This window comes from Barbatula barbatula (assembly GCF_947034865.1).
Source record: "Barbatula barbatula genome assembly, chromosome: 13".
Lineage (NCBI taxonomy): Eukaryota > Metazoa > Chordata > Actinopteri > Cypriniformes > Nemacheilidae > Barbatula > Barbatula barbatula.
In genome coordinates this window covers 16765725-16908005 of record NC_136776.1, presented here as the reverse complement: position 1 = coordinate 16908005, position 142281 = coordinate 16765725, and the positions used below count along the sequence as shown (strand labels likewise).

Here is a 142281-nt window from a genome sequence, read left to right as displayed (position 1 = left end):
TTTCCCTATGGACTTCATTTCTCACGATCCCGCACCTGTTCGTCATCCGTAATCACCTCGTTTCCCGCACCGGCCAGCCATCATTGTAATTACCAAGGACTATTTATACCCTGTGTTTCCTTTGTCCCCTGGTCGGTTATTGAATGTCTTGTCTTGCGTACGTGTACCTGTCTATCTGATTTATTAAAAGTTATCCGTTTTTGTACTCCTGGATCCGCGTCTGTCTCGTCTGGCACGTGAGCCGTGACAGAATAACCGACCGCAAAATGGATTACATCTACATCTCTCCATTGGACCAGCTCGTGGGTCTTCTTCAAGACGGACGGCCACTGGAGAGGTACATGGAGGAGTTTTTTGAGGTGTGTTACCGGGTGGGTTGGGACGATCCCACACTTAACCGTGTGTTTTTGACCGGTCTGGACGACGACCTGCTCGCCGCCGTTCTGCTCCCGTACGCGGACGACCTTCCCCTGGAGGAGTTGATCAATCAGGTTCTCCCGGGGGAGGAATCCGTGGACCGTGTTGGGGAGCTGGACGGTGGCTTGAGCGGTTCGCGTCCGGTACCGGTCATCCGCGTGGGGGTTGTTCTGACTCACTCCGGGAACGCGCTCCACTCCTCCACGAAGCCCCGTCGGCGCCATCCACGTCGGCGGGCACAACAGCGCAAGCAGCACGAGTGCGCTCCCGGGATTCTGCCGCAGCGGAAATCCCGGGAGCGTGTCAAAATCTCCGGCCTTCCCGGGCACAGCTACCGGTCCTGATTGCACCAGATGCACTCCGAGAGTTGGGTCCCCTCTGGTGTTCCGAGCCAGCGCCCCTCTGGTGTCCCGTGCCAGCGCCCCGAAGCACACCCATGCCAGCGCCCCGATGCACACCCGTGCCAGCGCCCCGATGCACACCCGTGCCAGCGCCCCGATGCACACCCGTGCCAGCGCCCCGATGCACACCCGTGCCAGCGCCCCGATGCACTCCCGTGCCCGAGCCTCACCAGGCCTCCGTACCCGAGCCTCACCAGGCCTCCGTACCCGTGCCCGAGCCTCACCAGGCCTCCGTAGCCGTGCCCGAGCATCACCAGGCCTCCGTACCCGTGCCCGAGCCTCACCAGGCCTCCGTACCCGTTTCTGAGCTCTCTCCAGAGCCCAAGGAACCCCAGGGGCCAACCCAAATGTTTTTTGGGGGGGTGCACATTGCCTATCCGGGGAGCCCGGCACCCACCAGTCTTTCCATGGCCCCGGATAGCCCCGAACCAAAGCCTCCGGACCCACAGCCCGAGCCCAAGCCTCCGGACCCACAGCCCGAGCCTAAGCCGCCGGACCCACAGCCCGAGCCCAAGCCTCCGGACCCACAGCCCGAGCCCAAGCCTCCGGACCCACAGCCCGAGCCCAAGCTTCCTGACCCACAGCCCGAGCCCAAGCCTCCTGACCCACAGCCCGAGCCCAAGCCTCCTGACCCCAAGCCAGGGGAAGCCAGCTGAGAGACTCCCTGTCCCGTCCTAGTTTGTATGTCCCGCACAAGTCTCTCAGCCGCCACCCCCCCTCCCTGGTGTTTCGTTGGCGCGAGGACGCGCCTTTGGGGAGGGGGGTGTACTGTAACACTCCCGTCCGTTTCCCTGCCTGTTTTTCCCTATGGACTTCATTTCTCACGATCCCGCACCTGTTCGTCATCCGTAATCACCTCGTTTCCCGCACCGGCCAGCCATCATTGTAATTACCAAGGACTATTTATACCCTGTGTTTCCTTTGTCCCCTGGTCGGTTATTGAATGTCTTGTCTTGCGTTACGTGTACCTGTCTGTTTGATTTATTAAAAGTTATCCGTTTTTGTACTCCTGGATCCGCGTCTGTCTCGTCCGGCACGTGAGCCGTGACACACACGTCCTGAAAACTCATAATTAAATTAAACAAAATGGATTAGTATTTAGTCACTTAAAAATAAATAATAAAGAGAGCTGCATAATATACTGTATATCGCAAATGTGCATATCACAATGGTTTGCAATAACTATATTGTAAAAAAATTCCCAAAGTTATGTTAAATGTATGTTGGTTGTATAATTTGTAGTTTTAAAATGTTTTTTTAAAATGATGCAATCTTCCTTCAATATCCTGCATCCCTAATAAATAAGTTGTTGGCGCACTGAACGCTTGCAGTGTAGAAAACATTATTCAATAAAATGCCAAGAAGCTAGAAGCATTTGTTTTTAAAATGTAGAGAGAACATCACCCTCCAACCTCTGACGTCATTGGTTCATGAAAACATATCTAAACAATCTCGGTCCAAAACAAACCAATGAAACCAAATGTTTGCAATGGCCTTCCTTTCCCGCTTTGATGTGCCTTATCTCCTTGACCCGATAATACCCTCATCGCTGTAGATCCAGGATTGTGCTTGGTTTTAAAATGCATGTATTCCTCTTTCAACGGCCTCGAGGGAACCACCTTCCCAGGAAACCAAAGTCCAATAAAACTGCACGTGGAATAATGACATGCATTACTGCCGCCTGCATGCATGCAATAGATCAGCTCCTGAAGGTGACGGCAGTCCCAGAAAGCATCTCGACGCTGCCCTACATCTTCAAGCGTGGGGCAGTGCTCCAAAGGTGAAGGCTTCACTGTTCGCTGGGGCAGGCCTCAGCCTTGAGACTGCTCATAAATTTGGTTTCCTCCAACAGATGACTTCACACCAAGGTGTAGACGAAGCAAGGTCACCCGCTGGCGATTGCACTATGGACAGATCCCGAATCTGATATGCGAGGGCCAAAGTATGTAAAAGCTGTACTTTGCAAGTACATCTCTCTTTCATCTGTTTTATCAGACGATATGTGACTTCATGTAAGTTCAGTTGTACTGTATATGTAATATGAGCATTATAGAAATTGTTCAGCTAAATATTTACACTCTTTCATCATTCACTCTTCCCTATGTCGTTCCGAACCTGTATTACGTTCTTTCTTTCTTCTGCAGAACACAAAAGAAGATATTTTAAAAACGTTGGTAACCAAACAACATTGGTCCCCATTGTGTGGACACAAAACCATAGAAATTATTTTGTATAAATGAAGGTAGAGTTTTTATTTTGGGGTGAAATTTCCCTTTGAATATACACAACACATAACAATATCAATGCGTTGCTTTGTATTACATAATTACCCATAATAATACCATATAAAGTAAAGTTACTCAATAATCCCCATCCACATAACAAATGACATGTAATGAACAACAGTGTGGCGTACGAACTTGCGTAATGATATCAATTTACCCTTATTTAGGCAAATGAAGAGGACAAATTACCGCTAATCTTAGGGCCATCAGTGCCTGCCTCTTTAATGTTCCAGGCCCAAAAATCAGCCGCCTCATTGGGGAAAGAAATTATGCTCCGTTTCTGGACCCCATCAAGACCCAATTTCTTCTTCCCCCTGTCTTTCGACTGGCTCATCTCTCCACTTATGGGGCATATGCTTCCTAAACCCATCTGAGGTGGGGGAGGTGATGAGGCATGTGGAATAACCCGGTCCAGTCATTCATTTTAAAATGAAATTACACGAGCCCTGCCTGGATTGCCTGGTCTCTGCCTTCACTTTTATAGAGCCAAAATATGCCCGAACATTACCATAATTGGATTATTCCCCTACACACACACGCTTCTTTGATATTATATTACATTTGATCTATTGTGATGTTACATTTGGTACAATGGTCAGTATAGGACTGCAGGTTCCACACCAGCGTGTCTGTTTTTTACACGCCAAAATAGGAACAAAAGCGGTCTAAAAGTGAAACTAAATAATATTCTTCCTCTGGAATGAAAACCATGCAAGAGACAACCTCAATAAAATGCAGTAGTAAAACAAATCTGTGTGTGTGTTTGTTTGTGACACACCACTGGAGGCATTTGATCCCAGTGCTGAAATATAAACACTTTTTTCTTCCCTTCATCCTTTCATATCAGAATGTGCTATTTGTGTTTCATTGATGTTTTGCTTTCTCTGCGTTCCTGTTTTCCCCATTGACCTCCTGGGGACAGCAGACAAATTCTGCCTGTTTAATTCAAACACCAGAGCTTCAAAAGTTCAAACCGAGGATTTCTTGGGAGAAAATTCACTCATGATGATAAAGCCACAGTTGAGGTCTGTGCCGTAATTGCAGCTATATTTAACATTGCACATATTGCAGCTCTAATAGCGCATAACTTTATAACTGAGAATTTTGAAAACATCATTTCAAATGGAAACTGAATTATGGACCTCAATAAAAACAAACAGGCCAAAAAACATGAAAAGCCATTGCTTAATGCTAATTCACTTGGATTATATGGACATGGACCACTTCGGGTTAACTTTAGGAAAAACAGGACTCAACGCAGCCTCACATCATTGCAAGTAATAAACTGTAATGATGTAATGAAGTGCATACATGGCTGTAACCAGGGTTTGAAAAGTAGTGAGGTCCGTGTTGGCGTGTTAATAATCATACCTAATATTACCAATAAATGCTATAAATCATTCAACTTTAATAAACATAATAAATAGTAAAGTTAACCAATGATAAATTTACACCTACAAGAGGGCTTGATACTGTGGCTGGTGGTTTTCCAAAATAACTAACTGGTCCTACTCGACACAAGGGGGTCTCCAACCAGCGTCTGTCCAGTATGGGAGACGAGCACTCTATCGAGGAGGCTGAGCATCTATTTCAAGATCTGGGAGTCAGGTTTACTTCCACAGCTCTCTCTCGCTGTTTGCCGTTAGCCACCCAGCATTTTCACTGTCAACCATTACGTATTTGGGAAATAATTTTATATGACTAAAGTTGACAATGGCATGATATGAGATCGTGCATCGAAAAACATCCCCAAAATAAAAACGAAAATAATCTTGTACGCAACTCTCCACTATATTAATTTCCTAAAGTGTGTCATTAAGTGAAAACTTGTTTACAAGTGTGCCATTAAGGGTAAGAAGTGTGGAGATAGCATACGCAGGCATGCACTCAACTCTTGAGTGAATATGTATCCATATTACACAACGGACAATAAGAAACTTTGTAAACTGTACAGAGTGAATTATATACGTGCAACGCAGACACTCAGAAGAGTTTTAAACTGCTGAATATTCATTCAGAGCTTCACATTTTATTTTTCAATATGAAAAATTACAGAGGTCCGGACTTCTGTGACCTCATATTAGTGCATATTATTAGCAGTTTAATCTTGAAACCAAGCAGGTTCTTGGCCAGCATTGACTACCATAACAGGAATACGTCAAAAATTCCCTAGAACTGTTTGCTGTCTGTGGTGAGGAAGGGGCCGGTGGCGTAAGTGATAAGTGCAAGCAGCTGTGCGCGCACCGGTCCCGCATCTTATCACGGAGGAGATTGGGAGCTTAAAAGGACGATCGGCAGGACTGTTGACGAGAGAGGACCGGGCCCGGACATATGTTTAGTTTATGTATGTTTTATGGCCGGCAGTCTACCGTGAGGTGGCTGCCGGTTACTTCCGTGTTTATTGTTTATTTAATTAAAGTTTTATTGTTGGAATGTTCGCCGGTTCCCCGCCTCCTTCCTTCCCTTCTATGGAACTTTATTACACTGTCCAACATTCTTCAAAATATCTTCTTTGTGTTGAGCAGAGCAAAGAAATGTATAAACCAATTTTCCTATGATGGTAGTCAATGGTGTCCAAGAAGTGTTTGGTTACAAGCGTTCTTCCAAATACCTTTCTCTTTGTTCATTAGAACAAAGAAATGTAAACTTTTAAGCAAATTAATTGTCCCGAGCCATATCTATTGCTCAGAATTTTATAGAGACCTATGGGTGAAGTTTATTGGCCTTGGCCAATAAGCCACCGCCCAGATCATCAAATATAAGACATCAATATTAAAAAAAAAGTGAGCGAAGTTTTTGTCGGCCAAACAATCAACCAAACAGCAAACCAAGACCACTGGGAACAAAAATATGCCATCTATAATCTACTGTATCTAGCTACTTCTACTATGATGCATGTCACTCCACTTTGACATATCTACTAAAAGCACCCTTTGTTTTGTATTTAACATACATCAAATGAACGTGTTTAATTTTTCGGCTTGCCCGAGACAACACAGAAGCAACTTGAAAGAGTGGGTCAGCCCCAATTAGGTCAGTTCTCCAGAATGTTTTAGATACCATTGTGAAAATAAGATGCTGGGTATTCATATATTCTCTTTGATGTTCAACCCCGGGGAGAATCAAAACCCCACGATGGCGCACTTTCAAGCACCGTGTTTGTTTTGTCTGACTCTGAAAGTTTGTTGCTAATGAATCACAGGTGAGTTCAGCCTCAGGCGCCCTCATCATTACACGTTACCGTTATTATTTCCTGGGAATACGGCCTACGTAGATGTGTAAGCAGTCACTATTCATGCTATTGACCCATTTTACAGAATTAGACGTTACATGTGTGACACAAACACTCACACGCACTTTAATTACTTTAACACGAGTGAACATTTGAAAGTTCGGGCATTATTACAAGGTGACATTAGTTCCTTTTCTGTAATCAGTTCATATTTCAAACCCGGCTAATTGATTTTTAGGTGCAAAGAGAGACATCTGAGATGTTTTCACAGAACACTAGCTAGAAATCCATATTTCAGGAGCCTTTGGAAAGCCGGAATCTTGCCGTGCTGCTTTTTAAATCGACTTTTCTGCTTTTAAACGTTGAACAAACATAACAGGGACGGTATGTGGTTTGTGTTACCTTACCCTCGTAAGAGTGGACTTCATGAAGGTCATGTCTCCAGAAAACCGTTGACAAGAAATGATATGAACAATTTTAATTTGATTGCGTTTTAATGTGTTCTGTATAAAAATGTAAACAAATGATTTGTTTATACTGTTGACAAATAACCATCAAGGTCTGTTTTATAATATAACAAACACTTTTATCTTTAATAAATAGGCTAATAAACGTAGCATCTGTCATTGGACTGCAAATGCACATCCTTTAACAACATTTTACAACATTTTTACAATATGGCATTTTACTATTAATCCTTTTGCTTGTGTAAAGTGTTGTAACTCTCCTCATCTTTTGTTCAATGCGCACGGATTCACTACACAACATGATTACGTAGATAATACATAGATAACACAAATTCTGAGTTTTTACCGTAGTTTTTGCTCATCAAACATAATCCGATGACTTTTTTTCAAGTCAAGGCCGAATTGTTAAAGGGAATAGTTCACCCAAAAATAAAAGTTCTGTTATGTATATACAGGTATTTATACAGGTTTAAAACAACTTGAGGTTGAGTAAATGATGACAGAATATTCATTTTTTGGGCAAACAGTCCCTTTAAGGAAACTGGACCCGATCTTTGAATCGCAATGCTTTAAATAATATGTTTAATAAAACAGGACTTTGTAGTGCGCCCAAATTTCCAACCGGACAATTTATATTTGTGTTTTTAAGAGAGAGATCTATTAATAAATGTATCCTTTACACAATAAAACAGTGTCCAGATTCAATAGCATCTGGCTGCAGAACTGCACTTGCACTCTCAGATTTGTACTCTCAGACACCTTTGCTTCCTGTGCAAGTGACGTCACTTCCAGTCGACACCTGCACTCTGCGCTGCCTGCGACCTCATTTGCAATCGACACAAATAAACCAGGAATTACTTTCCAAACATGTTGCCAGGAAAAAAATATATTAAAAGATGAATAATCACTCTATCAATACTATAACAAGAAATACATAGTGTATTATTATATTTAGCATTGAAATAAGGTATGACTGCTAAGTCTATTACCAGATAACATTTTATTGAATGTAAATTCTCAGACAATGTCTATATTATCAATCTATTGAATCATCTGTTTATATTTGACTAAACCCCTGATGATAGAGGCCAGACATCAGTCTATGCACGAGCTTTCCATTGAAAAATATAGTTATGGATGTAACAAAAAAACAAGTTTTTGAGAGACAACATGGATCCTAAACAGAACATTTCCTTTCAATTTAAATACTTAAACCAATGAGCTTACGCAAATGATATGAGTTTTTATTTTAAATGCGTCAATTTACAATCTACAAATTTTCATTGCTGGGTAAGCTTTATCATAGTCTTATAGAACTAGTAACACTTACATAAGTAAAAGCAAACGAAGCGATGCAAATAGAAACAATGGCACATTATGCAGTTTCTTCAGTCTCTTGACAGAACACTTTCAGAGTCATGATGTCAAGATCATGTTCAAGGAATACATGCATATCTTCGATTTCAGTGAAGACAAAACTGGAGGGTTCCAGAGCTGCAATTTTGTCCTCTGGAAATTCAGCCTTTTGTGATGTGTCCATGGCCTCTAAAACATCTTGGTCCTCCACGCAGAGTACTTTGGGCAGCTGAACAGAACCAAGCAGCACACTTGACTGCTCCAAACACCACTCACTGACTATTTAAAAGACCGTCATACATAGACAAAACATTTCTATTTAACCTTACGGCAGTGACCGCAAGATGTTGGCGTCTTTGTACGCGTCTATTGAAAATGCCGTCGCTAGCAAGCAGTGCGCGAAGTATACAGGTGTCGAATGCAAGTGACGTCACTTGCTCAGGAAGCAAAGGTGTCTGAGAGTGCAAGTGCAATTCTGCAGCCAGACCCTTCTCTCCAGATTGGCTCTAATAAAACCAATTTTGCACTACTGTTTAAAATGATCTGCTGTTAGTCCTGTGCTAATGCATTCATCTGAATCCGGCTATGACTGATGGACCAGTCATCCTTTTCACATTTCTGCCATGAATGGCAATAATGCCTTGATTATGCTGAACAATCAAATTATTCATTCAACAATCAACCACTGTCGGCGGGCAGATATGCCTTGTGTACCGCAAGGATACTTCCTAGGGCGGTGTTGCATATTTATGGGCAAATCACAAGACTCTGATCTGAACGTGAATGTATATCTTCTCGAGGTATTAAAGCCTCATATGCTTAACCAAAACAATGCATTACAGATTACATGTTATATTTGTTCAGCACAAGTTATACTAATGTATTAGTTTTGAGTGTCATGGGAGGAATTTACTACACAGTTGCGTATTTCGGATGTGTTAAATATGCTAATATGTAACAATACACATACAAACAAATACAAAAAAAGACATTGATTTCTTACTACTGTAAAAAAATTCCAGTTCAGAAAACTGTTATTTTCCAGTAGATGGGCTGCCAGTAAAACATTTTAAATATATTTTTTTCACATAAAATTTCACATACGTTTTTAGTGTATCCCTTTCCATGTTGTTTCATTAAAGAGTTTATCAAAGGGAAGCCTTTTACTTTCTTTGTAAAATACTTCACAGATGAGTCGAAAATATTTCATCATCTCATGCTTCTAACAAATCCAAGAATAGACCAATTTTATCATTTTACAACAACACATCTTTCACTTTTGAATTTATGTGCGAGTTCATTGCAGCGAATCTCATTCGAGTGTTTGTTCATTTCGACAGCACTCGCTTCAGTCAGACGTTGTGAACTGTGCCATCTGTTGAGTCAGCGCAACAAAAATGTTCAAAATGCAGAGGCTGCAGTGCGCGGCTCATCAACTGGAACGCAGGAAAGTCCAGCTAAGTCACATCAATATGATTAGTTTAGAATCATTTCCTTTGGTTAATGTGGGACACCCGCAATGATTTATCTTTCAATTGCTCTGTAATGAGAAAATACGATTTTCACTGCCTGAATGGGAATTTGAATGAGATCTCACTAAATGCATCAGTTTCACAGTTGTGTATTTACAGACAATGTGTTTGAACTGTATATTATGTACCTGTAGGTATACTGTATATTCTAATATGATATTGAGCTTCGGGGTTTAAATTCACAACTCACCTAAAAATCACAATCACTTTGTCACTCTGAGATACGGGAACAAGCGCTGTGTAGCAGGACACTATGGGGAAAACTCATTTTTCTCCGATGACTGAAGCTTTTAATAACGCAGTGAATACTGCACGGCCATTGGTGAGGCTAAAACTTTTGAGCCAATGGCAGCAAAGCTGCACGGACCTATCGCGATGGCGCCCACCAAAAAGCACATATATTTAAAATAAAACACATCACTGTAGGGTCCTCAGGTTCCTTCGACTGAAGAGAATATCTTATGCAGCTTGAAAAGCACTGCCAGAAACACAGTTCTCGTTCCTGTATCTCATGGAACCAAGGTTTCGTAAGTAACCGAGTACGTTCCCAATCGATACTTCACTAGTACTGCGTAGCAGGACGCTATGGGGAACCAGTATAATCACGTCTTGCTACAAATGGAACGAAAAACAACAGTTAATAAATTTACTGGTGGTAAATGTGGAAGGCGATGCCCAGCAGCCTGGCGCACAAATATCTACTATATAGACTCCGCTAGACCAAGCCCAGGAAGAGGCGACACCTCTTGTAGAATGGGCTCTAACTTTAAAGAATTGAAGGCCCAAGGAAGAATATGCCAGCGCGATAGCCTCAACTATCCATTTAGACAATCTCTTTACATTTTAGAAGCAAAACAACCTGCATCGTTGTTTGTGAGCCGAACACTCATACACCATCGCACGAAAGCAAATCCGTCTCCCCAGTGTTTGACTGCAGACTATTAATAATGCATTGACACTGTTCTTCATTAATTCATATATGTTGTTGTTGTGGCATGATAAACAGCATTATTTTGGTCTTGGGGAAGCAAGATTTTGACACATGTAACACATAGTTTATGTATCACGAACATGAGCAAGACTACTGATCATAGGACTGTTACATAAAGAAAAAACACTGTTTGTAGTATGAACTAAGCTTTCACATCTGATATTATCTTTGTTTAAAATAATGTCTTCACCAGAATTAATAAAGATGGGATGAAATCAAAATTGAAAAATCATATCTGTTTATGGAATATTGTTGTGGTTTTATAAAGTGACTTCCGGTATATGTGCACTTCATACTTTCTTGTGCCCTTATAATCTTTAATCAAAAACATTAAACTCCTCCCCCTCGAAACGACTTGTCATCACTTCCAGGCACAAAGAATGACGCGAGGCCGCAGATCTCGATGGGAATTCAAAAGACTTCTGTGTCCTCTTCTGTACCCTGAATTGTCTTTTGCTTGTTGAAGAAGACACAACAGCACGTCCACTTCCTAATTAAACTCAACAGAGCTGAAGTGCAAACCCCCATCAGGCATAGCAGGTGTACCACAGACAGCATCCTATCCTAACACATCACTGTGCGATACAGGAACAGCTCCACCTCTAGCTTACCCCATACCCGTCGCTAGAACCAACCGTCCTTATATCCACAATACCAGCAGTGAGCTTATTGGCATTGAAATACTGCCGTTTGAATCCACATAGGCACTGACGCTTCATTGCAAAAAATAAACATTATCTGAAAGTACTTTCAAATGTTGAAATACTGTTTTGTTTAGATTCACAGCTAATCATTTGTAACTATTTTGTTTTTTTAAGCTAATAAAATGCCACAATATCAATCAAATACAAAATCTAACTGCGGTTTGGTAAATAATTCCTTCTCCAATTTTGTTGACCTTAATTTCTTGCTGCCCTGCACATGACTTGTGATAATTGCCAGCGCAGCCCTCCAGAGCTCTACAGATGTACGCTGTAGATTTCGCACGCTTGTTTTTGCTTGTTTTATCGGTAACCGGGAACAGAGACTGTAGGCGGCCAGCAAATTAGAAATCCTCTGTAAACTCAATAATTAGCTGCATACCCTTGAACTCAAGGAAAACTCCCATGTGACAGGAATAAATTGGAGTTATTTCCACGATTGCCAAATTGGAGGGATTTTGGGGCGTTGTCTAGGAAAAAGCAACATATGTCAGTCAAGACTGAGCTCGGTGAAACATTTCCAGGGCATCTGGGCACAGTGGTGTGTAACACAACAGCATAGCACACATGGTCTTGGTTAACAGCATGGAAATTTGGAGAGAACTATAATTGAAGCTTTGTAGAGTGTATTAGAAATAATCGGATTACAATTGGGCCTATAGCTTAAAATGACTCAGAATAGTGAAGGGGAAGTTATTTACATATTAACGGTTTATTTTGTACACAGTGTACAAAAAAAAACTTAAATGTTTTATGTGGTTTACGACTAAATTATGTAGCTGAGGGAATGAAATGGGGAAGTTTATCCAAATTGTCCATGCAAATTGACGAGTTAAATTTACAAATAAGAATGTTTTTTTCTTAAATACAGGGGCGGTTTCCCGGACAGGGATTATTTTAAATGGGATACTTCCCCCAAAATGAAAATTCTGTCATCATTTACTTACCTTCGAGTTCTTCCAAATCTGTAAAAATCTTGTTCTGATGAACACAGAGAAAGATATTTGGAAGAATGCTTATAACCAAACAGATTTTTGCCCCCAATTGACTCCCATAGTAGTCAAAAGTGCCTCAGAACTGTTTGCTGTACTACATTCATCAAAATTTCTTATTTTGTGTTCAACAAAACAAAACAAAAAAATTATAACGTATTTTTCCTAGTGTGGGAGTCAATGGGGGGCCAAATCTGTTCTGGTTATAAGCATTCTTCCAAATATCTTTATACAGATGTGGAACAATACAAAGGTGAGTAAATGTTAACAGATTTTTCATTTTTTGAGTAAAGTATCCCTTTAAATCATGACTAGGCCTTAGTTAAATTAAGATATTTAAGTCATTTTTAAAAACATACTTTACAGAATTCGTTACTCGTGTGTATCTTGAGACAAAACAACCTCACTGATATATTTTAAGATATGTCAAGGCATGATGTTGTCCATCAGAACACCTCTAACTTTTAAATTAGTCTGGGACTAGCCTTAAACCATGTCTACCCCACATGGATTAGTTTAGATCTTGTAAAATGAGTGCTTTGGAAGCTGAACATTACTCAATATTATTTTCTTGCTCATTCAACTGGTTTATAAAGTGTGAAAGTCTAAGTGTTTAACTAACATCGGAAGTAACAGCTTTTGGACTGAAACCTTGATCTCCAAAAATGCCCCTTTACACGAAATGAAAAAAAACACTGAATTTCTTTCATAAGCACTGTGTGGTCAAAGTTGACAAGGTCTTTTAAATACTGCATTGGTTAAATATTGGCAAAACCTACAGACAAACAAAGGTGACCTAAAGTAAAGATCAGCGTTGGATATTACTTAAGTATTTTTTACTTTCAAGTACAATTTATGAAATTGTTTTTACTTTGGAAAATTGTCACTTCCCTAGAATATTATAAAGTGTATATCATACTTTTTACTCCACTATATTTCATACATAAATGTTGTTGTTTTTTCCTTTGAAATATTGAAGAAAATAAAATATAGTACTTTCTTTTTGGAAGTATTTTTACTTTTTTTAAGTACTGTATTAAAGGTAAAATACGTACCTTTAAAAAAAAGTAATTTTTTTTACTTTTATAATTTTGTAATTAGTAATTATTTCGTAAAATAATTTTGTAATTAGTAATTATTTCGTAAAAATTATGCTCAAGAATTTCTTAAAGTCCCTGTGAAAAGGAAGTTGTGATCACCTTTACGTCTGTATTTTGACGCATTTGGTGAACTGGAATATTTAATGAGAAAAACAGTGGGCGTAGCTTTCTTCTTTCTCTGCAATTTGATTGGATGTATAAAACAGCCGTTGCATTTTGAAATTTAACTGTCAGCAGACTGCAAGTTGAAGGGGAGGAGATAACGGATGCTCCGCCCAAGCCGTCTAAACATGTCATTTTAGGTGGATAGTCATTACATTTACATTTATGCATTTGGCAGACGCTTTTATCCAAAGCGACTTACATAGCATTATCCTATACATTTTTTACATAGGTATCCGCCTCATTACAGGACGGAAGTGCAATTTCAGGTTTTAACTGAAGTTTATGAGGTCACACGAAGAAAATGACCCACATTGAAAAACTATATACAATAAACGCTACAATATATTATGAAGAAATAGGCATTATCAATTTTAAGATCATCTTAAGAACATCTATGTGTACGCTATTTTGAGACACCATGAAAATGAATTAAAATGTGCTTTTATCTCGGTATTAATTTAGATGAAATTATTTAGTTGAAAGTTGAAGTTTACTTGAACCGACAAGTGTATGAAAGATGAGTTCAAATGTACTTCAAGTGGTAAGTAAATACATTTGTTAATACAGAGATAGTATGTAAAAAGCACATTTTAGTTCAAATTGTTCAGAGTGTCTCAAAATAGCACAGCACATGCGAGAAAATTTAGCCCTTTAAGTACATTATGGAAGAGCACTTTTTTCACCTGGGAATATACGTTTTATTAGCTAATACAGTATTTTCTTTTTCAAAGTAAAAACACTCCCAAAGTACATATACTTTAAAAATGTACTTGCGTAAAATCATGAGAAAAACTAAATCGTGCAAAATGAAGATACAAGGTTTCAGTCTGACAGCAACAAAACAATCTAACTGAAATCTTTATTTTAAAGTAAAATGTCACACAAGGGAACAGGGTTGGGCCTTATCACTTGCGGGAAACAGCGATGAGTAAGCCGTTTCACAATATTTAGCAATAAATGGCACACTTGTGAAATGTTTGCGCTTTCAAAATGGCATGATCCCTTTATGTGAGAAAAAATCCATGAGGTGGAATTTATTTAGACCTGCTATTCAAAGATATTATAAGTCCTCATAAAAGATATGATTGCCAAAAACAAAATCAAAAGAAACATGATTATTATTATAGTTTTTCGGGCTACACGTGTCTAAGAACATGTATAAAATACTTTTGTTCATTTCTTTTTAAACTTAACTTAACATTTTACACAAAAAAACACTTTGTTAACACTTCACAGTAAGGTGCAATTTGTTAAAAAGTTGTTAATGCATTAGCAGACATGAACTAACAACGAACAATGCATTTATTAATATTAATTCATGTTTATTTCAACATTTAAACCAATATTAAAATCAAACATTGTCACCGTTAACATTAGTAAATGCACCATGAACTAACATGAATGAATGTATTGTCAGGACATTGACAAGGATTAATACATGCTGAAAAACTAATAGTTTATTGTTAGCTCAAAATCGCAGTAACAGGCTGGAATGACTGACTGGTGTGAAAACTTTGAAGGCATTTTTCTCAGTTTCAGTGTTTGTGTAGTTACCGCACTATGCCTTTGTACGCCATACAGTTCTTTGTATTGTGACACTGACCAGCAACCTTTTCAACAAAAGGTCAGTTTTTCTCGCCTCCACTGAAGCACAAAAGATGCTCTTTGGGACATTCTCAGATCACGCTGAATAACATGGATCATCAGGTTTTGCACAAACCCATGCAGTCTAATCCAGTTACAGTACCAGTGCATGATATCATAACGACAAACGGAGGGCTTACTGTACCAAACACTGAGATATAGCTTTGATTCTACTATTCTCTTTATTTATGATGCTGATGACACAATTGTTATAAAAGAAAAAAAAGCCTGTAAATAAACAAAACCACAGTGCAGAGAATATAAAGTCATCTCACACTGTTCTGCTTCAGAAAGGAGAGGTGCTCAGCTACAGGTCTGCTGGGACTTTTCATGTTACGCTGTCACTTTATAAATTGCGTCGCCAATAATGGGAGCAGATCCGGTCGTTTCCAAATAGACTTCCACTTATCGAGGATGGTTTCCTTAGCTGGGGATGTAACTTCTCACACTTGGGCTTTTGATCGCTGGGCTGTGGGCCTTCAGGTGATTTAAAGGGATAGTTCACCCAAAAATGTAAATTCTGTCATCATTTACCCACCCTGAGATTGTTTCACACCTGTATGAATTTCTATGTTCTGTTGAGCACAAAGGAAGATATTTGGAAGAATGTCAGTAACCAAACAGATCTCATCCCCCATCGATTGCCATTGTAGGAAAAATAAATACTGCGGGAGTCAATAGGGGATGAGATCTGTGTTCTCTGATCTGATGTTAATGCGAAATATGCAACTCATACACTTCACGTGGATGAACGGAGAGAAAGTTAAAAAATAAGAAAAAGGTTATAAGAGATTGTGACGATTTTACGCAATCCTTTTTATCATGATTGGTTTCCTACAGCTTTGAATTGTCACAAAAGTCGTGTCACAACAACTACATTTCAATTGTCCTTAAACCATTTAAAATGTTAAAAAGTGAAAGTCACTCCTGGCAGAGCCATACGTAGATGGTGGCCGCGTTACTCAAAGAAATGAACAAAAATAACATTGTCTGACAACTTTGAGTAGGTCCATCTTGTGACAACATTTCTCAAGCTTAAGGGACGTGAAGCCAACTGAAGATCTCAGCAGGCCAGCATCACGTTCAAAGAGCAGTTATCTCTCGAACATACGGTAAGCAGACACTTAACTGTCATGTGGTCTGACAGTAATCCCTTATAAGAGCTACTGAGTGTGTGCGTGTGTGCATTCGGCAGCTACACGTGTCAAACGTTAAAAACTCCCACTGCGTGTGTTTATGTTCAACGACAGGCGAACTTGCACATGCTCTGCAGTTTCCAGCACTCTGGGAATGGAATGGTATTAAACCTTTTCTTATCGCCACATGGGCTTTTGAACCTGCAACCCGATCAGCTACTGAACGTCACACCCTTCAGCCGCACAGGTTTTAATCACCGAAAAAAATCATCTTCAACATGTAACTGGGACGTTCCTTGCTCAAGGGCACAATGGGGGAGTTTTGTGACCGACCGGCCACCTTCTAGTGATCTGCATTAATGTTTTTCTACTTGCCTTGAAATGAAAGATTTCAACTAAAAAGAGCTGCTATTTATCATGAAATCTCGGTTTGAACATTATTTTGTTAAAAATACTTAATACTTAAATACGCATACTTAAAAACAAGGTATGGCATACATTTACTAACAAAATGTTCATTACCATAAACTGTCGATTCAAAAGTCAACCCCACTGTCAATTCCAATGCCTAAGCAAGTTTTCTTAATCAGACATAAGACATTAATAAAGCAGATTTAAACTAAAAAATACATTGTAACATTTTTTTTAATGTGGAAAAAAGTCATGTACACAGCATGACAAGAGAATATATTGGGATTTGAACTAGAAAAATAGTAAATAATCTGTTAACTTGTTAGCCATTTATAAGGTACTGCTAGTAATGTAATTTATCTTTATTTGTGTATGTAAATACACAAGAGAATGAGAATTTCAGGTCACAGGCACAACTTTTTTGCATTATTTCTATCAATATCATTAATTTGGGGTCGCAGATTTGTGGTCCACAATTTTTGTTTTACTGTTGGCGTGTCTTTCCAGGTGCAAAATGTACCCATCTTCCACAAACATACATCTCTATAGCATTTTCTGCTCGATGCTCACTGTTAACTCTGTTAATGGTGTAAAGTTCAGTGTTTACCCGAAACTGCTGTGTCAATTATTCTTCACCTGGAATCAACGGCTAAAACCATCCGGAGAGAAATTCAGCGCAGCGGGAAACAACGCAAGCATTGAAACGTCTATTTCAGATTCCAGGTCTCCAGGTATGTCAAATGGCACTCTGACAAGGTTTCCGTCGAGGCTGCCGGGAAACAACAGTGGGGAAACAGTTTTACCGCTTGACAAAATTGCGACAAATTACACTGTCATTTGGAGAAACAAGGGGGTGCTTACCTCATGTGCCTTAAGTTTGGCTGAACATTGATGCCGTAATATAAACCTTACATTTCTGAAGTAGAATGGTTGAGATCAAGCGTTCCACGGGTTCTGTCAACAAAACAACATGCAAATTGCATCACCGCCTGAAACCTACAAAACCCTTGTAACGCACACAATATTGCTCTTTTCTTTTACCCGTCAAGGCTTTTTTACGCGAGCAAGCGGAAAAGTGGGGGAAAATTGCGAAATGCAAATGGACTGAACGGGACAGATTGAATTTCAGATTGAACTGCTGTTTTAACGGTTGGTTAGAAGCACCGCTCTATGGTGAAGGCCAGAAGCCTGCGATGGGAATATTTTTTTTTGAACGCCAGCTGCTATATCGTAGCTTATTGCTCCACGTCCGGGAGAACGATTTACAGCAGTTGATCTCGGATTTCGTTCTCGCTGGGTTGCGCAGCGGGTTAAAGAGTTTTCCAGCCCGCCCAAATGAACAAAACGACCCTTTGGTGTGACCTAATAATTGGGTTTAATAGCACACGCCGTAAAAACACAAACGGTGCTGTGAGCTACTTTGAGATTGCGCATTTTAGCCAATTTGGGGGGGGGGTCATCTTGGTTATTACCTCATGCGGAAGCAATCAAAGGTTACATTTCAAGAAGGCGCTCGGCAAGAAGGAAGCAATCTTTCATTTTGATTTAACTCTATTTTCGAGATATTTGTTGCATATTTAATGCACGCCCTCACTCTGAATGAGGGGAATAGCTAATCAGGATATGAATATTTAATTGCCTTGGTTTATTCACCTTGAATTCCAATCTACAGGACAAGGAAATATTCTGATACACGTCAATTATATCATTTCAGATATCTACCGAAATGCACTTTGTTATGTTTATATTAAGAACAAATTACACTAAAATAAAGATGTCGTATTGCTAAATAGGAAGCTAGTAGGATACGGTCCACTATGCAGCCCAGGTTACAAGCATCTTTTCTTCATGCACCTGCTGTTTCCATGGTGATTGTGATTGGTATAGGTAGTGGGTAGTTAGCAGTGGGTCCAATCATGGTGTATTGGAGGGGTGGGTTGCTCTACGACAGTTAGCCAACACTCGGATGACACTTCAATAAATCAAATGCCGGGCAATCAGAAAATGATCTGGAACTAATTGCTCTCGGTGAGGAAGAGACACGGAGAATCAATGAAGTCTAGCGATAGATGTGAAAAGCCTTGTTAGACCCAAGTGAGGTTGCATGATACACAAGGATAGTTTTTTAATATACACACAAACAAGTAAACATACACCCTGCTGTCTATACGTTTAGGGTCACTTGACTGAATAGTTTTACATGACCTTTAACACCTTCTGATTCGAAGGCATGTGTCTGAATGTTTAAAATGAGTTAAGTGATGAAAATATAAATGAAGATCGATTAAAATAAGTAGCCAATAAGGACCTGAAATAGATGGGAACTACTTCAGTATTAAAACAAAACTCAAAAAGATGTAAATTGTATACAATTCCAAGAGTTCATTTTTGCAAATTCTAGGCAAAGACTGCCCTCTTTGAAGATGCAATAACATAGATAAAATATAAAAATATAAGAGCATTGAAAAAAGCAATGCGCAAGTCTCATGCAACCTCAATCTTTACAAAAACGTGTCTATAACTCAAAATCCCATTTTGACAGTGATATACAAGGATGCAAACATTAACAAAATGTAATCCAGTTTTTCTGTTTTCCCAAATACAATATACTGTATTTGTATTTAAGCCCTTTGTTTCCATGGTTAAACTGTGACATGTGTTTGCATATTTATTTTAACTATATTGCCATGAATTTATGTCCATATAATTTGTGTGATCAAAGTGATCAGTCCCAAAGCAATTTCGATTTAAATATGATAATGTGGAAATGTGGATTCTTGACAACCGAGCAACGTCCACTGGGACGAATGGGAATGTTGACGGATAGCTCTCTCTTCACTTAATATAGATCGCTCCTCGCCCAAACAGACCAGTGAGTCATGGTGGACTCTGATGTCACTTTAATGAGAAGCTTCCATGTCAACAAATCTGGAGAGTACTTGATTGCCAGTGTGACTGAGAGATGGCCCCGGGGCCCGTGCCAGCGCTATTTTTCATTTATCTAAATGAACAGAGGATGCGTCGCGGTTTCTATATTTGCATTCCTGCCCCTGTCCACCGTTCATTAACGTCAATGAACATAGCCACGAAGGAGGTTTGTTAAAGTCCTAGTGCAAGCTCATGAATACTTTCTCGCTTTTATTTTCTCCCCCGTGCAGTCCTGGCTGTGTATAATGCAGGTCATCTGTCAACCACCCTACCCATTATTCTCCTTTACCCTATGACAGAAAGTAACGCAAGAACTCAGCCTCAAGCCAAAGGAAACCTTTAGGCCGTGCCTGACTCTGAGGACTACTGTAGCCAAAACAGTGCGCGAATACCTCCCACATCCACATGATGTCTAGACTTTGACGGAGCCATTCATCTCAGCACGAGTTCAGCATTTGCCCTAGTCGTGAGTTGCCCGGGCTCTTTGGTTTCTAATTTAGAGACGAAAAATGATAAACAATGACAAGTGAAAACATTAGATCATAAGCCAAATCGTAGTCTTATTGCAAATAATGTCTGTTTTGATTTAATGATAAAAGTGAAGTGTACCTTTCAGGGAAACAGAAAAAGGGACTCTACTATGAAAACTGTAAAAGAGGCAGACAAGAGAGATCTGCGATGTCAGCTAGAATCTTCTGATAAACCACTTTTTATGATTTTATGTTTATTTACTTATTTAAAACCTAAATCTGTTCTGAATTATTAAGCAGTCATTATTCTTGTTATTATTCTTTACTAAAGGTTCTTTACTCAGTAATGTCTACGAGACGTTCTTTGCCTCATCGAGGTTGAGTAATTGTATATATTTTGTTATTTTTTGTTAAACAAGGTCAGGTCAATGGCGTCATTTGTAAGTTAATACATTTCTAAAACCCCATATCTCACGAGAAGATCAGGAAGAGCGATTGTGCGTATTTACTATTACACAAATAAAATCGTACAACCTTTCTTTTTTAGTAGGCTGTCAGGTTGAGAAATGCAATATGGTCAGGCAAAATTACTTTTCAATTAGTTTGTGTCTGATTTCCTCCAGGTATTACAAAGACAAATTTGCACATATAAGTTGTTGTACAAACACAGGTCTATAGAAACTTGTTTCCAAAGGTCAATACTGCATTCTAGTGGCTGGTCTGAGGTACTACAACAGCTCACTTTAAACCCTTATTTAAGATTTAGGTTCAAATGTATGATACAAGAAGAAATCTTTTTTGGGATATGAAAAAAGTTTTTGCTTTAATTGACAGAAAAAAATCTAATTCACATCTAAATTGTTTACGCTAAAAAAAGCTATAGTCAGTAAAAAGCCACCATGTGACCATCGTCACCAGTTTTAAATTAAGGATATTTGTATAAATTAGGGCTGTCGAACTATTTATCATAATTAATCACATCCAGAAGAAAGGTTTGTGTTTACATAATGTATGTCTGTGTACTTTGTATATTAATTTTGTATTTATAAAAACAAACACCTACATGTGTCTAGGAAATATTTCCATTTAGTTATTCACCAATAATTGAAATAACACATTACTTTTTATACTTTTCTTACATATATGCATGTATGGGTATGTTTTTATAAATACAAAATTAATATGCAAAGTACACAGACATATATTATATATCAGAATTACACTTGGGATTAATCCCAGTGGTTTGCTGTTTCTTGCAGAACGCAGATCTCGGAGTATTCTGTGGCTGTGTCATCTAAAGTAAGGATTACCTGATTGTTATCTGATGCGATTTACACAAATGCCCCTCTAGGGACCCTTAAAGGATCTGGCGGTGGTAGATCGGAAGCCAGCAAACTGCGGATCTGGTGATTTTCTGTTTTGAAGCCTTTGATTGAACAGATATGCGGACAGACGATGTGAAATATCCAGCTGGGGGTCTCGTTGGAGGACAGCAGTGGGTCTCTGTGGAATGCTGTTGAAGCTCGCCGTCAACCATCAGGTTGTTCTGCAAAAGATAAGAAGAGGATGATTGTAAACACACCGTTCAGGAGATTCCTCTGTAGGTTTTTGTTTATTATGTTTGTTTGTTCATTTTGTTGTATAAACGGGTAAAAGGCATCTTGTCTATCAACAAGCGCAACAATGACATTTTGTAACATGTAAGTTTGTATGAAAACATTTATTGATACAATCTGCGATCACACCAGATCTGTTAGTACTAGCCTTTGCAGACGCAGACAGAGGGAAGTGCAGTTCACATTAAATATTATTGTAGTTCACAGGTCCAGTTTGTAGTTTTTTGGAGGATCTATTGATAGAACTGCAATATAATATACATAGCCATGTCTTCAGAGGAGTATAAAGACCTTACACAATGAAGCGTTATGTTTTTATTATCTTAGAATGAGCTATTACTATCTACATACATCGCAGGTCACCTTGGATAATTCGTCATGTTCTGTCAGTGTGTCGAAAGGGAGGGGTGGAGTGAGCGGTTGGATGCAATTCGCAACCTTGCCGCTAGATATTACTCATCTTTAACAAAGTTAAATGATCGAATGTAGTACTACCATTTTTTTATAATACTTTTACTGCCAAACTAGAAGAAACAAACAGACACATTATGAATAAACTGTTTAACATAAAAACATTTTGATGTTAAATGAAAGAATAAATCAAGAAATTAGACTGTTTGTGTGGTACATCATACGTGTAAATCATTAACTTTTCCTTCCCTGTGATACACACAGCAACCTTTTAAGAGACAAAAGGAAAGAAAAAGCAACTTTCATTTGTGAAGTTTGAACAAAATGAGATTCATTGTAAATCTCCCCGTCGCCTTCTGGGTTTTGTTTGTTGAATGTACACAAGGTCAAAGTAAGTGTATGACGCATCTTTCTTTTGTTACTGACAATGTGATTAATTTCATTTATATGTTCTTGTCATTTAAATTCCATTTATTTGAATATAAGCATATATTGTACTCCAGGCACTGGAAACAATCTTTAAAGGAACCTTTAGATATAATTTGTGTTAAATAGGCTGATTTATGTTAAACTACAAACGTTACTAAACTAGGCTAGGACGAAAGCTCAGCTTAAAACCGTCAATAAGGTCATAACACCACTGTATGTTTTGACACTTGTACTGTTAGATTTTGTTTCCTTGACTAAAAGGTGTATTTACCTGCAGACACGTTCACAAACATTTTGTATTATTGCAGACGTTTGTCATCGCTTGAAAGCAGTATAGTGCATAAAAAGCCGGTGTGCCTTTAAAAGATCGTAGGTAGATATTTCACTTCATCGAGCACTCAACGATTTCTGTTTTTGATAGTATCTTGTTATTAAAGCAATTCGGTGCCGGAACAAATAGGCCATTTCTCAAGTCCAAGAACGCATAGAACGGACTTTTGTCCTTGCTAGATCGGACTTGGCAAGTTCAGACTTGGGAGAAACACAATTCTTTATTATTTGTACAACAGTGAATCTAACATGCAAATAATTAATTCCAAATTAACATTACGCCAGGAGCGCTCTAGTACAACATTAAATCAAAAATAGAAAAGTTAAACTTTACTTTCCAATCAGTTAAAAAAGGATTTTCCATCGAGCAAATAAGAGGTTTATAAGAACAAAGATTGCCTGTTAGATATACCCCAAATGAATTATATCTCACACTGTAAAATATTACCGTAAAAATACGGCCAATTTTTAACGGCAAAATACTGTTCTTTTAAAAAACGGTTTAATAATGTTAATTTACAGCCATTGATCTGTAAATTAATTACTCGCTAGTAAAATTAGAACATTCAACCGTAAATCTGTTTACGGAATTTAACCGTAAAGAGCTGTATAGTAAACAAAGGCAATCAGAGTTAATCTTTATTTAGTCTGGATTTACATTTAAACAGAGTAATTCAAAACATTACTGTGATAATTTACACAATCCTTTATTACAAAGTAAAATAAGTTTGCACAGTAAGAAATATACAAGTTGTACAATTTAACTTTGCCCTCAGTTAAAACAATTTCCCCATGGACAAATAATTAAAGGGATAACATAATTAAATCCCCTATTTAAAGGGTTTTTTCAGGGGTGAAACAAAATGACCCCATGTTTTACTCAACCTTAAAGTATCGATGATCTTCAGACAAATACAGTCGATGATATAGAATTTATAAAGTTTGGAAGAGAAAGGCTAACGGGTATGATAACTCAGAATGTATTCATAAAAAATACACACTTTAACAGAGACATCACAGCCAGCGGTGATTTTCAGAAAGACTTGCCGAGGTGAGGCTGCGTTGGGCGGGGTGCATAAGTGAAACCGACTCACTTGTCCGAAACAGTTGGAGCAAATTTTTTAGTAGACGCTATCTTTATTAAACGACAGCAGAGCTGAACTTTATACACATACATTCTCGTCTAAACAACTCTCAAAACTACATTTTGTTACACAAAACAGTCATATTTTGAAGCGGCTCGATGACAACAGTAACGTTACTTGCGCAACTAACGTTAGCTAATTTACGGATGACGTTTTTACAAGTCAACGAGAACACGAGTACGCCAGTCGCCAGGAGACGGCCATATCTTCCAAGACACTGTCAAGGTAAGTGTTTTTATTTGTATTTATCTATTATTTTATTATATTGCGCTTCGAAACTTATATATTTTGACTGAGCTGCGTGGCGCGAATTACCTAGACTGACACACAAACCAGAGAGTTCTCAAATGGCCACCACTGACGAGCATCAGAAGCGGTGCGGAAGGGGGAAACTGTTAGATAATTCAACGACACTCCTTGACTAAAAGTTGTAGCAGAAACGTTACAGATTCAATCTCAAATTGAAGCTATTTACAAGGTAGTCGATCATGGGAACTAAACCAGTCTAGTTGCTCTCCCCTCCCCCGCCGCTCGGGTTCTTACTCCGCAGCACAAGAGTCAATGGCGGACCTGCTGAATGAATTCAAGTCAGTGTGACACCTCGCGGTTTTCGTAGCTGCATACATTTCATTTCAAGTCTCGTCTGAAGAAACTCATGGGATTCAAGTTTGATTATTAAATGAGTTTTGTGTCTCCACACACACGTTCTGTTGCAAATACGGTACAGTAGACTGGTGGTTTGCTTCGTTAAATTGGCGATAAGCGCGTGCAGTTCAACGTCGATATATAACATAATAATTTACTTAATAACTTCAAATAAAGTTAAAAATACAGTTTTGTGTGCGTTAGCGCAATATATTACATGTGTGGTATGCTTTTGTACGTTAGCTAGACCAAGAAGACTTGGTAAATTGCCGTAAAGTGACTATTACCTGAGGTAACGTTAAATCCCTCCAGATATAAATGAATGAAATTCAGACTTGTGCTGTTTCGTGGTGTTAAAGATAAGCAATGTTTTTTTGCAAGCTTTGTGGACACATATGTAGTACTACACCTGCATTTCTGAGACATGTTTCCCATGTCAGGTTTAATTGTGCCTGTTTGCAATAAGTAACTCACTGTTATCCGATCTGTGTCAGTGACCTTGTTTGAATTAACATCTAATGTTTTTTTTGTGTCAAGTCAGGTGTAAACTCTGAAGGGCCTTTTATAAGCACCTTAAATCACACATTAGAGACGGGAGGAATGAAGACTGTTCTGTCCCAGACGGATAACACAGAGATGGCCCACCTGCTTATCAATCTTCAGCGGTCCCGTTTTCAGGAACATGAAGATGGACTTGTTTTATGCATTTTCTTTCCACTAGTAATTTATTCAAATTTCTGTATTGAAGTAATTTTTTGATGTTTTTCCATGTATTGTGTTTTCTCTACAGGTTACTGCATCTTCATCTGATGTTGAGAAGACACTCATTCTACCTGCCAGTCCTCGTCTGATTATGCTCGGTTAGTGTCACCGGTAACCGGTTGTTCAAATGAAGCAATCTCAAAGGCAGTTCATTGAAATTATAATGTAAATGTTTTTTTTTCTTCATTTTAGACATTGGAGGGCAGGCAAATGCTGTAAGATGGATGCTTAGTCTAGAGGGCCGTATTATTTTTGAGTGTACATCTTCCATCTGCAGTATCAGGAGGAGGCTTGTTGCACTTAAGAATTTCTTCAAAGGTACGACCTTTTCCATCCTTTCACTGTTTAGTGTATATAAATTCTTCAATCAGAATGATTAACAAATGGTTATTGTATTCTTTGAAAATTTGTTGAACCTAGACGCTTCATTGGAATTAAACCAGAACGAGTCTCCAATACCTGCAGAGGAAAGGTCTCCAAGAAGACCGGCAAGGTGGTGAGTAAAATATTCATCAGTTAATCCAAAGGTTGCCTCTCTACTGAATTGCATTCTGTTATAAAAGCAGGCCGTTTTATTAAGTGTAATGTACTCTGTGTTGCTGAACACACCGCGTTTTTATAATTTTGAGCTCCATTGTCTTTCTCATGGATCAGCATAGTCGTGGCTGTTACACGAAAATTCACAAGTTACACGAGCAGAGCATCATCATGCAACAAGTCTGCGTTATTTTTGGGGCAACTTGTTTGACGTGACCATCGACACACAGTGCACATTTCATTCATTTTAAACACCGTGGCGAGACTCTAGCTTTCCAAGAGTAGGGTTAGAGATACCTTCTATAGATACTCTGCTTAAAGATTTTTTTCCTATCTTTCAGACTACCAGCGTGTGAAGTTGGTCACAGATGGTGGAAAGTTCTTTGCCCATTCAAGGTTTAATAATACAATGTTTTCTATTGTTTAAGAAGTTTAGATAATATGTCTATAGACTGTTCTTTTTGCACAGTATCTGTTTATGGAGAAATAATAATAAATTTATATCTGTTTAAATATGTCTATAGACTGGGTTCTTTATGCACAACATATCTGTTTGGTAATTTTATGGTTCCTCTTCTCATCTTTGCCAGTCTGTTGTTTAATTTATTGAAATAAAAAGCATTCATTCAGAAACTCTGCTGCTAGTATTTTACTGAAAATATGCTATTTAATAAAACTGTAAAATTATGGTACGCAGCTGGAAACCATATTGCCAGTACTTTACCGTTAATTTACAGAAAGCCGTAAATGATTGAAACCGTAAAATTACGGTTCGCAGCTGGAAACCCTGCTGCCAGGATTTTACCGTTAATTTACAGAAAGCCGTAAATGAGTGAAACCGTAAAATAACGGTCCGCAGCTGGAAACCCTGCTGCCAGTATTTTACCGTCAAATTACGGCAGAATTTTTTACAGTGCAGGTTTAACCGCAACAGATAGATCAGAGCCATCCGTGTATGGCAAGCCGAATTATCTTAAAGTTTGCCCCAAGCGTTACTCGTCGTAATTGCATTTTTACTAGTAAGAATTTAATAAGAGAGCTCTATAAACTGAATTATTACTAGTCAGTATGATATTTGAATGCTTTGTAATGCAATTCTTACTAGTAAATATGAAATTGCATATGCATGTCGGAAAATATAGCGTGAGAAAGAATCACTTGAATGGCTAACCGTTGGTTTTGACTCTAAACAGAAAGGAAGGAATACTCACGACTATAAAGAATTAAAATAAATATCCGTTTGTAGTAATAGTTTCTCTCAATAAATCAATGTCAATATAAAAAATTATGTTTTACTCAATTCATTTATGTTTAACAAATCTTGTTTCAGAGAACATATGTAAACTTCCATTGGACAGGCATGTGTATCTCCCTACGTATTACTTTAAAGAAGATTTGAAACTGGGAACAAGAAGATCTTACAGTTGTTTGCCTGGATATCGTCAATTGGCAGACCGGGCCGTGTGCACACAGGATGGTTGGAAACCAGATCCATTGTGTTCTGGTAAAATTTGCATTTCTATAACGTATCTTTAACACTGAAACATCATATAATATGAACTGTAGCAAGTTACTATAATAAACATTTCTTTTTTTTAGAAATCTTGTGTGAAGCGCCAGAAATCCCAAATGCACGGATTATTGGAATTCAGAAACAAAACTACAGAATATCTGCAACGGTACAATATCACTGTATTTTTCGACCTGAGCTGTCCATACAAATCACCTGTAATCCCCAAGGTCAATGGAGAGGCATACAGGCCTGTACTGGTAAGTCATAACATGTTGGCAATTTCATTGAATCATTTTACATTTATGTAATCAACCAGCAGAATCATTAAACTGATAGAATAAGAAATGTACATTATTATTTCATTTATACAAAAGCACATGGGAATCCAACATAAATTCCCATGTGATACAATACAATTCATATTGTTGGGTGGATGCAAATATGCGTACATTTTTTATTTACAGATGGCACCTGTCAAGAACAAGAACTCAAAAATGTTAAAATTATATTTGGACACCCAAGCGTCACAGTGCCTTATGTAACTGGGCATGTCTTAGTTTTTTTATGTTCTGATGACAACATGAAGATCTACGGCCCAAGAGCAATTGAATGCCAGTCAGATGGGAGGTGGAGCAAACCATTTCCACAATGTCGAGGCAAAGCATTATGCCTACTTCATACAAGATCTACCATTTCTAAAAAATATATAAAGGATTGCCTGTTTTCACCTTTGCCCCATTTTTTATTATTTCTTGTCTTATTTACAGAAAGTGAATGCACCCTACTTTAAATCTTAATTTTACTCTTTGATATATGTTTAATACACTCTGAACAACAATCAATGTTTGATATTTTTCTTTCATCTACATTTGATATGAATAAATGCAATGTATTGTTCCTTTACAGGAGCAGTTCAGTGCTCCACACCAACAAAGCAATTGCAGTTTGTGACGCTGTTAAATGAGAAAGATGTGTACAACAACTTGGATATCTTAAGATACAAGTGCAGTAGCCCGTACAATGAAACGTCAGGAGGAGCTTTGATGTGTCAAAATGGGAAATGGAATGAAACGTTCCTCTGCACAAGTAAGTCGCCACATTATCTTAGAAACACATTTACTCACCTGGTGGGCAAAATCTGATAATCTTCCAGAGAGCATCTGGCATGCTTTCATGGTAAAAAAAAGAAGAGTTTTTGGAGTGCTCCACATTTCCATAAATCTTGAATATGTATTAATGTGTGTGAAAATGTTAAACAACTATTTTCCTATGTTATAAATCTAACATTATAATTACTTAAATAAATCTATTTTAACACTATTTATTTATTTGTTAAGGTAAAACCTGTCCACCTCCGCCCTATCTTGAAAATGGAGACTACACCATCAAGGATCAGACCAATGATGGAATTACAGTGGTTCATTATACTTGCCAATCTTACTACGTACTGAATCAACAACAAGATAATTACAAGTGTGTCAATGGGAGATGGGACACCCCTCCAAATTGTCTTAGTGCGTCTATCCAAATTATTATTGTTTGGTGATGTTTTGCAATTTTGTGAGTTTTGAGTGTTCATTATATGTTTTCTTTATCACAGAGCCTTGTGAAATTAATGAGGCTGTTGAGATGTACAATCTTCAACCCCCTGGAGAAAAGCTCTATGTAAAGCACAATAGCAAGTACAGACTTAATTGTACATCTGGATGGATTGCTGGAGATGTGATGAGATCAACATATGTGGATGTACAGTGCTCTGATGGAAATTTACAAATTGACAAAAGCTGTGAGTTGTGTCTCATTGTTTGAACCTAAATGGGAATATATATATATATATAATAATTTCTTTTTCTTCAGGTGACATAAAAAAAAGCTGAAAATAAACTGGAGTGGTAATAAAACTCAAAGAGAATTTCAAAGCGTTGTTACTTAATATGGATGTATGTATAAAGACTCATGTTGCACTTTAACAACCGTTTTAATTAAATGCATCCTAATGAGTTGTTGGTGTATTTCATCTTGCTCCAGTTACATTTACTCATACTGTTTTCTAAACGTATAATTTTTTACCCTAAAGTAATTTCGTTACATTTAAATGTGTATCTCATTATTTTGACCTCAAATAAAATGTGCGCCCAAAAAGCTGGACTGATTTTGATAAGGTGTTTCTGTCATAGATATATAAGGTTTTTGTCCCCAAACGGGATTGCGCAAATATAGTGGTGGGAACATTCTTCGTTATCTGTGCCTTTATTACATATTTAACCTTCGTTTCATATGTTTAATGAGAATAATTCACATTACGGATTACTTCTTCGCTTTTCGTAGGTGCCAAGTGATAGTTAACTTATTTATTCATTACTGTAGCCTACTACAGTATGCATTAAAACACCTGAGCTAACATGCAGGCCATCTGACTAAAAATACAAAGGAGGTTTGGTATACAATTATTTCAGGTAAAATGTAAAGTACATGCTCTAGGAAGTTTGGGAAGCACCGATTCTTAATATACAAATCTCACAGTGACCATTTGATGGTGCTGTGGTCCAAGTGACTCTCAAAAGTCTGAATACCGTATTTTAGGTAAATAACTTTCTCATTAACCATTCGCAAGCAAACATTTACTTATGAAGTCAAAGACCTTTCAGTTTTTTTTGTGTTTGTCAAAAGTTCAAACTGTAAGGTCCAGTAAACTCGTACTTTTACGGTAAAAATGGAAAAAATTGAGCACTAAATATTTATATAGCGGGGTCATCTAGGACAGAGATAACAACACTGATAGGAATTTATTTGTATGGAATTTAAACACACACTGGTGTAAGGATGACAGACATTTTTGTTGACTTTGGTAAAACATTAACAATGATTAATCCCAAAGCATAGGGCAACGTTTCAGAGGAAAAGTTATTACTATTGTTTAAAAGGCCTAATTATAATCATTGATAAAACACATTATAAGCCATTTTATAGATAAGAAAGAAGTTGTCTTTATGTATGTGCGGTTTATGTGTGTCAGAATGTCATCAAAGTGGAAAACACAGAACCACCTGACAAACCAACTTATGCTCATGGAGAAACGTCTCGGTTACGTCTGTAACCTCGGTTCCCTGATGGAGGGAACGAGACGTTGTGAGAGACTGACTGGGGTTTGATCCTGAGAACCTACCCTCTCCGAGATAATTAATAATTAAAAAACGCCAATGGGCTTGGCGAATGGCACGCGCACGCCAGTCTCCGCCCCGTGCATACGGGTATAAAAGGAAGATGGCGGCGGTCATTCACTTACCCTTTGTACTGAGGAACCTGGAACGTTCACTGCAGTGATTCGGTGCAGCGTTGTGGCATGAAGTCACAACGTCTCGTTCCCTCCATCAGGGAACCGAGGTTACAGACGTAACCGAGACGTTCCCCTTCAGTCGGTCTCTCGACGTTGTGAGAGACTGACTGGGGATCAATCTTAAACGCCACAGCGCTTGCACCGATATCACGACCTCTAGCGGAGCGACCCTGACTGGGCTAGTGCAAAATAGTGCTACCGCGAGACGTAATCTTCCAGTCACATAGTATTGGTCATACTGAGAAGCCTCTACTGACGGCCTCACGGACAGTGGCGTACGCCTCTAGTAGCGAGGAGCTGTCCGGAGCCGAATACTGGGGAACACTGCTCTCCTCTTAGAAGAGTGTGTTACGGAGGCCACATCCTACCCAAGGGGAGGTTACATGTGGAGATACTAACATGATCTCCCCTGCGGGGAGAACATCATGCTGAAGGTGTTAGCCCGAATAGGGGGACAATCCAGGTGGGATACCGCCGGCGGGGAGGTCACAGATTCACCAATCGGGAAATCCTGAGTGAGGAATTCAACACACGGGACGACCCAGCGGGGAGTCACTACGTATGGGGCACTAGTCCTAATACAGGGGTCTGCCCGAGCGGGGATGACTCTACCTATAATGGACCTGGTTCTAACAGACGGCTCCGCTCAGTCTGTTACCAAGTGCAATGCTTAGTGATGGATGGAATGCCTATGCTTCGCCTAGAGGGGAAAGTAGGGAGGCTAATAACGCCGTAGTCTCACCTAGCAAGGGGAGAAGGCGTTTTCGCAGGCGTACGCCCAGAACAGGAGTCTGTCCTACACGCCGGGGGCGTTAAGGACATGGGCTGCTACTGGTTCTACGCGAAGATTGTAAAACCTTGCGAAGGTACTGGGTGTAGCCCAACCCGCAGCACTGCAGATGTCTGCCAGAGAGGCGCCTTGTGCCAGTGCCCACGAGGAGGCCACACTCCGGGTGGAGTGGGCCCTCACTGCCAGCGGGCACGGGCGATCTTGGGACTGGTATGCCACCGTGATGGCATCCACAATCCAGTGCGCCAGTCTCTGTTTGGAGACAGCCCCCCCCCGGGTGCTGTCCTCCGTAACAGACAAAGAGCTGCTCGGAGCTTCTTAGGCTCCGTGTGCGGTCCAGATAGAGGCGCAGCGCGCGTACTGGACACAACACATTAGAGGTTGGGTCTTCCTCCCCTGAGGGGAGCGCCTGCAGGCTCACCACCTGGTCCCGGAAGGGAGTGGTGGGAACCTTGGGCACGTAACCGGGCCGGGGTCTCAAGACCACGTGAGAGTCGCCGGGCCCGAACTCTAGGCACCCTTGGGACACGGAAAATGCCTGTAGGTCCCCCACCCTCTTGATAGAGGCGAGCGCCATCAGGAGTGCAGCTTTCATCGACAGATGAGGGAGACTGGCAACTCCGAGGGGCTCAAACGGGGCCGTACCAAGGCCCTGTAGGACCACGTTAAGGTCCCAAGAGGGTACAGAGCGCGGTCGAGGTGGATTCACCCTTCTCGCGCCCTTGAGGAACCTGTTGACCAGGTCGTGCTGACCGAGAGACTTACCCTCCACGAGATCGTGATGTGCAGCAATGGCCGCAACATACACTCTCAGAGTGGAAGGGGAGAGATTGCTCTCAAGTCTCTGCTGTAAAAAGGCCAGCACCGACCCGATCGGGCAATTCCGTGGGTTCTCCCCCCGGGGAGAACACCAGGACGAAAAGAGGCGCCACTTGTAGGCGTATAACCGCCTAGTGGCAGGGGCTCTAGCCTGTAGAACAGTCTCCCGGACCGCTACCGACAAGCCCCCTAGGGTCTCCTCGTCCCGTCCAGGGGCCAGGCATGGAGTCTCCAGAGGCCTGGGTTGGGGTGCCAAACCGTGCCCTTCCCCTGCGACAACAGGTCCTTCGACAGGGGAATGGGCCAGGGGGGGGCCGTCGTCAGATCTACCAGATACGAGAACCAGGTCTGGGTGGGCCAGTATGGCGCAACTACCAGAACCTGATGCCCCTCTTCCCTGACCTTGCACAGGACCTGTGCAAGGAGGCTCACTGGGGGGAAGGCGTACTTCCGCTTGTCTCGCGGCCAGCTGTGTGCTAAGGCATCCGTGCCGAGGGGACCCTCGGTCAGGGAGTACCAGAGCGGGCAATGGGTGGAGTACGGGCAGGCAAACAGGTCCACCTGTGCTTGACCGAACCGCTCCCATATGAGCTGGACTGCGCGGGGATGGAGCCGCCATTCTCCGCGGGGAATGCCCTGACGAGAGAGCGCATCGGCTGCCTGGTTTAGGTATCCCGGGAGAAACGTGGCCCGCAGGGACTTCATCACCTGCTGACTCCAGAGGAGGAGGCGTCGGGCGAGTTGCGACAACTGCCGTGAGCGTATGCCGCCCTGGTGATTGATGTACGCCACAGCAGTCGTGCTGTCCGACCGGACTAGCACGTGTTTGTCCTGCACGAGGGGCTGGAGCCTCCTCAGTGCCAGATGGACTGCTAGCAACTCTAGGCAGTTGATATGCCACCGCAGTCGGGGACCCGTCCAGTGACCCGATACTGCGTGCCCGTTGCACACCGCACCCCACCCTTGCAGGGAGGCGTCTGTCGTTACTACGACACGCCTCGAAACCTGTCCGAGCGGGACCCCCGCCCGGAGAAAGGTCAAGTCTGACCAGGGTAAGAGAGTGCGAAGGCACTGCGGCGTTACCGTAATCCGCCTGGTGCCGGCGTGCCACGCCTTCCAGGGAACCCGACTCTGTAGCCAGTGCTGAAGCGGCCGCATGTGCATCAACCCGAGAGGGATTACACCCGTCGAGGACGCCATGTGCCCCAGGAGCCTCTGAAAAATCTTCAGCGATGTCGAGGGATGCTGACTGATCAACCTCAGACAGCGCAGCACTGACTGTGCACGCTCGTTGGTGAGACGTGCTGTCATACGGACAGAGTCTAGTTCCATACCGAGGTAAGAGGTGCTCTGCGCGGGGGAGAGCTTGCTCTTCTCCTGGTTGACCCGGAGGCCTAGACGGTCTAGGTGCCGAAGCACAAGGTCCCTGTGCGTGCACAACACATCTCGCGAGTGTGCCAAGATAAGCCAGTCGTCGAGATAGTTTAGCACTCGCACGCCTTGCTCCCTGACAGGAGCTAAGGCAGCCTCCACTAGTTTGGAAAAAACCCGTGGAGACAGGGCCAGACCGAATGGCAGGACCCTGTACTGATACGCCCTTCCCTCGAACGCGAACCGTAGGAACGGTCGGTGTCGGGGAAGAATAGAGACGTGAAAGTACGCGTCCTTCAGGTCGATTGCCACGAACCAATCCTGGTGACGTACCGAGCCCAGGATGCGTCTCTGCGTCAGCATTCTGAACGGCAGCCTGTGCAGGTGTTTGTTCAGGCGACGCAGATCCAATATGGGCCGCAGCCCCCCGCCCTTTTTGGGCACGATGAAGTACGGGCTGTAAAACCCGGACGACATCTCGGTTATAGGGACGGGTTCGACCGCACCCTTCGCCAGAAGGGCGGCAACCTCCTCCCGAAGCACGGAAGCATTCTCTCCTCGCACCGAGGTGTACAGAATGCCCCGAAACTTGGGGGGGCGCCTGGCGAATTGGATCGAGTAACCGAGACGGACTGTCCTCTCTATCCAATGTGACGGGCTGGTGCGCTGCCAAGCGCCCAAGAACCGCGACAGTGGGACCAGAGGGACAATCTGCTTCACCGTGCCGGGGAAGGCTGGTTCGGTGGCTGACAGTGCGGTCACCTCGCAAAGGGGGGACCCCCTGGGAGGCTGACGGCTCTGTAGTTTTACCTGCTTCCGGCGGCCTGACGCAACATCCGGGGGAGATTGCAGTCGGCGGCCCGATCCATCCAAGACACCGTCTGGACGAGAGTGCTGTGGAGGAAAACCCAGGGGAAATATCTCTCTTTGTGAGTAAGGGCCCGGACTTGATGTAGACGCGGCAGGCAGCGTCCTTCCCCGATCCAGCGTTGGAAAGGCCGGGATCGGACCCAATGAAACTTCCCCTAGGTTCGTCCCGTCAGGGCCGCTTAGCAGCGCTCTTGGCGGACTGCTGACGGGGGACAGATGCCTTCTTCCGCGGGGCTCGACGTCTCTGGCGGGTCGTCCTATGGGAGGGTCCTGGAACCGGAGGTGCCACCGCTGGAGGGCGGGGCTGTTGGGAAGCAGACTGCGGCAGAGAACGTGACGACCTGCTGGTGGCCACGTCGCGGCGCGGCAGGATCTGCTTAATCGCCTCGGTCTGCTTCTGAACCGTGGAGAACTGCTGCGCTACGTCCTCCACGGTATCGCCAAACAGCCCGGCTTGCGAGATGGGCGCGTCTAGAAGGCGAGCCTTCTGGGCGTTGCTCATCTGCGCAAGGTTAAGCCACAGATGCCTTTCCTGGACCACCATTGTGGACATCGACCGACCCAGGGCGCCCGCCGTGGCCTTCGTCGCCCGTAGCGCGAGGTCTGTGGCAGTGCGCAATTCACTCATGCGAGTTGGGTCGGGCTTCCCGCCGTCCAAGTCCTTCAGGACTTTCGCCTGAAAGACCTGGAGGACTGCCATAGCGTGGAGTGCAGAAGCGGCTTGTCCAGCAGCACTGTAAGCCCTCGACACGAGTGTCGAAGAGAGCTTACATGCTCTGGACGGGAGTCTAGGTCGACCCCTCCAGGTGGCAGCCGTCTGCGGGCCGCACACTCCACCCGGGGAACGTCGACATAGCCTCTAGCCGCTCCTCCATCCAGGGAAGCCACAGCCGCCGAACCCTCCTGCCTGATACGTGCCGAAAAGGGCGCATTCCAAGACTTGGAGAGTTCTTCATGCACTTCCGGGAAGAACGGCACCGGGGCGGGGCGCGGCTTTTGACCACGCCCCGATCCCAGAAACCATGCATCCAGCCGCGAGCGTTTCGGGGAGGGTGGAGCCACACACTGCAACCCGATGCACGCGGCTGCCCGAGAGAGCATGGCCGACATCTCTGCGTCCTTCTCCTCTGGTACTCGACTGCCCGACGACAGGAGGTCAGAGGAATCTTCCGCATCAGATGCCAGCAGGCAGCTGTCCGATGCAGCGACAGAAATGGAGTCATCATCCCTATACGCAGTCTTTCCGCTATGAGACGGCTGTCTGCCGCTCATAGGGGACAAACCAGGTGAGCGTGCAGGGGTATGGATGGTCCGCGAGCATGTTGCTGACGGAGCGACATCCATAGGAATCCCCGAATCACCCCCGCCGCTCGCCAAAGCGATCAACCGCGCCGAAACAGCGGCTGAAGACGCCTGGGAAGCAGACGGGGTGGTGGCAGCGCTCGAAAAGAACGTAGCCAACCGTGACCGCAACACCCTGATTGCCATGTCCGCACACACAGAACATGCCAAATCAGTGAAACCTGCCTCAGCATGCTTGAGCCCCAAGCAAGTGACGCAGGTGTCATGGCCGTCAGACTCCGGGATGAGTCTGTCGCATCCGAGGACACAGCTACGAGACATACTCGTAGCCGGAGGGACTTACCTCTATGGTCTGTAGCCTTCTGCCGAAACGCCCAGGGGAAGTCCACGAAAGGAGAAGTCCGCTGCTCCGCGTCGTAAATCCAGCAGGAAAAGTTTTTAGCCCATTGGCGTTTTTTAATTATTAATTATCTCGGAGAGGGTAGGTTCTCAGGATCAAACCCCAGTCAGTCTCTCACAACGTCGAGAGACCGACTGAAGGGGAACAGTGCTTTACTGCAGTACAGGCTATACAGGCATTTATAAATGTAAGTGTAATAAAGGTTAATGGGACATCATGGCAGAACGAAAATGTGTAAGTAAGACAGCTTTCAATAAAGACCACATCAGATATTTCATTATAAAGTCAAATTATAGTATTACCTAGGGCTGTCAACATTAACGCGTTAACGCATTCGATAAATTTTTGTTTAGAGTAATGTCGCATCACACTTGACAAGGGATGGGTATCGTTAAGGTTTTAACGGTATTACTACTTTTATCGATACCACTTATCGATCCGGTACTTTAACGGCACTCTTATCGGTACTTTTTGTTGTGTTTTTTTATGAAAGACAAAACTAAAGCTGGAGTTGTTTTCACTATTTACAACATTCTTTACTGACCTAACATGTCTTATTTCATCAATACAAATTCATTTGTAGGTAAGCTCTGCTTTATAACTTCTTAAGCATCATTTATTATTATTCATCCATTTTAAATGCAGTACTGTGAAAGCATTTTTAATGTTTAAGATTTATTTAGGCTACTGCTGATTTATACAGTCATGGCCAAAATCAAGTTTTTCTCACAGAAAAGTATCGCATTAACACATGTTTTGCTATACACATGTTTATTACCTTTGTGTGTATTGGAACAAAACGAAAACAAGGAGGGGAAAAGCTTATTTCACATAATGTCACAGAAAACTCCAAAAGTCCTGGACAAAATTATTGGCACCCTTAACTTAATATTTGGTTGCACACCCTTTGGAAAAAATAACTGAAATCTATCGCTTCCTATAACAATCAATAAACTTCTTACACCTCTCCACCGGAATTTTGGACCACTCTTCCTTTGCAAACTGCTCCAGATCTCTCATATTGGAAGGGCGCCTTTTCCCAACAGCAATTTTAAGATCTCTCCACAGGTGTTCAATGGGATTTAGATCTGGACTCATTGCTGGCCACTTCAGAACTCTCCAGCGCTTTGTTGCCATCCAATTCTGGGTGCTTTAAGAAGTATGTTTGGGGTCATTGTCCTGCTGGAAGACCCACGATCTCGGACGCAAACCCAGCTTTCTGACACTGGGCCCTACATTGCGACCCAAAATCCTTTGGTAATCCTCAGATTTCATTATGCCTTGCACACAGTCAAGGCACCCAGTGCCAGAGGCAGCAAAACCACCCCAAAACATCTTTGAACCTCCACCATATTTGACTGTAGGTACTTTGTTCTTTTCTTTGTAGGCCTCATTCCGTTTTCGGTAAACAGTAGAATGATGTGCTTTACCAAAAAGCTCTATTTTGGTCTCATCTATCCACAAGACATTTTCCCAGAAGGATTTTGGCTTACTCAAGTACATTTTACGCTTCTGGCTGGACTTCCTGCTTGCACAATCAAACCTCTCCAGATGATCCAGAATGCGGCGGCAAGAGTGGTCTTCAATGAACCGAAGAGAGCGCATGTAACTCCGCTCTTCATCAGGTTACACTGGCTCCCTGTTGCCGCCCGCATAAAGTTCAAAGCTTTGCTCCTGGCCTACAAGACCACCACCGGGTCCGCACCATTGTATCTCCACTCGCTAATGCAGATCTATGTTCCTGCCAGATCACTGTGGTCTCCAAAGGAATAACGACTAGTGGTACCATCCCAAAAAGGAAAAAAGTCACCTTCTCTGGATCTGTTCCACATTGGTGGACTCGGTTGCCATCTTTAAAAAACGCCTAAAACGCATCTCTTCTGTCAACACGTCGCTGATTGATTTATCCTAATTCTCTTCCCTTTCCTTCTTAAAAAGAATAAAAATAAAAATAAATAAACTTACTAACCTCACTATTCTTAGCTTTGTATACTGTGCTAGGCTTTAATGGACTAGTTTGATGCACTTATGTATTTTGTTGCCTATGTTGTTATAATTGCTTCCAATGTTTCCTTATCTGTAAGTCGCTTTGGATAAAAGCGTCTGCTAAATGACTAAATGTAAATGTGAAAACACATCGCATTTGCATGTTAACTGTTAACAGCTAGATGGTTCCATAACCACGCTTTACTTTAGGTAAAGAATTTTTATTTCTCATAGTTTACAGTCATGTTTATCTAAATTTAGGTAAGGGCCCCACAAAGGTTTGCTTATGACCCCCAGACGTATGTATCCAGCTAAAGAGGGTGAGTAAATGGTGAATATATGACACATTAATTTTTCATAAACCATTTACAGATAAACATTTAGTTATAAAGTCAATGACCTTTGGGTTTACCATTTCACTGTTTATCAAAAGTTCAAATTGTAAGATCCAGTAAACCGTATCATGCAAGAAATGAAGCAAATAGAGGACTGAATATTTACTCAGCAGGGTCATCTGGGACAACAGAGATAGAGAATAGTGGATTTTAAATCCCTTTGAAACATCACTAGTCTCAAACTCTTTCTAACTCTTAACCCAATAGATTTCTTCAGCCTAACATATATTGCGCTGTGACAGCAAGAAACACATTTTGCAATAGCAAAGGCATTGCATTGTCTGAAAACATTATGAAACTTCTCTTTTTGTTGTCGTATTCTTACATCAATGCTGACTCTTGAAATTTCAATTCTTTTGAAGAAAACTGACGCTCAAATAACAAATTTGTATTGCAGATTCAGACCTACAGATTCTTAATAGGAACTATTCTGTGTGCACGGAGAGCTCTGGTGTAAGGGTGACGGACATCTTTTTGACTTTGGTAAATCATTAACATTGATTAAACCCCAAGCAAGGGGAAAAGTTTCAGCGGAAAGATTAACAAAGTTACGGTCATTTGTGAAGTAAGCTCAGAAATGAGGGCCTCTTTAAAACTCATCAGCTTCATCTTTTGGGTTTTTTCTTTTACTTTTGCACAAGGTCAAGGTAAGTTTACACTCCTTGTTTGTTAACTATATTAATTTTAGGAAATACATTCTAATATAACCTTAACGAGAAATATGAAATGCCCTTACAACCATTTATAAATAAGAAAGGTGTAGCTTTTCATTAATATTACTTGACAGAAGTTTTCTATGTGTATGTGTTGTTTATGTCTGTCAGAATGTAATCGAAAAGACATCAAACTGGAAAACACACAACCACTTGAGAAAGAAACCTTCGAGGATGGGGACACAGTGAGAATTTCCTGCATTGCAGGCTACTCTGGCCTTTATAAATATAAATGTAATAAAGGTAAATGGGATCCGACGAATGAACGAAAATGCACAAGTAAGACAACTTTCGATATAATGAGCACATCAGAAATTTCATTATAAACTCAAATTCTACAATGAACATTTTATCATAAAGAGTGAACTTTGTCTGCAGAGATAAAATGCGGTCATCCTGGGAACACGCCAAACGGCGATTTTAGACTTTTAGGCAAGAACACAGAGTTTGTTTTTGGAGCAACAGTACAATATTCCTGCAAGAAAGGGTAAATGTGCTTTATGCAAACATCATTTTCATTCTTCTCTTTTTCTTTCTGCCATCCTCGGTTTGATGCTTTAAAGCTTGATTTTTTGTGTTCTTAGGTATAATATGGCAAACAGAGTTTATCAGAGAACTTGCAGGGAGAATGGGTGGGATAATATCATCCCTGTTTGTGAAGGTATGCGTTATTTATTATGTTACTTCATTATGTCTTTCATTCGTTTAGTTTACTAATATTATTGTAATTATTATGCTGAGACTAACCTCTGTATCTAACCCCTTCAATTTTTCTTTGTAGGCAGATGGAACATGCTAGCAACTGAGGGTAGTGACGTGTCGTCACCGCACATGTCACATGAAGTCAAGCGAGTCGCGCCCACTGAGTGAAAAACTCAATGCAGTTTACATTTATCTGTAATCTGCGATTAATTGTACAAACAGATTGTGCACGAAATCGTAGAGGTCTTTTTTAAACACTGCCGAAGGATAGAAAAAAGCCATTGAATCGTTGCAATATGCTGAAACAAATTGAATACTGAAGCGTGGAGGTTTGCTAGCCATTTCATATCAGACTCAGACTCAGCTCAAGTTGTTTTTGTTGAACCATACCATAATAGCATTACCTACCTTCTTTCTATACCTTTATACTGTATATGCTTGAATGTATTTCTTTTAACATTCTAGGCAGATGTATTTCATACCATTTTTAAGATAAACGTACCGTAAACATTTAGAAGAGCAATTTAAATCTTGTAAGATTCGGTTTATTTAACAACTAAATATGTGTTACTCGAGTAGAAAATGTTTGCTTTATGTATTTCCTCAGGCACTGAAATCGGGTACAAAATTAATATCAGGAAACACAATTCCCCATCATAATATTTCAGTGTACAAAGACACCTGGTTCCTATGCAAGACCTGGTTCCTCCGGCATGTTCACATGGGGAAATAAGTCAATGCATATGGGCTAGTGCAGGTTAGCGCCGGTGAGCTTTTGCGACGCCAAGATCGGCAGACTAATTTCAGGTCATATAACACCCATGAAGTGTTATACGACCGGAAAATAATCTGCCTACCCTGGTGCCCCAAAAGCTGACTGGCGCCATCTTGTGCAACTAGCGAATTATGTTAAACATGTAAGCATCATGCATTATATAAGCAAATATGTTACCATCATCTCTCCACGTTATTGCTCATCAAATATCAGGTGAAGCTTTATCAGGCCAACATGTCTCTTGCTCTTATTGTGGCTCTCAAAAAAGGAAATTTCTGAGGTTCATATGTTAACAGACTATTATTATTTATGTATTTAATTTCTTTTATGATCACAATCCCAAATGATTTCTGTCAATAGAGCGCCATCAACAGGTTTGACTAATGTATTCATATTGAATGATATTTGAATGCTTTGTAATGCAATTCTTACTAGTAAATATGAAATTGCATGTGCATGTCGGAAAATATAGCGTGAGAAAGAATCACTTGAATGGCTAACCGTTGGTTTTGACTCTAAACAGAAAGGAAGGAATACTCACGACTATAAAGAATTAAAATAAATATCCGTTTGTAGTAATAGTTTCTCTCAATAAATCAATGTCAATATAAAAAATTATGTTTTACTCAATTCATTTATGTTTAACAAATCTTGTTTCAGAGAACATATGTAAACTTCCATTGGACAGGCATGTGTATCTCCCTACGTATTACTTTAAAGAAGATTTGAAACTGGGAACAAGAAGATCTTACAGTTGTCTGCCTGGATATCGTCAATTGGCAGACCGGGCCGTGTGCACACAGGATGGTTGGAAACCAGATCCATTGTGTTCTGGTAAAATTTGCATTTCTATAACGTATCTTTAACACTGATACATCATATAATATGAACTGTAGCAAGTTACTATAATAAACATTTCTTTTTTTAGAAATCTTGTGTGAAGCGCCAGAAATCCCAAATGCACGGATTATTGGAATTCAGAAACAAAACTACAGAATATCTGCAACGGTACAATATCACTGTATTTTTCGACCTGAGCTGTCCATACAAATCACCTGTAATCCAGAAGGTCAATGGAGAGGCATACAGGCCTGTACTGGTAAGTCATAACATGTTGGAAATTTAATTGTAATCAACCAGCAGAATCATTAAACTGATAGAATAAGAAATGTACATTATTATTTCATTTATACAAAAGCACATGGGAATCCAACATAAATTCCCATGTGATACAATACAATTCATATTGTTGGGTGGATGCAAATATGCGTACATTTTTTATTTACAGATGGCACCTGTCAAGAACAAGAACTCAAAAATGTTAAAATTATATTTGGACACCCAAGCGTCACAGTGCCTTATGTAACTGGGCATGTCTTAGTTTTTTTATGTTCTGATGACAACATGAAGATCTACGGCCCAAGAGCAATTGAATGCCAGTCAGATGGGAGGTGGAGCAAACCATTTCCACAATGTCGAGGCAAAGCATTATGCCTACTTCATACAAGATCTACCATTTCTAAAAAATATATAAAGGATTGCCTGTTTTCACCTTTGCCCCATTTTTTATTATTTCTTGTCTTATTTACAGAAAGTGAATGCACCCTACTTTAAATCTTAATTTTACTCTTTGATATATGTTTAATACACTCTGAACAACAATCAATGTTTGATATTTTTCTTTCATCTACATTTGATATGAATAAATGCAATGTATTGTTCCTTTACAGGAGCAGTTCAGTGCTCCACACCAACAAAGCAATTGCAGTTTGTGACGCTGTTAAATGAGAAAGATGTGTACAACAACTTGGATATCTTAAGATACAAGTGCAGTAGCCCGTACAATGAAACGTCAGGAGGAGCTTTGATGTGTCAAAATGGGAAATGGAATGAAACGTTCCTCTGCACAAGTAAGTCGCCACAATATCTTAGAAACACATTTACTCACCTGGTGGGCAAAATCTGATAATCTTCCAGAGAGCATCTGGCATGCTTTCATGGTAAAAAGAGAAGAGTTTTTGGAGTGCTCCACATTTCCATAAATCTTGAATATGTATTTATGTGTGTGAAAATGTTAAACAACTATTTTCCTATGTTATAAATCTAACATTATAATTACTTAAATAAATCTATTTTAACACTATTTATTTATTTGTTAAGGTAAAACCTGTCCACCTCCGCCCTATCTTGAAAATGGTGACTACACCATCAAGGATCAGACCAATGATGGAATTACAGTGGTTCATTATACTTGCCAATCTTACTACGTACTGAATCAACAACAAGATAATTACAAGTGTGTCAATGGGAGATGGGACACCCCTCCAAATTGTCTTAGTGCGTCTATCCAAATTATTATTGTTTGGTGATGTTTTGCAATTTTGTGAGTTTTGAGTGTTCATTATATGTTTTCTTTATCACAGAGCCTTGTGAAATTAATGAGGCTGTTGAGATGTACAATCTTCAACCCCCTGGAGAAAAGCTCTATGTAAAGCACAATAGCAAGTACAGACTTAATTGTACATCTGGATGGATTGCTGGAGATGTGATGAGATCAACATATGTGGATGTACAGTGCTCTGATGGAAATTTACAAATTGACAAAAGCTGTGAGTTGTGTCTCATTGTTTGAACCTAAATGGGAATATATATATATATATAATAATAATTTCTTTTTCTTCAGGTGACATAAAAAAAAGCTGAAAATAAACTGGAGTGGTAATAAAACTCAAAGAGAATTTCAAAGCGTTGTTACTTAATATGGATGTATGTATAAAGACTCATGTTGCACTTTAACAACCGTTTTAATTAAATGCATCCTAATGAGTTGTTGGTGTATTTCATCTTGCTCCAGTTACATTTAATCATACTGTTTTCTAAACGTATAATTTTTTACCCTAAAGTAATTTCGTTACATTTAAATGTGTATCTCATTATTTTGACCTCAAATAAAATGTGCGCACAAAAAGCTGGACTGATTTTGATAAGGTGTTTCTGTCATAGATATATAAGGTTTTTGTCCCCAAACGGGATTGCGCAAATACAGTGGTGGGAACATTCTTCGTTATCTGTGCCTTTATTACATATTTAACCTTCGTTTCATATGTTTAATGAGAATAATTCACATTACGGATTACTTCTTCGCTTTTCGTAGGTGCCAAGTGATAGTTAACTTATTTATTCATTACTGTAGCCTACTACAGTATGCATTAAAACACCTGAGCTAACATGCAGGCCATCTGACTAAAAATACAAAGGAGGTTTGGTATACAATTATTTCAGGTAAAATGTAAAGTACATGCTCTAGGAAGTTTGGGAAGCACCGATTCTTAATATACAAATCTCACAGTGACCATTTGATGGTGCTGTGGTCCAAGTGACTCTCAAAAGTCTGAATACCGTATTTTAGGTAAATAACTTTCTCATTAACCATTCGCAAGCAAACATTTACTTATGAAGTCAAAGACCTTTCAGTTTTTTTTTGTGTTTGTCAAAAGTTCAAACTGTAAGATCCAGTAAACTCGTACTTTTACGGTAAAAATGGAAAAAATTGAGCACTAAATATTTATATAGCGGGGTCATCTAGGACAGAGATAACAACACTGATAGGAATTTATTTGTATGGAATTTAAACACACACTGGTGTAAGGATGACAGACATTTTTGTTGACTTTGGTAAAACATTAACAATGATTAATCCCAAAGCATAGGGCAACGTTTCAGAGGAAACGTTATTACTATTGTTTAAAAGGCCTAATTATAATCATTGATAAAACACATTATAAGTCATTTTATAGATAGGAAAGAAGTTGTCTTTATGTATGTGCGGTTTATGTGTGTCAGAATGTCATCAAAGTGGAAAACACAGAACCACCTGACAAACCAACTTATGCTCATGGAGAAACAGTGCTTTACTGCAGTACAGGCTATACAGGCATTTATAAATGTAAGTGTAATAAAGGTTAATGGGACATCATGGCAGAACGAAAATGTGTAAGTAAGACAGCTTTCAATAAAGACCACATCAGATATTTCATTATAAAGTCAAATTATAGTATTACCTAGGGCTGTCAACATTAACGCGTTAACGCATTCGATAAATTTTTGTTTAGAGTAATGTCGCATCACACTTGACAAGGGATGGGTATCGTTAAGGTTTTAACGGTATTACTACTTTTATCGATACCACTTATCGATCCGGTACTTTAACGGCACTCTTATCGGTACTTTTTGTTGTGTTTTTTATGAAAGACAAAACTAAAGCTGGAGTTGTTTTCACTATTTAAAACATTCTTTACTGACCTAACATGTCTTATTTCATCAATACAAATTCATTTGTAGGTAAGCTCTGCTTTATAACTTCTTAAGCATCATTTATTATTATTCATCCATTTTAAATGCAGTACTGTGAAAGCATTTTTAATGTTTAAGATTTATTTAGGCTACTGCTGATATATACAGTCATGGCCAAAATCAAGTTTTTCACACAGAAAAGTATTGCATTAACACATGTTTTGCTATACACATGTTTATTCCCTTTGTGTGTATTGGAACAAAACGAAAACAAGGAGGGGAAAAGCTTATTTCACATAATGTCACAAAAAACTCCAAAAGTCCTGGACAAAATTATTGGCACCCTTAACTTAATATTTGGTTGCACACCCTTTGGAAAAAATAACTGAAATCTATCGCTTCCTATAACAATCAATAAACTTCTTACACCTCTCCACCGGAATTTTGGACCACTCTTCCTTTGCAAACTGCTCCAGATCTCTCATATTGGAAGGGCGCCTTTTCCCAACAGCAATTTTAAGATCTCTCCACAGGTGTTCAATGGGATTTAGATCTGGACTCATTGCTGGCCACTTCAGAACTCTCCAGCGCTTTGTTGCCATCCAATTCTGGGTGCTTTAAGAAGTATGTTTGGGGTCATTGTCCTGCTGGAAGACCCACGATCTCGGACGCAAACCCAGCTTTCTGACACTGGGCCCTACATTGCGACCCAAAATCCTTTGGTAATCCTCAGATTTCATTATGCCTTGCACACAGTCAAGGCACCCAGTGCCAGAGGCAGCAAAACCACCCCAAAACATCTTTGAACCTCCACCATATTTGACTGTAGGTACTGTGTTCTTTTCTTTGTAGGCCTCATTCCGTTTTCGGTAAACAGTAGAATGATGTGCTTTACCAAAAAGCTCTATTTTGGTCTCATCTATCCACAAGACATTTTCCCAGAAGGATTTTGGCTTACTCAATACATTTTACGCTTCTGGCTGGACTTCCTGCTTGCACAATCAAACCTCTCCAGATGATCCAGAATGCGGCGGCAAGAGTGGTCTTCAATGAACCGAAGAGAGCGCATGTAACTCCACTCTTCATCAGGTTACACTGGCTCCCTGTTGCCGCCCGCATAAAGTTCAAAGCTTTGCTCCTGGCCTACAAGACCACCACCGGGTCCGCACCATTGTATCTCCACTCGCTAATGCAGATCTATGTTCCTGCCAGATCACTGTGGTCTGCAAAGGAATAACGACTAGTGGTACCATCCCAAAAAGGAAAAAAGTCACCTTCTCTGGATCTGTTCCACATTGGTGGACTCGGTTGCCATCTTTAAAAAACGCCTAAAACGCATCTCTTCTGTCAACACGTCGCTGATTGATTTATCCTAATTCTCTTCCCTTTCCTTCTTAAAAAGAATAAAAATAAAAATAAATAAACTTACTAACCTCACTATTCTTAGCTTTGTATACTGTGCTAGGCTTTAATGGACTAGTTTGATGCACTTATGTATTTTGTTGCCTATGTTGTTATAATTGCTTCCCATGTTTCCTCGTCTGTAAGTCGCTTTGGATAAAAGCGTCTGCTAAATGACTAAATGTAAATGTGAAAACACATCGCATTTGCATGTTAACTGTTAACAGCTAGATGGTTCCATAACCACGCTTTACTTTAGGTAAAGAATTTTTATTTCTCATAGTTAACAGTCATGTTTATCTAAATTTAGGTAAGGGCCCCACAAAGGTTTGCTTATGACCCCCAGACGTATGTATCCAGCTAAAGAGGGTGAGTAAATGGTGAATATATGACACATGAATTTTTCATAAACCATTTACAGATAAACATTTAGTTATAAAGTCAATGACCTTTGGGTTTACCATTTCACTGTTTATCAAAAGTTCAAACTGTAAGATCCAGTAAACCGTATCATGCAAGAAATGAAGCAAATAGAGGACTGAATATTTACTCAGCAGGGTCATCTGGGACAACAGAGATAGAGAATAGTGGATTTTAAATCCCTTTGAAACATCACTAGTCTCAAACTCTTTCTAACTCTTAACCCAATAGATTTCTTCAGCCTAACATATATTGCGCTGTGACAGCAAGAAACACATTTTGCAATAGCAAAGGCATTGCATTGTCTGAAAACATTATGAAACTTCTCTTTTTGTTGTCGTATTCTTACATCAATGCTGACTCTTGAAATTTCAATTCTTTTGAAGAAAACTGACGCTCAAATAACAAATTTGTATTGCAGATTCAGACCTACAGATTCTTAATAGGAACTATTCTGTGTGCACGGAGAGCTCTGGTGTAAGGGTGACGGACATCTTTTTGACTTTGGTAAATCATTAACATTGATTAAACCCCAAGCAAGGGGAAAAGTTTCAGCGGAAAGATTAACAAAGTTACGGTCATTTGTGAAGTAAGCTCAGAAATGAGGGCCTCTTTAAAACTCATCAGCTTCATCTTTTGGGTTTTTTCTTTTACTTTTGCACAAGGTCAAGGTAAGTTTACACTCCTTGTTTGTTAACTATATTAATTTTAGGAAATACATTCTAATATAACCTTAACGAGAAATATGAAATGCCCTTACAACCATTTATAAATAAGAAAGGTGTAGCTTTTCATTAATATTACTTGACAGAAGTTTTCTATGTGTATGTGTTGTTTATGTCTGTCAGAATGTAATCGAAAAGACATCAAACTGGAAAACACACAACCACTTGAGAAAGAAACCTTCGCTCATGGGCACACAGTGAAAATTTCCTGCATTGCAGGCTACTCTGGCCTTTATAAATATACATGTAGTGACGGTAAATGGGATCTGACGCATGAACGAAAATGCACAAGTAAGACAACTTTCGATATAATGAGCACATCAGAAATTTCATTTTAAACTCAAATTCTACAATGAACATTTCATCATAAAGAGTGAACTTTGTCTGCAGAGAAAAAATGCGGTCATCCTGGGGACACGCCAAACGGCGATTTTACACTTATAGGCGAGAACACAGAGTTTGTTTTTGGAGCAACAGTAGAATATTCCTGCAAGAAAGGGTAAATGTGCTTTATGCAAACATCATTTTCATTCTTCTCTTTTTCTTTCTGCCATCCTCGGTTTGATGCTTTAAAGCTTGATTTTTTGTGTTCTTAGGTATAATATGGCAAACAGAGTTTATCAGAGAACTTGCAGGGAGAATGGGTGGGATAATATCATCCCTGTTTGTGAAGGTATGCGTTATTTATTATGTTACTTCATTATGTCTTTCATTCGTTTAGTTTACTAATATTATTGTAATTATTATGCTGAGACTAACCTCTGTATCTAACCCCTTCAAGTTTTCTTTGTAGGCAGATGGAACATGCTAGCAACTGAGGGTAGTGACGTGTCGTCACCGCACATGTCACATGAAGTCAAGCGAGTCGCGCCAACTGAGTGAAAAACTCAATGCAGTTTACATTTATCTGTAATCTGCGATTAATTGTACAAACAGATTGTGCACGAAATCGTAGAGGTCTTTTTTAAACACTGCCGAAGGATAGAAAAAAGCCGTTGAATCGTTGCAATATGCTGAAACAAATTGAATACTGAAGCGTGGAGGTTTGCTAGCCATTTCATATCAGACTCAGACTCAGCTCAAGTTGTTTTTGTTGAACCATACCATAATAGCATTACCTACATTCTTTCTATACCTTTATACTGTATATGCTTGAATGTATTTCTTTTAACATTCTAGGCAGATGTATTTCATACCATTTTTAAGATAAACGTACCGTAAACATTTAGAAGAGCAATTTAAATCTTGTAAGATTCGGTTTATTTAACAACTAAATATGTGTTGCTCGAGTAGAAAATGTTTGCTTTGTGTATTTCCTCAGGCACTGAAATCGGGTACAAAATTAATATCAGGAAACACAATTCCCCATCATAATATTTCAGTGTACAAAGACACCTGGTTCCTATGCAAGACCTGGTTCCTCCGGCATGTTCACATGGGGAAATAAGTCAATGCATATGGGCTAGTGCAGGTTAGCGCCGGTGAGCTTTTGCGACGCCAAGATCGGCAGACTAATTTCAGGTCATATAACACCCATGAAGTGTTATACGACCGGAAAATAATCTGCCTACCCTGGTGCCCCAAAAGCTGACTGGCGCCATCTTGTGCAACTAGCGAATTATGTTAAACATGTAAGCATCATGCATTATATAAGCAAATATGTTACCATCATCTCTTCACGTTATTGCTCATCAAATTTCAGGTGAAGCTTTATCAGGCCAACATGTCTCTTGCTCTTATTGTGGCTCTCAAAAAAGGAAATTTCTGAGGTTCATATGTTAACAGACTATTATTATTTATGTATTTAATTTCTTTTATGATCACAATCCCAAATGATTTCTGTCAACAGAGCGCCATCAACAGGTTTGACTAATGTATTCATATTCACAAAAATCTTTGCTAAACCAATGCCAAATTATCTCCTAGTGGTGAAATGCCCCCCGATTCCCACAGTAGAAGGTTTGAGCATAACCGGCAACGCAGAAGAGGCAACTTATGGTGATGTTATTCAATTTGAATGCATGTCTCCAAATGAAAAGATAGATCGAGAAGAAAATGACATTCATTGCAATGAGAAAGGCGAATGGAGTCTGTCTGTACCTGTTCCGAAGTGTATAGGTGAATTTCATCTCTTCTTTGTATTCATCATCTCTATCAAATATTTACGCGAGCTTTATTCAAATAATGATGTATTTGTTCCACTTCATTCAGTGATAACATGCACAGTACCTGACATACCACATGGGACTGTTGAGTCAAACAAAGTGTACAACAAAGATGAAACATTACAATACGATTGTGATAAAGGATACAAAGCCAGACAGGGAACACCAAGATGCAACAAGTACGGCTGGAGTCTGAAGCCGGAGTGTGAAGGTGATGCTTCACTGTTAATAAGAATAAAGGATTCTGAAGAATCCATTGAAATAAAGAAAACAAGGCTTCAAAGTTATAGTGTGCAATAATTGTAAATGTAATTTTATATTATGTTTTTAAAATCTCTATTTGGTCAAATCCTCCTATATTATTATTTTGCTTGTGGCTATATAAATAATATAAAGATCCAACACAAAGTCAACAGTGCCACAGTCAAACATGCCCTAAAAACAGTTAAGCAAATAATTCATTTAAGTTTGACCCCTTTATTATGCTCGTTTTATTCAGAAATAACCTGTGAACTCAAGGACGTAAAATATGGAATAGAAAATATTACACCAGAGGGAAAAACTTTCTTTCGAGCTGGAGAGACGGTCCGTATTACCTGCTCTGAAAGATTCTTGCTGTTATTTACAAAAGAAAGCACAAAAACATTTCACTGTCAGAATGATGGGGAATGGGACAGCCGTCCTACTTGTGCGGGTGAGCATACAGAGAAGCTTTTTTGGACTTATTGCTTAACTCGTTGTATTATTGTTTTATTATTATAAATCTTGAATAACAAATCTTCTTACAGAGATTAGATGTGAAATTCCAAGTGACAGACGTCTTTATTATCCAAGTTATTCCTTCTATGGAGAAATGAAATTGGATGCGAAAAGATCTTACAGGTGTTTGTCTGGATATCGTCAAACGGCAGAGATGGCCACATGTACAAGAGATGGTTGGAAACCAGATCCACTGTGTGCTGGTACTGTATGTCTTTCTATCCATCCACATTAATCGGTGCTATTAATACATCTTATCATTTACATTCTAATACTGTGATGAATTTGTTTTCCAGACATTACCTGTGAAGCACCAAACATCCCAAATGCAAAGATTGTGAGTCGTGAACGCACTAAATACGATGTGTCCTCAACAATAGAATACAAATGTCTTCCAGGATTCGAACCCGAGCAACTTCACATAAAAATCACATGTAATTCTGCAGGCAAATGGATAAACAAACAGGACTGCGTTGGTAAATCATGTTATTATCATTCATCTCAACACCCTCAACATCTGAGTATTGATATGAATGAGATCGTATTTATATACTTCACAGAAAAGGAAGGATCTTGCATTACACCAACTTTGGAAAACGGGTACATAGAGAGAAACCCCCCTACAGAGGACAGTATCTTTTATTCATGCAACAAAGGTTATAAAACCTTCTTTGGGTACTGGTGGGGAGCAGCGACATGCAACAACAGCAGCTGGTCAAATGAGACGAAATGTATTCGTGAGTGTCTTTACTGAATCATATTTCACAGCCCAGGAGTACATTTTACTTTAATATATTAAGTAACAAAGTAAACTATATGCAAATTTATTGAAAATCAGTATTGAGAATGATTTGCTTGGGTAGTATTAACTAAACCTCAAGAATATTTTTTTTCAGTGGAATGCGTGTGTTATGAAAATGTGTTTGTTGGGTTTACAGCGGAGGACACATGTGGTGTTTGGCCAATTGTTCAACATGGACATCTAAAAGAAACAATCGCTGGACAATCTGCAGAAATCGTATGTGATCCAGGATACAAATCATTAAAAAAATCTATTAAATGCGACACAGGTAGATGGGAATCATTAACCTGTGAAGGTGAGCCGTTTCATAAATCTCTCTATATATATATATACAGTATGTTGCAAAACACAAGTGACATATTACATTAGATAAATGAATACATGTTAATTATGTTGTGGTTTTGTTGCTGAAAGTTGGCAGTTACTGTTTGCTCTTAAAGTATTCCTACACATCAATTCTGCTGTCATACAAGACATTCTGGAAATATAGTATATCAATTCAAGTGTATAATGCATCATGCTTAACGCTATGTTATTTTTTGCATTCTGCCAACAAGTTGCATTGTAAAAATGAAAGACTCTCAAATCTTGTGATTTTCCAGTGGATGAGGAGGGTTGTGACAGTCCTACAAGAGTTGAAAACGCGGTCATCATCTCTAAACCTCAAGAATGGTATTCATCTGAATCCCATGTGATTTACAGATGTCATGGAAATATCACAATGACAGGGGAAAGCAAAGTTCATTGCCGCAATAAAGTTTGGGACGAAGCACCAACGTGTGAAGGTGAGCTTTCAGTGGTGTTGACACCACTTTAAATAATAAACAATACCAATCTAGTAGGGAATATTTACATATTAAGCGCTATACAAATGTGAGAGGGCAGTTCTTCTAATAGCTTTCTCTTCAATAGCTTAACACAGTATTTTAACAATCAAAAGACAATATATCATCAGACATAAAAATTGACAAAATAATGCATGTATAAATTCTATCTGATTTCAAATGTTCTTGTTTATTGTAGCTTCTTGTTCAAAGCCTCTTCTGAAAGTAAACAATGCCAAACTAACTGATGAAATCCAAGATGAGAGGAAATATTCACATGGAGACACAGTACGCTATGAGTGTGATGATGGCTATGAATCTATGGGAGAGACCATCGCCAAATGTGACGTGTACACTTGGATTTACCCAGAATGCATTAGTGAGTCAAGTTCTATAAATCCTGTAAATTTGAATATAATATATGCACATTACATGTAGACACGTCTACATATACATGCCATATTATTAGCTTTATTTTTATATTTTATATAGCGCTTTTTACAATTTTCATTGTAAGCAAAACATATCAGGTTATGCAAGTCAAAACACAGGTCAAATATCATACAGACTATAAATTCAAGTAGCCCCCCCGACCAGGCAAACAGTGCAAAACAGTATGCAAACGGTGACGAGGATCCCAAAACTCCATTGGAGGAGAAAACCTCAGAGGGAAACCAGGCCTAACCAGGGGATTCCAGTTCCCCTCTGGCAAAAGCTGCAGCCTCTGCACAAGGCAAAATAAAAAAAGTTCATTATGAATCTAATGCGCCTGAAGTTTTGTAGAGTCGACACGCCCTTTGTCCAGCTCTATCATCACAGCATTTGTCAGGTCTGGGTATGTACTGCGTCCTGCCCACTCTAGTAATCTTGGAACAATGAGACAAGACTGGCTGAGAGTAGAGTACTGTTCTGCACTCTTTGATGCAACAAATGCATCAGCTGTTATTGGAAGTGTTCCTGGTTCCGGTTGATCTAACTAGTGAAGCCTAAACGTTCGGAATATATATATTATGATAGTGTAGTGTATCCAAGATTAAAAAGATGCGTCTTTAGTCTAGATTTAAACTGACAGAGTGTGTCTGCCTCCCGGACAGTGCAGGGAAGACTGTTCCAAAGTTTAGGTGCTAGATAGGAAAAGTATCTGCCGCCTGCACTTGATTTCGAAATTCAAGGTATTACCAACTGACCTGATGCCTCAGAGCGTAGTGCAAATGAAGGACTGTAATACATGAAAAGTTCACTCAAGAAGTGAGGATATTATCCAGTATTTGCAGGCATTGCTATTTAAATGTGAAAGTTATAATACGTTTTTACATGTAATACAGGAATATTGAACAAATTCCACTTTTTTATTTCAGAAAAAGCTCAGTGTGCCAAACCGACAGAGAACTTGCAGTTTGTGACTCTGTTAGAGGAGAAAAATCTATACAACAACTTTGATAATTTGACATACAGGTGCAATAAACCATATGACAAAATACCAGGAGGAACTTTGATGTGTAAAAATGAAAAATGGTTTGGAACGATTGACTGCGCAAGTGAGTCACATTTACAAATGATTTATAACAATAAGTCTGAAAACTCATTTAAAATTTCAATTAAAAGCAAGATATTGAAATGTAGCTATTAAAAAGGTAAGTTCATCAGTATTTTATTGATGAACTGTAGAAAACTGTTCAAACCAGACATACATGCGTTTGTGATTTGTTCAGGCAACACTTGTCCTCCACCACCTTCAATTGAAGATGGAGATTATAACATTGAGAGTAAGACTGATGTAATCATCACAAAGGTATCATACTCTTGCAAATCTTACTATGTGCTGGACAAACCACCGAGATTTTACAGGTGTCGGGATGGGAAATGGGAGACGCCTCCAAAATGTCTGAGTAAGTCATCCATTACATTAAGTAGTCGAATTCCATTACACTCCTAAACACATACAGTACTTCTGGACAGATTACACGAGCCATGCAAAATAATAATGCAAATGAACAAACAAGTAAAGATGATATGAAAGTATACACGTCCATCTTATAGATATCTAGCAAACACTCACAAAAGTGTTTGTTTGTTTGTTCATTTAAGTTTTTAACAGAAATCGCTCACAGCACCTTTCATCCGTTCTATTTTGTCTCTCGCAGAGCCTTGCAAACTTACACCTGAGATTTATAAGGAGTACAATATAGAACCTCAGGGAGATAACTATGTAAAACACAGTAAAGAAAGCTTTACATGTAATTGTAAGTATGGATGGATGGTTGGAGGTTCGAGAGGAAAATACACAGTTAAGGTGTCGTGCTCTGATGGGAAGATGACAATTGATAATAAATGTGAGTACATGTTAGTCTCTTTATATTTATCACAGTGTTGGTTTAGTCACGGTGCACAGCTGAATGTGTTATAAATGTTATGTTATCTTATGCATGTCCTGTAAGAGGAAGGTTTGAAAAAGCGACAGATCATTCAGAGACCATTAAACTCTTCTCCTCACATGAGTTTCCATCAGGAGAAGAAGCAGTTAACTCATGTGATCACATGTCATTTTATTATACTGTATATAGCCACAATCTTTTTTTCTTTTCTTTAGGTGACCAAACATATTAAACAAAATAAACTGAAGCACACTAAGGTAATGCATGAAAGTTCACAATGAATCTGAGAGAACGTTGTTGAATATTGCTCTATTTTTATGCACAGAAAATCTGAAATCAGTAAAAAGAAAATATGACAGGGTTATCAAAGATTTGATTTCTTTGATCACATTTTATATAGAATACTTAATTTCATCCAAAGTATAATCGGAGATGATAGGTTCTCAAGTCAAACCCCATTCTGTTAGTCTCGACACAACAAGACAACATTTTTATTTTAAGGCAATAATTGTTCAATAAAAACAAAGTGAATATCTAATTCTAATGTTCAGTGAGTTATAAGATGTATTCACAGTTTCATAATGTTATGTGTTAAGGCCTGCAGATTTCTGATGTAACCAAACCATGAAGATGGACAGACACAGCGACAAGAGCACTCAAATGCATTTATAACCACTGTTGCTTTAGTGAACAAGCTTATCTTATAGTTTTATGATTTGTATAATCTTTCTTAAATTCACAGTTAATTATTCTTTAAGAAATACATTCTTTATCATTCAGCTACTTTCCTCTCTTTATGTACACACATGAGCTTTAGAGCTAAAAAGACTAATTTTCATCGCTGCCTTACAATCGATTTAACTCTGAAAGTGACCCAGATATGATCAGATACTGTATGAGAGAAACATCAAGATCTTTGAGCAAAACATGATATTAAATACAGTGTTGTAAGCTATGATGGTGTGTGATGGAGTTTTTGTCAAGCACAAAGGAGAACGTAATACTGTCTGACACATTTCAGCTGATTCAGCCTTTAGTCCGTGTATACGGTGTATACACCAGACGGGACCGCTGTAGCTAGAAGCTCTCTCTATACTGTACGCATCAAAGCAACCGTTTTAGATCATGGTTTAAAGCAGGGGTCCCCAAACTACGGTCCGCGGGCCAGCCACAGGTTTTGACCGGCCCTCTGAACAACGCCTTATAGTGTGTTCACACCAAACGCGAATGAAGCGTTAAGCGCAAGTGATTTTCATGTTAAGTCAATGCAAAGACGCGGCAAGAATTTTCGCCAAAGTTCAGATTTTCAACTCACACGAATCACGCAAACGCTCAATTCGTGCGAGTTGATAATTCTGGACTTTGGCGAAAATTCACACCGCGTTGACCAAACAGGAGCTTGCTCTAGTAGGGCCGTGAGTGAGCGGCAGAACCCCCTTCCATGACGCGAATTTGCGCCTGTAATGAAGCGGATTTCAGTAAACTCAAAATGTTCAAGCGTCCAACTACACGCGAATAGCGCCATTTACCGTGTTCAGTGTGAACAATCTATGAGACTTTTTTTTTTTTCAAATATACAGTTTCGATTATATCATGTCTATATTTGATAATAAATATTGGCTTTCAGACTCAAATTTCGCTAAGTTCCTAACATAGCGTAATTGTTTGTTAAATTCACATACCACCGGAATGGTATGCTCAACATAACGTACCATTGCGATAGAACAGCTGACGCGCGAACCAGCAGAAAATTTTAAAGAGACGACAACATGGCCAAGCGGTTGGGAAAGAGAAAGGTTAATTCATATGCATAAGTAAATGTTTTGAATTTGAGTAGCACTCGATATGAAAATAATTCATTATGATAGTAATAACATTGCTCTTTAAATAGGCTATATCTCTTGAAAAGTAATCATTTATGGTGCATAACAAAATAAACTATTCTACCATTAGGAGGCATAATAAATACATTTCAAATCATAATTAAATCTCCACAATAATTCAAGTAGTACCTCCGGCACATGTCATTTTCTTTTACAAACCAACCCGGCCCCCCATTAAGGACAGGGAGAATTATGTGGCCCCTGCAGAAAAAAGTTTGGGGACCACTGGTTGAAAGGTTAATACATGAAAAAAAGCGTGATTGTATAATGTAAAGCTAGAAGAAGGTGGTCAACATATTTTTAAAGTATTATTCTGAAAAGGTAATGCCATCTGGGAAAACCCATCACATTGTGAAATTGTACATATTACAAGTTTTGATTACATATTAAAAAGGTTTCAGACCCCTTCCAAATCCAAGTTTTACAGCGTGAATATCAATTAACCATGCAACCATATAATAAGATTGATTCATAGATGAAGTATACGATCAATCATAAATTAAAAATGTATTTCTTAGTTATATTTTACCAAGGAGATGACACTCGGTGGCTTTGTGTCGAACTCAAATCCAGTAAATGTTACAGGGTTTGTGACCAGCGAATGTGTGCAAATGTGCTTTTTGTCCGTCAGAATTTCGAACGCCGACATCACCATTTTAATCTAGAGGTTATATGGGTGCTGTGTTCCTGTTGTAAAATACATTTGGCCAAAACTAATTTATAAAAGATGAAATGCTATTGTGTGCACAGGCTATTAAGTGCAGGCGAGCCCTCTCTCCATTCCCAAATGTCCCAGACCTCAAATACACATAAATGACCATTTTAGACTTTCTTCGTGTTTCTTGCGTGAAGGAAATGCTGTATTTATTTAAACAACAAGATCTTTATATATTGACAACATTACCCTTGCAAGACGTTCAACTGATGTGGTGGAATGAGCTGCAGTTCGGTCAAGATAGAGTGGAGTGGAGCCATGAGGTTTTACTGACAGTTTGAGCGTATCAACAAGTCACAAGCTCTTTTTATCCTTTCATTGGCTTAATGTTTCTTAAACGGGTTGACAGACGTAAAGGGTGACCAATAGCATTGATTTAATGGGAAAAAACACCACCATAAAAGGGCACTTCAGAGTGTAAAGGCAAAAAGGGCATCTGCTCTGCACACAGAGGGAAACATTTTGTCATAAGATCACCAACCACAAACACGTGACAACACAATCTGTTCTGAATGCAATGAACATGTTAGGATGAATCGCAACAGAGCAAGGGATTCTTACTTTGCTTTGTTAAATAAAAATCACATCATAAGCCCTGTTCACACAGCAATGCTGGTTAATTACTGGTAAAGTCATTCAGGTAAATTTATAGTAAATGTGCTGATCACGAAAGCAATGGCATTCTGTTAATTTACCGGTAAGACAGCATTCACACAGCTGTCTCAAAATACCAGCAATATGATGTTATCAAGCAGACGTTTCCTTAAAAAGGGTTTATGCCGTATCGGAGATCTATCTATAGAGCCACTATGGTTCCCAATCTTTTCAGTTCAAGTACCACCTTTAATAAAACAGTTATTCCAAGTACCAATGATCGCCATAGAAAAAATCACATGAATAAACATTAAAATGAATAGTAGATCTGTGAATCTGTATCTTTACAACTAAATTCTAATGTGTTATCAACAATACAAACACTTTCTCATTTTCTCACACTGTCTTCAAACTAACTACATTTTCCATGTTTTTTAACCAAAACTCACAGTCGAATCTTCACAGAGGTGTTATGCAATGGGGATCATGCCATTTTGGTTATATGGGCACTGGCCTAGAAGACGGGCACACACTACACAGCCAAAAATATAATTTACGGTGTAAAGAAATGGGATATTTTTAGAGTTTGCTACCGGAACCCCTGACGCATATGAGCATGAGGTCCGGCTATGACCCAGCGCAGGATCACATCTCTCCGTGTCTTCTGTGCTGGGAGACCGATAAAGAGAAACAGCTTGTTCCACACGTGATTTGTGAATGTGTATACCATTTTACAAACTTTTGTCATTTTCTGAATGTTTGGGCATTTTAATGTGATTTAACACGTTGTCTGTAAATGCACGTTCTAAGACTGAACTTTATGCTGCACAGTGGCGTATCCATGGGGGCACTGGCCCCTCTTGAAAACTGATTGGCCCCCCATTGTGCCCCCACCCTTCTACTTGTCTGTCACTCACAAATTCAAATTATAATCGTTCAGTTTGTAGTAATTCATGATTGCGTCGCGATGCTTCTCAACGAGGACCAAGAATAGGAAGCTGCTGTTTTCGAACAACAACAACAAAAAAACACACGGTAAGTTGATCTATTTTATATTGCTTATGTTTTTTCGATTAGCGAGTTGTTGCAGTGCAAGAAGGGTTTGGTACTATTAACGTTGGCAGCTACCGTCTTTCGGTGTAAGGACAGACCAGGTTCGATGACGATGTTATCTCCTAGAGCAGACTAAGATAATGCTAATCATTATATTTACTATGCACCTGACCTGATGCTGAATGTAAAATGGGAGTTACTTATTTTTTGGCCGCAACAACGCAAGTTATATTGCAAGCGAGGTGACGAAATAAATCGTATGATTTATGATGTTTATCTAAAGCTACACACTTTAAGGTGAGACACGGCAGGCAAAAACATAGTTTTCTATTATTTTTTACTTGTCAATTGTGAGATTTGGGGCTAATGTTATTTGTCTTCAATAACATGTCGTCTTTCAGACTTGTGGTGAGACAAAAGTTGGCGTTCTCTCTCTCTCTCTACAAATATGGTAATTTCCTTTTCATCAGCAACCAATCGTGAAAGTAAAATGGGGCATTTAACTCTAAAAGCGAATCTCATAGCTGATGCCAATTTCCGACAACGTGATTCGTTCAGACGCATCACGTGACATGCTCTGACATTTCCACAGTGTTTTTGACTGTTTTTCTGTTCAGTTTAAGGCCATAAACGCCGAGTTATAAGTTTTAAAGTGTTTTAGTTGGTTTGTATTGTTTTTTCTTGTTGTGGTATGGTATAATCAGTGCTGCACATTTGCTTAAATCACATTAGTCTCTATATTTATATATTGGTACTTTAGTATATTGGTCATTTCAGGATCATACAGAAAAAGTGCACTCCAGAGTGTTATTCTATTAATGCATAAAGTTATGTGGTTAAAATCCTTGTATTTTACTAATATGCCTTTGTGTTATAGCTGTCTCTAGGGATGAAACAGATGAGAGTGAAAGTGATGTGGAAGAGCTGGATACTTCCCCACCTTCAGAAGCTGAATTGTACTTTTTTTTAATTAACCAGATACATAAACCTATTATAAGCCACATTTTACTACTTATGAACTAAGTTGTTGTTTATTTGTTTGGTCAGTATTAACAGTTGTTTGGCTAAAATTAATTGTATCTAATTTCTATAACTTGATGTTTACTTTTCTTGCCATGCTATACAATATATTGTAGTTTTCTTGAATTTTGTGTCAAAGTAAATAAAATTAGTCTCAAATTTAGTGTGTACTGTGTTTTCACAGAAGTTTATTTATTACAGTTTTTCTTTCACTTTTGTAATGTGAAAAGTTAACACAAATTGTTTTGTTTTGATTTAGAGCCGTGAATAAATGCTATTAAAATATAATAGGGTATCACTGTTTATTACTGAATTTAAAGGTTCCTAAACTCTTAAAATTATTTTGATATACAGTTCACACAACACAAGATTGGCCCCTCTGTATTAATTGTGGCCCCTCTTGTGCCCCCCTGTTGAAAAAATCCTAGAATCGCCCCTGACGCTGCATGATACAAAAAATTATAATAAAGTAATATATCCAAAATCACTGCATATAGCAAGCAATATGACACTTTCAGAACTTGTCCTTCTCTGCACTGAAAGCAATCGTGCATGTAAGGAGGACGGAGAAAGAGTGAGCAGGAAAAAAAGGAGAAAGGGCCTTTATGACGGTTTAAATGTTAAGATGCTTTATTGCGTTCCTCCTTTACATGCGGAAAATAAAGTAACTTTATCGGTAGTTCATTGGTAATGAAGGTGATGTATTCCCGTATGTAAAAAATATTAATTATTATCAAGTAGTTTTAAGGTTTTGTGGTCTAGTATTGTATGGCACAGCATTGTTACGTGACATTCAAGGAATATCTCCATTCATTTGACTATTTGTGGCTTGTGTTTTGAATATTTTCCTCTACATTTCAGACATTTTACCTATACACATTTATTATTTTTTATTATAAAAGGTATATTCTGTTCTGAACAAATTCTGTAAATTCATGTTTTTTAGCTTCAGGGTTATATTTTCTGTTTGATATATTGTAAAGGTTAATAAGCGGAAATAAATAACACAAGTTTATTTGATTTAGAATCTGGTTGTTTCTTGTTGTCTCTATTTCACCCAGAAACTGAAGAGAAACAAACTCAAAAAGAAAGAATTTAGCAAAGATACAGGCATGGGTTGGTTTAGTCAGGCATGCTTAAGCACCCCTAAAAAGAAGCTCAGCACCCCTAAAACTTGGAGTAAGAAATGTTGTTATTCTAAAATAAAATCGTCTTTTACAAGGATAAATAATGTGCAAAACACACTCCGTAGTTTTTTGTTTAAAATGTATGTGTTAAGGATGAAAATGAAACATCCCCGCTTAGCAAATGGTGTCATCCTCTTGTCTTCTTCTACTTCTCCTCTGTACCTGCATTGCTCAGCGCGACCGTCATCCAGCGCAAAACACACGCGGAGTGAGAATCCTTTATTTAGTGTTGTGAATCAACTAAGTTGCTCCAAAGCTGTCTCACACTTCTTTCCTTTTACATAGAGTTGTTCCGATTGCGAAACCATATTGGTGAGTACTGGAGTCAGTATCCTGAATCACCTTGGTACACCTATAACAAGTGTTTATTTTCGGACTATTTTAGGTGTGGAGTAGCACAGGACATTGGTGACTCGTCCATAGTCATAAACGGAGAGAAGTTGCGCCGGTTAATATGTTCTTCCGCAAGACGCATTCAGTTCTGTTTATTAACTGCTAGAGCGTGAAACAAAAACAACTAAACTGCGGACCTGTGTCTCTGTTGTTAAAGTTTATCGTTCATTTGATACTTATTTTAACAGTCTGGAGTCATGTAAACATGACGTCACGTGCGTCTTTTCTGGTCAGTCGTCATGGAAACATGATCGCCCTGGCGTTTGGACCACAGTAATAATTGCTTGAAATAATTGAACCCCAAAGGGTCATTGACAGGTTTGCCAGCCTCAAAGTGCGGCGACACAGATGAACTCTCCCAAAGAAGAGCCAAATGGGGATTCAGGGGAAGTACTTTAAAGATTTCCCTCTATTTCTTTTTTTATATCTTTACTTTCTAAGTATTTTCAAGACCTCTGTAAATTATCTGCATATTTTGGACTTTTTGGTTTTACCTTCTTTTTTAAATTTATTTTATTTATTGATGACTTTTATTGGTTTATGAAAGTTCAGACTGGCGTGCGACCAGATATGTTAGAGATGGTCATTTGTAAATAATTTACAGAAGGTGAATTACATTTTGTTGTCCAAGTACCTGTTACTTTGTTCAATGACAATAAAGATCTAATCTAACCAATCTGATGACTGTTGATACAGAAGGAGGCATATGGAGTTAAGGGGCATGGAAAGCTGTGTGAAAAAGGTTTTGTGTTTGTTACAGGGGGCTGTCTGTGTGAACTCTCACAATTAAGCTGGTGTCCTGAAAAGGTCTCAAACCTTGTTTGTATGTGTTAGCGACCACTCGTTCAGTATTTTAGGTTTAGTTAGTTAAAACGGCTCCGTTCTAACGTTCTTACTTTAAAGGGATTGCCATGCAAGGAGTTCTGTTCTGCAAAAAAAGGCCTAAAAAAAGGTGTAAAAAAATACATCTGGATTTTGGAGTTAGTTGAATCAATGTTAAAATGATTAAGTTATTTTTCAATAGACACATTTTTTGTTTTTGTGTGAAAAGAGGGTGGGTGGTGGCAGTGGGGCTCATTGGGTGCTCAGCACCCCTAAAGCTCTGACCCTAAAATTGCCCCTGGATACAGGTATCCTACAAAGGTTTTTCAAGGTTAAGGTTGCATGACTTTTGAATTATTCACTTCTTTAGATTAGATTCAACTTTATTGTCATTACACATATACAAGTACGGTGTAACGAAATGTAGTTTAGGTCTATACAATAATACAATCTAATACAATATTGAGAAAATATTATACAGTGGGCATGGATTATGAAAATATTTTACAGTAAGAATGTGTATACAGTTCAACTTCCATGTCAATGTAGACGGGATTTAGCTCTTCTTCAGCTTCTGTTCTCTGGCATTTTTTAGCAGGTTTTACTTTACAATAAAGACTTATTTAAAAAAACACTGTGTATTTGGATTTGTTTAGATTGTGCAATGTTTGTCAGCACACAACCCTGAGCAGAAAATCATTAAACTTTTTACCAGTCAACTGTCAATCTTTGCTAGGAGACTACATTACTTCATTCCATTAAAACAGGTAAACTGCTATAAAGATTTTCTACATTTACACAATATATTACAGTCATCATGTTTTATACTATATTTACTGACTACTGTATTTACACATTTGGATAAAGGTTAATGTTTAAATTCATATTGAAATAAACTAATATTAAACATTCTTTAATATTTGTATAGCTTATATTTGATAATAAATTGTACTTTCGGTCATGTTAGCGCCAACATTGTTTTATTCTCTGTTTATCCAGCTATAGACTTTCTTGCAACAAACACCGACGGCTCACATGTTAAAACACATTTAATGTCTAATTTATGCAGGAACTGTTGGCACAGTTTATTTGTACTATTTTATTTTACTATCATTATTTAAAAAACATCATTCCTCGTGTTTTATACTTTCTTCAAACATGTAAATCTTCTGTGTAAAAAGTATTAATCCAAGGACTGCTTATGATGTTCTGCTTACAGCTTAACATGAAATCCTGCAAGATATTTCTCTTTCTTCTTCTTTTGACATGGAAGGAAATCACAACAAACACTGAAGGTAGGGCTGTTTGTGTTCTGTGCCAAAATCATACCAAACTGTGGCCTCGGAGTAAACTGAGTATTGAAAATGCCTGTTTTTCTCCAAAGGAGACCTTTTATATTCTTGTACATACTTATATCATTTCTTGTAGAAGTCACCTGTCAGGAGCAAGATCTCAATAAAGTTCACATTTTAATGGGACATCCAGGAGTCAATCCACCTTATAAATCTGGACATGTCTTGGTTTTCAAATGTACTCATGATAACATGAAGATGAACGGCCAACGAGCAATTGCATGCCAGTCAGATGGAAACTGGGATAATCCATATCCACAATGTGAAGGAAAAGGTTTATTGAACTTTCAAATGCTTAACACTATGTTTTTATGTGACCTTTTCTGATTGGTAGTTTTGTTTCCAGTCAAATGTAGCCACGTCTTAATACAATACAATAAACAAAATGTTCCTATTGTACAAAACTTGGTTTCACTGGGTTCAAGCACTCTGGGTTTTATCTTGTTTTTTCCCCGTTTACTGGCAGCTTTTTGTTCAAAGCCTCTTCTGACTGTAAACAAATCCAAACTTATTGATGAAACCCAATATTCACATGGAGACACAGTACGCTATGAGTGTGAGGATGGCTATGAATCTATGGGAGAGACCACCGCCAAATGTGACGTGCACACTTGGATTTACCCAGAATGCATTAGTGAGTCAAGTTCTATAAATCCTGTAATTTGAATATAATATATGCACATTACATGTAGATACATGTCTACATATACATGACATATTATCCAGTATATGCAGGCATTGTTATTTATTTAATACAGGAATATTTTATTTCAGAAAAAGCTCAGTGTGCCAAACTGTCAGAGAACTTGCGGTTTGTGACCCTGTTAGATGAGAAAAATCTATACAACAACTTTGATAATTTGACATACAGGTGCAATAAACCATATGACAAAATACCAGGAGGAACTTTGATGTGTAAAAATGAAAAATGGATTGGAACGATTGACTGCACAAGTGAGTCACATTTACAAAAGATTTATAACAATAAGTCTGAAAACTCATTTAACATTTCAATTAAAAGCAAAATATTGAAATGTAGCTATTACAAAAGGTAAGTTCATCAGTATTTTATTGATGAACTGTAGAAAACTGTTCAAACCAGACATACATGCGTTTGTGATTTGTTCAGGCAGCATTTGTCCTCCACCACCTTTAATTGAAGATGGAGATTATAACATTGAGAGTAAGACTGATGAAATCATCACAAAGGTATCATACTCTTGCAAATCTTACTTTGTGCTGGACAAACCACAGAGATTTCACATGTGTCGGGATGGGAAATGGGAGACGCCTCCAAAATGTCTGAGTAAGTCATCCATTACCAAAGTAGTCGAATTCCATTACACTCCTAAACACATACAGTACTTCTGGACAGATTACACGAGCCATGCAAAATAATAATGCAAATGAACAAACAAGTAAAGATGATATGAAAGTATACATGTCCATCTTATAGACATCTAGCAAACACTCACAAAAGTGTTTGTTTGTTTGTTCATTTAAGTTTTTAACAGAAATCGCTCACAGCACCTTTCATCCGTTCTATTTTGTCTCTCGCAGAGCCTTGCGAATTTACACCTGAGATTTATAAGGAGTACAATATAGAACCTCAGCGAGATAAATATGTAAAACACAGAGAAAGCTTTACATGTAATTGTAAGTATGGATGGATGGTTGGAGGTTCGAGAAGAAAATACACAGTTAAGGTGTCGTGCTCTGATGGGAAGATGACAATTGATAATAAATGTGAGTACATGTTAGTCTCTTTATATTTATCACAGTGTTGGTTTAGTCACGGTGCACAGCTGAATGTGTTATAAATGTTATGTTATCTTATGCATGTCCTGTAAGAGGAAGGTTTGAAAAAGCGACAGATCATTCAGAGACCATTAAACTCTTCTCCTCACATGAGTTTCCATCAGGAGAAGAAGCAGTTAACTCATGTGATCACATGTCATTTTATTATACTGTATATAGCCACAATCTTTTTTCTTTTCTTTAGGTGACCAAAGATATTAAACAAAATAAACTGAAGCACACTGAGGTAATGCATGAAAGTTCACAATGAATCTGAGAGAACGTTGTTGAATATTGTTCTATTTTTATGCACAGAAAATCTGAAATCAATTAAAAGAAAATATGACAGGGTTATCAAAGATTTGATTTCTTTGATCACATTTTATATAGAATACTTAATTTCATCCAAAGTATAATCGGAGATGATAGGTTCTCAAGTCAAACCCCATTCTGTTAGTCTCGACACAACAAGACAACATTTTTATTTAAAGGCAATAATTGTTCAATAAAAACAAAGTGAATATCTAATTCTAATGTTCAGTGAGTTATAAGATGTATTCACAGTTTCATAATGTTATGTGTTAAGGCCTGCAGATTTCTGATGTAACCAAACCATGAAGATGGACAGACACAGCGACAAGAGCACTCAAATGCATTTATAACCACTGTTGCTTTAGTGAACAAGCTTATCTTATAGTTTTATGATTTGTATAATCTTTCTTAAATTCACAGTTAATTATTCTTTAAGAAATACATTCTTTATCATTCAGCTACTTTCCTCTCTTTTATGTACACACATGAGCTTTAGAGCTAAAAAGACTAATTTTCATCGCTGCCTTACAATCGATTTAACTCTGAAAGTGACCCAGATATGATCAGATACTGTATGAGAGAAACATCAAGATCTTTGAGCAAAACATGATATTAAATACAGTGTTGTAAGCTATGATGGTGTGTGATGGAGTTTTTGTCAAGCACAAAGGAGAACGTAATACTGTCTGACACATTTCAGCTGATTCAGCCTTTAGTCCGTGTATACGGTGTATACACCAGACGGGACCGCTGTAGCTAGAAGCTCTCTCTATACTGTACGCATCAAAGCAACCGTTTTAGATCATGGTTTAAAGCAGGGATCCCCAAACTACGGTCCGCGGGCCAGCCACAGGTTTTGACCGGCCCTCTGAACAACGCCTTATAGTGTGTTCACACCAAACGCGAATGAAGAGTTAAGCGCAAGTGATTTTCATGTTAAGTCAATGCAAAGACGCGGCAAGAATTTTCGCCAAAGTTCAGATTTTCAACTCACACGAATCACGCAAACGCTCAATTCCTGCGAGTTGATAATTCTGGACTTTGGCGAAAATTCACACCGCATTGACCAATCAGGAGCTTGCTCTAGTAGGGCCGTGAGTGAGCGGCAGAAGCCCCTTCCATGACGCGAATTTGCGTCTTTAATGAAGCGGATTTCAGTAAACTCAAAATGTTCAAGCGTCCAACTACACGCGAATAGCGCCATTTACCGCGTTTAGTGTGAACAATCTATGAGACTTTTTTTTTTTTCAAATATACAGTTTCGCTTATGTCATGTCTATATTTGATAATAAATATTGGCTTTCAGACTCAAATTTCGCTAAGTTCCTAACATAACGTAATTATTTGTTAAATTCACATACCACCGGAATGGTATGCTCAACATAACGTACCATTGCGATAGAACAGCTGACGCGCGAACCAGCAGAAAATTTTAAAGAGACGACAACATGGCCAAGCGGTTGGGAAAGAGAAAGGTTAATTCATATGCATAAGTAAATGTTTTGAATTTGAGTAGCACTCGATATGAAAATAATTCATTATGATAGTAATAACATTGCTCTTTAAATAGGCTATATCTCTTGAAAAGTAATCATTTATGGTGCATAACAAAATAAACTATTCTACCATTAGGAGGCATAATAAATACATTTCAAATCATAATTAAATCTCCACAATAATTCAAGTAGTACCTCCGGCACATGTCATTTTCTGTTACAAACCAACCCGGCCCCCCATTAAGGACAGGGAGAATTATGTGGCCCCTGCAGAAAAAAGTTTGGGGACCACTGGTTGAAAGGTTAATACATGAAAAAAAGCGTGATTGTATAATGTAAAGCTAGAAGAAGGTGGTCAACATATTTTTAAAGTATTATTCTGAAAAGGTAATCCCATCTGGGAAAACCCATCACATTGTGAAATTGTACATATTACAAGTTTTGATTACATATTAAAAAGGTTTCAGACCCCTTCCAAATCCAAGTTTTACAGCGTGAATATCAATTAACCATGCCACCATATAATAAGATTGATTCATAGATGAAGTATAGCTAAATATGGTGGGGGAGTGACTTTATGTCTGAACAAAGCAAAATCGTATATATACACTGTGAGAGTTGATTTGACCATTTTTAACACTGGTGATTTTGCTGTGAACGGACGTGTTGTTGATGTTTGGGTCAAACACTTGCTCTTATCCCAAGCACACTCCACCGGGCTGCTCGCGTGCGGAGTAGAAAGTCGGTGCGTTCCAAACGGGATACATTGCCCTCTGAAGGGGGAGAACTAATGTGAGATGAGAGAACTGCTCGGTCGGCTTCTGTTTCTGAAGTTGGATACCTTTTATGGTTTGTCTCTTGAATCTGCATGAATGGGGATGACTGTGACGATGCACAAGCAGCCTTATTAAAATCGAAGGAAGTATTACAGCTTTTGCGCGGTGTCAGTACTTTTCTCTAGTAATTGTACTTATTTCTCTACACATCCCAATTTTGAGGTACAACGGGGAGATAGAAAACTTGAAAACTGACCTGAACTGTATATCTGGACAAGTGCAGAGACGCAATAAAAAGAAAACTGCAAGCAGAAACAGTAATGTTCATACATACAATACACGCCATAGAAACCATGGGCCAAAGCAGTCCGCTCGTCATTTGTTGTATGTGCCCTTGACGGTAATCTACATTCTACGTTCACACATCGTCACCTACTGGAATTTGCCGGTAATGTTACTACTTCTATTACTGGAAGTACTGATTTACCCCAAAGTAAAGTACAGTGATCTGTTAACTGCAATTTTTTTGCAATTTACCAGTAAAGACTGTACGTGTGAAAGGGACTATAAATAGACACATCACAAAAAGAGAGAGTATTGAGCATGTGGTAACTAAAGGATGTCTGATGTAGGTGGAAGGACAATATGGGGAGGGACAACGCTGGTAAGAAAGTTCAGTATGAGGTAATAGTTTTTATTCCGGTATAAGAGGAGCATTGTGCTGCATGTATTGTCTCCATGTTTAGCAACAACTTAACACCCATGTGATTTAATTCCATTAGACACACGTTTGCTTTTCTCTGAAGATACTGCTCGTCGAATATTTGCACGACTGAACATTCTTCAATCAGTTTCTTGTTTAACCACAGGACAGATCACAGCGCTGGAGGATGGAAATATATCCAATAATCGTCAGTTTGATTTTAGGTTTAAATACACTTGGATCCTCAAATGCTGCAGGTAATAAAATGTTTCATTAAATGGGACGATTATAATATATTCATGAGAAATGAGACGAATATGTAAGAATATAAACCGGTATGTCTTTCAAACAGTTGTGAAATTTAGAAAGAGCTGTATGGATTTGCTTAATTTACACCTATTGTTTAACTAAATACATTTATTTATGCCATATAAAAAAAGAGACGGACAAAATTAAACAAGTAGAGGAAACCAGAAATGTGGACATAAAACAAAATTTTTGCGAAATGTTCATTCAGTTTTTATTTGTACTGTTGTACACATTTTGGCACAAAATGTATTGGGCTCTACATTGTATAGCCAATACAACAACACTGTTTTAGAAAGCGATTTCTGAATGGATACCTCTATACAACAAGGCTGAATTTGTTAACATGAGTAAATGCGTTTGCTAACATGAACTAACAATAAACAATGTCGCTTTTCAATTCCAATTTATGGTACTATTATGTGTTCATGTTAGTTCATTGTGCATAACTAATGTTAACAGATACAATGTCTGATTTTAAAATGTATTTATAACTGCTGAAATGAACATGTTCTATGATTAATAAAGGCCTTCAATGTTTAGTTTTATTGTTAGTTCATATTAGCTAATGCCATAACTCGTGTTAACCAATTGTTAAGTTTTACCTATGAATGCATATTGGATGCATGTCAAAAACCTATGACTGATACTGTTTGTCCTTCTTTTCTAGCAGTTTGTTGACTTATTGAAAGAACTGTTTTGATGCCTTATGCACTTTGAGCAGATTTTACAGACAGGGCTTAAAGGGACAGCTCACCCACAAATAAGATTCTGTCATCAGTCGAGTTCTTTCAAAACGGTCTACATATCTTTGTTCTGATGAACAGAGAGAAAGATATTTCGAAGAATGCTTGTAACCAAACAGTTACAAGCCATAGTTGGTAAAATGACAACGGTACTCAATAGTGCCCCAGAACTCTTTGCTGTCCGACATTCTTTAAAACATCTCCTTTTGTGTATAACAGAACAAAGAAATGTATAAAGCTTACTTTTGCAGTCAATGGTGGCCAAGAACTGTTGGGTTATAAGCATTTTTCCAATGCTGCTGAACACAGAGAAAGATATTTGAAAGAAAGTCTGTTTATAAACAGCAAACTTTTTTTTCTTCACTGAAGAGAAAGGCTCTTGTACAACATCATATTTGGAAAATGGGTACATGCACAGACATCTTCCTCAAGAGGAAAGTGCCTATTATTCATGCAACACAGGTTACAAAACATTCTCTGGGAACTGGTGGGGAGCAGCCACATGCAACAACAGCCAGCCATGGTGTATTCGTGAGTGTGTTTTCTGAAACAGATTTCAAAGCCCAGGAGTACAATTTGAATGTGTTTGTTATGAAAATGTGTATGTTGGGTTTACAGAGGAGGACAAATGTGGTGTTTTGCCAATTGTTCTACATGGACATCTAAAAGTAACAATCGCTGAACAATCTGCAGAAATCGTATGTGATCCAGGATACAAATCATTAAAAAAATCTATTAAATGCGACAAAGGAACATGGGAACCAATAACCTGTTATGGTGAGCCTGTTACCTATAAAACTACAGTAATAAAAGTATTAACAAAGTATAGATATATATAGTATAGCTTTATGTTTGGCAAAATGCAAATGTACCACATTTGGAAGTCATGTCGGATAAATAACATTTAAATGTAAAGTAAATAAAGGTGTGATTTTTCCCTTTTCTAGTGGATGAGGAGGGTTGTGACAGTCCTACAAGAGTTGAAAACGCGGTCATCATCTCTAAACCTCAAGAACGGTATTCATCTGGATCCCATGTGACCTACAAATGTCACATAAAATTCACAATAAACGGGAATGACAAAGTTTCTTGCCGCAATTCAGCTTGGGACAAAGCACCCACATGTGAAGGTGAGCTGGCATTTATGACCTCTTCAGGTAGTAAGCAATGCCAATCTGGAACAAAGAAATCGGACAAGAATATTTACCGAATGCGCATGTGTCGAAGTGCTCTGGTGAACACGCACCATAGACTGAAAACACACAGGAGAATATATTGAATAAACTTGTTAGTTTGTTTCGTTTTTCACACAAAAAGCATTCTCGTCGCTTAAAAAAATACAATTGAGCCACTATGAGCGGATGGACTTGAAAAATCACAAGATCATGTGGTTGAGTAAAAAATTACAACATTTTTATTTTGAGGTGAAGTTTTCTTTTAAGGTTGCTCGACATCACCACCGCCAAGCCTCCGAAAACGCTTTCGAACTTTATAAAAAATATGTTCCCTGGAAAGTTATCATCTGTGAATGAATCCGCATCTACGTTTTAAGAGATTTGTGTCCATGTTGCATTATTTGTGAGCTTTATATGCGCGATGACGTGTAACGTCCCCGCCAAAGTAAGTAGACACCTTTACAAACTTGATAGTATCCACCATTTTAAAGACACAATCAGGCTTTAAAAAAACTGTGTTTTAGGTCATGGAATAAAACGTTAAATAGTTTTTTTAACCACAGACCTTATTTCATGCGATTTACCCAAAATAGTTACTCAATAAACAAAGCTAAAACAACAGAACTACGGGACGTGTGAAGGGACAATCTGGGTGTACTATTCTAAACCGCATTTCGATGCTTTACCTTTCATGGATTTATGGCCCTGTGAGATGCATTACCTTTTTATTCTGAATAAATATATTGAAGAACTTGACATTCAAACGATGTCATGTTAGATCTAAAGTAATTCAATGATTTTAAAGATTTATAACAGAAGTGTGCCCTATTTGCCCTGCACAACAGCTGCAATTGTTCTCTTCCTTCGATAAGATAACATGTCCACAGACAACTCAAAATCAGTGAAACAAATTCATCGATGCATGAATTACTTATAAACAATTTATAGGTTTACATTAGGCTTCCATTCAATTAAACTTCATAATATCTAACATATAACAATTTTTAAACGTGCATGTTCCTATAGCACGGATACTCGCACAACACTGCAGTTTCGTTCGACTTCTTGAAATGCTGGAGACTGATCGGCAAATGTCTAAACTTCTGCTCTGCTCATGAAAGCAAACATAACTTGCGTCTTTCAAACAGCTTTGTAGTTCGGTTCGTACTTTGTCAAGACACTAACATACCGCCATTTGAACTCCTCTGTCAACCTTGACAGCTGTATGTATGGACTTCATAGGATTCATATGCGAGAAATACTGCTCACACGGATATGATGAGCGAAACACAGCGCATCATTACTGACGCGTTGCAGTTTGCTTCAATCTGATCAACGGATACTTTGCTGCATGGTTTGTCTTTAAAACGTTTTACTTGTGATTATAGCGAGGCGACAAGTTCTGTATCATGCGCCACAGAGAACCGTAACTTCCATAAAAGCATGACGCTCGCTCTTCTAAAGTCCTCGCACTCTGGGTATCTTGAAACTGGCCTGCGGGCGCGAGAGGTTCCCACAGATGCGTTGTTTGACGTTGATTAGTTTTGGGACACTTGCGCATAGCACTGCATGATTCATACGTATGTACAATGTTTTTAACAATCAAATGATGGTGAAGGGTAAGACACCTGCAGAGTCACGTGGTTTTTAAAACAGCCACGTGGTTCCCGACCACAGACCTAACCCAACCACCACAACCACCTCTTAACCCCCCATCACCCAATCGTGGGTCTCCAAGATTTCGGTTTGAAACTTGTGTCACTGTTTAGTTTATCATATGTATAATCTGAAAACAAAACATCCTAACGGCAAATTAAACAAGTTGTATTTACCATGAACTGTAGTATACTGCTTAATCTTTGTCTTTGAACTTTGATTTCATTAGGTAGCATTTGTCCTCCACCACCTTTAATAAAAGCTGGAGATTATTTTATTGAGGATAAGAAAGATGAGGTCATCACAAAGGTATCATACTCTTGCCAATCTTACTATGTGCTGAAAGAACCGAAAAAACATTACAGCTGTAGGGATGGGATATGGGACACCCCTCCAGAATGTCTGAGTAAGTCATCTAATACCATATTATTGTCAATCCTGTTATGAAGTTTATTCTGATGTCTTTAAATCAGTTTGTCTGTCTCATAGATCCTTGCAAACTAACACCTGAGATTTATATGGAGTACAACCTACAACCTGTCGAAGATAACTACATAAGGCACAGTGATGAAGAGATTCAACTTTATTGTAAAGAGGGATGGAATGCTGGAGGTTTACGGAGATTAGATTATGTGATGGGGACATGCTCTGATGGGAAGATAACTATTAAAAAGAAATGTGAGTACGTGTTAGTCTGTTTTCACTTCACACATTAATGACAGTGCTGTAGTCACACTGGACATCTGAATGTGTTTCATCAAAGATCAATTCTGCATTTTATTTAAGTGATGTTTTACCATAATAAATGTACCCACAGTACCCACAATAATAGTGTTTTTATCCTTTTCTTAAGGTGATACAGAAAATATATTTGGATAGACTTGGGTTAACACTGAGGTAATGCAACAATGCAAATTCACAATGAATTTAAGAGAAATGTAGAAGTGAAACATTTATACCAACCAACCTGTAATGATGTATTTTCTGTTTCATTATATTTTGTATTTAGACCTGAAGATTTCTGATGCACCAAAGCATGAAGATGGACAGACACACGAGACAGAGACACAGAGACAAGAACACATGAATGCATTTATGTTGCTGAAATCTATATGCTCACCATAAAGTTTCATGGTTTCAAATAATCTTTATAAAATTCTCACTTCGGAATAAAGATTCACATTCAATCTGTTGCAGTGAGTTTGGTTTATCATTCAGTAACGTTTTCCTTTTTTATTAACACACAAATACTAACTATATTGAAAACTTTAATAATACTATCATTATTTTATTATAATGTTTATTTGCCTGTACGTTTCTTTAAACAACATGATTCCGTTACTTGCCGAGCAAAAGCCCAATGACTGTGGAGGCCTCGTGTTGAGAAACTCTCTGAGACGTTTGAATCAGATAAATGAATTCTATAATCTGACAAAAGTTTTATTATATATGTATTACCAATATATACTGAATATATTACCAATATCATGCAATCCTTCATTTGAACCTTCTCAGATTGATGGAGCTTTTTTTCTGGATGGAGGAAAAAAGGTTTATGTCGTATCGGAGATCTATCTATAGAGCCACTATGGTTCCCAATCTTTTCAGTTCAAGTACCACCTTTAATAAAACAGTTATTCCAAGTACCAATGATCGCCATAGAAAAGAATCACATGAATAAACATTAAAATGAATAGTAGATCTGTGAATCTGTATCTTTACACCTAAATTCTAATGTGTTATCAACAATACAAACACTTTCTCATTTGCCTGCTGTCTTCAAACTAACTACATTTTCCATGTTTTTTCACCAAAACTCACAGTCGAATCTTCACAGAGGTGTTATGCAATGGGGATCATGCCATTTTGGTTATATGTTCAGTGGCCTAGAAGACGGGCACACACTACACCGCCAAAAATATCATTTACGGTGTAAAGAAATGGGATATTTTTAGAGTTTGCTACCGGAACCCCTGACGCATATGAGCGTGAGGTCCGGCTATGACCCAGCGCAGGATCGCATCTCTCCGTGTCTTCTGTGCTGGGAGACTGGTAAAGAGAAACAGCTTGTTCCACACGTGATTCGTGAATGTGTATACCATTTTACAAACTTTTGTCACTCTCTGAATGTTTGGGCATTTTAATGTGAATTAACACGTTGTCTGTAAATTCACGTTCTAAGACTGAACTTTATGCTGCATGATACAAAAAATTCTAATAAAGTAATATATCCAAAATCACTGCATATAGCAAGCAATATGACACTTTCAGAACTTGTCATTCTTGTCAGGAGGACGGAGAAAGAGTGTGAAGGGAAAAAAAGGAGAAAGGGCCTTTATGACTGTTTAAATGTTAAGATGCTTTATTGCGTTCCTCCTTTACATGCGGAAAATAAAGTAACTTTATCGGTAGTTCATTGGTAATGAAGGTGATGTATTCCCGTATGTCAAAAATATTCATTATTATCAAGTAGTTTTAAGGTTTTGTGGTCTAGTATTGTATGGCACAGCATTGTTACGGGACGTTCAAGGAATATCTCCATTCATTTGACTATTTGTGGCTTGTGTTTTGAATATTTTCCTCTGCATTTCAGACATTTTACCTATACACATGTATTATTTTTATTATAAAGGTATATTCTGTTCTGAACAAATTCTGTAAATTCATGTTTTTTGGTGCATCAATGTTTTTTTGTGCTTAGTTTCAGCGTTATATTTTCTGTTTGATATATTGTAAAGGTTAATAAGAGGAAATAAATAACACGAGTTTATTTGATTTAGAATCTGGTTGTTTCTTGTTGTCTCTATTTCACCCTGAAACTGAAGAGAAACAAACACAAAAGAAAGTATTTAGCAAAGATACAGGCATGGGCGTAGCTAGCCCCTTTTTAGGAGTTCTTCAGCACCCCTAAAAAGAAACTCAGCACCCCTAAAACTTGGAGTAAGAAATGTTGTTATTAATTGCTTGAAATAATTGAACCCCAAAGGGTCATTGACAGGTTTGCCAGCCTCAAAGTGCGGCGACACAGATGAACTCTCCCAAAGAAGAGCCAAATGGGGATTCAGGGGAAGTACTTTAAAGATTTCCCTCTATTTCTTTTTTTTATATCTTTACTTTCTAAGTATTTTCAAGACCTCTGAAAATTATCTGGATATTTTGGACTTTTTGGTTTTACCTTCTTTTTTTTAATTTTTTTTATTTATTGATGACTTTTATTGGTTTATGAAAGTTCAGACTGGCGTGCGACCAGATACGTTAGAGATGGTCATTTGTAAATAATTTAAAGAAGGTGAATTACATTTTGTTGTCCAAGTACCTGTTACTTTGTTCAATGACAATAAAGATCTAATCTAACCAATCTGATGACTGTTGATACAGAAGGAGGCATATGGAGTTAAGGGTCAGGAAAAGCTGTGTGAAGAAGGTTTTGTGTTTGTTACAGGGGGCTGTCTGTGTGAACTCTCACGATTAAGCTGGTGTCCTGAAAAGGTCTCAAACCTTGTTTGTATGTGTTAGCGACCACTCGTTCAGTATTTTAGGTTTAGTTAGTTAAAACGGCTCCGTTCTAACGTTCTTACTTTAAAGGGATTGCCATGCAAGGAGTTCTGTTCTGCAAAAAAAGGCCTAAAAAAAGGTGTAAAAAAATACATCTGGATTTTGGAGTTAGTTGAATCAATGTTAAAATGATTAAGTTATTTTTCAATAGACACATTTTTTGTTTTTGTGTGAAAAGAGGGTGGGTGGTGGCAGTGGGGCTCATTGGGTGCTCAGCACCCCTAAAGCTCTGACCCTAAAATTGCCCCTGGATACAGGTATCCTACAAAGGTTTTTCAAGGTTAAGGTTGCATGACTTTTGAATTATTCACTTCTGTGTATACAGTTCAACTTCCATGTCAATGTAGACGGGATTTAGCTCTTCTTCAGCTTCTGTTCTCTGGCATTTTTAGCAGGTTTTACTTTTCAATAAAGACTTATTTAAAAAAACACTGTGTATTTGGATTTGTTTAGATTGTGCAATGTTTGTCAGCACACAACCCTGAGCAGAAAATCATTAAACTTTTTACCAGTCAACTGTCAATCTTTGCTAGGAGACTACATTACTTCATTCCATTAAAACAGGTAAACTGCTATAAAGATTTTCTACATTTACACAATATATTACAGGCATCATGTTTTATACTATATTTACTGACTACTGTATTTACACATTTGGATAAAGGTTAATGTTTAAATTCATATTGAAATAAACTAATATTAAACATTCTTTAATATTTGTATAGCTTATATTTGATAATAAATTGTACTTTCGGTCATGTTAGCGCCAACATTGTTTTATTCTCTGTTTATCCACCTATAGACTTTCTTGGCACAAACACCAACGGCTCACATGTTAAAACACATTTAATGTCTAATTTATGCAGGAATTGTTGGCACAGTTTATTTGTACTATTTTATTTTACTATCATTATTTAAAAAACATCATTCCTCGTGTTTTATACATTCTTCAAACATGTAAATCTTCTGTGTAAAAAGTATTAATCCAAGGACTGCTTATGATGTTCTGCTTACAGCTTAACATGAAATCCTGAGAGATATTTCTCTTTATTCTTCTTTTGACATGGAAGGAAATCACAACAAACACTGAAGGTAGGGCTGTTTGTGTTCTGTGCCAAAATCATACCAAACTGTGGCCTCGGAGTAAACTGAGTATTGAAAATGCCTGTTTTTCTCCAAAGGAGACCTTTTATATTCTTGTACATTCTTATATCATTTCTTGTAGAAGTCACCTGTCAGGAGCAAGATCTCAATAAAGTTCACATTTTAATGGGACATCCAGGAGTCAATCCACCTTATAAATCTGGACATGTCTTGGTTTTCAAATGTACTCATGATAACATGAAGATGAACGGCCAACGAGCAATTGCATGCCAGTCAGATGGAAACTGGGATAATCCATATCCACAATGTGAAGGAAAAGGTTTATTGAACTTTCAAATGCTTAACACTATGTTTTTATGTGACCTTTTCTGATTTGTAGTTTTGTTTCCAGTCAAATGTAGCCACGTCTTAATACAATACAATAAACAAAATGTTCCTATTGTACAAAACTTGGTTTCACTGGGTTCAAGCACTCTGGGTTTTATCTTGTTTTTTCCCCGTTTATTGGCAGCTTTTTGTTCAAAGCCTCTTCTGACTGTAAACAAATCGTCTCGGTTACGTATGTAACCTCCGTTCCCTGATGGAGGGAACGAGACGTTGTGTCGACAGAATGGGGTTTGACTTGAGAACCTACCTTCTCTGACTGACTTGAACAGGCCAATGAAAATTGGCGAATGAAATTTGCATGCCGGACTCCGCCCCCGGATATCCGGGTATAAAAGGGAGCCGGCGTGCCGCATTCATTCACCTTTTGTGCTGAGGAGCCTGAGGATCTTGCCCCGACTGCTGCAGCGGGCGGCCAGCGTTGTGGCATGAAGGACACAACGTCTCGTTCCCTCCATCAGGGAACGGAGGTTACATACGTAACCGAGACGTTCCCTTTCTGTCGGTCTCTCGACGTTGTGTCGACAGAATGGGGTTCCTCGGAAAACGCCACAGCGCTGTGCCGCGTCACAATTCCTCGCGAAGTTGACTGGCCTGGGCGTGTCAAACGTGGGCGCTAGCATGAATTGCAACCTTCCAGTGGAAGGGAAGGGGTCCAGAGCTTTCCTAAAAGATGGGAGCCCCTTCCACCGGCCGTCACGGATGGCGGCCTAGTTCTCTTAACAGCGAGAAGCCACCCGGCACCGTAAGGCCACTGGGAAGCGTCATTCCCCCCTGAGGGAACGCGCTACGGAGACCACTTCCTACCGCAGGGATGAGTTTAGTGGAGATCCACACACGGTCTCACCAGATAGGGGAGAGCACGTGGGAACATGCAGACACGAGAGGGTGTCGCGAGCAGGTGAAGTACACCTGGGAGAGGTCATGGGCCATCGATTGAGAGCCATTCATGAGAAGACAACAGACGGAACCGCCCTGTGGGGGGATTACTACGTGTGGAGCACTAGGCCTTGTTTGAGTCACTGCTAGAGCTCAGAAACAGGCCAAGGGAGACAGGGCTGCTCCGCCGAGCAGAAGGGCGTGATCGGGACGCGCCTGTTGCCGGTGTGCCCCGCACTCCAAGGAACTCTGCTCTGTAGCCAGTGCTGTAGCGGTCTCATGTGCATCAACCCGAGGGGGACCACCCCCGCCGAGGACGCCATGTGTCCTATGAGCCTCTGAAAAAGTTTCAGTGGGACCGCTGGCTGCTGCCTGAAGCTCCTCAGGCAGGTCAGCACCGACTGGGCACGCTCGGAAGAAAGACGTGCAGTCATGGAGACAGAGTCGAGTTCCATACCGAGGAAAAGGATGCTCTGCACAGGGGAGAGCTTACTCTTCTCTCGGTTGACCTGCAACCCCAAATGGTCTAGGTGCCGGAGCACCAGGTCCCTGTGTGTACACAACAGATCTCGCGAGTGCGCCAAGATGAGCCAGTCGTCGAGATAGTTGAGTATGCGCACCCCCTGCTCCCTGAGGGGAGTGAGGGCGGCCTCCACGACCTTCGTAAAGACTCGAGGAGACAGGGACAGACCAAATGGGAGGACGCGGTACTGATATGCCTGTCCCTCGAAAGCGAACCGTAGGAACGGCCGGTGACGAGGGAGGATGGACACACGGAAGTACACGTCCTTCAGGTCGATCGCCATGAACCAATCCTGACGCCTGACGGATGTCAGAAAGCGCTTCTGCGTTAGCATCCTGAACGGCAGCTTGTGTAGGTGCTTGTTCAGGGTACGCAGGTCCAAGATGGGGCGCAACCCGCCACTTTTCTTGGGGACAATGAAATACGGGCTGTAAAACCCGGAGTACATCTCAGCCAGAGGGACGAGCTCGATCGCCCCCTTCGCCAGAAGGGTAGTGACCTCGGCCCGAAGCACGGGAGCATCTACTCCCACTGATGTGAAGAGGATGCCCCGAAACTTTGGGTGGGCGCTTGGCGAACTGAATCGCATAGCCGAGACGGATCGTTCTCTCTAGCCACCGTGCTGGCCTGGGAAGAGCCAACCAGGCTCCCAGGGACCGAGACAGGGGGACCAAAGGTTCGATCTGGTTCATTGCCCCCGTGGGGGGTGGTTCGATGGCTGGCAGTACGGCTCCCTCGCCGTGGGGGGGGGACCCCGGGGAGGAGAGCGGCTCTGCCGAGGTGCCTGCCGGGCGACATCGCTGGAAAATCTCTAAGCCCTGAAAAGGACTCGCTCTTTAGAGAGATGCCTTGGAAGTTGCCGAGACGCCCAGGGGAAGTCACAGGAAAAGGGACAGTCCGCTGCACCACGTCGTAAGACCAGCAACACGTAGATAGTATCTGCAGAGTCGTCAGCATCAGGATGCGAAGGCTCCGAAGAACAAAAGGTGAATGAATGCGGCACGCCGGCTCCCTTTTATCAAAGATTTGATTTCTTTGATCACATTTTATATAGAATACTTAATTTCATCCAAAGTATAATCGGAGATGATAGGTTCTCAAGTCAAACCCCATTCTGTTAGTCTCGACACAACTGGACAACATTTTTATTTAAAGGCAATAATTGTTCAATAAAAATAAAGTGAATATCTAATTCTAATGTTCAGTGAGTCATAAGATGTATTCACAGTTTCATAATTTTATGTGTTAAGGCCTGCAGATTTCTGATGTAACCAAACCATGAAGATGGACAGACACAACGACAAGAGCACTCAAATGCATTTATAACCACTGTTGCTTTAGTGAACAAGCTTATCTTATAGTTCAATTTAACTTTGAAAATGACCCAGATATTATCAGACACTGTATAAGAGAAAAGTCAAGATCTTTGACCAAAACATGATTTAAATACAGTGTTGTAAGCTATGACTGTGTGTGATGGAGTTTTTGTTGTCTGGTCAGGTGGAAACATTTTGTTAAGATAACATCAAATCACCAAACCACAAACAAGTGACATCAAAATCTGTTCTGTATGCAATGGACATTTTAGGATGAATCACAACAAAACAAGGGATTCTAACTTTGGTGTGTTGTATAAAAAACACCTCATAAATAGACACATTATAAAAAGAGAGAGTACTGAGCATGTGTTACTGAAAGATGTTTGATGTAGGTGGAAGGACATTATGGGGAGGGACAACGCTGTTGAGAGGGTGCAGTATGAGTCAATGTTTTTATTCCCGGAGAAGCAGAGGACCTTGATACTTGTTTTACGTGTACCTAAACACCCATTTGATTTAATTCCATTTGACACATGCTTGCATTTCTCTGAAGATACTGGTTGTCAAACATTTGCTTGACTGAACATTCTTCAAACAGATCACATCTCTGGAAAATGGAAATATATCCGATAATCGTCAGTTTGATTTTAGGTTTAAATACACTTGGATCCTCAAACGCAGCAGGTAATAAAATGTTTCATTCAATTGGACGATTATAATTGATTCATGAGAGATGAGAAGAATCTGTACACTAAATGCCTTTCAGTAAAAGTATCAGTTGATTGTTTAACTTAAAGCATTTATGAAGCATTTTTTGCTGCCATATAAAAAAGAGATGTTTGAACTAAATCATGAAAACACTAAATAAATAAAATTGCGAAACGGTACATCACTGCCCGATTTTTCATATGTGTACAGCTGCAGTAAATGTTATAAATTATGCTAAATGTTCAATACATGCATAAAGAATGATCATTGTCTCATTGGGTTCCCTTTCTGTTGGTCTCTCGACGTTGTGTCGAGACTGACAGAATGGGGTTTGACTTGAGAACCTATCATCTCCGTTTATACTTTTGAGAAGGCCAATGAACTTGGCGAATGGGACAGCGTGACCATTCATTCTCCTTTTTGTTCTTCGGAACCTGCAAGGCTTATGCTGAGTGATCTTAGATTCTTTCTACTGGGTCTATGAAGCAAAGCAGCGGAACTCGTCCAAGCGTTTTGCCACTTCCCCTGTGCGTTTCGGTAGTTGTTTCTAAATGGGAAAATTCTCCTACAGCGAGCACATGTCACCAGGCATGTCTCGCCGCTGTAGTCTTGGGTTCGACCGTCCCCAGCATGCTGAGGTAGCAATCGTGGATATGGTAATGCAGTCATTGCTGGTTGTTTGCGTGGACACAGCCACAATACCGTCTTGGATGGCAACATTGGATGGCGTCTTTCTGACATCAGACGCTGAGGACTCGCAGCTTGAGCCCAGGTCAAGACTGACGCAGAGTTGTTTCAGCTATGCTAGCCCGGCCGCCATGAGCATCGGGTTGCGGTGCACTTTACTGCCTTCCCAGCAGCCCACAGCCGGAGTCTTGGTACCTGGATACGGAACATGGGGAACTGCGTCCCACATAGGGGCCAGTTTCCCGGAAAGGCACGAGGAGCACGAAAATCTGGAGCGCCCTCTTCGGGGTGCTCATGGTAGATGAGCTTGGTCGCCCTGACTTCCCTCAACTCTGGAGCACCTAAGGGCAATGTCGGTAGCCCAGATAGAGCGTGCTGTTATGGGACCTTCCGAAGCTTGTAAGCTCTCGTCATCGCTGAGGTTGGACAATGTACACTTTGGTGGTCTGACGCAACTTGTGCAGATGTGAGATTTCAAGAAAGCCAGCTTTCTAAATGCATCCATCGCGCAGCGTGGGATGTTGGTGACACCGGCAGCAGACAGAGGAACGTCTTCAACCTGCCATGACCAGGCCCCGGTCGGCATTTTGCAGCCCTCCAGGTAGTGGCCCGGACGGGGACCACCCAGGGAGACTTGCGCAGCTCCAGTAATATCGTCGCTGTCAAGCCGCACTTGGATGGTCCTGGCCACGTCCCACCTCAATCCTACCCAGGGCCTGTCGACCATTTTGCCCACTTTCTCCCTGGGTGCCCATGACATGCAGCAGCCTCAACTCGATGTTGCGCATCCAACTTTCGCAGCCATCCGCACCCTCCATTCGTCGCTGCATCCGGCGGCAAAGACTTTAGGCAGGTGAGTTAGCAGACCCGCTTGCCACCTGCCCTCACGAGACAGCCATGCTGCCCACAACAGAACATCCCCCCACAGGGGCAATGAAGCAGATCCCCTCGCTAGCTCCTTCATCATGCTATCTAGGTGCACGCCAGCACGTCACGATGAGTAGTGAGGACGATTCGGTTCGTCAGGCACCCCGCCCAAGTTACCTCAGTCAGAGGTGAGAACACTCCCGTGCTTCGGTCCGAGGTTACCAGCCTTCTGGAGAGGGGGGCGATCAATGACGATCGCCAGAGGGGGGGGCAATGCCGGACGAACGCCAGAGCAGAAGGGACCGCAGCATCGCGCTCTTGCATAGATCATTCAAATGGGGACATACCTGACGAAGAGATGGATGAGGAGTTATGAGCATACTTGAGCCACGAGATCTGTTGGCTGCAGGAGCTGGGATTGTGGGACGTCAGACAGCTGAGTCTTCATCCTAGATTCTGGTGGGCTCACTCACACTGCCAGTTGGACTGGGGATGGAAACCTGAGGACAGACTAACAGAGGCCCTATCTGTCTGCAGAACTCTTTTCAGAACTGGGAGGTGAACCGAGGACCCCAATCGGAAATGACGTCGACCGGTAGACCGTGGAGACGTGGTCCACCAACAGCTGAGTTAACTCTTGGGCGAAGGGGATCTTGGGCAAGGGAACAAAATTGACCGCCTTGGAGAAGCGATCCAACACCATAAGGATGATGGTATTATCGCCAGAGGGTGAAAGGCCAGTGACAAAATTCATGGCAATGTGTCACCAAGGGCAGGAGGGGATGGAAAGAGGATGGAGTAGACCAGCCAGTGGTCGATGAGATGGCTAACATTGAGCACACACTGAGCAAGCCAACACATAGCTCTGGCGCACGGAAACCAAGGTTCCTTGAACCCCTGGATGGCCTGCCAGCCTGGACGAATGACACCACTGAAGGACGTCAGGGCACAGTGCAGCGCAGTGCAGTCGGCATGAACACCCTGCATGCCGGACACTCATCCGGCACTTGTACCTCTCAACCAGCCTCGGCCACTCATTGCTTGAGACTCCAGGTTACAGCCCCAACCACCACCAAACAATTACTATAGTCCAAGAGAGTCACTCCCACCAGCGCAGTGGCAATGGGACAAATGTTGGGGATAGGCTCATTCCACGGATAGGCTCGATCCACTGGAGAAGTAAGGGGAATAGAGCAGAGGTTGTTACCCCCTCACTGGAGGACTGCTCAACGAGACAAATCTCTCGGTGAGAGACACTAGATTACCAGCCGTAAGACGGCTCGGAAGTCCCGTTGAGATAGCTCCGAAGGAGGGAAGATCCCCATAGTGAGATGAGTGCCGGTGGTGGAGGGTGGTGCAGTCCGGGACGCCAACAGGAACTTTGGAGAAGTAGAGAATAGGCTAACGAGAACTGAGGGAACTAGGTTAACTGCTGGAGATATTGCTACACAAGACAAGATACTTTTAACTACAAGAACTAAAGCCAAGACGGCAGAGCACAGCGTTCAGAGGTTTACCTTGTGACGGTCCGACAAGACAAGAGAACAAGAGGGTCTTAATAGGGGAACCTAACAAGGCTCAGGCAGCGAGAAATCAAAGATAAGGATGATAATGATGGCCAGAAAGAACTACAGGTGAACAGGGTGAAGTGGTGATGAGAACCTGGTGAGGGAAAAGCCTGACAGGGGGGATGAGTGAGGTAGACACCGGACGTACGGCAAGCTGACAAAAACACTAGTACGTGCCTCCGAAAGAACAACCACAGACAAAGTGACAGGAAGGTGACAGGAAGGTGATGCTTCACTGTTAATAAGAATAAAGGATTCTGAAGAATCCATTGAAATAAAGAAAACAAGGCTTCAAAGTTATAGTTTGCAATAATTGTAAATGTAATTTTATATTATGTTTTTAAAATCTCTATTTGGTCAAATCCTCCTATATTATTATTTTGCTTGTGGCTATATAAATAATATAAAGATCCAACACAAAGTCAACAGTGCCACAGTCAAATATGCCCTAAAACAGTTAAGCAAATAATTCAATTAAGTTTGACCCCTTTATTATGCTCGTTTTATTCAGAAATAACCTGTGAACTCAAGAATGTAAAATATGGAATAGAAAATATTACACCAGAGGGAAAAACTTTCTTTCGAGCTGGAGAGACGGTCCGTATTACCTGCTCTGAAAGATTCTTGCTGTTATTTACAAAAGAAAGCACAAAAACATTTCACTGTCTGAATGATGGGGAATGGGACAGCCGTCCTACTTGTGTGGGTGAGCATACAGAGAAGCTTTTTTTGGACTTATTGCTTAACTCGTTGTATATATAATCTTGAATAACAAATCTTATTACAGACATTAGATGTGAAATTCCACGTGACGGACGTCTTTTTTATCCAAGTGATTCCTTCTATGGAGAAATGAAATTGGATGTGAAAAGATATTACAGGTGTTTGACTGGATATCGTCAAACGGCAGAGATGGCCACATGTACAAGAGATGGTTGGAAACCAGATCCACTGTGTGCTGGTACTGTATGTCTTTCTATCCATCCACAATCGGTGCTATTTATACATCATATCATTTACATTCTAATACTGTGATGAATTTGTTTTCCAGACATTACCAAAGATTGTGAGTCGTGAACGCACTAAATACGATGTGTCCTCAAGAATAGAATACAAATGTCTTCCAGGATTCGAACCCGAGCAACTTATACAAATCACATGTAATTCTGCAGGCGAATGGATAAACAAACAGGACTGCGTTGGTAAATCATGTTATTATCATTCATCTAAACACCCTCAACATCTGCGTATTGATATCAATGAGACCGTATTTATATACTTCACAGAAAAGGAAGGATCTTGCATTACACCAATTTTGGAAAATGGGTACATTGAGAGAACCCACCCTACAGAGGACAGTATCTTTTATTCATGCAACACAGGTTATAAAACCTTCTCTGGGAACTGGTGGGGAGTAGCGACGTGCAACAACGGCCGTTGGTCAAATGAGCCGCAATGTATCTGTGAGTGTGTTTTGAATGTTGTGTTCAACACTGAGATCTAAAAGAAAGTAACGCTGGACAATCTGCAGAAATTGTATGTGATTGTAAGTGAACACATCATCACAAAAATCAAGTGAATGCGTCAGCAGTGGACTGGAAATACCAACCTGTCAATTTGAGCATCTTTAATATATGAACTGTTACAGAGGTAGCACTTCATAACACATTTTGAAGACAAACTTTATGTTGGCTTGACAAAGCCTAGCCCAAAAACTTAGTATAATAATTTTTTAAGTTTTTAAAATGGTTAAACATTCAGCTTTAAAAGTGTTTAGTCTGAAAAACAGTTGTAGAATGAAGATAGCACATATTAACTTATTTTACATAAGGTTAACATGGGCACAACCTACACACGATTTTGAAGTGTAATCTTACAGAGGCTGCCTGCGGCTTTTATTGTTGTAACCCACATTTTTCGACAAAATCCTCGTCCAGAGTTTTTACTCAAAGTTCAGCGCAATGTTAAGTCCACCTGAAGTTATTTTCCACCTGCTCTACGAGCATCGTAGGGCAGATCGCACAAAAAAAGTCATAGCATGTCAGAGCCTGTGTGAATCTTGTCTTTTTCAGTGGATGAGGAGGGTTGTGTCAGACCTCCAAAAGTTGAAAACGCAGTCATCATCTCTAAACCTGAAGAATGGTATTCATATGGATCCCATGTGATCTACAGATGTCGAAGACTTTTCACAATGAAGGGGAATAACAGAGTTTCTTGCCACAATACAGGTTGGGATGAAGCACCAAAATGTGAAGGTGAGCTCTCATAAATAGTCATATAGCTAATCTAGCAGAGAATATTTACAGCACTATAAAAATGTGAGAAGGAGTTTTAGTCCTTTCTCTCAAATAGTGTTTTTAGAGAAAATCTTGAGCGCAGACATTTTACAGTAAAATAAATCGGACAAAATCTTGACAAAAAAATGTCTGCATAACACTTATTTCTGATTTATTGTCAGCTTTTTGTTCAAAGCTTCTTTTGACAGTAAACAATTCCAAACTTATTGATGAAATCCAAGATGAGAGGAAATATTCACATGGAGACACAGAACGCTATGAGTGTGATGATGGCAACCGCATTCTTTAACCAAACTAAAATCGAAGTAAATATGGATGTAAATCCTAAAAATTCACTGTGTGAACGTGACTGTACAAAGGAACGTATCAAATGTAGATATATTATACAATATATAACGGCATTAAACAATATATTTTTGTACATATATATATTTTACTATATATTGTACAAATTTGCAGTTTGTGACGCGTTTAAATGAGAAAAGTCTATACAACAACTTCGAAAGTTTCACATACAGGTGCAATGAACCATATGACAAAATTCCAGAAGGAACTTTGATGTGTAAAGGTGAAAAATGGATTGGAACGATTGACTGCACAAGTGAGTCACATTTACAAATGATACATAACAATACGTCTGAAAACTCATTGAAAATTTCTATTAAAAGCAACATTTTTTGAATTCTGCTAATAAATCATTAGGGCTGGGCAATCTTCCCAAAAAGTTTATAACAGTTTTCATAACAAAGAATCTCGTTCAGGGCAGGGGTAGTAGTCTACGATCACACTCTTATGAAGGAAAATTACAAAACTTGTTAGCAACCGCCATTTTTAAGACACAATCAGGCTTTAAAAGAAATCACAAAACGGTCATAATTGGCATAATTCAATGATTTAAAAAATGTATAACACAAGGGTGCCCTATTTGCTCTGTACACCAGGTGCAACCACTCAATTGTTCTCTTCCTTCGATAAGATAACATGTTCACAGACAACTCAAAAACAGTGAAACAAATTAAACGATGCATGCATTACTTATAAGCAACTTATAGGATTACATTAGGCTTCCATTCAATTCAACTTCATAATATCTAACATATAAAAAAAATTATAGTACAGATACTCACAAAATACTGCAGGTTGGTTCAACATCTTGAAATGCTGCAGACTGATCAGCAAATCTCTAACATCTGGGTACCACGAGAACATTTCGAAAGCACACAGAGCTCTGCACTTCTGCTGTGCTCATGAAAGCAAACATAACGTACTCGGTTACTAAAGTAAGCTCGGTTCCCTGAGATAGGGGAACGAGTACTGCGTAGCAGGATGCTATGGGGAAAACCTCTTTTTCTCCGATGACTGAAGCTTTTCAATAGTGCAGTGAAAACTGCACGGCCATTGGTCTGAGAAAACTAAAACTTTAAACCAATGGCAGCAAAGCTGCACGGACCAATGGCTATGGCACCCGCCAAAATGGGCGGGGCATATGGCTATATAAGCAGACACATCGCTGTAGTGTCCTCAGGTTACTTTGACTGAAGCGACGACCATCTGCAGCTTGTAGCACGGCCAGGAACGCAGTACTCGTTCCCGTATCTCAGGGAACCGAGGTTACGTATGTTACAGAGTACGTTCCCTATCGATACTTACTCGTACTGCGTAGCAGGAGGCTATGGGGAACCAGTATAATCACGCCGTGCTACAAATGGAACAAAAAACACCAGTTAGTCCAGGAGCCTTGGCTCGGGGACAGGGTATGGAACAGGGAATCCCTGCTGAAGGCGGAAAAGGCCAAGCTAATAGGTGGCCTAGTCCGGCTGATTGTCCCAACAGTGTGCTAGGTGCTGGTGTGGTTTGAGAACTGAGGTTCAGCAGCCTAATTTAAGTAGAAAGGACCCGGGCCTGGAGGGCCGGAATGTCCAGACTGTAGAATCTGGTAAATGTGGACAGCGAAGCCTAGCAGGCTGCCGCACAGATATCCTCTATGGAGACACCACTAGACCAGGCCCAGGAAGAGGCAATGCCTCTTGTGGAATGGGCTCTAATTTCTGTGGGACATTGAAGGCCCACAGAAGAATATACCAGCGCAATAGCCTCAACTATCCATTTAGACAGTTTATGCTTCAAGACCAGGGATCCTCTGATGCGGTCACCGAAGCACTCAAAAAGCTGATTCGACCGCCTGAAGGGGGCGGAACGCTCAATGTAAATTTTTAACGCTCTGACTGGGCAGAGCAGGTTCAGCTCCAGGTCCCGCTCGGAGGAGGGGAGCACAGAGAGCGTAATTACCTGTGCTCTGAACGGAGTAGAGAGCACGTTAGGTACGTAACCGGGCCTTGGTTTGAGGACAACCGTGGAGTCATTAGGCCCAAATTCAAGACAGGAGGGGCTCACGGAGAGTGCCTGTAGGTCGCCCAAACGCTTCACCGATGTTAGCTTTAAAGAACGGTGGTCCACAGATTGCAGAGGCTCGAAGGAAGAACTCTTCAGAGCCCTCAGGACCGTGGGCAGATCCCATGTGGGAACTGTAAGGGGGCGAGGGGGGTGTAGCCATCTGAAGCCCTTCAAAAAACGAAAGATAAAGTCGTTCTTGCCCACTCCTTTGCCCGCAATGAGGGCATGTGAAGCTGAAATGGCTGCCACATAGACCTTGAGCGTGGAAGGGGAACAGCCTTTATCCAGCAACTCTTGTAAGAAGGACAGAATTAGCGATGTATCACAGGACACTGGGTCTGAGCCACGTGGTATACACCAGCTCGCCGTCGCACAGAGCCCCCCAACCTGTTTTGGAACTCTCGGTTTCAGCCAGTATTGAAGGGGCGCATTCTCTGGAACCCCTTGAGGGGGTGTGAAACCCCTGGTTTGAAGGAGGCCGCGAGCTGCCGAATAGCCAGAGCACGGTCTGGCGAGATTCTGGCCGTCATACAGGTTGAATCGAAAACTGTCCCCAGGAACAACATACATTGACTGGGGGACAGTGCGCTCTTGGCAAGGTTGATCCTGAGCCCCAGGCATTCCAGATGGCTGAGGAGGAGGGATCTTTGGGACCTTAGCTCTTCCTCCGACTGTGCTAGAACAAGCAAGTCGTCGAGGTAGTTCAGAATGCGGATTCCCGCCTGCCTGAGAGGAGATAAAGCCGCAACCATGCATTTCGTGAAAGTTCGGGAGCCAGTGAGAGTCCGAATGGGAGGACCATGCATTGATATGCAACCCCCTCGTAGGCGAATCTCAAGAATCATCTGTGACAGGGGGCTATCTGGATGTGGAAGTACGTGTCTTTCAGATCCAGGGAGAAGAACCAGTCCTCTAGGCGTATTTGTGAGAGGATCTGTTTCAGTGTAATCATTCTGAAACGGCATTTCATAAGGGGGTGGTTCAGATGTCTGATATCGAAGATGGGGAAGTAGCGGCTGTAGAAGCCCGACTCGGTTTGTTCTGGAGGAACTGGTTCTATGGCTCCTTTGTCCAGTAAATTCCTTAATTACGTGCGCAGAACGTGGGAATTTGCGCTCTGCACTCGGGTGGGGATGACCCAGCGTAATCGCGGGGGTCGACTAGCAAACTGGAGTGAATATCATTGATATATTATTTACAGGACCCAATCCGAAGCACCATGGATGGCCCGCCAGGCCTTGGCCCGTGTTGCAAGAGGTTGGGTGCAATAAGGAGGTATGCCGCCCTTTGGGGGCTTGACTCCAGAGGACAGTGGAAGAGGAAGATTGCTCTTTTTTTTGACAATGTTTGTGTTTATTTATTTTTTTGCTAAAACAGCAGTATGATGTGCGGTCATTAGAACAGACCCTGCACTCACACCATGAAACAAAAATTAGTTTTTGCCGGCACACGGAACTGAACGGGGTGACATAGTCTGTGCTCCTCATCTGCTATAAATGTTACTGTTTCCAAATATATAGAGACTGTATGTGTCCCACGAATAATACTACAAAGTAATTATTTTGACAAAAATAATTCATAAAGTTCGGCATACTTAATATTAGATCACTAAATTCAAAAGCAGTTATTATAAATTAAATGATCACGGACAACAGTTTTGATATACTCTGTCTTACCGAGACCTAGCTCAAACCAAATGATTATTTCGGTCTAAATGGGTGTACCCCACCAAGCTACAGTTATATGCATGAGCCACGTCCGGTTGGTCCGGTTGGTGGTGTCGCTACAATATTTGGAAACATTCTTACTGTAACTCAGAGAAGAGATCATATATAAAAATCATTTGAAGTGCTTGCGTTGAACATAATTATTCCTAACAATTAAAAAAAACATTGCTTTCTTTTACATTGGCTACGGTGTATAGACCCCCTGGTCCCTATACTGATTTTCTGAAAGAGTTTGCGGACTTCCTATTGGACCTATTGGTTAACGTTGATAAAGTACTAATTGTCAGAGATTGTAATATCAACGTACATAGCGCTAACGATGCATTAGCTGTGGCGTTTACAGAACTACTACACTCTTTTAGAGTAATACAACACATTAAAGGACCCATTCATCGATTTAATCATACATTAGACCTGATTATATCTTATGGAGTCGATCTAACCAATATAGATATTATGCCTCAAAGCGACAATGTCACCGATCACTATCTTATAACAGGTACATTGCGCACAGCAGGAATCAGCCCTTTAACTCGTTAATGAAAGGGGAGAACAATTACCCGTTAACTCTGTTAAAAACCATACCAATAAATAAAGAATCGAGTGTCGTCTTCCTTGTGTTCGTCTCCACTGAACGAGATCACGGCAGTGGGCGCTGATCAGGCTGGGAGAAACGAACCGGCGAGATATCTCTCTGTGGAGAAGGCGAGGCACGCTGAGTGGGCGTGAGCTCGCGCTTCCCTGAGCACTTAGTTCCTCTACCCTGCTGCTTCATCCGCACAGAGGTCTGTGGGGGCTGAAGCGGTATGGATTGAGGGGCGGATTCGCTCTCTGAAAAGAAAGCTATCTGCGAGCGCTGAGAGAAGAGACTCCTGCTCTCGCAGTGAGAGCATTCCGTCTCTCTGAGAGCGTCTTCAGCGTCGGAAAGTCCCAAGCATGAGACGCACTCGTCGTGCCCATCAGCAGCGTGTAGGTGACCCCACACGAGTGACAGGGACGACACTGCATTCGCAACAATGGCGCAGGAAATTTGCTCCGAAATTATGCGTTTTTAGTGTTGCCGGTTGGCAGCAGGGAGAAGACCGGCGCTGCCATGTAGCGAAACTGCTAACTAGCCGTTGTGAAGCGAAGCCGCTGAGAAGCGAAAGATCGAGTCGTCGCTGAAAGGAGAAGAGATCCTGAGGACACTACGGCGATGTGTCTGCTTATATAGCCGGATAGCGGCTTCTCGTATCACTGTTATGCTGTTGACACCCAGATCTATATCTCGTTTCACCCAGACGATACTACTGTAGCAGCTAGCATAACAGCCTGCCTAGATGACATCTCAGCTTGGATGAAAGAGCATCACCTGCAGCTGAACCCAGCCAAGACAGAACTACTCGTGTTTCCGGCACGCCCCACGGTCCAACACAATCTCACCATCCAGCTTGGAGTCATATTTGATGAACAGCTGTCCTTCATTGATCACATTGCTAAGACAACGCGATCATGCTGATATGCCTTATTTTCACACCCTACTACACTCCTACACCCCATCAAGAACCCTGAGTTCAGCAAACGAGTGGCGCCTTGTAATGACTTCTTAGAAGGGCACTAAATCCCTTTCCCGCTCATCCTTCACGACTCCTTCCTGGTGAAACATTCTTCCCAATGCGGTCCGGTCAACCACATCTCACAACCTAAAAAAAAATACTGAAAACACACCTCTACGGCTAATACTTGACAGATGAAAAAAAAAACAGGTAGTGGTCTAGTTTTTGTTGAAACTAGTAACTTTGTATTAGCACCTTTTGTACTATTGCTCTTTGTATGACATATAGCTTATTGCTCCCCGAACTCTTCGTAAGTTGCTTTGGATAAAAGCGTCTGCTAAATACCTAAATGTAAATAGCCATAAGCCTTTTGGCGGGTGCCATCGCGATTGGTCCATGCAGCTTCGCTGTTTTATTTTTCTCACACCAATGGCCGTACAGTTTTCACTGCGCTATTGAAAAGCTTCAGTCATCGGAGAAAAGGGAGTTTTCCCCATAGCGTCCTGCTACGCAGTACGAGGGAAGTATCAATAGGGAACTAGCGTCTTGCAAATAGCTTTGTAGTTCGGTTTGTACTTTGTCAAGACACTTACATACCGCAATTTCAACTCCTCTGTTAACCTTGACAGCTGTATGTATGGAATTCATAGTATTTAATATGCGAGAAATACTGCTCACACGGATATGAAAAGTGAAAATCGGCACATCAATACGAACGCGTTGAAGTTTGCTTCAATCTGATCAACGGACACTTTGCTGCATGGTTTTTCTTTAAAACGTTTTACTTGTGATTATAGCGAGGCAACAAGTTCTGTATCATGCGCCACAGAGAGCCGTAACTTCCATAAAAGCATGACGCTCGCTCTTCTAAAGTCCTCGCACTCTGGGTATCTTGAATCTGGCCTGCGGGCGCGAGAGCTTCCCATAGATGCGTTGTTTGACGTTGAATAGTTTCGTGACACATGCGCTGCATGTATTCAAACGTATGTACGATGTTTTTAGCAATCAAATGATGGTGAAGGGTGAGACACCTGTCGAGTCACGTGGTTTTTGAAAAGAGCCACGTGGTTCCCGACCACAGACCTAACCCAACCACCACAACCACCTCTTAACCCCCCATCACCCAATCGTGGGTCTCCAAGATCTCGGTTTGAAACTTGTATCACTGTTTAGTTTATCATATGTATAATCTGCAAACAAAACATCCTAACGGCAAATTAAACAAGTTGTATTTACCATGAACTGTAGTATACTGCTTAATCTTTGTCTTTGATACTGTGATATCATTAGGTAGCATTTGTCCTCCACCACCTCTAATAAAAGATGGAGATTATATCATTGAGGATAAGAAAGATGAGGTCATCACAAAGGTATCATACTCTTGCCAATCTTACTATGTGCTGAAAGAACCGAAAAAACATTACAGCTGTAGGGATGGGATATGGGACACCCCTCCAAAATGTCTGAGTAAGTCATCTAATACCATATTATTGTCAATCCTGTTATGAAGTTTATTCTGATGTCTTTAAATCAGTTTGTCTCTCTCATAGAGCCTTGCAAACTAACACCTGAGATTTATATGGAGTACAACCTACGTCCCGTCCAAGATAACTACATAAGGCACAGTGATGAAGAGATTCAACTTTATTGTAAAGAGGGATGGAATGCTGGAGGTTTACGGAGATTAGATTATGTGATGGGGACATGCTCTGATGGGAAGATAACTATTAAAAAGAAATGTGAGTACGTGTTAGTCTGTTTTCACTTCACACATTAATGACAGTGCTGTAGTCACACTGGACATCTGAATGTGTTTTTATCAAAGATCAATTCTGCATTTTATTTAAGTGATGTTTTACCATAAGAAATGTACCCACAGTACCCACAATAATAGTGTTTTTATCCTTTTCTTAAGGTGATACAAAAGAAATATTTGGATAGACTTGGGTTAAGACTGAGGTAATGCAACAATGCAAGTTCACAATGAATTTAAGAGAAATGTAGAAGTAAAACATTTATACCAACCAACCTGTAATGATGTATTTTCTGTTTCATTATATTTTGTATTTAGACCTGAAGATTTCTGATGCAACCAAAGCATTAAGATGGACAGACACATGAGACAGAGACACAGAGACAAGAACACATGAATGCATTTATGTTGCTGAAATCTATATGCTTACCATACAGTTTCATGGTTTCAAATAATCTTTATAAAATTCTCACTTCTGAATAAAGATTCACATTCAAACTGTTGCAGTGAGTTTGGTTTATCATTCAGTAACGTTTTTATTAACACACAAATAATAACTATATTAAAAACTTTAATAATACTATCATTATTTTATTATAATGTACGTTTCTTTAAACAACATGATTCTGTTACTTGCCGAGCAAAAGCTCAATGACTGTGGAGGCCTCGTGTTGAGAAACTCTCTGAGACTTTTGAATCAGATAAATGAATTCTATAATCTGACAAAAGTTTAAATATATACACCAATATCATGCAATCCTTCATTTGAACCTTCTCAGATTGATGGAGCTTTTTTCTGGATGGAGGAAAAAAGGTTTATGCCGTATCAGAGATCTATCTATAGAGCCACTATGGTTCCCAATCTTTTCAGTTCAAGTACCACCTTTAATAAAACAGTTATTCCAAGTACCAATGACCGCCATAGAAAAAAATCACATGAATAAACATTAAAATGAATAGTAGATCTGTGAATCTGTATCTTTACACCTAAATTCTAATGTGTTATCAACAATACAAACACTTTCTCATTTGCCTGCTGTCTTCAAACTAACTACATTTTCCATGTTTTTTCACAAAAACTCAGTCGAATCTTCGCAGAGGTGTTATGCAATGGGGATCATGCCATTTTGGTTATATGTTCAGTGGCCTAGAAGACGGGCACACACTACACAGCCAAAAATATAATTTACGGTGTAAAGAAATGGGATATTTTTAGAGTTTGCTACCGGAACCCCTGACGCATATGAGCGTGAGGTCCGGCTATGACCCAGCGCAGGATCGCATCTCTCCGTGTCTTCTGTGACACGGAGACCGATAAAGAGAAACAGCTTGTTCCACACGTGATTCGTGAATGTGTACACCGTTTTACAAACTTTTGTCACTCTCTGAATGTTTGGGCATTTTAATGTGAATTAACACGTTGTCTGTAAATGCACGTTCTAAGACTGAACTTTATGCAGCATGATACAAAAAATTATAATAAAGTAATATATCCAATATCACTGCATATAGCAAGCAATATGACATTTTCAGAACTTGTCATTCTTGTCAGGAGGACGGAGAAAGAGTGTGCAGGGAAAAAAGGAGAAAGGGCCTTTATGACTGTTTAAATGTTAAGATGCTTTATTGCATTCCTCCTTTACATGCGGTAAAAATAAAGTAACTTTATCGTTAGTTCATTGGTAATGAAGGGGATGTATTCCCGTATGTAAAAAAATATTCTTATTATCAAGTAGTTTTAAGGTTTTGTGGTCTAGTATTGTATGGCACAGCATTGTAACGTGACATTCAAGGAATATGTCCATTCATTTGACTATTTGTGGCTTGTGTTTTGAATATTTTTCTCTGCATTTCAGACATTTTACCTATACACATGTATTATTTTTATTATAAAGGTATATTCTGTTCTGAACAAATTCTGTAAAGTCATGTGTTTTGGTGCGTCAATGTTTTTTTGTGCTTAGTTTCAGCGTTATATTTTCTGTTTGATATATTGTAAAGGTTAATAAGAGGAAATAAATAACACAAGTTTATTTGATTTAGAATCTGGTTGTTTCTTGTTGTCTCTATTTCACCCTGAAACTGAAGAGAAACAAACACAAAAGAAAGTATTTAGCAAAGATACAGGTATCCTACAAAGGTTTTTCAAGGTTAAGGTTGCATGACTTTTGAATTATTCACTTCTGTGTATACAGTTCAACTTCCATGTCAATGTAGACGGGATTTAGCTCTTCTTCAGCTTCTGTTCTCTGGCATTTTTTAGCAGGTTTTACTTTACAATAAAGACTTGTGACTGAAAAAACACTGTGTATTTGGATTTGTTTAGATTGTGCAATGTTTGTCAGCACACAACCCTGAGCAGAAAATCATTAAACTTTTTACCAGTCAACTGTCAATCTTTGCTAGGAGACTACATTACTTCATTCCATTAAAACAGGTAAACTGCTATAAAGATTTTCTACATTTACACAATATATTACAGTCATCATGTTTTATACTATATTTACTGACTACTGTATTTACACATTTGGATAAAGGTTAATATTTAAATTCATATTGAAATAAACTAATATTAAACATTCTTTAATATTTGTATAGCTTATATTTGATAATAAATTGTACTTTCGGTCATGTTAGCGCCAACATTGTTTTATTCTCTGTTTATCCAGCTATAGACTTTCTTGCAACAAACACCAACGGCTCACATGTTAAAACACATTTAATGTCTAATTTATGCAGGAACTGTTGGCACAGTTTATTTGTACTATTTTATTTTACTATCATTATTTAAAAAACATCATTCCTCGTGTTTTATACATTCTTCAAACATGTAAATCTTCTGTGTAAAAAGTATTAATCCAAGGACTGCTTATGATGTTCTGCTTACAGCTTAACATGAAATCCTGCAAGATATTTCTCTTTATTCTTCTTTTGACATGGAAGGAAATCACAACAAACACTGAAGGTAGGGCTGTTTGTGTTCTGTGCCAAAATCATACCAAACTGTGGCCTCGGAGTAAACTGAGTATTGAAAATGCCTGTTTTTCTCCAAAGGAGACCTTTTATATTCTTGTACATTCTTATATCATTTCTTGTAGAAGTCACCTGTCAGGAGCAAGATCTCAATAAAGTTCACATTTTAATGGGACATCCAGGAGTCAATCCACCTTATAAATCTGGACATGTCTTGGTTTTCAAATGTACTGATGATAACATGAAGATGAACGGCCAACGAGCAATTGCATGCCAGTCAGATGGAAACTGGGATAATCCATATCCACAATGTGAAGGAAAAGGTTTATTGAACTTTCAAATGCTTAACACTATGTTTTTATGTGACCTTTTCTGATTTGTAGTTTTGTTTCCCGTCTTAATACAATACAATAAACAAAATGTTCCTATTGTACAAAACTTGGTTTCACTGGGTTCAAGCACTCTGGGTTTTATCTTGTTTTTTCCCCGTTTACTGGCAGCTTTTTGTTCAAAGCCTCTTCTGACTGTAAACAAATCCAAACTTATTGATGAAACCCAATATTCACATGGAGACACAGTACGCTATGAGTGTGAGGATGGCTATGAATCTATGGGAGAGACCATCGCCAAATGTGACGTGCACACTTGGATTTACCCAGAATGCATTAGTGAGTCAAGTTCTATAAATCCTGTAATTTGAATATAATATATGCACATTACATGTAGATACATGTCTACATATACATGACATATTATCCAGTATATGCAGGCATTGTTATTTATTTAATACAGGAACATTTTATTTCAGAAAAAGCTCAGTGTGCCAAACCGACAGTGAACTTGCGGTTTGTAACTCTGTTAGATGAGAAAAATCTATACAACAACTTTGATAATTTGACATACAGGTGCAATAAACCATATGACAAAATACCAGGAGGAACTTTGATGTGTAAAAATGAAAAATGGATTGGAACGATTGACTGCACAAGTGAGTCACATTTACAAAAGATTTATAACAATAAGTCGGAAATCTCATTAACATTTCAATTAAAAGCAAAATATTAAAATGAAGCTATTAAAAAGGTAAGTTCATCAGTATTTTATTGATGAACTGTAGAAAACTGTTCAAACCAGACATACATGCGTTTGTGATTTGTTCAGGCAGCATTTGTCCTCCACCACCTTTAATTGAAGATGGAGATTATAACATTGAGAGTAAGACTGATGAAATCATCACAAAGGTATCATACTCTTGCCAATCTTACTATGTGCCTGACAAACCACAGAGATTTCACATGTGTCGGGATGGGAAATGGGAGACGCCTCCAAAATGTCTGAGTAAGTCATCCATTACCAAAGTAGTCGAATTCCATTACACTCCTAAACACATACAGTACTTCTGGACAGATTACACGGGCCATGCAAAATAATAATGCAAATGAACAAACAAGTAAAGATGATATGAAAGTATACACGTCCATCTTATAGACATCTAGCAAACACTCACAAAAGTGTTTGTTTGTTTGTTCATTTAAGTTTTTAACAGAAATCGCTCACAGCACCTTTCATCCGTTCTATTTTGTCTCTCGCAGAGCCTTGCGAATTTACACCTGAGATTTATAAGGAGTACAATATAGAACTTCAGCAAGATAAATATGTAAGACACAGAGAAAGCTTTACACGTGATTGTAAGTATGGATGGATGGTTGGAGGTTCGAGAAGAAAATACACAGTTAAGGTGTCGTGCTCTGATGGGAAGATGACAATTGATAATAAATGTGAGTACATGTTAGTCTCTTTATATTTATCACAGTGTTGGTTTAGTCACGGTGCACAGCTGAATGTGTTATAAATGTTATGTTATCTTATGCATGTCCTGTAAGAGGAAGGTTTGAAAAAGCGACAGATCATTCAGAGACCATTAAACTCTTCTCCTCACATGAGTTTCCATCAGGAGAAGAAGCAGTTAATAGTTTACTCATGTGATCACATGTCATTTTATTATACTGTATATAGCCACAATCTTTTTTCTTTTCTTTAGGTGACCAAAGATATTAAACAAAATAAACTGAAGCACACTGAGGTAATGCATGAAAGTTCACAATGAATCTGAGAGAACGTTGTTGAATATTGTTCTTTTATTTTATGCCCAGAAAATCTGAAATCAATAAAAAGAAAATATGACAGGGTTATCAAAGATTTGATTTCTTTGATCACATTTTATATAGAATACTTAATTTCATCCAAAGTATAATCGGAGATGATAGGTTCTCAAGTCAAACCCCATTCTGTTAGTCTCGACACAACAAGACAACATTTTTATTTAAAGGCAATAATTGCTCAATAAAAACAAAGTGAATATCTAATTCTAATGTTCAGTGAGTTATAAGATGTATTCACAGTTTCATAATGTTATGTGTTAAGGCCTGCAGATTTCTGATGTAACCAAACCATGAAGATGGACAGACACAGCGACAAGAGCACACAAACGCATTTATAACCACTGTTGCTTTAGTGAACAAGCTTATCTTATAGTTTTATGATTTGTATAATCTTTCTTAAATTCACAGTTAATTATTTTTTAAGAAATACATTCTTTATCATTCAGCTACTTTCCTCTCTTTTATGTACACACATGAGCTTTAGAGCTAAAAAGACTAATTTTCATCGCTGCCTTACAATCGATTTAACTCTGAAAGTGACCCAGATATGATCAGATACTGTATGAGAGAAACATCAAGATCTTTGAGCAAAACATGATATTAAATACAGTGTTGTAAGCTATGATGGTGTGTGATGGAGTTTTTGTCAAGCACAAAGGAGAACGTAATACTGTCTGACACATTTCAGCTGATTCAGCCTTTAGTCCGTGTATACGGTGTATACACCAGACGGGACCGCTGTAGCTAGAAGCTCTCTCTATACTGTACGCATCAAAGCAACCGTTTTAGATCATGGTTTAAAGCAGGGGTCCCCAAACTACGGTCCGCGGGCCAGCCACAGGTTTTGACCGGCCCTCTGAACAACGCCTTATAGTGTGTTCACACCAAACGCGAATGAAGCGTTAAGCGCAAGTGATTTTCATGTTAAGTCAATGCAAAGACGCGGCAAGAATTTTCGCCAAAGTTCAGATTTTCAACTCACACGAATCACGCAAACGCTCAATTCGTGCGAGTTGATAATTCTGGACTTTGGCGAAAATTCACACCGCGTTAACCAATCAGGAGCTTGCTCTAGTAGGGCCGTGAGTGAGCGGCAGAAGCCCCTTCCATTCGCGTCTGTAATGAAGCGGATTTCAGTAAACTCAAAATGTTCAAGCGTCCAACTACACGCGAATAGCGCCATTTACCCCGTTTAGTGTGAACAATCTGAGACATTTTTTTTTTCAAATATACAGTTTCGCTTATATCATGTCTATATTTGATAATAAATATTGGCTTTCAGACTCAAATTTCGCTAAGTTCCTAACATAGCGTAATTGTTTGTTAAATTCACATACCACCGGAATGGTATGCTCAACATAACGTACCATTGCGATAGAACAGCTGACGCGCGAACCAGCAGAAAATTTTAAAGAGACGACAACAAGGCCAAGCGCTTGGGAAAGAGAAAGGTTAATTCATATGCATAAGTAAATGTTTTGAATTTGAGTAGCACTCGATATGAAAATAATTCATTATGATAGTAATAACATTGCTCTGTAAATAGGCTATATCTCTTGAAAAGTAATCATTTATGGTGCATAACAAAATAAACTATTCTACCATTAGGAGGCATAATAAATACATTTTAAATCATAATTAAATCTCCACAATAATTCAAGTAGTACCTCCGGCACATGTCATTTTCTGTTACAAACCAACCCGGCCCCCCATTAAGGACAGGGAGAATTATGTGGCCCCTGCAGAAAAAAGTTTGGGGACCACTGGTTGAAAGGTTAATACATGAAAAAAAGCGTAATTGTATAATGTAAAGCTAGAAGAAGGTGGTCAACATATTTTTAAAGTATTATTCTGAAAAGGTAATGCCATCTGGGAAAACCCATCACATTGTGAAATTGTACATATTACAAGTTTTGATTACATATTAAAAAGGTTTCAGCCCCCTTCCAAATCCAAGTTTTTACAGCTTGAATATCAATTAACCATGCAACCATATAATAAGATTGATTCATAGATGAAGTATACGATCAATCATAAATTAAAAATGTATTTCTTAGTTATATTTTACCAAGGAGATGACACTCGGTGGCTTTGTGTCGAACTCAAATCCAGTAAATGTTACAGGGTTTGTGACCAGCGAATGTGTGCAAATGTGCTTTTTGTCCGTCAGAATTTCGAGCGCCGACATCACCGTTTTAATCTAGAGGTTATATGGGTGCTGTGTTCCTGTTGTAAAATACATTTGGCCAAAATCTAATTTATAAAAGATGAAATGCTATTGTGTGCACAGGCTATTAAGTGCAGGCGAGCCCTCTGTCCATTCCCAAATGTCCCAGACCTCAAATACACATAAATGACCATTTTAGACTTTCTTCGTGTTTCTTGCGTGAAGGAAATGCTGCAAAATCGTATATATACACTGTGAGAGTTGATTTGACCATTTTTAACACTGGTGATTTTGCTGTGAACGGACGTGTTGTTGATGTTTGGGTCAAACACTTGCTCTTATCCCAAGCACACTCCACCGGGCTGCTCGCGTGCGGAGTAGAAAGTCGGTGCGTTCCAAACGGGATACATTGCCCTCTGAAGGGGGAGAACTAATGTGAGATGAGAGAACTGCTCGGTCGGCTTCTGTTTCTGAAGTTGGATACCTTTTATGGTTTGTCTCTTGAATCTGCATGAATGGGGATGACTGTGACGATGCACAAGCAGCCTTATTAAAATCGAAGGAAGTATTACAGCTTTTGCGCGGTGTCAGTACTTTTCTCTAGTAATTGTACTTATTTCTCTACACATCCCAATTTTGAGGTACAACGGGGAGATAGAAAACTTGAAAACTGACCTGAACTGTATATCTGGACAAGTGCAGAGACGCAATAAAAAGAAAACTGCAAGCAGAAACAGTAATGTTCATACATACAATACACGCCATAGAAACCATGGGCCAAAGCAGTCCGCTCGTCATTTGTTGTATGTGCCCTTGACGGTAATCTTCATTCTACGTTCACACATCGTCACCTACTGGAATTTGCCGGTAATGTTACTACTTCTATTACTGGAAGTACTGATTTACCCCAAAGTAAAGTACAGTGATCTGTTAACTGCAATTTTCTTGCAATTTACCAGTAAAGACTGTACGTGTGAAAGGGACTATAAATAGACACATCACAAAAAGAGAGAGTATTGAGCATGTGGTAACTAAAGGATGTCTGATGTAGGTGGAAGGACAATATGGGGAGGGACAACGCTGGTAAGAAAGTTCAGTATGAGGTAATAGTTTTTATTCCTGTATAAGAGGAGCATTGTGCTGCATGTATTGTCTCCATGTTTAGCAACAACTTAACACCCATGTGATTTAATTCCATTAGACACACGTTTGCTTTTCTCTGAAGATACTGCTCGTCGAATATTTGCCCGACTGAACATTCTTCAATCAGTTTCTTGTTTAACCACAGGACAGATCACAGCGCTGGAGGATGGAAATATATCCAATAATCGTCAGTTTGATTTTAGGTTTAAATACACTTGGATCCTCAAATGCTGCAGGTAATAAAATGTTTCATTAAATGGGACGATTATAATATATTCATGAGAAATGAGACGAATATGTAAGAATATAAACCGGTATGTCTTTCAAACAGTTGTGAAATTTAGAAAGAGCTGTATGGATTTGCTTAATTTACACCTATTGTTTAACTAAATACATTTATTCATGCATTTTTTGCTGCCATATAAAAAAAGAGACGGACAAAATTAAACCAGTAGAGGAAACCAGAAATCTGGACATAAAACAACATTTTTGCGAAACGTTCATTCAGTTTTTATTTGTACTGTTGTACACATTTTGGCACAAAATGTATTGGGCTCTACATTGTATAGCCAATACAACAACACTGTTTTAGAAAGCGATTTCTGAATGGATACCTCTATACAACAAGGCTGAATTTGTTAACATGAGTAAATGCGTTTGCTAACATGAACTAACAATAAACAATGTCGCTTTTCAATTCCAATTTATGGTACCAAAATGTGTATGTTGGGTTTACAGAGGAGGACAAATGTGGTGTTTTGCCAATTGTTCTACATGGACATCTAAAAGTAACAATCGCTGAACAATCTGCAGAAATCGTATGTGATCCAGGATACAAATCATTAAAAAAATCTATTAAATGCGACAAAGGAACATGGGAACCAATAACCTGTTATGGTGAGCCTGTTACCTATAAAACTACAGTAATAAAAGTATTAACAAAGTATAGATATATATAGTATAGCTTTATGTTTGGCAAAATGCAAATGTACCACATTTGGAAGTCATGTCGGATAAATAACATTTAAATGTAAAGTAAATAAAGGTGTGATTTTTCCCTTTTCTAGTGGATGAGGAGGGTTGTCACAGTCCTACAAGAGTTGAAAACGCGGTCATCATCTCTAAACCTCAAGAACGGTATTCATCTGGATCCCATGTGACCTACAAATGTCACATAAAATTCAGAATAAACGGGAATGACAAAGTTTTTTGCCGCAATTCAGCTTGGGACAAAGCACCCACATGTGAAGGTGAGCTGGCATTTATGACCTCTTCAGGTAGTAAGCAATGCCAATCTGGAACAAAGAAATCGGACAAGAATATTTACCGAATGCGCATGTGTCGAAGTGCTCTGGTGAACACGCACCATAGACTGAAAACACACAGGAGAATATGTTGAATAAACTTGTTAGTTTGTTTCGTTTTTCACACAAAAAGCATTCTCGTCACTTAAAAAAATACAATTGAGCCACTATGAGCGGATGGACTTGAAAAATCACAAGATCATGTGGTTGAGTAAAAAATTACAACATTTTTATTTTGAGGTGAAGTTTTCTTTTAAGGTTGCTCGACATCACCACCGCCAAGCCTCCGAAAACGCTTTCGAACTATAAAAAATATGTTCCCTGGAAAGTTATCATCTGTGAATGAATCCGCATCTACGTTTTAAGAGATTTGTGTCCATGTTGCATTATTTGTGAGCTTTATATGCGCGATGACGTGTAACGTCCCCGCCAAAGTAAGTAGACACCTTTACAAACTTGATAGTAACCACCATTTTAAAGACACAATCAGGCTTTAAAAAAACTGTGTGTTTTATGTCATGGAATAAAACGTTAAATAGTTTTTTTAACCACAGACCTTATTTCATGCGATTTACCCAAAAAAGTTACTCAATAAACAAAGCTAAAACAACAGAACTACGGGACGTGTGAAGGGACAATCTGGGTGTACTATTCTAAACCGCATTTCGATGCTTTACCTTTCATGGATTTATGGCCCTGTGAGCTGCATTACCTTTTTATTCTGAATAAATATATTGAAGAACTTGACATTCAAATTATGTTATTTTAGATCTAAAGTAATTCAATGATTTTAAAGATTTATAACAGAAGGGAGCCCTATTTGCCCTGCACAACACCCGAAAGGTGCAACCACCTGTGGGGATCAATTGTTCTCTTCATTCGATCAGATAAGATGTCCACAGACAACTCAAAAACAGTGAAACAAATTCATCGATGCATGAATTACTTATAAACAATTTATAGGTTTACATTAGGCCTCCATTCAATTCAACTTCATAATATCTAACATATAAACATTTTTAAACGTGCATGTTGCTATAGTACGGATACTCACAAAATACTGCAGGTTCGTTCGACTTCTTGAAATGCTGCAGACTGATCGGCAAATGTCTAACTACTGGGTACCGCGAGAACATTTCGAAAGCACACAGAGCTCTGCACTTCTGCTCTGCTCATGAAAGCAAACAAAACTCGTCTTGCAAACAGCTTTGTACACTCTAAAAAATGCTGGGTTAAAAATAACCCAACTTGGGTTATTTTGGTAACCCAGCGCTGGGTCCAATATGGACCGAGCCAACGCTGGGTTGTTTTAACCCAGCAGGGTTGGGTTATGGCTTTGACCCAGCATGTTGGGTTATATTTTTTACCCAAAATTGGGTTAAAAATAAACATAACTGCTGGGTTAACCTCAACCCAAAATGGGTTAAAAAATACAACTAGGTATTTTAATTTAAAAAATATTTTAATTTGAATATTAATAGTCTATTTGTGAAAAGTAAATGTTGTGTTTGTGTGTTGGGGTCTGAGAGAAGCGCATGGCAAATCAAGTAGGGAAAAAACTCGTTTATTTTACATTCAGCGATAAAAAACTGCATGAATTCTTTTTCCCTAAGAAATGGTCACAATAAAAATGTATTAATTGTAGTGTACAATTTCTCTAGTAGGAGTTTATCCAGTTTATTTTTACGCAATGTCAGCATCAGTTAACATTGTGTAAAAATAAACTGGATAAACTCCTACTAGAGAAATTGTCACAATAAAATCAATTGTAGAGTAAAAAATCAGTGACATTTTAACTTCTTTTACACTTTATAAACATCAGCATGTCAGAATCAATAAACATTCAACCAAAGCAACAAACTGCATATATTCTGTTTTCCTAAGAGAGAAATTGTCACAGAAAAATAAATTGTAAAAACATTGGCATTAAAACTATCACAACATGTTTAATTGTTTAATACTCTATGCACTTCTGCATAATGTCAGAATCAGTTAAAACTCAGCCAAAATAACAAACTGCACACATTCTGCTCTTCCTTAGAGAGAAAGGGTCAAGAACTTAATGATTTAAGAACTTAAATCATTATAAATTGAACTGGCAAAGCTGTTCTCACTGACAACAACTACTGTTTAGCAGCAGAAATAAAAGCACGTAGAATTCTTATTGATGGAGTTTCATCTCCAAGAAGTCCAAACACCACAGTCTGTAGAAACTGCCAGACGGGGGAGCATTGCTTGGGGTAATTGATATCCAAGACGTAGAAAGCTTTAAAGCAAACATCTACTGCTGCCAGCAATGTTTTTTGCTCAAGTGCTTCTCCATTTACTATAACAAAAGCCTGAAAGCACTCGTTGTCTCCCAGCATGAGAACATAGGGAAATTCGACTGTGCCTTTTGATCTCAGGTATTCAGCCATGTTGGTACCAATCTGAAAAATAAATGATGTGAGAACAGAGCTCAAATAATCTGAAGGGAATAAATAAAAAACTTGCTAAAATCCTTTTTGGAAGAACCCCGATATTACTATTTTCACATAGTTGATTTGGGCTCAAATTAATTTAAGATTTCTTGGGAAATGTGAAGGCAAAAAATTGCTTAAATGCTTGATTGCATTTTTTACTAGATTTATACACAGCTGAAGCTCACATTTTGACAGAGTGCTAATACATATGGAGAGCACAATGTCTTGTGACACCTTGATGTGCTTTTAGCAATGGCTGTTTACTTACCGGTTGTATGTCTATGAATGCCCTCCTGGTTTCAATAAAGGTTGGTTTGAACATTTTCCTTCCGATCTTATAAACTGAAGTTGGAAGGACTACAGGTAGGACAATTAAGGCAATGTCACTCTGATGGTCTGCAATTAAAATTAAACGAGTTCATGTAAACACTTAAAGTGCTAGCATCCTTAACATTTGACACCAAGGGTTACATTTTTTACAAAGGGCAAAATATAATTACCTGCTGACATAGTTTGTAAGTTGGACAGTAAATGAAGAGTCCATTTGGCCCGATGGATGGCTGTCTCTTTCATGTATTGTTCAACCTGACTTGCTGGCCAGATATTATTTTTCGAAGTCCAATAACAGGGATAAGCGAGGTCAGCGTGGAGTCGTCCAAAAGGTAGAGGGTTTCTTGGTCAATCTTCTCAGCTGTAAAAGAAGTTACATCCAGAACATGTTATATTCTGATGCGGCAATTACATGCTCTATTGTTAGTAAGTCTGTCATCTGCTAAATGAAAGTAGATACATTGAAACAGACCAAACTGAGGAAATTACAATCATGTAAAAACAAATGGCTACGCCACAGACTGTAACTTCAACTCCGATTTTTGTGCATATCCGATTAAAATTGAATTTAAATTATATATTGTCCAAACTATAGCAACTGTTCAGATCCGATGAGTGTCCCATGGTTGTCTTTCATTTTTGCAATATGTGATTTGGTGCCTATGGCAATGACAGGGAGCGTTGAACTTAATGCGTTGCTTTGCAAATCGATTGGTGCATGACATCGCAATACTGAGCACACTGCTCTCTGTGTCGCTCTTGCTTTATGATGATGTCAAACGCGTCCACACAGCTTCTTGAGGATACTCCTGCGTTACCCATACAATGCATTTACTTAATGTCACAACAAATACGCCAAAAGTCTGTCAAAATCCTGTGAACACTGTTCTCAATCGCGGATAAGCTCGGATAGACGAATTCGACACGAAGTACGTCACCGAGAGGATGCGAATGTGTTGTAGTGCTCTCATGGACGCACGTCTTAGCCTGACAGGGTAGAGAAGAATATGTTGATAAAAGTACTTTTCTGGACCTTGACGGGCACAATTAGCATGATGTCTATGAGGTGGTATGGAATATCTCGGATGTGGATCTAAAATATCTTAATTTGTGTTCTGAAGATGCTAGGAGGTCTTGAATCGTGTAGAGCGTTATGTGTGTGACAAAACATTACCAAAAAAGTATTTTTGGATAAACTATCCCTTTTAATAACACTTTAACCTTGAAAAGCAGTGCATTGCTATAAACAACACTGTAAAATATTATACATTCACACTTACCTTCAAATGTGGGAATTAACTGGTCAAGTTTCCATTCTCTAAGCTTACTTTGTACAAAATCATCCATCTGAAAAAAAGAGTTACAAGACATTTTAGCATTCTAGACACATACATCTTAATCCTCAATTACATAAAGTGGCATGTAAATAATAATCTATATTAGATGCAAAACCCTCTAATTTAAGTCCGTCAGACGACATTTTGTTTAAACGAGCATTTTTTATCAGGCCCCTCCGTATACCAGCAGCATGCTAACGTTAGATTTAAAACTTTCGAATCGAAACACTGGCATCTAAAAACTTATATTAAATAAATAAATGGTAATGAAGTGAATGTCTGATATATTCAAGAAAAAGGAAAATGAACGTCATGATATAACGTTACGTAAGTTATCTTAATGGGTAAATCATGGCAGGTTGAACGTTTAAGACAGCCAAAAATATAGTATTCTCTTTGTGAACAAATAAATTGTGATGTAATGAATGAATAACTTCATAAAAATTGTCGAAAACTGAAAACTAGCTAGGCGGGAAATTATCGTGCTAACAGAAACTCAGGGCAGCAAGCCCAACTTGACCGTAAATAACCGCAATTATAACAAACGACTTATAATACAACAAAATGTATCTTAAATATAAAGTATAGAAATAGTTTTTTATAAAGTATAGAAAAAGTAATTTTACACCATCTTACCTTTTCTGGCCTCAAATTCATCGACGAGCCTCAGCTTCAGTTTTCGCGTCGTCTCACTTCCCTGAGCAGACTCCGTTTACTAATTGCGCAGCACATCCGCCAACAAAAAGTAGTCCTTAAGCCCGAAGCGTTGGGTTTCTTTTCGTCAAGAAAAGAACACTAAAAGGCTTATTTAAAAATATATTAGTGAAGCGTTTTCATTACATGTCCCAAGAAAGTTTAAAAGTTCCCTCTCACTTGTCCCTCCCACTGGTTACTGCGGGATACAGGCTGATTTAACCCCCAAAGTTCACCTCAGGCATTTTCACATTTATCGCTATTTAGTTGTTTTTTCCACAAACATATTTCTGCCAAAAGCCGCAATATTTTGTCAAGCGCCGCAAACGGTGGCGGAGTATTATCAACACTGAGGGAATCGTCGGAACCTTTTTTACGTAACGTGCCGTTCTCTTTAACGTCCGCATGAACAACCCAGCACTGTTGGGTTACGGTCGCCAACCCAAATTTGGGTCAAATCAACCAGTTTTCGTACCCAGCGGTCTTAACCCAGCGCTTGGGTTGAAAAAACAACCCAGCAGTTTTTAGAGTGTAGTTCGGTTCATACTTTGTCAAGTATGGAGGACTAAAAATGACAGAAGGAAAAATAAATAAATAACTAAATAAATAAAAGTAGAAATAAATAAATAAATGCATAAATAATAGTGAAAATAAATACATTTTGGTAATATAAATGGCTATTTCTGTATTTTTGCATGTATTGATTAATTTATTTATGCATTTCTATATGTATTTATACATTTATTTCTATATTTATGTATTTATTTATTTCTACATTTTTAATTTCTACATTTTTTATTTCTACATTTATTTATTTCTGTATTTCCACATTTCTACATTTATTAATTTCTGTATTTCCACATTTCTACATTTATTTATTTCTGTATTTACACATTTCTACATTTATTTATTTCTGTATTTACACATTTCTACATTTATTTTTCCCTGCGCCTGTATGCTAATTGAGTGGGGGGTGCCAACATCAGTCTGAAGAAGGATTGGTTAGAGCGATGTGATCGAATCTTGATTTCGCTGCCCTGTTTCGCTGGTACAAGCAAGCCTACTCGGTAATGCTGCTTGAGTATGTAGCCTGGATGGAGACTTTTGTTCAAGCGATTGCTAACGATTTAAGATCATTAGCGCAGGATTGTGAGAACAATGCGTCCAATGACTATCTCCAGTTTCGTTTGTGCAGAGTAATGGAGGATTTAGTTCAGATCAGTGCTGAAATGGTTGTCGAAGTTGAGGTAGCAGTGCTAGAGAGTCTTCAAGAAATCCTCTGCAACTTCACATTCTCTCTGAGACAGAGATGCCGCCTACAGGAACCGACCATCCGTTTGTGAAACTTATTAGAAATCATGTTTCTATAGGCATTTAAAGTGGAAAACTGACATTTTCTCCCAAATGCTACAGTAAACCATTACCATTAGTTATAAGTCATTATAGTAGGAAAGCATGTTTTTTCAAAACGCTATAATACGCTTTCAAAAGCCATTCCACAGTTAAACTTGTACAAACTTATGTTACTGTATTAAAATCATGTATTTGCATTTTGTAGCTAATCATCTAGACACTAACAACACATCTACTAAAGGATACACATTAAAAAAAGATTTTCACAGGAGTAGGCTACAGGTAAAACAATTTTAACCCGTTTTATTTGACGGAAATATCAGTAACAGTAACTGTTAAACAAAAGTTGCAGACGGAGACATTGCTTTCACAACATGCATAATGCAAACATTCTGACAAAAATGTTCTTCAATTACGGAAATTCTAAACGTAAAACAAAATATATAATATTGAGGAGACACACAGACACACAGCATGTAAATAAAGCTTTAAAAGCGGTGTTTCTAGAAATTACCGTAGTTTACTAAGTATGCACGCATAATGAATCAAACGGCGGCTGGCTTGACCGTGTATTTTCGAACTGCGGCTGGCTTGACCGCGGTTCTGTCTCAGAGAGAATGTGAAGTTGCAGAGGATTTCTTGAAGACTCTCTAGCACTGCTACCTCAACTTCGACAACCATTTCAGCACTGATCTGAACTAAATCCTCCATTACTCTGCACAAACGAAACTGGAGATAGTCATTGGACGCATTGTTCTCACAATCCTGTGCTAATGATCTTAAATCGTTAGCAATCGCTTGAACAAAAGTCTCCATCCAGGCTACATACTCAAGCAGCATTACCGAGTAGGCTTGCTTGTACCAGCGAAACAGGGCAGCGAAATCAAGATTCGATCACATCGCTCTAACCAATCCTTCTTCAGACTGATGTTGGCACCCCCCACTCAATTAGCTTACAGGCGCAGGGAAAAATAAATGTAGAAATGTGTAAATACAGAAATAAATAAATGTAGAAATGTGGAAATACAGAAATTAATAAATGTAGAAATGTGGAAATACAGAAATAAATAAATGTAGAAATAAAAAATGTAGAAATAAAAAATGTAGAAATAAATAAATACATAAATATAGAAATAAATGTATAAATACATATAGAAATGCATAAATAAATTAATCAATACATGCAAAAATACAGAAATAGCCATTTATATTACCAAAATGTATTTATTTTCACTATTATTTATGCATTTATTTATTTATTTCTACTTTTATTTATTTATTTATTTTTCCTTCTGTCATTTTTAGTCCTCCATAGTCAAGAGCCTTAACTTCCATAAAAGCATGATGCTCGCTCTTATAAAGTCCTCGCACTCTGGGTATCTTGAATCTGGCCTACGGGCGCGAGAGGTTCCCACAGATGCGTTTTTTGACGTTGATTAGTTTTGGGACACTTGCGCATAGCACTGCATGTATTCATAAGTATGTACAATGTTTTTAACAATCAAATGATGGTGAAGGGTGAGACACCTGGCGAGTCACATGGTTTTTGAAAAGAGCCACGTGGTTCCGCCCACAGACCTAACCCAACCACCACAACCACCTCTTAACCCCCCATCACCCAATCGTGGGTCTCCAAGATCTCGGTTTTAAACTTGTATCATTGTTTAGTTTATCATATATATATATTCTGCAAACAAATCATCCTAAAGGCAAATTAAACAAGATTGTATTTACCATGAACTGTAGTATACTGCTTAATCTTTGTATTTGATACTGTGATATCATTAGGTAGCATTTGTCCTCCACCACCTTTAATAAAAGATGGAGATTATATCATTGAGGATAAGAACGACGAGGTCATCACAAAGGTATCATACTCTTGCCAAACTTACTATGTGCTGAAAGAACAGAAAAAACATTACAGCTGTAAGGGTGGGATATGGGACACCCCTCCAGAATGTCTGAGTAAGTCATCTAATACCATATTATTGTCAATCCTGTTATGAAGTTTATTCTGATGTCTTTAAATCAGTTTGTCTGTCTCATAGATCCTTGCAAACTAACACCTATGATTTATATGGAGTACAACCTACAACCTGTCCAAGATAACTACATAAGGCACAGTGATGAAGAGATTCAACTTTATTGTAAAGAGGGATGGAATGCTGGAGGTGTCCTGAGATTAGATTATGTGATGGGGACATGCTCTGATGGGAAGATAACTATTAAAAAGAAATGTGAGTACGTGTTAGTCTGTTTTCACTTCACACATTAATGACAGTGCTGTAGTCACACTGGACATCTGAATGTGTTTTTATCAAAGAACAATTCTGCATTTTATTTAAGTGATGTTTTACCATAATAAATGTACCCACAGTACCCACAATAATAGTGTTTTTATCCTTTACTTAAGGTGATTCAAAAAATATATTTGGATAGACTTGGGCTAAGACTGAGGTAATGCAACAATGCAAATTTACAATGAATTTAAGAGAAATGTAGAAGTGAAACATTTATACCAACCAACCTGTAATGATGTATTTTCTGTTTCATTACATTTTGTATTTAGACCTGAAGATTTCTGATGCACCAAAGCATGAAGATGGACAGACACATGAGACAGAGACACAGAGACAAGAACACATGAATGCATTTATGTTGCTGAAATCTATATGCTTACCATAAAGTTTCATGGTTTCAAATAATCTTTATAAAATTCTCACTTCGGAATAAAGATTCACATTCAATCTGTTGCAGTGAGTTTGGTTTATCATTCAGTAACATTCTCCTTTTTTATTAACACACAAATACTAACTATATTGAAAACTTTAATAATACTATCATTATTTTATTATAATGTTTATTTGCCTGTACGTTTCTTTAAACAACATGATTCTGTTACTTGCCGAGCAAAAGCCCAATGACTGTGGAGGCCTCGTGTTGAGAAACTCTCTGAGACGTTTGAATCAGATAAATGAATTCTATAATCTGACAAAAGTTTTATTATATATGTATTACCAATATATACTGAATATATTACCAATATCATATTTATGGTGTAAAGAAATGGGATATTTTTAGAGTTTGCTACCGGAACCCCTGACGCATATGAGCGTGAGGTCCGGCTATGACCCAGCGCAGGATCACATCTCTCCGTGTCTTCTGTGCTGGGAGACTGGCAAAGAGAAACAGCTTGTTCCACACGTGATTCGTGAATGTGTATACCATTTTCCCCGTTTGGGAATTAACACGCTCTAAGACTGAACTTTATGCTGCATGATACAAAAAATAATAATAAAGTCATATATCCAAAATCACCTCATATAGCAAGCAATAACAGACTTTCAGAACTTGTCCTTCTCTGCACTGAAAGCAATCGTGCGTGTCAGGAGGACGGAGAAAGAGTGAGCAGGAAAAAAAGGAGAAAGGGCCTTTTGACTGTTTAAATGTTAAGATGCTTTATTCCGTTCCTCCTTTACATGCGGAAAATAAAGTAACTTTATTGGTAGTTCATTGGTAATGAAGGTGATGTTCCCTTTCTGTCGGTCTCTCGACGTTGTGTCGAACCGACAGATGGGGTTCGCCCCTGAGAACCTATCATCTTCTGACTATTTTGAAAAGGCCAATGAAATTGGCGAATGAAATTTGCATGCCGGGCTCCGCCCCCGGATATCCGGGTATAAAAGGGGAGCCGGCGCTCATTCATTCACCTTTTGTTCTTCGGAGCCTTCGCATCTGATGACATTCTTCGAATTGCCGAATTCTACGACGCGGTGCAGCGGAGATTCCCCTGGGCGTCCTGGCAGTTCCAGAGGTATTTTTCTAAAAGAGCAATTTCCTCAGCGTGGCATTGCCCGCTGATCTCTTGGGTGCAGTACACTCATCGAGGACGGGGACGGACACGGTGGTTGCCGCAGGTGTTCGGCAGCCTCGTGGATTCGTCCTGCCCGCACTGCGGGCGGATGGCTATTCAGACGTTGCGTCACTGCGGGCGGATGGCTATTCAGACGTTGCGTCACGGTGGCTGTGTTCTGTAAGATCCAGCCACCACCTCGTTTGCTTCCCGTTCTGTGACCGCAGCGGCTACGGCCCTGCCGTCAGCGGCGGCGAGCAGCGAGGGTGATGTGGGGATTATCGTGAGCGTTAATCCGTCAGCCGGCCGGCTCGCGGACTACTCACGCCCGTCTCTCTCGTTTAGCAGTTCCCCAAAGATGGTCCTAAGCCGTCTTATTCCTCAGCCACGTGCTCGGACAGGAGCCGTGGAGATGAGGTCTCTCTTGCAGCATCGGAGAGTGACCTGCTGGCATCAGACTCTGGCGATTCCCTGAAGCTCTCCCCTCGGGAGGTCGAGCACAGGTGAGAGCAGACGTCAAGATGCCAGCCATGCTCGCTCGGACCGCCGTGAGTGTCGGATTGCGGTGCGCCGCAGCCCTGACGCTCGCGGCTGGGTACTTCGCACATTGGGTCCGGGCACGACTCCAAGCCGTGCCCGGCTCAAGTGCTGAGTTTTACCGAGCTGCATAAGGAGTTCAGTAAGACCTGGAGCGCCCCCTTCGGCGCGCTTCCGGCTAGCTGACTCTATCGCCCTCTCTTCCCTCGGGGCGGGGAGGCAGCTAGGGACTATGTCAATGCACCCTGGGTGGAGCATGCAGTCGCGGGTATCCGCAGACAGCGGCCACCTGGGGAGCTTGACCTAGACTCACCGTCCAGGGCATGTAAGGTCTCGACATCTCTGGTGTTGAGGCTGGCAGTGCCGCGGGCCAAGCTGCCACCACTCTTACACCATGGCCATCCTGCAGGCCAGGGCGCTAAAGAGAGCCCCACGGGGTAAGACCGACCCAAGTACTGCCGCCGCCGACTGGCCCTCCGGGGACCACGGTGGCAGCGCAGGCTGGGTCAGACGATGTCCACATCAGTGGCCCGGAAAGATGCCTCGGACTCAATCTTGCGCAGGTGGGCGATGTCGAGAAAGGCCACTTTCCCGACTCCCCTCTCGCAAGGTCGGCTGATTGGTGGAGCTGTCAAGGACTGCTCCAGCAGCCTTTTGACAGTGTAGAAACAGACCGGCCTGCTGTGACCCGGCCGCCTTTCGGCCGTCGAGGTCTCGCATGTGGTCTGCCCCCCAGCAGCCCCGGCCTTCTCCACCGTTGACTTCGGTTCTGGTGCCCCCGCAGGTGGCTCCCCGGAGGAAGACGTCGATAGAAGGACCACCTAGAGAGATTGAACCATCGGGCCCGACCCAGCCTTGGTCGCTGGATGGTCGGACTGGGGCGGTCATTGCCGCGTCACAACACATTCTGGGCCCCTCCGGGGGCCTAGTGCCCGCCTTCTCAAAAGGAGAGGTCTCTCTCTGGGTCCCACTTTGCAGCCGCTCTCACCCTCTGAAAGATGGTGTTCGGCAACTCGACGTTGTGTTGTGGCGGCACGCAATGGCGAGTATAAAGCAGCCCTCAGCACTCTCGCTTCGAGACCCTGTGAGGTCCCTGGGTGCTTGGTTAGCATTTCAAACCATCACGGTGGCTGGGAGTGCGGTCCGTCTCGGCATTCGATCCAGTTCGCCAGAACTCCGCTGGGCTTCGGGCATCCTCTTACCTCAGCAGAGGCAGGGATGTTCCCGTGCTCCAGGCCGGGGCTGCCACCCCTCTGGCGAAGGCGATCGAACCGTCCCCTAGGCCGAGATGTCCAGTGGCTTCTACAGCCGCACTTCATCATCCCCAAAACCAGGGGTCACTGCATACCTTGAGCAGCACCTTGCAAGGGTGCCGTTCAGGAGGCGCAGAGGCGTCCTGGTGTCTGTCAGACACCAGGAGTGGTTCATGACAACTGACCGCATACTCTCATGTCCAGTCTCCCTCGGCACTGTCGAGGGGCTGGCATGTCAGTAATGGGTCAGCCGGGAAAAAGAGCAGCTCTCCCTGGCGCAGAGCTCCCCTTTTCCTGGTAGGGAACTCAACACTGTCTCCATGACGGTGTGCTCGCTCTCTAGCACGCACAGTCAGTGCTGAGCTGCTTGTACTTCAGGCAGCAGCCAGTGGTCCCCTGAAATCAGTTTCAGAGGCTCCTGGGCATTCGAGCCGGACCTTTGGGTCTGGCTCCTGGACGGGACGAGGAGTTCCTGGATGATCTACCCCCCACAGTGGTGGAGACTATCACTCAGGCAAAGGCCATGCCCACAAGGCTGGATGCCTTTAAGTGGCACCATTCTCGTCCTGGTGCTCTTCTCGAGGAGAAGACCCGCGGAATTGCTCGCTCAGGAACGTGCTGTCCTATTGAAGGAGAGGCTGGGGAGTAATCTCCCCTTCCACTTTGGAGCGTGGGTACCCGCTGTCGCGGTTATCATGTACCAGTTGCTGGTGAGCCTCTGGGGCGGCATGACCTGATTATTAGGTTCCTCTAGGGCGCGAGGGGCTAAAGCCTCGCCCGCGCCCGGTACCCTCTTGGGGCCTTAAGGTGGACCTCTGGGTTCCCTTTTTTTCGGGCCCTGCGGAGAGCCCCCTTCCTCGTTCTGCGAGGGGGGTTGGCTCTCCTGCTGGGGCTCGAGTCCATCCAGAGGGTGAGGCACCTGCAAGCATTTCGTGTCCACCGATTGCCAAATTTAGGCCCGGTGACTCTCACGTGATCCTGAGACCCCGGCCGACTTGCATGCCCAAAGTTCCGCCGCCCCCCCTTGGGAACTAGGTGGTGAACTTGCAGGCACTCCCACACCGGGAGAAAGACCCAACCTGTACGCGTGGTGTCCAGTAAGCGCATTGCGCCTCTACTCGAACCACACGGAGGGCTTCAAGGCCCTGAGCAGCTCTTGTCTGTTATGGAGGTCAGCAACGGGAGTGCTGTCTCCGAGGAGAGTTGTCGCGCTGGATTGCACACGCCGTCACTACGGCGTGCCGATCCTAGCCCGTGCCCATTTGAGTGACGGTACACTCCGCTCGGGGTGTGGCCTCCTCGTGGGCATCGGCTCAGTGCGCCTCTCTGGCAGACATCTGTAGAGTTGCGGGTTGGGCTACGCTATACCTCGCAGAGGCTTGCAACCTCCGCGAGTCTTGCCAACAGGTGAGACCAGCGGTCGTAGGGCGTACGCCTGCGCATAGCGCCATTCCCCTTCTTAGGTGGATCAGTGCGCTATGGGCTGCCTCCCTTCTTTCCCCAAGGGTGAAGAATAGGCAGTCCGTCCATCCATCAAAAAGCACTCAGGGCGGCGGGCTCGGCGGAGCAGCCCTGCCGCCTATGGCCGGGTATCAAGCTGTGTTATTACATATAGCTCTAACCGGACCTAGTGCCCCACACGTAGTAACCCCCCACTAGGGTGGTTCCGTCTGAGATGTCGTCATGAGATGGTTCCCCGCGTGGCAACCCATGACCTCCCCCAGGTGGACATCCACCTTGCGGCATTCCGCACATACCTCCCATGAGTTCTCCCCTATTTGGTGAGACCATGTTGGTGTCTCCACTGTATTCCCCCCTATGGTGGGAAGTGGTCTCCGTAGCGCACGTCCACATTGAGGGAACAGCGCTTACCCAGTAGCCCTACGGTACCGGACGGCTTCTCGTTTAGAGAACAAAGCCTCCGTCTGTGGTGGCCGAGGGCAGGGGCTACTCATCTTTGCCAAAAGCTCTGGGACCCCCTGCCTCCACACTGGAAGGTTACAAATTTCGCGATAGCGCTCACGTGTGGCTTGCCCAGGCCGGTCAACGTCGCTTCGCTAGAGATTGTGACGCGGCTTAGTGCTGTGGCGTTTTCAATAGGAACCCCATCTGTCGGTTCGACACAACGTCGAGAGACGTCCCTCATGCCACAACACTAGCCGTCCGCTGCAGCGATCGTGAGATGCTCTCAGGCTCCTCAGCACAAAAGGTGAATGAATGAGCGCCGGCTCCCCTTTTATACCCGGATATCCGGGGGCGGAGCCCGGCATGCAAATTTCATTCGCCAATTTCATTGGCCTTTTCAAAATAGTCAGAAGATGATAGGTTCTCAGGGGCGAACCCCATCTGTCGGTTCGACACAATGAGTCGTTCCCTCCATCAGGGAACAGAGGTTACATACGTAACCGAGACGTATTCCCGTTTGTAAAAAATATTATTATCAAGTAGTTTTAAGGTTTTGTGGTCTAGTATTGTATGGCACAGCATTGTTACGTGACGTTCAAGGAATGTGTACATTCATTTGACTATTTGTGGCTTGTGTTTTGAATATTTTCCCCTGCATTTCAGACATTTGACCTAAACACATTTATTATTTTTTATTATAAAGGTATATTCTGTTCTGAACAAATTCATGTTCTTTGGTGCATCAATGCGTTGTACCCCTGTTAACCACCTGGTGTCATCCCCACATAAACACGATCATTTTAGCTATATATAACACTCATTTACTCTCATCCAGCACTACACATAACAAGTGGTCAGGAAGAAACAGGTTCTACCAACAAATATTAAAATGCATTTAGAGAGAATGCTGTTCTGGAGGAAATTATTGGAGCAAACAAGTGCACTTGAAGTCAATGTTTTTTTTGTGCTTAGTTTCAGGGTTATATTTTCTGTTTGATATATTGTAAAGGTTAATAAGAGGAAATAAATAACACGAGTTTATTTGATTTAGAATCTGGTTGTTTCTTGTTGTCTCTATTTCACACTGAAACTGAAGAGAAACAAACACAAAAGAAAGTATTTAGCAAAGATACAGGTATCCTACAAAGGTTTTTCAAGGTTAAGGTTGCATGACTTTATTATTCACTTCTGTGTATACAGTTCAACTTCCATGTCAATGTAGACGGGATTTAGCTCTTCTTCAGCTTCTGTTCTCTGGCATTTTTTAGCAGGTTTTACTTTACAATAAAGACTTATTTTAAAAAACACTGTGTATTTGGATTTGTTTAGATTGTGCAATGTTTGTCAGCACACAACCCTGAGCAGAAAATCATTAAACTTTTTACCAGTCAACTGTCAATCTTTGCTAGGAGACTACATTACTTCATTCCATTAAAACAGGTAAACTGCTATAAAGATTTTCTACATTTACACAATATATTACAGGCATCATGTTTTATACTATATTTACTGACTACTGTATTTACACATTTGGATAAAGGTTAATGTTTAAATTCATATTGAAATAAACTAATATTAAACATTCTTTAATATTTGTATAGCTTATATTTGATAATAAATTGTACTTTCGGTCATGTTAGCGCCAACATTGTTTTATTCTCCATTTATCCACCTATAGACTTTCTTGCAACAAACATCAACGGCTCACATGTTAAAACACATTTAATGTCTAATTTATGCAGGAACTGTTGGCACAGTTTATTTGTACTATTTTATTTTACTATCATTATTTAAAAAACATCATTCCTCGTGTTTTATACATTCTTCAAACATGTAAATCTTCTGTGTAAAAAGTATTAATCCAAGGACTGCTTATGATGTTCTGCTTACAGCTTAACATGAAATCCTGCAAGATATTTCTCTTTATTCTTCTTTTGACATGGAAGGAAATCACAACAAACACTGAAGGTAGGGCTGTTTGTGTTCTGTGCCAAAATCATACCAAACTGTGGCCTCGGAGTAAACTGAGTATTGAAAATGCCTGTTTTTCTCCAAAGGAGACCTTTTATATTCTTGTACATACTTATATCATTTCTTGTAGAAGTCACCTGTCAGGTGCAAGATCTCAATAAAGTTCACATTTTAATGGGACATCCAGGAGTCAATCCACCTTATAAATCTGGACATGTCTTGGTTTTCAAATGTACTCATGATAACATGAAGATGAACGGCCAACGAGCAATTGCATGCCAGTCAGATGGAAACTGGGATAATCCATATCCACAATGTGAAGGAAAAGGTATATTGAACTTTCAAATGCTTAACACTATGTTTTTATGTGACCTTTTCTGATTGGTAGTTTTGTTTCCCGTCTTAATACAATACAATAAACAAAATGTTCCTATTGTACAAAACTTGGTGTCACTGGGTTCAAGCACTCTGGGTTTTATCTTGTTTTTTCCCCGTTTATTGGCAGTTTTTTGTTCAAAGCCTCTTCTGACTGTAAACAAATCCAAACTTATTGATGAAACCCAATATTCACATGGAGACACAGTACGCTATGAGTGTGAGGATGGCTATGAATCTATGGGAGAGACCATCGCCAAATGTGACGTGCACACTTGGATTTACCCAGAATGCATTAGTCAGTCAAGTTCTATAAATCCTGTAATTTGAATATAATATATGCACATTACATGTAGATACATGTCTACATATACATGACATATTATCCAGTATATGCAGGCATTGTTATTTATTTAATACAGGAATATTTTATTTCAGAAAAAGCTCAGTGTGCCAAACTGTCAGAGAACTTGCGGTTTGTGACTCTGTTATATAAGAAAAATCTATACAACAACTTTGATCTTTGACATACAAGTGCAATAAACCATATGACAAAATACCAGGAGGAACTTTGATGTGTAAAAATGAAAAATGGTTTTGAACGATTGACTGCGCAAGTGAGTCACATTTACAACTGATTTATAACAATAAGTCTGAAAACTCATTTAACATTTCAATTAAAAGCAAAATATTAAAATGTAGCTTTTAAAAAGGTAAGTTCATCAGTATTTTATTGATGAACTGTAGAAAACTGTTCAAACCAGACATACATGCGTTTGTGATTTGTTCAGGCAGCATTTGTCCTCCACCACCTTCAATTGAAGATGGAGATTATAACATTGAGAGTAAGACTGATGAAATCATCACAAAGGTATCATACTCTTGCCAATCTTACTATGTGCCGGACAAAACACAGAGATTTTACATGTGTCGGCATGGGAAAGACAACGCGATCATGCCGATATGCAGTATTTAACATTAGAAAGGTTAGACTCTATCTCACTGAACATACGGCACAACTCCTTGTCCAGGCCCTGATCATCTCAAGGTTGGACTACTGCAATGTTCTCATTGCTGGTCTTCCTGCAAAGGCTATCAAACCACTTCAGCTGGTTCAAAACGCAGCAGCACGGCTCATCTTCCAACAGCCCAAAACGGCTCATGTGACACCCCTTTTCATCTCTCTCCACTGGCTACCGGTTGAAGGCCGGATTAGATTCAAGTCACTGATGTTTGCCTACAGGACAATCACTGGATCTGCACCGGCATACTTTCACACCCTACTACACTCCTACACCCCATCAAGAACACTGTGTTCAGCAAACGAGCAGCGCCTTGTAATACCTTCTCATAAGGGCAGTAAATCCCTTTCCCGCTCATTCTCCTTCACAACTCCTTCCTGGTGGAACATTCTTCCCAATGCGGTCCGGTCAACCACATCTCTCACAAACTTCAAAAAACTACTTAAAACACCTCTTCTGTGAATACTTGACAGAAATATGAAAAAAAAACATGAACAAAAACGTACACTAACCCTCTCTCTACTCTCGACAGGAAGTGGTCTAGCTTTTGTTGAAACTAGTAACTTTGTATTAGCACCTATTGTACTATTGCTCTTTGTATGACATATGGCTTATTGCTCCCCGAACTCTTTGTAAGCAGCTTCGGATAAAAGCGTCTGAGAAATGACTAAATATAAATAGCCAAAAGCCCCGCCCCTTTTGGCGGGTGCCATCGCCATTGGTCTGTGCAGCTTCACTGCCATTGGTTTAAAGTTTTACTTTTCTCACACCAATGGCCGTACAGTTTTTATTGCGCTATTGAAAAGCTTCAGTCATCAGAGAAAAAGGAGTTTTCCCCATAGCGTCCTGCTACGCAGTACGAGTGAAGTATCGATAGGGAACTATCGTCTTGCAAATAGCTTTGTAGTTCGGTTCGTACTTTGTCAAGACACCTACATACCGCCATTTCAACTCCTCTGTTAACCTTGACAGCTGTATGTATGGACTTCATAGGATTCATATGCGAGAAATACTGCTCACACGGATATGATGAGCGAAGATCAGCACACCAATACTAACGCGTTGCAGTTTGCTTCAATCTGATCAACGGATACTTTGCTGCATGGTTTGTCTTAAAACGTTTTACTTGTGAATATAGCGAGGCAACAAGTTCTGTATCATGCGCCACAGAGAGCCGTAACTTCCATAAAAGCATGACGCTCGCTCTTCTAAAGTCCTCGCACTCTGGGTATCTTGAAACTGGCCTGCGGGCGCGAAAGGTTCCCATAGATGCGTTTTTTGACGTTGAATAGTTTCGTGACACTTGCGCATAGCACTGCATGTATTCATAAGTATGTACAATGTTTTTAACAATCAAATGATGGTGAAGGGTGAGACACCTGGCGAGTCAGGGGGTTTTTAAAACAGCCACGTGGTTCCCGCCCACAGACCTAACCCAACCACCACAACCACCTCTTAACCCCCCATCACCCAATCGTGGGTCTCCAAGATTTCGGTTTGAAACTTGTATCACTGTTTACTTTATCATATATATATATATTCTGCAAACAAATCATCCTAAAGGCAAATGAAACAAGATTGTATTTACCATGAACTGTAGTATACTGCTTAATCTTTGTATTTGATACTGTGATTTCATTAGGTATCATTTGTCCTCCACCACCTTTAATAAAAGATGGAGATTATATCATTGAGGATAAGAACGACGAGGTCATCACAAAGGTATCATACTCTTGCCAATCTTACTATGTGCTGAAAATACAGAAAAAACATTACAGCTGTAGGGATGGGATATGGGACACCCCTCCAGAATGTCTGAGTAAGTCATCTAATACCATATTATTGTCAATCCTGTTATGAAGTTTATTCTGATGTCTTTAAATCAGTTTGTCTCTCTCATAGAGCCTTGCAAACTAACACCTGAGATTTATATGGAGTACAACCTACAACCTGTCCAAGATAACTACATAAGGCACAGTGATGAAGAGATTCAACTTTATTGTAAAGAGGGATGGAATGCTGGAGGTGTCCGGAGATTAGATTATGTGATGGGGACATGCTCTGATGGGAAGATAACTATTAAAAAGAAATGTGAGTACGTGTTAGTCTGTTTTCACTTCACACATTAATGACAGTGCTGTAGTCACACTGGACATCTGAATGTGTTTTATCAAATATCAATTCTGCATTTTATTTAAGTGATGTTTTACCATAATAAATGTACCCACAGTACCCACAATAATAGTGTTTTTATCCTTTTCTTAAGGTGATACAAAAAATATATTTGGATAGACTTGGGCTAAGACTGAGGTAATGCAACAATGCAAATTTACAATGAATTTAAGAGAAATGTAGAAGTGAAACATTTATACCAACCAACCTGTAATGATGTATTTTCTGTTTCATTATATTTTGTATTTAGACCTGAAGATTTCTGATGCACCAAAGCATGAAAATGGACAGACACATGAGACAGAGACACAGAGACAAGAACACATGAATGCATTTATGTTGCTGAAATCTATATGCTCACCCTAAAGTTTCATGGTTTCAAATAATCTTTATAAAATTCTCACTTCGGAATAAAGATTCACATTCAATCTGTTGCAGTGAGTTTGGTTTATCATTCAGTAACATTCTCCTTTTTTATTAACACACAAATACTAACTATATTGAAACCTTTAATAATACTATCATTATTTTATTATAATGTACGTTTCTTTAAACAACATGATTCTGTTACTTGCCGAGCAAAAGCCCAATGACTGTGGAGGCCTCGTGTTGAGAAACTCTCTGAGACGTTTGAATCAGATAAATGAATTCTATAATCTGACAAAAGTTTTAATATATACACCAATATCATGCAATCCTTCATTTGAACCTTCTCAGATTGATGGAGCTTTTTTTCTGGATGGAGGAAAAAAGGTTTATGCCGTATCAGAGATCTATCTATAGAGCCACTATGGTTCCCAATCTTTTCAGTTCAAGTACCACCTTTAATAAAACAGTTATTCCAAGTACCAATGACCGCCATAGAAAAAAATCACATGAATAAACATTAAAATGAATAGTAGATCTGTGAATCTGTATCTTTACACCTAAATTCTAATGTGTTATCAACAATACAAACACTTTCTCATTTTCTCACACTGTCTTTAAACTAACTACATTTTCCATGTTTTTTCACCAAAACTCACAGTCGAATCTTCACAGAGGTGTTATGCAATGGGGATCATGCCATTTTGGTTATATGTTCAGTGGCCTAGAAGACGGGCACACACTACACCGCCAAAAATATAATTTATGGTGTAAAGAAATGGGATATTTTTAGAGTTTGCTACCGGAACCCCTGAAGCATATGAGCGTGAGGTCCGGCTATGACCCAGCGCAGGATCGCATCTCTCCGTGTCTTCTGTGCTGGGAGACCGATAAAGAGAAACAGCTTGTTCCACACGTGATTCGTGAATGTGTACACCGTTTTACAAACTTTTGTCACTCTCTGAATGTTTGGGCATTTTAATGTGAATTAACACGTTGTCTGTAAATTCACGTTCTAAGACTGAACTTTATGCTGCATGATACAAAAAATTATAATAAAGTCATATATCCAAAATCACTGCATATAGCAAGCAATATGACATTTTCAGAACTTGTCATTCTTGTCAGGAGGACGGAGAAAGAGTGTGAAGGGAAAAAAAGGAGAAAGGGCCTTTATGACGGTTTAAATGTTAAGATGCTTTATTTCATTCCTCCTTTACATGCGGAAAATAAAGTAACTTTATCGGTAGTTCATTGGTAATGAAGGTGATGTATTCCCGTATGTAAAAAACATTCATTATTATCAAGTAGTTTTAAGGTTTTGTGGTCTAGTATTGTATGGCACAGCATTGTTACGTGACATTCAAGGAATATCTCCATTCATTTGACTATTTGTGGCTTGTGTTTTGAATATTTTCCTCTGCATTTCAGACATTTTACCTATACACATTTATTATTTTTATTATAAAGGTATATTCTGTTCTGAACAAATTCTGTAAATTCATGTGTTTTGGTGCGTCAATGTTTTTTTGTGCTTAGTTTCAGCGTTATATTTTCTGTTTGATATATTGTAAAGGTTAATAAGAGGAAATAAATAACACGAGTTTATTTGATTTAGAATCTGGTTGTTTCTTGTTGTCTCTATTTCACACTGAAACTGAAGAGAAACAAACAAAAGAAAAGAAAGTATTTAGCAAAGATACAGGTATCCTACAAAGGTTTTTCAAGGTTAAGGTTGCATGACTTTTGAATTATTCACTTCTGTGTATACAGTTCAACTTCCATGTCAATGTAGACGGGATTTAGCTCTTCTTCAGCTTCTGTTCTCTGGCATTTTTTAGCAGGTTTTACTTCACAATAAAGACTTATTTTAAAAAACACTGTGTATTTGGATTTGTTTAGATTATGCAATGTTTGTCAGCACACAACCCTGAGCAGAAAATCATTAAACTTTTTACCAGTCAACTGTCAATCTTTGCTAGGAGACTTCATTACTTCATTCCATTAAAACAGGTAAACTGCTATAAAGATTTTCTACATTTACACACTATATTACAGTCATCATGTTTTATACTATATTTACTGACTACTGTATTTACACATTTGAATAAAGGTTAATGTTTAAATTCATATTGAAATAAACTAATATTAAACATTCTTTAATATTTGAATAGCTTATATTTGATAATAAATTGTACTTTCGGTCATGTTAGCGCCAACATTGTTTTATTCTCTGTTTATCCAGCTATAGACTTTCTTGCAACAAACATCAACGGCTCACATGTTAAAACACATTTAATGTCTAATTTATGCAGGAATTGTTGGCACAGTTTATTTGTACTATTTTATTTTACTATCATTATTTAAAAAACATCATTCCTCGTGTTTTATACATTCTTCAAACATGTAAATCTTCTGTGTAAAAAGTATTAATCCAAGGACTGCTTATGATGTTCTGCTTACAGCTTAACATGAAATCCTGCAAGATATTTCTCTTTATTCTTCTTTTGACATGGAAGGAAATCACAACAAACACTGAAGGTAGGGCTGTTTGTGTTCTGTGCCAAAATCATACCAAACTGTGGCCTCGGAGTAAACTGAGTATTGAAAATGCCTGTTTTTCTCCAAAGGAGACCTTTTATATTCTTGTACATTCTTATATCATTTCTTGTAGAAGTCACCTGTCAGGAGCAAGATCTCAATAAAGTTCACATTTTAATGGGACATCCAGGAGTCAATCCACCTTATAAATCTGGACATGTCTTGGTTTTCAAATGCACTGATGATAACATGAAGATGTACGGCCAACGAGCAATTGCATGCCAGTCAGATGGAAACTGGGATAATCCATATCCACAATGTGAAGGAAAAGGTATATTGAACTTTCAAATGCTTAACACTATGTTTTTATGTGACCTTTTCTGATTGGTAGTTTTGTTTCCCGTCTTAATACAATACAATAAACAAAATGTTCCTATTGTACAAAACTTGGTGTCACTGGGTTCAAGCACTCTGGGTTTTATCTTGTTTTTTCCCCGTTTATTGGCAGTTTTTTGTTCAAAGCCTCTTCTGACTGTAAACAATTCCAAACTTATTGATGAAACCCAATATTCACATGGAGACACAGTACGCTATGAGTGTGAGGATGGCTATGAATCTATAGGAGAGACCATCGCCAAATGTGACGTGCACACTTGGATTTACCCAGAATGCATTAGTCAGTCAAGTTCTATAAATCCTGTAATTTGAATATAATATATGCACATTACATGTAGATACATGTCTACATATACATGACATATTATCCAGTATATGCAGGCATTGTTATTTATTTAATACAGGAATATTTTATTTCAGAAAAAGCTCAGTGTGCCAAACTGTCAGAGAACTTGCGGTTTGTGACTCTGTTATATAAGAAAAATCTATACAACAACTTTGATCTTTGACATACAAGTGCAATAAACCATATGACAAAATACCAGGAGGAACTTTGATGTGTAAAAATGAAAAATGGTTTGGAACGATTGACTGCGCAAGTGAGTCACATTTACAAATGATTTATAACAATAAGTCTGAAATCTCATTTAACATTTCAATTAAAAGCAAAATATTAAAATGTAGCTATTCAAAAGTTAAGTTCATCAATATTTTATTGATGAACTGTAGAAAACTGTTCAAACCAGACATACATGCGTTTGTGATTTGTTCAGGCAACATTTGTCCTCCACCACCTTCAATTGAAGATGGAGATTATAACATTGAGAGTGAGATTGATGAAATCATCTCAAAGGTATCATACTCTTGCCAATCTTACTATGTGCCGGACAAAACACAGAGATTTTACATGTGTCGGCATGGGAAAGACAACGCGATCATGCCGATATGCAGTATTTAACATTAGAAAGGTTAGACCCTATCTCACTGAACATACGGCACAACTCCTTGTCCAGGCCCTGATCATCTCAAGGTTGGACTACTGCAATGTTCTCCTTGCTGGTCTTCCTGCAAAGGCTATCAAACCACTTCAGCTGGTTCAAAACGCAGCAGCACGGCTCATCTTCCAACAGCCCAAAACGGCTCATGTGACACCCCTTTTCATCTCTCTCCACTGGCTACCGGTTGAAGCCCGGATCAGATTCAAGTCACTGATGTTTGCCTACAGGACAAGATCACTGGATCTGCACCGGCATACTTTCACACCCTACTACACTCCTACACCCCATCAAGAACCCTGCGTTCAGCAAACGAACAGCGCCTTGTAATACCTTCTCATAAGGGCAGTAAATCCCTTTCCCGCTCATTCTCCTTCACAACTCCTTCCTGGTGGAACATTCTTCCCAATGCGGTCCGGTCAACCACATCTCTCACAAACTTCAAAAAACTACTTAAAACACCTCTTCTGTGAATACTTGACAGAAATATGAAAAACAAAACATGAACAAAAACGTACACTAACCCTCTCTCTACTCTCGACAGGAAGTGGTCTAGCTTTTGTTGAAACTAGTAACTTTGTATTAGCACCTATTGTACTATTGCTCTTTGTATGACATATGGCTTATTGCTCCCCGAACTCTTTGTAAGCAGCTTTAGATAAAAGCGTCTGAGAAATGACTAAATATAAATAGCCAAAAGCCCCGCCCCTTTTGGCGGGTGCCATCGCCATTGGTCTGTGCAGCTTCACTGCCATTGGTTTAAAGTTTTACTTTTCTCACACCAATGGCCGTACAGTTTTTATTGCGCTATTGAAAAGCTTCAGTCATCAGAGAAAAAGGAGTTTTCCCCATAGCATCCTGCTACGCAGTACGAGTGAAGTATCGATAGGGAACTAGCGTCTTGCAAATAGCTTTGTAGTTCGGTTCGTACTTTGTCAAGACACCTACATACCGCCATTTCAACTCCTCTGTTAACCTTGACAGCTGCATGTATGGACTTCATAGAATTCATATGCGAGAAATACTGCTCACACGGATATGATGAGCGAAGATCAGCACACCAATACTAACGCGTTGCAGTTTGCTTCAATCTGATCAACGGATACTTTGCTGCATGGTTTGTCTTAAAACGTTTTACTTGTGAATATAGCGAGGCAACAAGTTCTGTATCATGCGCCACAGAGAGCCGTAACTTCCATAAAAGCATGACGCTCGCTCTTCTAAAGTCCTCGCACTCTGGGTATCTTGAAACTGGCCTGCGGGCGCGAGAGGTTCCCATAGATGCGTTTTTTGACGTTGAATAGTTTCGTGACACTTGCGCATAGCACTGCATGTATTCATAAGTATGTACAATGTTTTTAACAATCAAATGAAGGTGAAGGGTGAGACACCTGGCGAGTCAGGGGGTTTTTAAAACAGCCACGTGGTTCCCGCCCACAGACCTAACCCAACCACCACAACCACCTCTTAACCCCCCATCACCCAATCGTGGGTCTCCAAGATTTCGGTTTGAAACTTGTATCACTGTTTACTTTATCATATATATATATATATTCTGCAAACAAATCATCCTAAAGGCAAATGAAACAACATTGTATTTACCATGAACTGTAGTATACTGCTTAATCTTTGTCTTTGATACTGTGATTTCATTAGGTATCATTTGTCCTCCACCACCTTTAATAAAAGATGGAGATTATATCATTGAGGTTAAGAACGACGAGGTCATCACAAAGGTATCATACTCTTGCCAATCTTACTATGTGCTGAAAATACAGAAAAAACATTACAGCTGTAGGGATGGGATATGGGACACCCCTCCAGAATGTCTGAGTAAGTCATCTAATACCATATTATTGTCAATCCTGTTATGAAGTTTATTCTGATGTCTTTAAATCAGTTTGTCTGTCTCATAGATCCTTGCAAACTAACACCTATGATTTATATGGAGTACAACCTACAACCTGTCCAAGATAACTACATAAGGCACAGTGATGAAGAGATTAAACTTTATTGTAAAAAGGGATGGAATGCTGGAGGTGTCCTGAGATTAGATTATGTGATGGGGACATGCTCTGATGGGAAGATAACTATTAAAAAGAAATGTGAGTACGTGTTAGTCTGTTTTCACTTCACACATTAATGACAGTGCTGTAGTCACACTGGACATCTGAATGTGTTTTTATCAAAGATCAATTCTGCATTTTATTTAAGTGATGTTTTACCATAATAAATGTACCCACAATACCCACAATAATAGTGTTTTTATCCTTTACTTAAGGTGATTCAAAAAATATATTTGGATAGACTTGGGCTAAGACTGAGGTAATGCAACAATGCAAATTTACAATGAATTTAAGAGAAATGTAGAAGTGAAACATTTATACCAACCAACCTGTAATGATGTATTTTCTGTTTCATTACATTTTGTATTTAGACCTGAAGATTTCTGATGCACCAAAGCATGAAGATGGACAGACACATGAGACAGAGACACAGAGACAAGAACACATGAATGCATTTATGTTGCTGCAATCTATATGCTTACCATAAAGTTTCATGGTTTCAAATAATCTTTATAAAATTCTCACTTCGGAATAAAGATTCACATTCAATCTGTTGCAGTGAGTTTGGTTTATCATTCAGTAACATTCTCCTTTTTTATTAACACACAAATACTAACTATATTGAAAACTTTAATAATACTATCATTATTTTATTATAATGTTTATTTGCCTGTACGTTTCTTTAAACAACATGATTCTGTTACTTGCCGAGCAAAAGCCCAATGACTGTGGAGGCCTCGTGTTGAGAAACTCTCTGAGACGTTTGAATCAGATAAATGAATTCTATAATCTGACAAAAGTTTTATTATATATGTATTACCAATATATACTGAATATATTACCAATATCATATTTATGGTGTAAAGAAATGGGATATTTTTAGAGTTTGCTACCGGAACCCCTGACGCATATGAGCGTGAGGTCCGGCTATGACCCAGCGCAGGATCACATCTCTCCGTGTCTTCTGTGCTGGGAGACCGATAAAGAGAAACAGCTTGTTCCACACGTGATTCGTGAATGTGTACACCGTTTTCCCCGTTTGGGAATTAACACGCTCTAAGACTGAACTTTATGCTGCATGATACAAAAAATAATAATAAAGTCATATATCCAAAATCACCTCATATAGCAAGCAATAACAGACTTTCAGAACTTGTCCTTCTCTGCACTGAAAGCAATCGTGCGTGTCAGGAGGACGGAGAAAGAGTGAGCAGGAAAAAAAGGAGAAAGGGCCTTTTGACTGTTTAAATGTTAAGATGCTTTATTGCGTTCCTCCTTTACATGCGGAAAATAAAGTAACTTTATTGGTAGTTCATTGGTAATGAAGGTGATGTTCCCTTTCTGTCGGTCTCTCGACGTTGTGTCGAACCGACAGATGGGGTTCGCCCCTGAGAACCTATCATCTTCTGACTATTTTGAAAAGGCCAATGAATCCGGGTATAAAAGGGGAGCCGGCGCTCATTCATTCACCTTTTGTTCTTCGGAGCCTTCGCATCTGATGACATTCTTCGAATTGCCGAATTCTACGACGCGGTGCAGCGGAGATTCCCCTGGGCGTCCTGGCAGTACCAGAGGTATTTTTCTAAAAGAGCAATTTCCTCAGCGTGGCATTGCCCGCTGAACTCTTGGGTGCAGTACACTCATCGAGGACGGGGACGGACACGGTGGTTGCCGCAGGTGTTCGGGGGTCCGACCACTGTGACAGCCTCGTGGATTCGTCCTGCCCGCACTGCGGGCGGATGGCTATTCAGACGTTGCGCCACTGCGGGCGGATGGCTATTCAGACGTTGCGTCACGGTGGCTGTGTTCTGTAAGATCCAGCCACCACCTCGTTTGCTTCCCGTTCTGTGACCGCAGCGGCTACGGCCCTGCCGTCAGCGGCGGCGAGCAGCGAGGGTGATGTGGGGATTATCGTGAGCGTTAATCCGTCAGCCGGCCGGCTCGCGGACCGCTCGCGCCCCGTCTCGCTCGTTTAGCAGTTCCCCAAAGATGGTCCTAAGCCGTCTTATTCCTCGGCCAACGCGCTCGGACACGAGCCGTGGAGATGAGGTGTCTCTTGAAGCATCGGAGAGCGACCTGCTGGCATCAGACTCTGGCGATTCCCTGAAGCTCCCTCCCTCGGGAGGTCGAGCACAGGTGAGAGCAGACGTCAAGATGTCAGCCATGCTCGCTCGGACCGCCGTGAGTGTCGGATTGCGGTGCGCCGCAGCCCTGACGCTCGCGGCTGGGTACTTCGCACATTGGGTCCGGGCACGACTCCAAGCCGTGCCCGGCTCAAGTGCTGAGTTTTACCGAGCTGCATAAGGAGTTCAGTAAGACCTGGAGCGCCCCCTTCGGCGCGCTTCCGGCTAGCTGACTCTATCGCCATCTCTTCCCTCGGGGCGGGGAGGCAGCTAGGGACTATGTCAATGCACCCTGGGTGGAGCATGCAGTCGTGGGTATCCGCAGACAGCGGCCACCTGGGGAGCTTGACCTAGACTCACCGTCCACATGTAAGGTCTCGATATCTCTGGTGTTGAGGCTGGCAGTGCCGTGGGCCAAGCTGCCACCACTCTTACGCCATGGCCATCCTGCAGGCCAGGGCGCTAAAGAGAGCCCCACGGTGTAAGACCGACCCAAGTACTGCCGCCGCCGACTGGCCCTCCGGGGACCACGGTGGCAGCGCAGGCTGGGTCGGACGATGTCCACATCAGTGGCCCGGAAAGATGCCTCGGACTCAATCTTGCGCAGGTGGGCGATGTCGAGAAAGGCCACTTTCCCGACTCCCCTCTCGCAAGGTCGGCTGATTGGTGGCGCTGTCAAGGACTGCTCCAGCAGCCTTTTGACAGTGTAGAAACAGACCGGCCTGCTGTGACCCGGCCGCCTTTCGGCCGTCGAGGTCTCGCACGTGGTCTGCCCCCCAGCAGCCCCGGCCTTCTCCACCATTGACTCCGGTTCTGGTGCCCCCGCAGGTGGCCCCCCGGAGGAAGACGTCGAGAGAAGGACCACCTAGAGAGATTGAACCATCGGGCCCCGACCCAGCCTTGGTCGCTGGATGGTCGGACTGGGGCGGTCCCTGACGCGTCCCAACACCTTCTGGGCCCCTCCGGGGGCCTAGTGCCCACCTTCTCACAAGGAGAGGTCTCTCTCTGGGTCCCACTTTGCAGCCGCTCTCACCCTCTGCAAGTTGGTGTTCGGCAACTCGACGTTGCATCGTGGCGGCACGCAATGGCAAGTATAAAGCAGCCCTCAGCACTCTCGCTTCGACGGTGCGTTGAGCTGCGCCATCGCCTGGCAGGTGATTTAGCGGAGCTGTCCCCCCTGGGTGGGACCAGCACTGCTAGTCATTGAACCAACCCCCGCGGATTGATGAAGCAGATCGTAGCCCCCCTTGTGAGGTCCCTGGGTGCTTGGTTAGCATTTCAAACCATCACGGTGGCTGCGAGTGCGGTCCGTCTCGGCATTCGATCCAGTTCGCCAGACCTCCGCTGGGCTTCGGGCATCCTCTTACCTCAGCAGAGGCAGGGATGTTCCCGTGCTCCAGGCCGGGGCTGCCACCCCTCTGGCGAAGACGATCGAACCGTCCCCTAGGCCGAGATGTCCAGTGGCTTCTACAGCCGCACTTCATCATCCCCAAAACCAGGGGTCGCTGCATAACTTGAGGAGTCGCAGAAGCGCGTTGCAGAAGCCCGTTGCACACCACACCCGCACCCCGCAGGGAGGTGTCTGTCGTTACCACGACCAGCCTCAGGAGTGGTTCATGACAACTGACCGCATACTTTCATGTCCAGTCTCCCTCGGCACTGTCGAGGGGCTGGCATGTCAGTAATGGGTCAGCCGGGAAAAAGAGCAGCTCTCCCTGGCGCAGAGCTCCCCTTTTCCTGGTAGGGAACTCAACACTGTCTCCATGACGGCGTGCTCGCACTCGAGCACGCACAGTCAGTGCTGAGCTGCTTGTACTTCAGGCAGCAGCCAGTGGGCACCCGCGGAATTGCTCGCTCAGGAACGTGCTGTCCTATTGCAGGAGAGGCTGGGGAGTAATCTCCCCTTCCACTTTGGAGCGTGGGTACCCGCTGTCGCGGTTATCACGTACCAGTTGCTGGTGAGCCTCTGGGGCGGCATGACCTGATTATTAGGTTCCTCTAGGGCGCGAGGGGCTAAAGCCTCGTCCGCGCCCCGTACCCTCTTGGGGCCTTAAGGTGGACCTCTGGGTTCCCTTTTTTTCGGGCCCTGCGGAGAGCCCCCTTCCTCGTTCTGCGAGGGGGGTTGGCTCTCCTGCTGGGGCTCGAGTCCATCCAGAGGGTGAGGCACCTGCAAGCATTTCTTATCCACCGATTGCCAAAATTCAGGCCCGGTGACTCTCACGTGATCCTGAGACCCCGGCCGACTTGCGTGCCCAAAGTTCCGCCACCCCCCTTGGGAACTAGGTGGTGAACTTGCAGGCACTCCCACACCGGGAGAAAGACCCAACCTGTACGTGTGGTGTCCAGTAAGCGCATTGCGCCTCTACTCGAACCACACGGAGGGCTTCAAGGCCCTGAGCAGCTCTTGTCTGTTATGGAGGTCAGCAACGGGAGTGCCGTCTCCGAGGAAAGTTGTCGCGCTGGATTGCACACGCCGTCACTACGGCGTGCTGATCCTAGCCCGTGCCCATTTGAGTGCCGGTACACTCCGCTCGGGGTGTGGCCTCCTCGTGGGCATCGGCTCAGTGCGCCTCTCTGGCAGACATCTGTAGAGTTGCGGGTTGGGCTACGCTATACCTCGCAGAGGCTTGCAACCTCCGCGAGTCTTGCCAATAGGTGAGACCAGCGGTCGTAGGGCGTACGCCTGCGCATAGCGCCATTCCCCTTCTTAGGTGGATCAGTGCGCTATGGACTGCCTCCCTTCTTTCCCCAAGGGTGAAGAATAGGCAGTCCGTCCATCCATCAAAAAGCACTCAGGGCGGCGGGCTCGGCGGAGCAGCCCTGCCGCCTATGGCCGGGTATCAAGCTGTGTTATTACTTATAGCTCTAACCGGACCTAGTGCCCCACACGTAGTAACCCCCCACTAGGGTGGTTCCGTCTGAGATGTCGTCATGAGATGGTTCCCCGCGTGGCAACCCATGACCTCCCCCAGGTGGACATCCACCTTGCGGCATTCCGCACATACCTCCCATGAGTTCTCCCCTATTTGGTGAGACCATGTTGGTGTCTCCACTGTATTCCCCCCTATGGTGGGAAGTGGTCTCCATAGCGCACGTCCACATTGAGGGAACAGCGCTTACCCAGTAGCCCTACGGTACCGGACGGCTTCTCGTTTAGAGAACAAAGCCTCCGTCTGTGGTGGCCGAGGGCAGGGGCTTCTCATCTTTGCCCAAAGCTCTGGGAGCCCCTGCCTGCCCTCTGGAGCGATAGCGCTCACGTGTGGCTCGCCCAGGCCGGTCAACGTCGCTTCGCTAGAGATTGTGACGCGGCTTAGTGCTGTGGCGTTTTCAATAGGAACCCGATCTGTCGGTTCAACACAACGTCGAGAGACCGACAGAAAGGGAACGTCTCGGTTACATATGTAACCTCTGTTCCCTGATGGAGGGAACGAGACGTTGTGTCCCTCATGCCACAACACTAGCCGTCCGCTGCAGCGATCGTGAGATGCTCTCAGGCTCCTCACAACAAAAGGTGAATGAATGAGCGCCGGCTCCCCTTTTATACCCGGATATCCGGGGGCGGAGCCCAGCATGCAAATTTCATTCGCCAATTTCATTGGCCTTTTCAAAATAGTCAGAAGATGATAGGTTCTCAGGGGCGAACCCCATCTGTCGGTTCGACACAACGTCTCGTTCCCTCCATCAGGGAACAGAGGTTACATACGTAACTGAGACGTATTCCCGTTTGTAAAAACTATTCATTATTATCAAGTAGTTTTAAGGTTTTGTGGTCTAGTATTGTATGGCACAGCATTGTTACGTGACGTTCAAGGAACAAGTCCATTCTATTTGTGGCTTGTGTTTTGAATATTTTCCCCTGCATTTCAGACATTTGACCTATACACATTTATTATTTTTTATTATAAAGGTATATTCTGTTCTGAACAAATTCATGTTCTTTGGTGCATCAATGCGTTGTACCCCTGTTAACCACCTGGTGTCATCCCCACATAAACACGATCATTTTAGCTATATATAACACTCATATACTCTCATCCAGCACTACACATAACAAGTGGTCAGGAAGAAACAGGTTCTACCAACAAATATTAAAATGCATTTAGAGAGAATGCTGTTCTGGAGAAAATTATTGGAGCAAACAAGTGCACTTGAAGTCAATGTTTTTTTGTGCTTAGTTTCAGCGTTATATTTTCTGTTTGATATATTGTAAAGGTTAATAAGAGGAAATAAATAACACGACTTTATTTGATTTAGAATCTGGTTGTTTCTTGTTGTCTCTATTTCACACTGAAACTGAAGAGAAACAAACACAAAAGAAAGTATTTAGCAAAGATACAGGTATCCTACAAAGGTTTTTCAAGGTTAAGGTTGCATGACTTTTGAATTATTCACTTCTGTGTATACAGTTCAACTTCCATGTCAATGTAGACGGGATTTAGCTCTTCTTCAGCTTCTGTTCTCTGGCATATTTTAGCAGGTTTTACTTCACAATAAAGACTTATTTTAAAAAACACTGTGTATTTGGATTTGTTTAGATTCTGCAATGTTTGTCAGCACACAACCCTGAGCAGAAAATCATTAAACTTTTTACCAGTCAACTGTCAATCTTTGCTAGGAGACTACATTACTTCATTCCATTAAAACAGGTAAACTGCTATAAAGATTTTCTACATTTAAACTATATATTACAGTCATCATGTTTTATACTATATTTACTGACTACTGTATTTACACATTTGAATAAAGGTTAATATTTAAATTCATATTGAAATAAACTAATATTAAACATTCTTTAATATTTGAATAGCTTATATTTGATAATAAATTGTACTTTCGGTCATGTTAGCGCCAACATTGTTTTATTCTCTGTTTATCCACCTATAGACTTTCTTGCAACAAACATCAACGGCTCACATGTTAAAACACATTTAATGTCTAATTTATGCAGGAATTGTTGGCACAGTTTATTTGTACTATTTTATTTTACTATCATTATTTAAAAAACATCATTCCTCGTGTTTTATACATTCTTCAAACATGTAAATCTTCTGTGTAAAAAGTATTAATCCAAGGACTGCTTATGATGTTCTGCTTACAGCTTAACATGAAATCCTGCAAGATATTTCTCTTAATTCTTCTTTTGACATGGAAGGAAATCACAACAAACACTGAAGGTAGGGCTGTTTGTGTTCTGTGCCAAAATCATACCAAACTGTGGCCTCGGAGTAAACTGAGTATTGAAAATGCCTGTTTTTCTCCAAAGGAGACCTTTTATATTCTTGTACATTCTTATATCATTTCTTGTAGAAGTCACCTGTCAGGAGCAAGATCTCAATAAAGTTCACATTTTAATGGGACATCCAGGAGTCAATCCACCTTATAAATCTGGACATGTCTTGGTTTTCAAATGTACTCATGATAACATGAAGATGTACGGCCAACGAGCAATTGCATGCCAGTCAGATGGAAACTGGGATAATCCATATCCACAATGTGAAGGAAAAGGTATATTGAACTTTCAAATGCTTAACACTATGTTTTTATGTGACCTTTTCTGATTGGTAGTTTTGTTTCCCGTCTTAATACAATACAATAAACAAAATGTTCCTATTGTACAAAACTTGGTGTCACTGGGTTCAAGCACTCTGGGTTTTATCTTGTTTTTTCCCCGTTTATTGGCAGTTTTTTGTTCAAAGCCTCTTCTGACTGTAAACAAATCCAAACTTATTGATGAAACCCAATATTCACATGGAGACACAGTACGCTATGAGTGTGAGGATGGCTATGAATCTATGGGAGAGACCATCGCCAAATGTGACGTGTGTGTATGGACTTCATAGGATTCATATGCGAGAAATACTGCTCACACGGATATGATGAGCGAAGATCAGCACACCAATACTAACGCGTTGCAGTTTGCTTCAATCTGATCAACGGATACTTTGCTGCATGGTTTGTCTTAAAACGTTTTACTTGTGAATATAGCGAGGCAACAAGTTCTGTATCATGTGTAATGGAAATTTTCTAGTCTAGCTTCTTGATGTGTCTATCTATATGTTTATGAAGTTTCTATCTATGTTTTCTTTTCTATGTTATCATGTTTTTCTCTATACGCGTCATACCACTCTGCCTTTGCCCTCGAGCAGAGGCCAAGATGTTCTGTTTGGAATAACGGGCATCACTTCTCGGAAACCAGCTCGGGATTCTGGCTAGGGGGCAAAGGGAGGGGGTTTTCACGTTTTAATATATAAACTCTGGGTGCAGAAGGAAAGAGTGCCTTTGCTCTGCACCATGCTCATTGCTTATGATGCAGATTAAACGACAATAAAATACTTTGCAAAGTACCTGATGTCTCTGTATATTGCGTTTGTCAAAATTGACTCACCTTGATTAAGGAAGAAGAAAATTCCACCACAATTTGGCGACGAGGATGGGATCACAAGGCTGACGGAGAACGGACTAGAGTTGACTGATCATCCTGGACATAGCAAATCCAGCTCTAACCCCATACAGGGACGAGAGAACTCTACTCCGGACTCCAAGCTGACGTGATCCCAAAAGAACTCAGTGCAAGGCACAAAAAGGAAAAGTGGTGAGTCAGATAGATTTCTGAACAGTCTGGAACAAAAGGGGAGACTACTTAGCGCTAAACAGTCTGGGGGACTGCTTAAAACAGTCTGGTTAAAGAGGGGATACTACTCAGAATCGAGAGATTCTAAACAGTATGGGGGACTGCTTAAAACAGTCTGGTTAAAGAGGGGAGACTACTCAGAATCGAGAGAGATTCTAAACAGTCTGGGGGACTATTAAGAAATGATATGGATAAACCAACATACAGAGAAATGAGGAAAAGGTGGGGAACGGGAAGTTTACAAGGTGTACCCTATTTAATAGAAAAAGCTAACTTTCCAGAAAACGGTACATTTAGTACCACAAAATTAGAGAAAATAAGAGAACACATGGGGAAAAAGGACATATTTAAAATGTCTACAAAAGAAAGGGAAAAATATGACGAAGCGTGTAAATGTTTAGAATTATGGGAAAAGGAAGCAAATAGACGTGACTATGTTTTTAAAGAAATGGCATTTGAAGAGCTGCCACCACCGAAAACTCCATTGTACCCTGTTTTGCTTGAATATAATGATTTAACCCCTCTGTCTTCTTTACCCCCATCTATGATTGAGTACAAACACCAACCGGAGGATGATTGTGTCCCTCCTCACCGACATCTGAACCCGATCGAGGCAGCTCCAGTGCCCCCACCAGTGTCTCCACCAGCACCAGTGCCGTCTCCACCGCAGCCCGTGGTGCGTCAAAAGCAAGAAAGAGCGCAACCAGCACCGACGTATAAAGAACTTTTGACATTTTGCAAAGAATTCTCACCCTCAATGAGAGAATTAGAGAGACTGCTGAAAGTCAAACTGAAACCATCTGACCTGAGAAAGTTACAGGGTAAATGGCCTGTGGAGGAAGTATTTAAAGAACATTCTGAACTTCAACCTGATGCAGACGGACCAGACATTGTTCCGTTCGAAGGACATCTCAGATCCGCTTTTCTCCAAAACCTAAGGGGAGAGCTGAGACGAGAAGTGGAAAAATCATGCATCGAGCCAGACCGCGCGAGAACGAGCGAGATTGTCCGTCATGCTGTACACGCCGAAAGACAAACAGACAAGAAACAGCTTCAGAAGAAAAACACACAAGATAAAGAACTCCACATGGCTCTAATGAATATCGGAGGAGAACACGGAAGGAAAGGAAGATGGCGAGGGAGAGGAGGTTTTAAACCCTCTGTTGATTATGATCCAGAAAAGTGTTTTAACTGCAAAAGATTGGGGCACTGGCGGAACGACTGTCCGGAGCCTCTGAGACCAATGGGGTCAAAACAAAAGGGAGATTGAAGTGAGGAGGTGAGGCATCATTCCGAGGGTGGTGAGTATGATTTCCCTTAGAATATGCAATGAAGAAATGCTTTTTCCTACTGTATGCAATGAAGATCTGCTTAGCTCACATTCCATGATGAATGAAAACGCTTTCTGAACTTTGCTAAAATGCACAATGCTTGTGTGCAACAAACCGCTTGAATTTTTGATAGATTCAGGGGCAACAAATAGCCTACTGTGATTCACAAGAAGTGTTTAAATTTACCAGAGTCTAAACTAGCTGTGTTTTCCCTAAATGCTAGTGGCTCTAATGTAGAATAATTTATGTCAAAAGGGTGCAATGTGAGTTGGGGAGTGTCAAATTTCAACACAGGTTTCTCATGTCTGACTGCTGCCCGATTCATTTAATGGGCAGAGTCATAATGTGTATGATGACAGATTGAGCATGATACCAACACGACCCGTGTGCAGCGCTCGTACAGCTGTACGATGTAATATTGAATTACGTAAATATGATGTAGAAAGTATTGCCTCACAGAGCCTCATGACGTTGATTACAATGGTGTGGGGAGCTGTGGGTGTTTTGCTGACAAATATGCGCACGCCATAGAATGGGTTAAAAGGGACGACGTGCAATATTCAAATGTGTTGCATGCCCATCGTGAGAATCATGCCTGTCTGTCAGCAACAAGGGGACTTGAAGTGTTTTCACACACAAAAAGATTAATGAAGAGTATTTACATACCAGAAATTTTGGGAAAGGTGCCCGTACAACTGTTGATAACAGGAAAATATTATGTTTGGTTGATTAGGAACTGTGAACCTGTTGTGTGATAACGCCCAAGGGTAATTTTCATCCACGCAAACAGCAATGCCCCCTCAAAACAGAAGCCTCAAATCAGAAGCCCTCAATGGCATAAGGCCAATATTTAATGAGTTTAAAAAGATTAAAAATAAAGTCATAGTTGTGCCATGCCCAAATTCACCTGTGCGCACACCTTTGTTTCCAGTTAAAAAGATCAGAGAAAAGGGAGCACCCGTTGAATGGCGGTTCGTACAAGATTTGCAAGCAGTTAATGCCGCAGTACAGCCACGAGCACCAAACGTACCCAACCCGTATACCATTCTCAGCCAAATTCCGCCTGAGACGAAATGGTATACGGTGATTGATTTGTCAAACGCGTTTTTCAGTGTGCCGGTAAACCCAGACTCACAATACTGGTTCGCCTTTTTATTTGATGGCAGGCCATATACATTCACACGTCTATGCCAAGGGTACTGCGAATCACCGACCATTTACAACGAGGCACTGCGACAATCACTGGAGCCATTCCATCTCCCGAAGGGGGTGGCATTGCTTCAGTATGTGGATGACATTCTTTTATGTGCACCCACCAAAGCGCAATGTGAAGAACACGGTACGACTGCTCACTCATTTGGCACACGAAGGACACAAAGTGAATATCTCCAAAGTCCAGCTGGCAAAACAATTTGTTCGTTTTTTGGGTCACGAAATTACTGACCGTGGCAGACAGCTGTCCACAAAGCGTGTCTGCAATTACAGACATCGCAAGTCCAAAAGCAAAGAAGCAATTGATATAATTTTTAGGGACCATTTCTCTGCTCAGACAGCAGAGCTCATTGCACTCACACACGCATGCGAATTAACAAAGAATAAAATGTAGACATTCACACAGATAGTAGATATGCATTTGGTGTAACTCATGATTTTGGCACACTTTGGAAACACAGGAACTTTTTGAAAGCTGATGGTAAAAAGATTCTTACACACAGGTTGCTGATATGCTATCTGCCATTCTTCTACCAGCAGCCATTGTTGTGTGTGACTATGCCACACACACTTTTGTATCTGAAACTAATTTTTTGCAGGAAGCCGACAAGCTGACCTTGCAGCAAAGCAAGCAACATCGGAGCCACAGACAGATTGTCTCCAGAAATCACTAACAAAATTTTTTCTCTTGCAGAGATGCAAACATTTTGCGGAACCAGCTGAATGTAAATACACAGACAATGTGCTTCACCTGTTTGCCAAAACATTTTTTCCCTGCTTTTGCGATTTTGACGCATGGCCTAGACCACGCGTCAAAAGGGGGGATGTTACAAGGCAATGTGTTTTTGTGTTTTTGCTCTCAAAATGTTTGTGCAGGTCAAAAGAGCAGTAGCAAATGGAGCTGACAAATCATTACACAGCTTCCAGGAAGTCGTAGGAAAGACATGCCTCCCACTGCAAAAAGGCGTCTAAGGAGGGGCAACTCCAACCGTATGGCTCTTCGCAATGGTCGTGCAGACAAAGGGAATCAACTGTTCGAGTCGGGGACGCATCGTACCCCGAGAAATTAGAGATTATAGAATTTTGTTTTTGTGCAACACTATATTCCAAGTTTAATAAAATGGTATGGGGAGGGACAGTGTTACCCTAATTCTGCTAGGTACTGGGGAACAAATATGTATTTGTGTAGAGGTACGTGTACCTCAGGTGATGTGGTGGATAAGGAAACAAAATTTAAAATGTGGGCCATTATGTCCCCCAGGGACGGCCAAATAAAAAGGCAAAAGAAAGTGTTTTAAATATGAGGTAACGGGAGGAACTTCCCAATAAGAGTGGGTTTAAGCAAGTGATGAAGGTTTAAGCAGGTCAGTATTGGTGTGGTGGACGAGGGGGAAAGACACAGGTCAGAAGCTTCAGATATAATTTCAGCCAAGGAATTTTCAGGCCGCAGAGCAGGCAGAAAAGGAGGCAGGAGAAGCAGAG

At 40.4% G+C, this 142281-nt stretch overlaps 10 protein-coding genes and 2 long non-coding RNA genes across 24 annotated transcripts; 11 read left to right on the top strand and 1 right to left on the bottom strand.

Moving 5' to 3' along the window:
• The first annotated feature begins 21561 nt into the window (after positions 1–21561).
• On the top strand, positions 21562–29849 carry LOC306902851 (complement factor H-related protein 1-like). 2 transcript variants are annotated; one of them, XM_079471722.1, is made up of 9 exons: positions 21562–21828; positions 22520–22646; positions 27434–27607; positions 27703–27873; positions 28081–28272; positions 28523–28702; positions 28954–29130; positions 29217–29402; positions 29474–29849. In XM_079471722.1, exons 2-9 carry the CDS (start codon positions 22580–22582, stop codon positions 29491–29493), a joined length of 1167 nt encoding a protein of 388 aa, XP_079327848.1. In that variant the 5' UTR covers positions 21562–21828; positions 22520–22579; the 3' UTR covers positions 29494–29849. The 2 variants fall into 2 exon arrangements, with proteins under 2 accessions (XP_079327848.1, XP_079327847.1); XM_079471721.1 differs by lacking the exon at positions 21562–21828 and having other exon boundaries at positions 22509–22646.
• LOC306902871 lies at positions 24856–26612 on the top strand. The gene is made up of 4 exons (XR_013787493.1): positions 24856–25664; positions 25759–25884; positions 25987–26062; positions 26445–26612. It is a non-coding gene; the product is annotated as an uncharacterized lncRNA (long non-coding RNA).
• An 8908-nt stretch (positions 29850–38757) lies between the features above and the next one.
• On the top strand, positions 38758–55795 carry LOC306902842 (complement factor H-like). Of its 4 annotated transcripts, none has more exons than XM_079471708.1 (19): positions 38758–38811; positions 39284–39533; positions 39711–39878; positions 48306–48414; positions 48512–48588; positions 49842–50033; positions 50127–50291; positions 50580–50774; positions 50869–51042; positions 51136–51315; positions 51400–51576; positions 51778–51936; positions 52244–52426; positions 52665–52844; positions 53824–54003; positions 54178–54354; positions 54610–54798; positions 55056–55097; positions 55437–55795. In XM_079471708.1, exons 2-18 carry the CDS (start codon positions 39464–39466, stop codon positions 55070–55072), a joined length of 2592 nt encoding a protein of 863 aa, XP_079327834.1. In that variant the 5' UTR covers positions 38758–38811; positions 39284–39463; the 3' UTR covers positions 55073–55097; positions 55437–55795. The 4 variants fall into 4 exon arrangements, with proteins under 4 accessions (XP_079327834.1, XP_079327833.1, XP_079327835.1 ...); XM_079471709.1 differs by lacking the exon at positions 38758–38811 and adding an exon at positions 39085–39155; XM_079471707.1 differs by lacking the exon at positions 38758–38811 and having other exon boundaries at positions 39032–39533.
• Positions 40418–44134, top strand: LOC306902868 (complement factor H-like). Its single transcript, XM_079471749.1, has 7 exons — positions 40418–41910; positions 42005–42175; positions 42365–42556; positions 42807–42986; positions 43237–43372; positions 43500–43685; positions 43760–44134. Exons 1-6 carry the CDS (start codon positions 41694–41696, stop codon positions 43507–43509), a joined length of 906 nt encoding a protein of 301 aa, XP_079327875.1. The 5' UTR covers positions 40418–41693; the 3' UTR covers positions 43510–43685; positions 43760–44134.
• A 7226-nt stretch (positions 55796–63021) lies between the features above and the next one.
• On the top strand, positions 63022–66602 carry LOC306902857 (coagulation factor XIII B chain-like). The gene is made up of 9 exons (XM_079471733.1): positions 63022–63274; positions 63727–63802; positions 63936–64133; positions 64326–64493; positions 64634–64813; positions 64989–65165; positions 65420–65605; positions 65862–65903; positions 66243–66602. Exons 2-8 carry the CDS (start codon positions 63733–63735, stop codon positions 65876–65878), a joined length of 996 nt encoding a protein of 331 aa, XP_079327859.1. The 5' UTR covers positions 63022–63274; positions 63727–63732; the 3' UTR covers positions 65879–65903; positions 66243–66602.
• A 2085-nt stretch (positions 66603–68687) lies between these two features.
• LOC306902853 (complement factor H-related protein 1-like) lies at positions 68688–75601 on the top strand. 4 transcript variants are annotated; one of them, XM_079471726.1, is made up of 9 exons: positions 68688–68904; positions 69110–69200; positions 70365–70526; positions 70614–70772; positions 70943–71125; positions 73056–73232; positions 73316–73504; positions 73680–73723; positions 73836–75601. In XM_079471726.1, the coding sequence occupies exons 1-8, from the start codon at positions 68860–68862 to the stop codon at positions 73703–73705; spliced, it is 1032 nt and encodes a 343-aa protein (XP_079327852.1). In that variant the 5' UTR covers positions 68688–68859; the 3' UTR covers positions 73706–73723; positions 73836–75601. The 4 variants fall into 4 exon arrangements, with proteins under 4 accessions (XP_079327852.1, XP_079327853.1, XP_079327854.1 ...); XM_079471727.1 differs by having other exon boundaries at positions 68709–68924; XM_079471728.1 differs by having other exon boundaries at positions 68731–68924; positions 69023–69200.
• Positions 75602–80947: 5346 nt separating this feature from the next.
• Positions 80948–94629, top strand: LOC306902846 (complement factor H-related protein 1-like). Of its 2 annotated transcripts, none has more exons than XM_079471714.1 (10): positions 80948–81274; positions 84932–85126; positions 85208–85386; positions 85472–85622; positions 85707–85883; positions 86493–86675; positions 93664–93840; positions 93924–94112; positions 94289–94332; positions 94445–94629. In XM_079471714.1, the coding sequence occupies exons 1-9, from the start codon at positions 81205–81207 to the stop codon at positions 94312–94314; spliced, it is 1347 nt and encodes a 448-aa protein (XP_079327840.1). In that variant the 5' UTR covers positions 80948–81204; the 3' UTR covers positions 94315–94332; positions 94445–94629. The 2 variants fall into 2 exon arrangements, with proteins under 2 accessions (XP_079327840.1, XP_079327841.1); XM_079471715.1 differs by having other exon boundaries at positions 81046–81274; positions 85208–85381.
• Positions 94630–96434: 1805 nt separating this feature from the next.
• LOC306902859 (complement factor H-related protein 1-like) lies at positions 96435–99883 on the top strand. Its single transcript, XM_079471735.1, has 9 exons — positions 96435–96563; positions 97016–97091; positions 97225–97422; positions 97600–97767; positions 97908–98087; positions 98261–98437; positions 98692–98877; positions 99141–99182; positions 99524–99883. The coding sequence occupies exons 2-8, from the start codon at positions 97022–97024 to the stop codon at positions 99155–99157; spliced, it is 996 nt and encodes a 331-aa protein (XP_079327861.1). The 5' UTR covers positions 96435–96563; positions 97016–97021; the 3' UTR covers positions 99158–99182; positions 99524–99883.
• Positions 99884–102311: 2428 nt separating this feature from the next.
• LOC306902861 (complement factor H-related protein 1-like) lies at positions 102312–112802 on the top strand. 5 transcript variants are annotated; one of them, XM_079471740.1, is made up of 8 exons: positions 102312–102531; positions 102630–102807; positions 103310–103468; positions 103639–103821; positions 111839–112015; positions 112099–112287; positions 112464–112507; positions 112620–112802. In XM_079471740.1, exons 2-7 carry the CDS (start codon positions 102738–102740, stop codon positions 112487–112489), a joined length of 804 nt encoding a protein of 267 aa, XP_079327866.1. In that variant the 5' UTR covers positions 102312–102531; positions 102630–102737; the 3' UTR covers positions 112490–112507; positions 112620–112802. The 5 variants fall into 5 exon arrangements, with proteins under 5 accessions (XP_079327866.1, XP_079327865.1, XP_079327864.1 ...); XM_079471739.1 differs by having other exon boundaries at positions 102313–102531; positions 102717–102807; XM_079471738.1 differs by having other exon boundaries at positions 102442–102511; positions 102717–102807.
• Positions 105425–106977, bottom strand: LOC306902869. Its single transcript, XR_013787491.1, has 3 exons — positions 106838–106977; positions 106606–106733; positions 105425–106304 (listed from the first exon to the last, which is right to left on the bottom strand). It is a non-coding gene; the product is annotated as an uncharacterized lncRNA (long non-coding RNA).
• A 6188-nt stretch (positions 112803–118990) lies between the features above and the next one.
• LOC306902865 (complement factor H-related protein 1-like) lies at positions 118991–123572 on the top strand. The gene is made up of 7 exons (XM_079471746.1): positions 118991–119038; positions 119491–119566; positions 119700–119897; positions 122609–122785; positions 122869–123057; positions 123233–123276; positions 123389–123572. The coding sequence occupies exons 2-6, from the start codon at positions 119497–119499 to the stop codon at positions 123256–123258; spliced, it is 660 nt and encodes a 219-aa protein (XP_079327872.1). The 5' UTR covers positions 118991–119038; positions 119491–119496; the 3' UTR covers positions 123259–123276; positions 123389–123572.
• Positions 123573–125466: 1894 nt separating this feature from the next.
• On the top strand, positions 125467–130056 carry LOC306902863 (complement factor H-related protein 1-like). The gene is made up of 8 exons (XM_079471744.1): positions 125467–125517; positions 125970–126045; positions 126179–126376; positions 126554–126721; positions 129093–129269; positions 129353–129541; positions 129718–129761; positions 129874–130056. The coding sequence occupies exons 2-7, from the start codon at positions 125976–125978 to the stop codon at positions 129741–129743; spliced, it is 828 nt and encodes a 275-aa protein (XP_079327870.1). The 5' UTR covers positions 125467–125517; positions 125970–125975; the 3' UTR covers positions 129744–129761; positions 129874–130056.
• The last annotated feature ends 12225 nt before the right edge of the window (positions 130057–142281 follow it).

What these genes read in the sequence shown, in the direction of transcription:
- LOC306902851 (XM_079471722.1), top strand. Translation starts at nt 22,580, where the DNA reads ATGAGATTCATTGTAAATCTCCCCGTCGCCTTCTGGGTTTTGTTTGTT. An exon ending in TGAATGTACACAAGGTCAAA is followed by an intron (nt 22,647 to 27,433) that starts GTAAGTGTATGA and finishes ATCTTGTTTCAG; the next exon opens with AGAACATATGTAAACTTCCA. An exon ending in CACCCCTCCAAATTGTCTTA is followed by an intron (nt 29,131 to 29,216) that starts GTGCGTCTATCC and finishes TCTTTATCACAG; the next exon opens with AGCCTTGTGAAATTAATGAG.
- LOC306902842 (XM_079471708.1), top strand. Translation starts at nt 39,464, where the DNA reads ATGAGGGCCTCTTTAAAACTCATCAGCTTCATCTTTTGGGTTTTTTCT. An exon ending in GAATGAACGAAAATGCACAA is followed by an intron (nt 39,879 to 48,305) that starts GTAAGACAACTT and finishes CTTTGTCTGCAG; the next exon opens with AGAAAAAATGCGGTCATCCT. An exon ending in ACCTGTTCCGAAGTGTATAG is followed by an intron (nt 50,034 to 50,126) that starts GTGAATTTCATC and finishes CACTTCATTCAG; the next exon opens with TGATAACATGCACAGTACCT.
- LOC306902868 (XM_079471749.1), top strand. Translation starts at nt 41,694, where the DNA reads ATGTTTTACTCAATTCATTTATGTTTAACAAATCTTGTTTCAGAGAAC. An exon ending in ACCAGATCCATTGTGTTCTG is followed by an intron (nt 41,911 to 42,004) that starts GTAAAATTTGCA and finishes TTCTTTTTTTAG; the next exon opens with AAATCTTGTGTGAAGCGCCA. An exon ending in ACCATTTCCACAATGTCGAG is followed by an intron (nt 42,557 to 42,806) that starts GCAAAGCATTAT and finishes GTTCCTTTACAG; the next exon opens with GAGCAGTTCAGTGCTCCACA.
- LOC306902857 (XM_079471733.1), top strand. Translation starts at nt 63,733, where the DNA reads ATGAAATCCTGCAAGATATTTCTCTTTCTTCTTCTTTTGACATGGAAG. An exon ending in AATCACAACAAACACTGAAG is followed by an intron (nt 63,803 to 63,935) that starts GTAGGGCTGTTT and finishes CATTTCTTGTAG; the next exon opens with AAGTCACCTGTCAGGAGCAA. An exon ending in TCCACAATGTGAAGGAAAAG is followed by an intron (nt 64,134 to 64,325) that starts GTTTATTGAACT and finishes GTTTACTGGCAG; the next exon opens with CTTTTTGTTCAAAGCCTCTT.
- LOC306902853 (XM_079471726.1), top strand. Translation starts at nt 68,860, where the DNA reads ATGTCTGATGTAGGTGGAAGGACAATATGGGGAGGGACAACGCTG. An exon ending in TATGGGGAGGGACAACGCTG is followed by an intron (nt 68,905 to 69,109) that starts GTAAGAAAGTTC and finishes GTTTAACCACAG; the next exon opens with GACAGATCACAGCGCTGGAG. An exon ending in GGAACCAATAACCTGTTATG is followed by an intron (nt 70,773 to 70,942) that starts GTGAGCCTGTTA and finishes TCCCTTTTCTAG; the next exon opens with TGGATGAGGAGGGTTGTGAC.
- LOC306902846 (XM_079471714.1), top strand. Translation starts at nt 81,205, where the DNA reads ATGGAAATATATCCGATAATCGTCAGTTTGATTTTAGGTTTAAATACA. An exon ending in AAACAAACAGGACTGCGTTG is followed by an intron (nt 85,623 to 85,706) that starts GTAAATCATGTT and finishes TATACTTCACAG; the next exon opens with AAAAGGAAGGATCTTGCATT. An exon ending in AAATGAGCCGCAATGTATCT is followed by an intron (nt 85,884 to 86,492) that starts GTGAGTGTGTTT and finishes TGTCTTTTTCAG; the next exon opens with TGGATGAGGAGGGTTGTGTC.
- LOC306902859 (XM_079471735.1), top strand. Translation starts at nt 97,022, where the DNA reads ATGAAATCCTGCAAGATATTTCTCTTTATTCTTCTTTTGACATGGAAG. An exon ending in TGGAACGATTGACTGCACAA is followed by an intron (nt 98,088 to 98,260) that starts GTGAGTCACATT and finishes TGATTTGTTCAG; the next exon opens with GCAGCATTTGTCCTCCACCA. An exon ending in GACGCCTCCAAAATGTCTGA is followed by an intron (nt 98,438 to 98,691) that starts GTAAGTCATCCA and finishes TGTCTCTCGCAG; the next exon opens with AGCCTTGCGAATTTACACCT.
- LOC306902861 (XM_079471738.1), top strand. Translation starts at nt 102,467, where the DNA reads ATGTCTGATGTAGGTGGAAGGACAATATGGGGAGGGACAACGCTG. An exon ending in TGGATCCTCAAATGCTGCAG is followed by an intron (nt 102,808 to 103,309) that starts GTAATAAAATGT and finishes TTGGGTTTACAG; the next exon opens with AGGAGGACAAATGTGGTGTT. An exon ending in CAAAGCACCCACATGTGAAG is followed by an intron (nt 103,822 to 111,838) that starts GTGAGCTGGCAT and finishes TGATATCATTAG; the next exon opens with GTAGCATTTGTCCTCCACCA.
- LOC306902865 (XM_079471746.1), top strand. Translation starts at nt 119,497, where the DNA reads ATGAAATCCTGCAAGATATTTCTCTTTATTCTTCTTTTGACATGGAAG. An exon ending in AATCACAACAAACACTGAAG is followed by an intron (nt 119,567 to 119,699) that starts GTAGGGCTGTTT and finishes CATTTCTTGTAG; the next exon opens with AAGTCACCTGTCAGGTGCAA. An exon ending in CACCCCTCCAGAATGTCTGA is followed by an intron (nt 122,786 to 122,868) that starts GTAAGTCATCTA and finishes TCTCTCTCATAG; the next exon opens with AGCCTTGCAAACTAACACCT.
- LOC306902863 (XM_079471744.1), top strand. Translation starts at nt 125,976, where the DNA reads ATGAAATCCTGCAAGATATTTCTCTTTATTCTTCTTTTGACATGGAAG. An exon ending in TCCACAATGTGAAGGAAAAG is followed by an intron (nt 126,377 to 126,553) that starts GTATATTGAACT and finishes GTTTATTGGCAG; the next exon opens with TTTTTTGTTCAAAGCCTCTT. An exon ending in GATTTACCCAGAATGCATTA is followed by an intron (nt 126,722 to 129,092) that starts GTCAGTCAAGTT and finishes TGATTTCATTAG; the next exon opens with GTATCATTTGTCCTCCACCA.